Source organism: Pseudophryne corroboree, chromosome 6, assembly GCF_028390025.1.
Source record: "Pseudophryne corroboree isolate aPseCor3 chromosome 6, aPseCor3.hap2, whole genome shotgun sequence".
NCBI classification, from domain to species: Eukaryota; Metazoa; Chordata; class Amphibia; order Anura; family Myobatrachidae; genus Pseudophryne; species Pseudophryne corroboree.
Genome location: NC_086449.1, coordinates 214,605,768 through 214,749,946, shown reverse-complemented (window position 1 = coordinate 214,749,946; position 144,179 = coordinate 214,605,768). Strand labels below are relative to the sequence as shown.

The 144,179-nt window shown below is 43.4% G+C and overlaps 2 pseudogenes; one reads left to right on the top strand and one right to left on the bottom strand.

The window, feature by feature from the left end:
• Nucleotides 1–140,139: 140,139 nt before the first annotated feature.
• On the top strand, nt 140,140–140,259 carry LOC134936992 (5S ribosomal RNA; annotated as a pseudogene).
• A 3,233-nt stretch (nt 140,260–143,492) lies between these two features.
• On the bottom strand, nt 143,493–143,612 carry LOC134939174 (5S ribosomal RNA; annotated as a pseudogene).
• Nucleotides 143,613–144,179: the final 567 nt, after the last annotated feature.

The following is a 144,179-nucleotide window of genomic DNA, read 5'->3' as shown; positions in this document are numbered from 1 at the left end:
AATGGTCCGGATGTAATTAAGTCCGAGTTGGCCAGAGGTGCGGGTTACCGGCTGAACTCGAATTTTTTTTTAAAGTGGCATTCGTGTACAGGGCAAAACCATGCCAGGCAAATGATTGCCACTTTAAAAGAAGTCCAAGTTCGGCCAGGAACCCGAACTTGTGGCCAACTTAGACTTCATTGCATCCGGCCCAATGAATCTAATTGCTAGGTAAAATGCCCTGGAATACTAATGCAGCTCTCATAATTGGAACACTGAAAATTATGTTGCTTAACTCCCTGAGTGATAATTTGCTTTATTCTCCAACCAAAAAAATAAATAAATAAGAGTAAAGCTATATGTAAAACCATTATGAAATAGGAACGAAGGGGGTCATAAATAAGGATTACACTGAGAGACTAATTTTCATGGATATATGGAAACTGTACTCTGTAACATAGGATAAAAACAGTTTAATTAGAAAGAAATGCAGGGCATACTGAACAGCACTTTTATTTAAACCATGATATATGTGCATTCTTGTTACTATTCATATGGGATAAATAGATTTCACTTAGAATAGCTTTGGATGGAGAGTCAAGATTAATGGCCTATATGAATTAATTAACAACAGCCATTACACTCTCCTTGTCTTTTTCATCCTCTCCCCTTGTCTGCAACCTCTGATTTCATTTAGAACATTTACAAATACCAGTCAGCAGCATTTCCCACAAGATTTACTATAAAACCTCCAGTGGATTTATAACCTTTCTACATCTGCCTCTGTCATCTCTACTTTTTTAAACCTTTCGTTGCCGGAACACTGAAGCATAATGTAGGAACAGAACTCTGTTGTCACTTTTTTGGAATAGGTACGTTACTAGCCTTTTTGTTGCTCTTACTCATCCAAGGGCAGATATTAGTATTCCAGCTTTTTCTCAGTTCAGTCACCGTCGTGTTATATCACTTAATATTATAGTAGAGATGAGCGGGTTCGGTTCCCTGAGAAACCTACTGGACTTCACTACCTGAGCCCAGCTCGGATTTACCCACCTGACTCGGAAACCAGAACGAGGCAAAACGTCATTATCCCGATGTTGGATTCTTGCGGGTTTTGAACTCCATATAAGAAGCCGCGCGTTGCCACAATTTTCACTCCGGCATTGGAGAGTGTAGCGAGAGGACGTGTCTCCATTCTCAGTGTCTGTGTGGGACGGAAAGTGGGGTGGCGATTCCAGAGCTGTCTTGTGCTGCTCAGTCCAGTGTAGTGTCTTATGCTGCATCAGTCCAGTCACAGTGGTGGTGTCCTCTGCTGCAATATGTCCAGTGTAGCTGTATAAGTCCAGTGCAGTGGTGCTGTGTTGTCCTGCATCAGTTCAGTGGTAGTGTCTTGTGCTGCATCAGTCCAGTCACAGTGGTGGTGTCCTCTGCTGCAATATGTCCAGTGCTGCTGTATAAGTCCAGTCCATTGCAGTGGTGCTGTGTTGTCCTGCATCAGTCCAGAGGTGGTGTCCCTGTGCTGCTGTATAAGTCCAGTGGTACTGCCGTATATGTTCAGTGATACTGCCATATATGTCCAGTGATACTGTCGTTTATCTGCAGTGATACTGCCGTGTAAGTCCAGTGTTACTGCCGTGTATGTCCAGTGGTACTGTCATATAAATCCAGTGATACTGCCGTATATGTCCAGTGGTACTGCTGTATAAATCCAGTGATACTGGCGTATAAATCCAGTCCAGTGATATTGCCGTATATGTCCAGTGATACAGCCGTATATGTCCAGTGGTACTGCCGTATATGTCTAGTGGTACTGCCTTATAAATCCAGTGGTACTGCCATATAAATCAAGTCCAGTGATACTGCCGTATAAATCCAGTCCAGTGATACTGCCGTATATGTCCAGTGATACTGCCGTATATGTCCAGTGGTACTGCCGTATAAATCCAGTGATACTGCCGTATATGTCCAATGGTACTGCCATATAATTTCAGTGATACTGCCGTATAAATCCAATCCAGTGATACTGCCATATAATTCCAGTGATACTGCCGTATATGTCCAGTGGTACTTACGTATAAATCCAGTGGTACTGGCATATAAATCCAGTCCAGTGATACTGCCGTATATATGTCCATTGATACTGCCATATATGTCCAGTGGTACTGCCGTATAATTCCAGTGATACTGCCATATATGTCCAGTGGTACTGCCATATAAATCCAGTGATACTGGCGTATAAATCCAGTACAGTGATTTTGCAGTATATGTCCAGTGATACTGCCGTATATGTCCAGTGGTACTGTCGTATATCTCCAGTGGTACTGCCGTATAAATTCAGTCCAGTGATGCTGCCATATATGTCCAGTGATACTGCCATATATGTCCAGTGGTACTGCCATATAAATTCAGTGATACTGCTGTATATGTCCAGTGGTACTGCCATATAATTCCAGTGATACTGCCATATATGTCCAGTGGTACTGCCTTATAAATCCAGTGGTACTGGCGTATAAATCCAGTCCAGTGATACTGCCGTATATATCCAGTGACACTGCAGTATATGTCCAGTGGTACTGCCGTATAAATCCAGTGATACTGCCATATATGTCCAGTGGTACTGCCATATAATTCCAGTGATACTGCCATATATGTCCAGTGGTACTTAGAGATGAGCGCCTGAAATTTTTCGGGTTTTGTGTTTTGGTTTTGGGTTCGGTTCCGCGGCTGTGTTTTGGGTTCGACCGCGTTTTGGCAAAACCTCACCGAATTTTTTTTGTCGGATTCGGGTGTGTTTTGGATTCGGGTGGTTTTTTCAAAAAACCCTAAAAAACATCTTAAAACATTGAATTTGGGGGTCATTTTGATCCCATAGTATTATTAACCTCAATAACCATAATTAACACTCATTTTCAGTCTATTCTGAACACCTTACACCTCACAATATTATTTTTAGTCCTAAAATTTGCACCGAGGTCGCTGGATGACTAAGCTCAGCGACCCTAGTGGCCGACACAAACACCGGGCCCATCTAGGAGTGGCACTGCAGTGTCACGCAGGATGTCCCTTCCAAAAAACCCTCCCCAAACAGCACATGACGCAAAGAAAAAAAGAGGCGCAATGAGGTAGCTGTGTGAGTAAGATTAGCGACCCTAGTGGCCGACACAAACACCGGGCCCATCTAGGAGTGGCACTGCAGTGTCACGCAGGATGTCCCTTCCAAAAAACCCTCCCCAAACAGCACATGACGCAAAGAAAAAAAGAGGCGCAATGAGGTAGCTGACTGTGTGAGAAAGATAAGCGACCCTAGTGGCCGACACAAACACCGGGCCCATCTAGGAGTGGCACTGCAGTGTCACGCAGGATGTCCCTTCCAAAAAACCCTCCCCAAACAGCACATGACGCAAAGAAAAAAAGAGGCGCAATGAGGTAGCTGTGTGAGTAAGATTAGCGACCCTAGTGGCCGACACAAACACCTGGCCCATCTAGGAGTGGCACTGCAGTGTCACGCAGGATGTCCCTTCCAAAAAACCCTCCCCAAACAGCACATGACGCAAAGAAAAAAAGAGGCGCAATGAGGTAGCTGACTGTGTGAGAAAGATAAGCGACCCTAGTGGCCGACACAAACACCGGGCCCATCTAGGAGTGGCACTGCAGTGTCACGCAGGATGTCCCTTCCAAAAAACCCTCCCCAAACAGCACATGACGCAAAGAAAAAAAGAGGCGCAATGAGGTAGCTGACTGTGTGAGAAAGATAAGCGACCCTAGTGGCCGACACAAACACCGGGCCCATCTAGGAGTGGCACTGCAGTGTCACGCAGGATGTCCCTTCCAAAAAACCCTCCCCAAACAGCACATGACGCAAAGAAAAATAAAAGAAAAAAGAGGTGCAAGATGGAATTGTCCTTGGGCCCTTCCCACCCACCCTTATGTTGTATAAACAAAACAGGACATGCACACTTTAACCAACCCATCATTTCAGTAACAGGGTCTGCCACACGACTGTGACTGAAATGACGGGTTGGTTTGGACCCCCACCAAAAAAGAAGCAATTAATCTCTCCTTGCACAAACTGGCTCTACAGAGGCAAGATGTCCACCTCATCATCATCCTCCGATATATCACCGTGTACATCCCCCTCCTCACAGATTATCAATTCGTCCCCACTGGAATCCACCATGTCAGCTCCCTGTGTACTTTGTGGAGGCAATTGCTGCTGGTCAATGTCTCCGCGGAGGAATTGATTATAATTCATTTTAATGAACATCATCTTCTCCACATTTTCTGGATGTAACCTCGTACGCCGATTGCTGACAAGGTGAGCGGCGGCACTAAACACTCTTTCGGAGTACACACTTGTGGGAGGGCAACTTAGGTAGAATAAAGCCAGTTTGTGCAAGGGCCTCCAAATTGCCTCTTTTTCCTGCCAGTATAAGTACGGACTGTGTGACGTGCCTACTTGGATGCGGTCACTCATATAATCCTCCACCATTCTATCAATGGTGAGAGAATCATATGCAGTGACAGTAGACGACATGTCCGTAATGGTTGTCAGGTCCTTCAGTCCGGACCAGATGTCAGCATCAGCAGTCGCTCCAGACTGCCCTGCATCACCGCCAGCGGGTGGGCTCGGAATTCGGATTTGGGATTTCGAAGAATGCACAGTTCTTTGCTGTGCTGCTTTTGCCAGCTTGAGTCTTTTCATTTTTCTAGCGAGAGGCTGAGTGCTTCCATCCTCATGTGAAGCTGAACCACTAGCCATGAACATAGGCCAGGGCCTCAGCCGTTCCTTGCCACTCCGTGTGGTAAATGGCATATTGGCAAGTTTACGCTTCTCCTCCGACAATTTTATTTTAGGTTTTGGAGTCCTTTTTTTTCTGATATTTGGTGTTTTGGATTTGACATGCTCTGTACTATGACATTGGGCATCGGCCTTGGCAGACGACGTTGCTGGCATTTCATCGTCTCGGCCATGACTAGTGGCAGCAGCTTCAGCACGAGGTGGAAGTGGATCTTGATCTTTCCCTAATTTTGGAACCTCAACTTTTTTGTTCTCCATATTTTATAGGCAGAACTAAAAGGCACCTCAGGTAAACAATGGAGATGGATGGATTGGATACTAGTATACAATTATGGACGGACTGCCACGGTTAGGTGGTATAAAAAAACCACGGTTAGGTGGTATATAATACAATTATGGATGGACGGACTGCCTGCCGAGTTCCGACACAGAGGTAGCCACAGCCGTGAACTACCGCACTGTACACTGGTTGATAAAGAGATAGTAGTATACTCGTAACAACTAGTATGACACTATGACGACGGTATAAAGAATGAAAAAAAAACCACGGTTAGGTGGTATATATTATAATAATAATACAATTATGGATGGACGGACTGCCTGCCGACTGCCGACACAGAGGTAGCCACAGCCGTGAACTACCGCACTGTACACTGGTTGATAAAGAGATAGTAGTATACTCGTAACAACTAGTATGACACTATGACGACGGTATAAAGAATGAAAAAAAAAACACGGTTAGGTGGTATATATTATAATAATAATACAATTATGGATGGACGGACTGCCTGCCGACTGCCGACACAGAGGTAGCCACAGCCGTGAACTACCGCACTGTACACTGGTTGATAAAGAGATAGTAGTATACTCGTAACAACTAGTATGACACTATGACGACGGTATAAAGAATGAAAAAAAAACCACGGTTAGGTGGTATATATTATAATAATAATACAATTATGGATGGACGGACTGCCTGCCGACTGCCGACACAGAGGTAGCCACAGCCGTGAACTACCGCACTGTACACTGGTTGATAAAGAGATAGTAGTATACTCGTAACAACTAGTATGACACTATGACGACGGTATAAAGAATGAAAAAAAAACCACGGTTAGGTGGTATATATTATAATAATAATACAATTATGGATGGACGGACTGCCTGCCGACTGCCGACACAGAGGTAGCCACAGCCGTGAACTACCGCACTGTACACTGGTTGATAAAGAGATAGTAGTATACTCGTAACAACTAGTATGACACTATGACGACGGTATACAGAATGAAAAAAAAACCACGGTTAGGTGGTATATATTATAATAATAATACAATTATGGATGGACGGACTGCCTGCCGACTGCCGACACAGAGGTAGCCACAGCCGTGAACTACCGCACTGTACACTGGTTGATAAAGAGATAGTAGTATACTCGTAACAACTAGTATGACACTATGACGACGGTATAAAGAATGAAAAAAAAAACACGGTTAGGTGGTATATATTATAATAATAATACAATTATGGATGGACGGACTGCCTGCCGACTGCCGACACAGAGGTAGCCACAGCCGTGAACTACCGCACTGTACACTGGTTGATAAAGAGATAGTAGTATACTCGTAACAACTAGTATGACACTATGACGACGGTATAAAGAAAGAAAAAAAAATACCACAGTTAGGTGGTATATATTATAATAATAATACAATTATGGATGGACGGACTGCCTGCCGACTGCCGACACAGAGGTAGCCACAGCCGTGAACTACCGCACTGTACACTGGTTGATAAAGAGATAGTAGTATACTCGTAACAACTAGTATGACACTATGACGGTATAAAGAATGAAAAAAAAAACACGGTTAGGTGGTATATATTATAATAATAATACAATTATGGATGGACGGACTGCCTGCCGACTGCCGACACAGAGGTAGCCACAGCCGTGAACTACCGCACTGTACACTGGTTGATAAAGAGATAGTAGTATACTCGTAACAACTAGTATGACACTATGACGACGGTATAAAGAAAGAAAAAAAAATACCACGGTTAGGTGGTATATATTGTAATACAATTATGGATGGACGGACTGCCTGCCGAGTTCCGACTGCCGACACAGAGGTAGCCACAGCCGTGAACTACCGCACTGTACTGTGTCTGCTGCTAATATAGACTGGTTGATAAAGAGATAGTATACAATACATACAACAATATACTACTATACTGGTGGTCAGGCACTGGTCACCACTAGTCACACTGGCAGTGGCACTCCTGCAGCAAAAGTGTGCACTGTTTAATTTTAAATTAATATAATATTATGTACTCCTGGGGGCTCCTGCTATAACAACCTGCAGTGCTCCCCAGTCTCCCCCACAATTATTATAAGCTTTGCCTTTTATACATTGATGTGCAGCACACTGGGCTGAGCTGAGTGCACACAGACTGAGTCACACTGTGTGACTGGCTGCTGCTGTGTATCGTTTTTTTTCAGGCAGAGAACGGATATAGCAGAGAACGGATATATTATATTAAAATAAATAAAAGTTAACTAACAACAACTGCACTGGTCACTGTGGTAAACTCTGTCTGACTCTGCACAATCTCTCTCTCTCTTCTAATCTAATTTCTAATGGAGAGGACGCCAGCCACGTCCTCTCCCTATCAATCTCAATGCACGTGTGAAAATGGCGGCGACGCGCGGCTCCTTATATAGAATCCGAGTCTCGCGAGAATCCGACAGCGTCATGATGACGTTCGGGCGCGCTCGGGTTAACCGAGCAAGGCGGGAGGATCCGAGTCTGCTCGGACCCGTGAAAAAAACATGAAGTTCTTGCGGGTTCGGTTTCAGAGAAACCGAACCCGCTCATCTCTAGTGGTACTGCCATATAATTCCAGTGATACTGCCGTATATGTCCAGTGGTACTGCCGTAAATGTCCAGTGGTACTACTATATAATTCCAGTGATACTGCCGTATAAGTCCAGTAATGCTACCATATAATTACAGTGGTACTGGCGTATTAGGCCAGTGGTACTGCTGTATAATTCCAGTGATACTGCAGTATAATTCCAGTGGTACTGCCGTATAAGTCCAGTGGCACTGCCGTATAATTCCAGTGATAGTGCCATATAATTACAGTGATACTGCCGTATAAATCCATTCCAGTGGCACTGCCATATAAATCCAGTGATACTGCCATATATGTCCAGTGGTACTGCCATATAAATCCAGTGGTACTGACATATAAATCCAGTCCAGTGGTACTGCCATATAAGTCCAGTCCAGTGGTGCTGCCATATAAGTTCAGTGGTGCTGTCCTGTGCTGTATATTATTTATTCCAAATAAAGGGGTTAGTAATATTTAATCCAAATCATTTTTACAGGGTTTGCCCTGTGTGGTGTAGAGTTATGCTCTCCTTTGCTGCATTTTGTTATAGAACTCCAGAAAAATAATAGAGAACAAACATTTAGAGGATAAAATAGGGAAAGATCAAGAACCACTTCCTCCTACTGCTGAAGCTGCCGCTGCTGTTGTTGCTGCTGGGAGTTGATCGTCATCCCAGAGGGTAAGTCGGAAGACCACTTGTACTACTTCAACTAAGCAAATGACTGTCCAAAAGTCCTTTGCGAGGAAGATGAAATATGACAGAAGTCATCCTGTTGGAGAGTGGATAACTGAGGCCTTGACAGCTATGTTGGTGTTACGGTGCATCCAGTATCCGCCATTCGTGCAGTGAGACTGCAGTGCCAACCCTAGATGGGCCAGGTGTTTGTGCTGCACACTTGTGTCGCTTAACTTAGTCATACAGCCACCTCGGTGCAACCTTTTGGCCTAACAAAAATATTGTGAGGTGTGAGGTGTTCAAAATAGACTGGAAATGAGTGGAAATGAATGTTATTGGGGTTAATAATACTGTAGGATCAAAATTACCCCCAAATTATGTGATTTTAGCTGTTTTTATGTTTTGTTTTAAAATCATCCAGATCCAAAACCAAAACCAAAATACGAAAGGGTGGTTTTGCCAAAACCAATCCAGATCCAAAACACGAAAGTGGAATTAGAACCAAAACCAAAACACAAAACTGCCGCACATCTCTATATTATAGTACATTCACATAATTATATACAAATAAAGACACATATTGTTTTTTAATAAATGTATTTGAAGCACAGAGAACTTTGTGTGGGAACCATTAATAATATCATGGTATGAGAAAAGGCCTACATACATCAGTTACTACCATCCTTCATTTCTAGTGATAATCTCTGAAACTGAGACTGTAGAGTCTATTTATAAATGAATGCATTTAACAATAGGTTAACAATGGAAAAAATCTGAGATTTCTCAAGAGCGCCGCTGCTTACCTTCGTCCCCATACAGTACATGTTCGTGGGCACGGAGGTATGCCACCATTTAGGAAGCTATGAAAACAAAGTGTTACCCTATACTAGTGATGAGCGGGTTCGGTTCCTCGGAATCCGAACCCGCCCGAACTTCACCCTTTTTTGCACGGGTCCGAGCAGACTCGGATCCTCCCGCCTTGCTCGGTTAACCCGAGCGCGCCCGAACGTCATCATCCCGCTGTCGGATTCTCGCGAGACTCGGATTCTATATAAGGAGCCGCGCGTCGCCGCCATTTTCACACGTGCATTGAGATTGATAGGGAGAGGACGTGGCTGGCGTCCTCTCCGTTATAGTAGAACTTAGTTAGTTATAAATTGTGGGGAGGATTGGGGACAGGGAGCAGCTGTTAGGGAGTACAGTGCAGGGTTTTGAGTTTAATCCGTTGTTTCTCTGCCTGAAAAAAAACGCTCCACCAATCCATATCTGTGCTCACTCAGTGTGCTGCACTGCTGCATGATATATCTGTGCTGAGTGCACTGCCCACACTGCCTAATTGTGGGGACTGGGGAGCAGTTATAGCAGGAGTACAGTCAGTGCACACTGCACAGTTTTGCTGACAGTGACCACCAGTCCAGTATACGTTTGTCTGCCTGAAAAACACTGTGGTGTTTTTTTTTTTCTTTCTTCATACTAGTTTACCAGTCTGCTGACACTGTCCACCAGGTCCGTTATACAGTATATTATATTTATATATAAGCACTAAGCAGCAGTACGGTAGGCCACGGCTGTTCCTACCTCTGTGTCGACTCGTCACTCGTCGTCCATAAGTATAAGTAATACTATCCATCCATCTACATTGTATACCTGTGGTGTTTTTTTTTTCTTTCTTCATACTAGTTTAGCAGTCTGCTGCTGACACTGTCCACCAGGTCCGTTATACAGTATATTATATTTATATATAAGCACTTAAGCAGCAGTACGGTATGCCACGGCTGTACCTACCTCTGTGTCGACTCGTCACTCGTCGTCCATAAGTATAAGTAATACTATCCATCCATCTACATTGTATACCTGTGGTGTTTTTTTTTTCTTTCTTCATACTAGTTTAGCAGTCTGCTGCTGACACTGTCCACCAGGTCCGTTATACAGTATATTATATTTATATATAAGCACTTAAGCAGCAGTACGGTAGGCCACGGCTGTACCTACCTCTGTGTCGACTCGTCACTCGTCGTCCATAAGTATAAGTAATACTATCCATCCATCTACATTGTATACCTGTGGTGTTTTTTTTTCTTTCTTCATACTAGTTTAGCAGTCTGCTGCTGACACTGTCCACCAGGTCCGTTATACAGTATATTATATTTATATATAAGCACTTAAGCAGCAGTACAGTAGGCCACGGCTGTACCTACCTCTGTGTCGACTCGTCACTCGTCGTCCATAAGTATAAGTAATACTATCCATCCATCTACATTGTATACCTGTGGTGTTTTTTTTTTCTTTCTTCATACTAGTTTAGCAGTCTGCTGCTGACACTGTCCACCAGGTCCATTATACAGTATATTATATTTATATATAAGCACTTAAGCAGCAGTACGGTAGGCCACGGCTGTACCTACCTCTGTGTCGACTCGTCACTCGTCGTCCATAAGTATAAGTAATACTATCCATCCATCTACATTGTATACCTGTGGTGTTTTTTTTTCTTTCTTCATACTAGTTTAGCAGTCTGCTGCTGACACTGTCCACCAGGTCCGTTATACAGTATATTATATTTATATATAAGCACTTAAGCAGCAGTACGGTAGGCCACGGCTGTACCTACCTCTGTGTCGACTCGTCACTCGTCGTCCATAAGTATAAGTAATACTATCCATCCATCTACATTGTATACCTGTGGTGTTTTTTTTTTCTTTCTTCATACTAGTTTAGCAGTCTGCTGCTGACACTGTCCACCAGGTCCGTTATACAGTATATTATATTTATATATAAGCACTTAAGCAGCAGTACGGTAGGCCACGACTGTACCTACCTCTGTGTCGACTCGTCACTCGTCGTCCATAAGTATAAGTAATACTATCCATCCATCTACATTGTATACCTGTGGTGGTTTTTTTTCTTTCTTCATACTAGTTTAGCAGTCTGCTGCTGACACTGTCCACCAGGTCCGTTATACAGTATATTATATTTATATATAAGCACTAAGCAGCAGTACGGTAGGCCACGGCTGTACCTACCTCTGTGTCGTCACTCGTCGTCCATAAGTATAAGTAATACTATACTATCCATCCATCTACATTGTATACCTGTGGTGGCTTTTAGTTGTGCGCAAAATATGGAGAACAAAAATGTGGAGGTTAAAAAAATAGGGAAAGATCAAGATCCACTTCCACCTCGTGCTGAAGCTGCTGCCACTAGTCATGGCCGAGACGATGAATGCCATCAACGTCGTCTGCCAAGGCCGATGCCCAATGTCATAGTACAGAGCATGTAAAATCCAAAACACAAAAGATCAGTAAAAAAATGACCCAAAAATCAAAATTAAAAGCGTCTGAGGAGAAGCGTAAACTTGACAATATGCCATTTACGACACGGAGTGGCAAGGAACGGCTGAGGCCCTGGCCTATGTTCATGGCTAGTGGTTCAGCTTCACATGAGGATGGAAGCACTCATCCTCTCGCTAGAAAAAAGAAAAGACTTGCGGCAAAAGCACAGCAAAGAACTGTGCGTTCTTCGAAATCACAAATCCCAAAGGAGAGTCCAATTGTGTCGGTTGCGATGCCTGACCTTCCCAACACTGGACGGGAAGAGCTTGCGCCTTCCACCATTTGCACGCCCCCTGCAAGTGTTGAAAGGAGCACCCGCAGTCCAGTTCCTGATAGTGAAATTGAAGATGTCAGTGTTGAAGTACACCAGGATGAGGATATGGGTGTTGCTTGGGCTGGGGAGGAAATTGACAAGGAGGATTCTGATGGTGAGGTGGTGTGTTTAAGCCAGGCACCCGGGGAGACACCTGTTGTCCGTGGGAGGAATATGGCAAATGACATGCCTGGTGAAAATACAAAAAAAATCAGCTATTCAGTGTGGAAGTATTTCAACAGAAATGCGGACAACAGGTGTCAAGCCGTGTGTTGCCTTTGTCAAGCTGTAATAAGTAGGGGTAAGGACGTTAACCACCTCGGAACATCCTCCCTTATACGTCACCTGCAGCGCATTCATAATAAGTCAGTGACAAGTTCAAAAACTTTGGGCGACAGCGGAAGCAGTCCACTGACCAGTAAATCACTTCCTCTTGTAACCAAGCTCGCGCAAACCACACCACCAACTCCCTCAGTGTCAATTTCCTCCTTAGACAGGAAAGCCAATAGTCCTGCAGGCCATGTCACTGGCAAGTCTGACGAGTCCTCTCCGGCCTGGGATTCCTCCGATGCATCCTTGAGTGTAACGCCCACTGCTGCTGGCGCTGCTGTTGTTGCTGCTGGGAGTCAATCGTCATCCCAGAGGGGAAGTCGGAAGACCACTTGTACTACTTCCAGTAAGCAATTGACTGTCCCACAGTCCTTTGCGAGGAAGATGAAATATCACAGCAGTCACCCTGCTGCAAAGCGGATAACTGAGGCCTTGACAACTATGTTGGTGTTAGACGTGCGTCCGGTATCCGCCGTTAGTTCACAGGGAACTAGACAATTTATTGAGGCAGTGTGCCCCCGTTACCAAATACCATCTAGGTTCCACTTCTCTAGGCAGGCGATACCGAGAATGTACACGGACGTCAAAAAAAGACTCACCAGTGTCCTAAAAAATGCAGTTGTACCCAATGTCCACTTAACCACGGACATGTGGACAAGTGGAGCAGGGCAGACTCAGGACTACATGACTGTGACAGCCCACTGGGTAGATGTATTGCCTCCCGCTGCAAGAACAGCAGCGGCGGCACCAGTAGCAGGATCTCGCAAACGCCAACTCGTTACTAGGCAGGCTACGCTTTGTATCACCGCTTTCCAGAATACGCACACAGCTGAAAACCTCTTACGGCAACTGAGGAAGATCATCGCAGAATGGCTTACCCCAATTGGACTCTCCTGGGGATTTGTGGCATCGGACAACGCCAGCAATATTGTGCGCGCATTAAATCTGGGCAAATTCCAGCACGTCTCATGTTTTGCACATACCTTGAATATGGTGGTGCAGAATTATTTAAAAAACGAAAGGGGCGTGAAAGAGATGCTGTCGGTGGCCAGAAGAATTGCGGGTCACTTTCGGCGTGCAGGCACAGAAGACTGGAGCACCACCAAAAAAACCTGAACCTGCCCTGCCATCATCTGAAGCAAGAGGTGGTAACGAGGTGGAATTCAACCCTCTATATGCTTCAGAGGATGGAGGTGCAGCAAAAGGCCATTTAAGCCTATACATCTGCCTACGATATAGGCAAAGGAGGGGGAATGCACCTGACTCAAGCGCAGTGGAGAATGATTTCAACGTTGTGCAAGGTTCTGCTGCCCTTTGAACTTGCCACACGTGAAGTCAGTTCAGACACTGCCAGCCTGAGTCAGGTCATTCCCCTCACCAGGCTTTTGCAGAAGAAGCTGGAGGCATTGAAGGAGGAGCTAAAACGGAGCGATTCCGCTAGGCATGTGGGACTTGTGGATGGAGCCCTTCATTCGCTTAACCAGGATTCACGTGTGGTCAATCTGTTGAAATCAGAACACTACATTTTGGCCACCGTGCTCGATCCTAGATTTAAAACCTACGTTGGATCTCTTTTTCCGGCAGACACAAGTCTGCAGGGGTTCAAAGAACTGCTGGTGAGAAAATTGTCAAGTCAAGCGGAACGCGACCTGTCAACATCTCCTCCTTCACATTCTCCCGCAACTGGGGGTGCGAGGAAAAGGCTACGAATTCCGAGCCCACCCGCTGGCGGTGATGCAGGGCAGTCTGGAGCGAGTGCTGATGCTGACATCTGGTCCGGACTGAAGGACCTGCCAACGATTACTGACATGTCGTCTACTGTCACTACATATGATTCTCTCACCATTGAAAGAATGGTGGAGGATTATATGAGTGACCGCATCCAAGTAGGCACGTCAGACAGTCCGTACGTATACTGGCAGGGAAAAGAGGCAATTTGGAGGCCCTTGCACAAACTGGCTTTATTCTACCTAAGTTGCCCTCCCTCCAGTGTGTACTCCGAAAGAGTGTTTAGTGCCGCCGCTCACCTTGTCAGCAATCGGCGTACGAGGTTACTTCCAGAAAATGTGGAGAAGATGATGTTCATTAAAATGAATTATAATCAATTACTCCATGGAGACATTCACCAGCAGCAATTGCCTCCAGAAAGTACACGGGGATCTGAGATGGTGGATTCCAGTGGGGACGAATTAATAATCTGTGAGGAGGGGGATGTACACAGTGAAAGGGGTGATGAATCGGACGATGATGATGAGGTGGACATCTTGCCTCTGTAGAGCCAGTTTGTGCAAGGAGAGATTGCTTCTTTTTTGGTGGGGGCCCAAACCAACTAGTCATTTCAGTCACAGTCGTGTGGCAGACCCTGTCGCTGAAATGATGGGTTGGTTAAAGTGTGCATGTCCTGTTTATACAACATAAGGGTGGGTGGGAGGGCCCAAGGACAATTCCATCTTGCACCTCTTTTTTCTTTCATTTTTCTTTGCATCATGTGTTGTTTGGGGACAATTTCTTTGAAGTGCCATCCTGCCTGACACTGCAGTGCCACTCCTAGATGGGCCAGGTGTTTGTGTCGGCCACTTGTGTCGCTTAGCTTAGTCAAACAGCGACCTTGGTGCGCCTCTTTTTTTCTTTGCGTCATGTGCTGTTTGGGGAGTATTTTTTGGAAGGGCCATCCTGCCTGACACTGCAGTGCCACTCCTAGATGGGCCAGGTGTTTGTGTCGGCCACTAGGGTCGCTTAGCTTACTCCAACAGCTACCTCATTGCGCCTCTTTTTTTCTTTGCGTCATGTGCTGTTTGGGGAGTATTTTTTGGAAGGGCCATCCTGCCTGACACTGCAGTGCCACTCCTAGATGGGCCAGGTGTTTGTGTCGGCCACTTGGGTCGCTTAGCTTAGCCATACAGCGACCTCGGTGCAAATTTTAGGACTAAAAATAATATTGTGAGGTGTGAGGTGTTCAGAATAGACTGAAAATGAGTGGAAATTATGGTTATTGAGGTTAATAATACTATGGGATCAAAATGACCCCCAAATTCTATGATTTAAGCTGTTTTTTAGGGTTTTTTGAAAAAAACACCCGAATCCAAAACACACCCGAATCCGACAAAAAAAATTCGGTGAGGTTTTGCCAAAACGCGTTCGAACCCAAAACACGGCCACGGAACCGAACCCAAAACCAAAACACAAAACCCGAAAAATTTCCGGTGCACATCCCTACCCTATACCCATCTGTGAAGGACTCTCAAAGACAGAGAGGCTTTGCAAGATCCCTTCCCAGTCAAAACGCAACACAAGAAGTGGCTGCGCATGTCCATACTGCAGGAACTCCTCAACCGTGTTAAAGTGGCAATGAGGAGGAGAAACCCGTTTGCACAGTAGGGGGTGTTCTCTGGGGTTCCAAAATATTGCTAAATAATGTTCAGCTCAAATCTGCAATTCTGTGAAAGCGTGTGTGTGGGGTCTACATAAGTAGACATCTATGTACTGAGTTTCACTTGTCTTGTTGTATTGGCAGGTACACGAGGTGCAACTGTCATGGGTACACATGAATTAACCTTATGAACAGCTATATGTTTCAAAAAATTATATTCAACTATTGACAGTTCTGTAAACCGGAAAAGGAGAAGGTGAAAACATCACTATATTACTTTTTATACAAAGCTGAAAAGTTGAATTTGTGGCTTGTCAGTACAGAGTAGGAGTTTGAACGCAAATGGGAACCTTTATTTTGAAGAATGATGCATGATTGTCAAGTGGAAACATGGACAGGACACTAAATCCTATAGACTGGCTGTGAGCATATAAATACCTTCTCACTTAATAAAAATCTGAACAGATATAGATGTAACCAGTGATGGCTCTAGAGGTGGGGCTGCAGCACAGTCCAAAAATCAAATAGAGGAGCCACACCAACTGCCAGTTAGTCCCAGCTAGTGGTGTTTGGAAGTGTTTGGGGTGGCAGTTGGTATGTCTCCCCTGTTTGAATGATGCACTGCAGCCGCACCTCTTCAACTACCACTGGGTGCAACATATATGTGACATATTTCTATGATGCCATTGTCTGAGCAGGGCACACCATATACCAAATTAAAGGGAACATGTACTAAGCAGTGATAAAAGTGGAGAAGTGAGCCAGTGGAGAAGTTGCCCATGGCAACCAATCAGCATTGCCATAGCATTTCTAATTTGCATGCTATACAATTGTACGGAGCAGCTGATTGGTTGCCATGTGAAGTTTCTCCACTGGCTCACTTCTCCACTTTTATCACTGCTTAGTACATGTCTCCCTAAAGGTTTTGGTCTGTAGATTTGCAGAAATATCCTGTTGTTGCAATTGGTTGCTTTGTTTCAGAGTGATGCAGCAAAATGTCCATCTGCCATTTATAATGCATCGCCATTGTGCTCTGGAAAATGACAGATGGTGAACTCTCCATGTGCACCTTCTGGATGACCTGCTGGGTGGTCTGGGAACTGTGACAGTTGTTTGCAGCTACCTACTAAGGGAGTAAAAAGAAGAGGTCAAATGTTTTGCTCAGCGAACCATTGCCCGGTTGAAACCAGGGACATCAGCTAGTTATTAGTATTATTATTATTATTATTATTATTATTATTATTATTATTATTACTGTCCTCAGCTGACAGTGGACAAAGAACTTTGGCGCTGCTATGAAAATACTGTAAACACTTTTTTTAGGTTGAAATAATCAATGTCCTCAATTAAAATCCTTGTGATGGGTATTGTAATTCACAGAAAATAATTCTGATATTTGAAAGAAGACTTCTGTCTGTTGAATTTGGCACCGGCCGAAAGCCAATAAAGGCTCACAGACCGGTGCCAATCAGGTGTGGTCAGCAGTATTTTGAATTTGGCACTGGCCACAAGCCAATAACAGTTTCTGGACCAGTAGCCAATCAGGGGTGGTCATGGAGCTGTTTTTTAATTGGCTGCCTGTCCACGAGCCATGATTAGTTCACGAGCTGCGTCAAATTTAAAATGCCGCTGGGGACACTGATGGTATGGGATCTGTGCAGGGAAGTGCACTATGCTGTGAGGGGTGCTGTGATGTAATGGGTTAGAGGTACTGTGATATAATGGGAGAGGGGTGCTGTATTGTATTGGGTAAGAAGTGCTGTGCTATGAGGGGAGCGGGGTACTGTGTTGTAATGGGTGAAGGATGCTGTGCTTTGTGAGGGGTGCTGTGCTGTAATGAGTGTGGGTGATGTGTTGTGAGGGGAGAGTGGTGCTGTGAGGAGAGAGGAGCAGAAAGGGAGGAAAGAAGACCTTGCAAATGAAAGATGGAAGAGCTGGCCACAGAAGAAGTCCAGTCAGAAGAAAGAAGACGCACCAATGGCCAGGATAAACCAGCAGCCAAAGCAAGAAGCTGAGGACTGAAGAGTGCTGTAGTGTGGGAAGGGAAAAGAGCTAATTGAAGCTCACCACTGCATCCTCTCTGGTAGTGCATCCTCTCTGGTAGGTGGCTTTGGCCATCTTCACTTATGTAACCCTCCCTAGAACACCAGAGTTGTCTGGCCCTAGGGTTTAATACAATATGGACATGGCTGTGTTGCTCAGGGGTGGTGGGTGGAAGGATTAGGCTTAATCAAGTATTGTCTGGATATTTTCTCTGGAATGTTGGAAGGCATGATGTCAATTTTACCTGCACTTTATTAATAGAACCTGTATCACTATATTATGTGTCACAATTATGTTCCATCCTTGTGGCCCCATATAAATAAAGGATAATAATAATAATAATAATAATAATAATAATAATAATGCCCTGTGATGTGTTGCACTATTCTATGTCACCAACAATTAAAAATTATTTTTGTAAAATGAAATCTCTAATCACGCCCCAGAAATGGCAAACTGAGTTAATTAGTGTAAAAAGAATATGCTAATTAAGTTAGGTAAAAGCAATCGGTTAGCTACCTAAAAGATTAATGAAGTGAAATTGCAGTATTTCTTTAGCATTCTTTTTTCTTTTAGCATTTTCACATGGACCTGTGGGAACTTTCTCCCTTTGTAAATGAAGAACAGACCTACTTTTCCTCCAATTGATTAAGCAAAAATCAATTGTTTTCTTTGCGTCCTCATTCCAGCTTGGATTTCCCTATTACTGCTTGTAAAAATGAATCAATTATAGGATGACATGTGGTTCACAGAACACTTTTTCTTCCTAGCAAAGAACCGTGTCAGTGGGCGCGACCTTAACAGGCATGTGATATTGACGGCTAACCCCCCGAGTTCGGACTGTACATGGAGGCCGTTTTCTACTGTTACAGACTAAGCATTATGTAGAATACAGGACACTGTTTAGGGAATCATGTTTGTGCTCATTTATATTGTGCTCCGTAAAATGAAATTGCACCTGGGGAACAGCCTTGAAATGAAGGAGGCCTTTGAGTTATACAAGCACAGGCCACAAGTGAGAGTGGTTTGTGTTAAGGTTACAATTTGTGTAATCTAGGATAGATGGCTGTTTAAAGATCAAGTACAGAGCTGCTGAGATGCTGCCTGACTTGAAAACTTTAATTTACTGTCACTGTTAGTCCCTTTGAGGTTTAGTGGTATTATAATACACAGCATCAATCACATGAAACAAGAACGGATTTACAGTTTGTTTTAAAGACTGCAAATGCAATGTAATGCAAATAGCATGCCCCGTGGGCATTTGCATTTAATGGGAAAGCTAGAGATGTAAAAGATTGGTCGGACAAATTTGAAATTGACTATAATATCAGATCTAGTACTTTTATAGTGCAGGAACAATAATTATTCCAGCCCATGGTAGATGGGTTTAGATTGCTGTTTTAGCAGCTGGCACAGCACTAATAAATAAGTCTAAACAATCTACATGAAATTGGTGCAGGTGCAGAGTACAGTTGGCCTGATTAATAGTTGTACACAAACCTGATTGTTTGATTACAATGATTGTGAGTGCACTAAACATCGCAGCACGTTGTGCCCCCAAGCACTAGCCTGATTGCCCAGTTTTGTAGGCATGGATTGGCTAGGGTCTTCATCTTCGGATGCAGACTTCCTGGCCCCGGCTTACTCAGATGGGCTATGGCTGCAACCATCGTGAGCGATGGTCTGGATGGTGTTCTGATGATGCATCTTTGGATGCAGCACTCAGAACTGTGATGCCGACTGGAGGAGTCTTATTTCTTCAGGTGCCTTCTACTGCATTAACATATTAGTTATATTGTACTGCACAGGTGCTTCCCTGCGGCTAGGCCACCGGGATGCCGCGTTACAGTGGCCACTTTGTTACCTGGTCCTGGCTGTTACCTGTGTGTTTGTGCAGCTCTACAGCTGTGCTCTGTTAATTATTAAGGGGGCTTGTCTGTCTGGTGCTCTGCTATTAGTCCAATAGGCACCCAGCCCTGCACAGCCTTGCCAGTGATGTTTCCTGGTTCCCTGAGATCCTGAGTGCCTGATTCATGTGCCTAGGATGTTGTTTGGAAGCCTTGTCATCTGGACCCTCTTCATGCCTTGCCCTGCCTTGCCTTGCCGTGTACACAAAGTACTCTCTAAGCTAAGTGACTCTGCTGTATTAACCCTGCATATTTTTTTACCTTGGACTATGTGGATGTCCGTGTTGTACTTTATCACTCTACTGCCTGAATAAAGTAATGAGTATATCTTAATTTCTGTGGACATTGATTACCAATAGCAGTAGTTTTAGTTAGAGATGAGCGGGTTCGGTTCCTCTGAATCCGAACCCGCCCGAACTTCATGTTTTTTCTCACGGGTCCGAGCGACTCGGATCTTCCCGCCTTGCTCGGTTAACCCGAGCGCGCCCGAACGTCATCATGACTCTGTCGGATTCTCGCGAGGCTCGGATACTATCGCGAGACTCGGATTCTATATAAGGAGCCACGCGTCGCCGCCATTTTCACACGTGCATTGAGATTGATAGGGAGAGGACGTGGCTGGCGTCCTCTCCATTTAGATTAGAAGAGAGAGAGTGAGATTGATTTGAGACAGAGACACTTGATTTACTGGAGCTTAGGAGTACTGTAGAGAGTGCAGAGTTTACTAGTGACTGACCACAGTGACCACCAGACAGTGCAGTTTTATTTAATATAATCCGTTCTCTGCCTGAAAAAAACGATACACAGTGACTCAGTCACATACCATATCTGTGTGCACTGCTCAGCCCAGTGTGCTGCATCATCTATGTATATATCTGACTGTGCTCACACAGCTTATAATTGTGGGGGAGACTGGGGAGCAGTGCCAGTTATAGGTTATAGCAGGAGCCAGGAGTACATATTATTAAAATTAAACAGTGCACACTTTTGCTGCAGGAGTGCCACTGCCAGTGTGACTGACCAGTGACCTGACCACACTGACCACCAGTATAGTTAGTAGTATACTATATTGTGATTGCCTGAAAAAGTTAAACACTCGTCGTGTGACTTGTGTGGTGTTTTTTTTTTATTCTATAAAAAACTCATTCTGCTGACAGACAGTGTCCAGCAGGTCCGTCATTATATAATATATACCTGTCCGGCTGCAGTAGTGATATATATATATTTTTTATATCATTATTTATCATCCAGTCGCAGCAGACACAGTACGGTAGTTCACGGCTGTAGCTACCTCTGTGTCGGCACTCGGCAGTCCATCCATAATTGTATACCACCTACCCGTGTTTTTTTTTTCTTTCTTCTTTATACATACTACATCTCATTATCATCCAGTCTATATTAGCAGCAGACACAGTACAGTACGGTAGTCCACGGCTGTAGCTACCTCTGTGTCGGCACTCGGCAGTCCGTCCATAATTGTATACCACCTACCCGTGTTTTTTTTTTCTTTCTTCTTTATACATACATACTACATCTCATTATCATCCAGTCTATATTAGCAGCAGACACAGTACAGTACGGTAGTCCACGGCTGTAGCTACCTCTGTGTCGGCACTCGGCAGTCCGTCCATAATTGTATACCACCTACCCGTGGTTTTTTTTTCTTTCTTCTTTATACATACATACTACATCTCTTTATCAACCAGTCTATATTAGCAGCAGACACAGTACAGTACGGTAGTCCACGGCTGTAGCTACCTCTGTGTCGGCACTCGGCAGTCCATCCATAATTGTATACCACCTATCCGTGGTTTTTTTTCTTTCTTCTTTATACATACATACTACATCTCTTTATCAACCAGTCTATATTAGCAGCAGACACAGTACAGCAGTCCACGGCTGTAGCTACCTCTGTGTCGGCACTCGGCAGTCCATCCATAATTGTATACCACCTACCCGTGGTTTTTTTTTTCTTTCTTCTTTATACATTCATACTACATCTCTTTATCAACCAGTCTATATTAGCAGCAGACACAGTACGGTAGTCCACGGCTGTAGCTACCTCTGTGTCGGCACTCGGCAGTCCATCCATAATTGTATACCACCTACCCGTGGTTTTTTTTTCTTTCTTCTTTATACATACTACATCTCATTATCATCCAGTCTATATTAGCAGCAGACACAGTACAGTACGGTAGTCCACGGCTGTAGCTACCTCTGTGTCGGCACTCGGCAGTCCGTCCATAATTGTATACCACCTACCCGTGGTTTTTGTTTTCTTTCTTCTTTATACATACATACTACATCTCTTTATCAACCAGTCTATATTAGCAGCAGACACAGTACAGTACGGTAGTCCACGGCTGTAGCTACCTCTGTGTCGGCACTCGGCAGTCCGTCCATAATTGTATACCACCTATCCGTGGTTTTTTTTTCTTTCTTCTTTATACATACATACTACATCTCTTTATCAACCAGTCTATATTAGCAGCAGACACAGTACGGTAGTCCACGGCTGTAGCTACCTCTGTGTCGGCACTCGGCAGTCCGTCCATAATTGTATACTAGTATCCATCCATCTCCATTGTTTACCTGAGGTGCCTTTTAGTTGTGCCTATTAAAATATGGAGAACAAAAATGTTGAGGTTCCAAAATTAGGTACAACAAAAGAGAAATATGCTCTGCGCTCCAGATTTATTAGTAATTAATTAAATAATAAATTAATTAATTAAGTACAGTCTAGCAGGGTGAATAATTGACTCAATGCAACTATTTTATATCACAAATGTTTATATCAAATTATTAAACTCAACAAATACAAAGAATCGGTTTACATAGAAAACATATTAAAAAGACACAGCACGGATCAGCTCTTTATGTTTGAAATTCCCGCACTCCGCTGGTTACCTACAGTATAGCCATTCCAACTTGGTACAGCTACAGCCGCAGCTGCTTTTGGAGAAACAGACCCGCGAGACGGATATCCACGGACCCCCGCAGTGAGGTCGAGTCAGTGCCGGCTAAGTGGAGCCATACAGCCATTAATCCACGGACCCCCGCAGTGAGGTTGAGTCAGCGCTGGCCAAGTGGAGCTATACAGCCATTCATCCACGGACCCCCGCAGTGAGGTCGAGTCAGTGCCGGCTAAGTTGTAGCCACACAGCCATTCACCGAATTATCTATCATACGGGTGACGTCCTCCGCTGTGAATTTTCTGGAGTCAGCTACATTCCGTTGAGGACTGACGGCCCTGAATTTAGCTACATTATATCACAAGCGGGTCAGTTTCACATTGATCATCAGAGACACTAATTGCAGCACCTTGTCTCACCCCGTGTAATTTCACACAGGACCCTGCAGCATCACTCAGGAACCAGCACGGTGGTAACTATCACGGCATATATACCTAAAGTAACTTTAACCTATTGCAGAGTCATACCATCTATAATCACACTGGGACGCCAGTGTTTTTAGAAGTTGATACTATAAAGAGCTTTTCCCTGTTTAAATCAACAGTGAGTTTACAGTCTGTTGTTAGAACCAGCACATTTTTAGGCTAGACACATTATTATTCTTTAATGTGCACATTATAAAGTTAGGATATACGTGTCTTTTTAATATGTTTTCTATGTAAACCGATTCTTTGTATTTGTTGAGTTTAATAATTTGATATAAACATTTGTGATATAAAATAGTTGCATTGAGTCAATTATTCACCCTGCTAGACTGCACTTAATTAATTAATTTATTATTTAATTAATTACTAATAAATCTGGAGCGCAGAGCATATTTCTCTTTTGTTGTACCTATATTCTTTCAGTCTAACCAGCTGTTTTTGCTCAGCAGCTCCTCAGCTTTTATACTTCTTTGAAATTTTTCAATTTATTAACCCAATTATACAAAGCGCCAGGTTATACAGTTTGAGAAATCATCTCCAGCTGTATAGACATTTTTTTGCATGTTCCAAAATTAGGGAAAGATCAAGATCCACTTCCACCTCGTGCTGAAGCTGCTGCCACTAGTCATGGCCAAGACGATGAAATGCCAGCAACGTCGTCTGCCAAGGCCGATGCCCAATGTCATAGTACAGAGCATGTCAAATCCAAAACACCAAATATCAGTAAAAAAAGGACTCCAAAACCTAAAATAAAATTGTCGGAGGAGAAGCGTAAACTTGCCAATATGCCATTTACCACACGGAGTGGCAAGGAACGGCTGAGGCCCTGGCCTATGTTCATGGCTAGTGGTTCAGCTTCACATGAGGATGGAGGCACTCAGCCTCTCGCTAGAAAAATGAAAAGACTCAAGCTGGCAAAAGCAGTAGCACCGCAAAGAACTGTGCGTTCTTCGAAATCCCAAATCCACAAGGAGAGTCCAATTGTGTCGGTTGCGATGCCTGACCTTCCCAACACTGGACGTGAAGAGCATGCGCCTTCCACCATTTGCACGCCCCCTGCAAGTGCTGGAAGGAGCACCCGCAGTCCAGTTCCTGATAGTCAGATTGAAGATGTCAGTGTTGAAGTACACCAGGATGAGGAGGATATGGGTGTTGCTGGCGCTGGGGAGGAAATTCACCAGGAGGATTCTGATGGTGAGGTGGTTTGTTTAAGTCAGGCACCCGGGGAGACACCTGTTGTCCGTGGGAGGAATATGGCCGTTGACATGCCTGGTGAAAATACCAAAAAAATCAGCTCTTCGGTGTGGAACTATTTCAACAGAAATGCGGACAACAGGTGTCAAGCCGTGTGTTCCCTTTGTCAAGCTGTAATAAGTAGGGGTAAGGACGTTAACCACCTCGGAACATCCTCCCTTATACGTCACCTGCAGCGCATTCATAATAAGTCAGTGACAAGTTCAAAAACTTTGGGTGACAGCGGAAGCAGTCCACTGACCAGTAAATCCCTTCCTCTTGTAACCAAGCTCACGCAAACCACCCCACCAACTCCCTCAGTGTCAATTTCCTCCTTCCCCAGGAATGCCAATAGTCCTGCAGGCCATGTCACTGGCAATTCTGACGATTCCTCTCCTGCCTGGGATTCCTCCGATGCATCCTTGCGTGTAACGCCTACTGCTGCTGGCGCTGCTGTTGTTGCTGCTGGGAGTCGATGGTCATCCCAGAGGGGAAGTCGTAAGACCACTTTTACTATTTCCACCAAGCAATTGACTGTCCAACAGTCCTTTGCGAGGAAGATGAAATATCACAGCAGTCATCCTACTGCAAAGCGGATAACTGAGGCCTTGGCATCCTGGGTGGTGAGAAACGTGGTTCCGGTATCCATCATTACTGCAGAGCCAACTAGAGACTTGTTGGAGGTACTGTGTCCCCGGTACCAAATACCATCTAGGTTCCATTTCTCTAGGCAGGCGATACCGAAAATGTACACAGACCTCAGAAAAAGAGTCACCAGTGTCCTAAAAAATGCAGCTGTACCCAATGTCCACTTAACCACGGACATGTGGACAAGTGGAGCAGGGCAGGGTCAGGACTATATGACTGTGACAGCCCACTGGGTAGATGTATGGACTCCCGCCGCAAGAACAGCAGCGGCGGCACCAGTAGCAGCATCTCGCAAACGCCAACTCTTTCCTAGGCAGGCTACGCTTTGTATCACCGCTTTCCAGAATACGCACACAGCTGAAAACCTCTTACGGCAACTGAGGAAGATCATCGCGGAATGGCTTACCCCAATTGGACTCTCCTGTGGATTTGTGGCATCGGACAACGCCAGCAATATTGTGTGTGCATTAAATATGGGCAAATTCCAGCACGTCCCATGTTTTGCACATACCTTGAATTTGGTGGTGCAGAATTTTTTAAAAAACGACAGGGGCGTGCAAGAGATGCTGTCGGTGGCCAGAAGAATTGCGGGACACTTTCGGCGTACAGGCACCACGTACAGAAGACTGGAGCACCACCAAAAACTACTGAACCTGCCCTGCCATCATCTGAAGCAAGAAGTGGTAACGAGGTGGAATTCAACCCTCTATATGCTTCAGAGGTTGGAGGAGCAGCAAAAGGCCATTCAAGCCTATACAATTGAGCACGATATAGGAGGTGGAATGCACCTGTCTGAAGCGCAGTGGAGAATGATTTCAACGTTGTGCAAGGTTCTGATGCCCTTTGAACTTGCCACACGTGAAGTCAGTTCAGACACTGCCAGCCTGAGTCAGGTCATTCCCCTCATCAGGCTTTTGCAGAAGAAGCTGGAGACATTGAAGGAGGAGCTAACACGGAGCGATTCCGCTAGGCATGTGGGACTTGTGGATGGAGCCCTTAATTCGCTTAACAAGGATTCACGGGTGGTCAATCTGTTGAAATCAGAGCACTACATTTTGGCCACCATGCTCGATCCTAGATTTAAAGCCTTCCTTGGATCTCTCTTTCCGGCAGACACAAGTCTGCTGGGGTTGAAAGACCTGCTGGTGAGAAAATTGTCAAGTCAAGCGGAACGCGACCTGTCAACATCTCCTCCTTCACATTCTCCCGCAACTGGGGGTGCGAGGAAAAGGCTACGAATTCCGAGCCCACGCGCTGGCGGTGATGCAGGGCAGTCTGGAGCGACTGCTGATGCTGACATCTGGTCCGGACTGAAGGACCTGACAACGATTACGGACATGTCGTCTACTGTCACTGCATATGATTCTCTCCCCATTGAAAGAATGGTGGAGGATTATATGAGTGACCGCATCCAAGTAGGCACGTCACACAGTCCGTACTTATACTGGCAGGAAAAAGAGGCAATTTGGAGGCCCTTGCACAAACTGGCTTTATTCTACCTAAGTTGCCCTCCCACAAGTGTGTACTCCGAAAGAGTGTTTAGTGCCGCCGCTCACCTTGTCAGCAATCGGCGTACGAGGTTACATCCAGAAAATGTGGAGAAGATGATGTTCATTAAAATGAATTATAATCAATTCCTCCGCGGAGACATTGACCAGCAGCAATTGCCTCCACAAAGTACACAGGGAGCTGAGATGGTGGATTCCAGTGGGGACGAATTGATAATCTGTGAGGAGGGGGATGTACACGGTGATATATCGGAGGATGATGATGAGGTGGACATCTTGCCTCTGTAGAGCCAGTTTGTGCAAGGAGAGATTAATTGCTTCTTTTTTGGGGGGGGTCCAAACCAACCCGTCATATCAGTCACAGTCGTGTGGCAGACCCTGTCACTGAAATGATGGGTTGGTTAAAGTGTGCATGTCCTGTTTTGTTTATACAACATAAGGGTGGGTGGGAGGGCCCAAGGACAATTCCATTGCGCCTCTTTTTTTCTTTGCGTCATGTGCTGTTTGGGGAGGGTTTTTTGGAAGGGACATCCTGCGTGACACTGCAGTGCCACTCCTAGATGGGCCCGGTGTTTGTGTCGGCCACTAGGGTCGCTTATCTTACTCACACAGCGACCTCGGTGCAAATTTTAGGACTAAAAATAATATTGTGAGGTGTGAGGTATTCAGAATAGACTGAAAATGAGTGGAAATTATGGTTTTTGAGGTTAATAATACTTTGGGATCAAAATGACCCCCAAATTCTATGATTTAAGCTGTTTTTTAGGGTTTTTTGAAAAAAACACCCGAATCCAAAACACACCCGAATCCGACAAAAAAAATTCAGTGAGGTTTTGCCAAAATGCAGTCGAACCCAAAACACGGCCGCAGAACCGAACCCAAAACCAAAACACAAAACCCGAAAAATTTCAGGCGCTCATCACTAGTTTTAGTACTACATTCTTGCACTGCATTCAAGTCCTGGTTCTGACCTGTGTATATATTCTTCCTTCAGCTGCTTCTCACCTGTGCTAAAGTGTTGTGCTGCACTCTAAACTCTAAATCTTACATTTCTCTCTTATAGCTAAATCCATAGCCACAGTCTGCTTATCACTATGCTGGGAGATCCCTGCCATACATAGCTCCAGTATCCTGGACATTTCTAGTATTTCACTGTCAAGTCTCCTGTAAACTGTTTCCATACCATCCTGCATTTGTCTACAGTTACCACTTCAGATAATAATCCTGCTGTCTCCAGCCAATTGAGTAAACCCCTACTGCTAGAGGTTTAAATCCAGGCAGCCACCTAAGTACCCGTGTGTATAATAAAAACTAAGGGAACACCAGGTAACTTTTATCACCAGAAGATCCTCTCATGGGCTCTAGAAATCTTACACAATTGAGCTGGAGTACCCTAACAAAGGGTGTATTAACACAAATGTGGCCAATGTATACCAGCATGAAAGCATATATACCTCTACTGGTGAGCTGAATTTTTTTGCGTATCTTTTACAACTACTACTGCAATTTCGCTACTTACAACTAAGCTGTATTATGTTTTGAGAATTGTGTTGCTCTTTGTTACCTGCACTCCATTTTTGTTATTTATTTACTGTTATGCTAAGTTTTGTCTCCCTGTACTGTCCTTTGTACGGCGCTGCGAAACACTTGTGGCGCCCTATAAATAAAATGTAATAATAAAATAATAATAATAATTGTACTATTGTATTGGGTAAGTGTAAGTATACACTGATGATGTTAGGTAGTTGTAAACCAGGTGATTATTCTGCTGATACAGAGCTGTGTGCATCTCAAAATGTGTACAGCCTTTCACTGGAGATGTGTGGTTCGGTTCTCCAGGAAACCAAACCCACCTGAATTTTTTGGATCTGAACCAAACCAAAACCCAGTCAAGATCTACCTGTGGTTCAGAATTTGGATTTAAAATCTGAATTTCGGGTTTTGGATTGCAAAAATTAAATGATTTTGGCTGTTTTCATTGATTTTTATAGATTTTATTAATGATTATTGATTTTTTAATCGATGTTTAACCGAATTAAAAAAACATATCTGAACAAAACCACTTGAGGGTGGTTTTTCCAAAAACTAAACATGATGATGAATTAGACCCAAAACCAAAACACAGAGGTGCACGCACATCTCTACTGTACATATGTGCATGTTTTCTCTCCCTTTTCTTTGTGTAATGTTAGCTCAAGCTCATTCCTCTTGTAACTCTACATTTGCCACATAATCACTAGATTGTAAGCTCCACACCAGGGCCGTAACTAGGTGTGTGCGGAGGGGGCACTGCACATAGCGCTGCAGGACAGGGGGCACAGTTGGTGGCACTTGTCAATTATCTGTTTTAATTACTTTCACTTTGAGCTTCCCCCCTTTTTGAAGCCCAGCTTCTCCTGACCACCATTGTCTCCTAGCCTGACTCCTTCTGTCACTAATACCTATACAACATTCATGAACTCAACTTGAGATTTCTTTGTTATTCAGTCACACTGTCCTTTATTACATTTGAAGATGCTGATATACCCGGGATTTGAGCCCATTGCCTGTGGCATTGCAGTCAGACAATCTATTCATTGAGCTACTGTATCTGCCCTTACATAGAAAGCTAGAGAATTCTAAGCTAGAGAAGTCTAACTGTTTGAAGCTTACCTTGTACTTTGTGAAAAAATGATCAGCATTGAAGCTGAGCAGATCTATGTAGTGTGTGACTGCAAGAGATTGGATATGTGGCTACACACTACATAGACCTGCTCAATTGCAATACTGATTTTTTTTTTTTTACAAAGTACCAGTAGCTTCATATAGTGTTCATAGTATTTATGCAGGATCAAATAGCTCAATGAGTAAGGTGTTTGGTTACAGTTCAACAGGTTATAGGTCTGAATCCCGGGTATGGCAGTATATTGTAACTGAATACTAATGACAGGGCCGTAACTAGGTGCAGAAGGTGCATTACCCACAGCGCGCTTACCCTGTAGGCGCACCGTCCACATACACACTGAGTGGCCGCATATCCCTCCCGCTGACGGCCACCCTCCCACTCCCCTGTGCCTGGCACCCGCAGCAGCCCCAAGCTCCGACCAGCTGGAGCAGATGATCACTGTGTAAAGTCAGCAGCAGCGCTGGACAGGATATCCCCCCTGTCATTCTGCGCTCCCGTTGCCCGCCCCCTCTCTGTCTGTGAAGTGTACAGACTCTGCAGAGGAGTCAGTTCTGTACAGGAGCCGGCAACAGCGCAGGAAGAACGTAAACCTCACGTAAGTGCCTACACAGACACTACACTCTACACTATATTACACTACACTTCACTACAGTACACTTCACTTCACTACAGTACACTACACTACACTACATTCTACTATACTCTAAGGGCAGGGGGGGATGTAAGGGGGAATCTGCCTGCCGTAATGTGTAAAAGGGGACTCTGCCTGCCACAATGTGTAAAAGGGGGACCTATCCTCCCGTAATGTTAAAAGGGGGACTCTGCCTGCCGAAATGTGTAAAAGGGGGACTCTGCCTGTCATAGTATGTGTAAGTGGCACTACAGTGTGGCATATTATGAATTGGTATTATTTTGTGGCCACGCTTCTTTCCCGTGAAGCCACACCCCTATATTTTTGGCACACGCCTATGGCGCGCACTGGCCCTATTTAAATATGATGTGGTAGGGGGGGGGGGGCGCCAATGCTGTTTCTTGCACACAGCGCTAAAATGTCTTGTTACGGCACTGCTCCACACATCTACTATTAGCTGTGAAATATTGAGGCAAGATCACACCTCCATAGAAAGCACATCACAGTTTGGCGATGAATGGACAAATAATTTCTGATTGATTCATTTTATAACTTTAAACATATGTGAAATAAACAAATTATTGATTCAAATGTAAATGTTACTAAGTGACTCTTTGGAAAGATGACAATAAAACTTGTTATTTATTTCCTGAGGTTTTAGGGGCCTATTTATAATCACTAATGGGCTCTTTACACATGCATAAATGTTTCCTTGTGTTTTATGTAATGGGTCCAATCAATGGGGGTCATTCCGAGTTGATCGTAGCTGTGCTAAATTTAGCACAGCTACGATCGTAAACTCAGACATGCGGGGGATGCCCAGCACAGGGCTAGCCCACCCGCATGTCTGTGCTGCCCCCCCCCCAGCACAAATACAAAAGCATCGCACTGCGGCGATGCCTTTGTATTTGAGGAGTAACTCCCGGCCAGTGCAGCTCCTGCGTTTGGCCGGGAGTTACTCGTCACTCCTGCTGGCCGCAGCAGCTGCGTGACATGTCACGCAGCCGCCACGCCCCCCCCCCCCCCCCCGCAATGGTCCGGCCATGCCTGCATTGGCAAGACCGCCCCCCCTAAATGGCGGGTTAACACCGCCGTTCAGCCCCCTCCCACCCAGCGACCGCCTCTGTCTCAGAGGCGATCGCTGGGCACCGATGACTGCAGCAAGCGCAGGCCCCCATTGTTAGGGGCCTGATAGGGCCTCCTAGTATTTGGTAAACTCTGAAAAATAAAACTTTTTAGAGATTGCTTGCAAGAACCCATGCCATCTTCAGATAGTGCTGGTTCCTGGAGCCCCGCATCTTCCTATGGGAAGTAGGCCTGGGGTTGTGAAGAGAGATCTTAAAGGATTCCCCTACCACCTCCGCACTGCGTGACCTTTGACTATGTGCATGCATTACCTTAGGTCAAACATATGCAATAAGTTGTGTCATTTCCAGTAAGTTACACTGCTACTTCTACAGCAGTGTTAGTTGATCACTTAAGTATCCATAAATAAGTATCCATTGCCGCAACTCATGGAAAGTTGAATACTTAATTATAAGGGGCCAAATTACCTCTGATTCTAATAACATTGGGCCTGATTCAGATATTGTTGGACTGAGCATCACTGCTGCTTACTTGGAAGTAGCAACCATGCTCAGATATGTTAATGCAGGATGAGGCATCTGGTATAAGCAGATGCCTAACACAGGCATGTGTGATCCAGTGCTGCATCCTAGGACAATACCATTGGCCGGCTGAGTGATCCATGAGGTCAGGCAGGTCATCTAATGCACCTCCATCGAAGAGACCAGAAAATTTCCAGCACAAGATGGAGACCCTTGCCTTGGAACTCCCACAAATGGAGGTGACGCCACCATTTTGTGATACGGCTACTGTCGCCACCCCTTCTGCTGCTGTAAGAATACCTGCGGAGAGATCCTTTGGTTCTTAATAGTGGGGAAAACTGTTCTTACAGCAGCAGAGCCCATGGTAGTCTCCTCTCCCGTAGCTTTAAGAAATCCTATATTCTGATTCTAGGCAGGTTTGCTAATGCTAGGGCACCTGAGAAAACACTAAGAAATTAACAGGCTCCAGAGGTGGAAAATTTCCTGTACAAAATCCTTGTGCAACAGAAGAAAAATCCTCACATCAGCCTGTTCCTACTTACCGTATCTGCAACCACTATTGGACATCGATGCAATTTGTATCTAATGTCTAATACCATCCTAGAAAAGGCAAGTATATAAATTGACAATGTTGATGTTTTAGGGGATAAACAAAAGGACCAATCATAAGCTGTAACTTGAAATAGCAATTTGTGATTGGTTACCACATTCCCTGCCACTGATATTCAACAAGTGGAAAATGTATTTAATTTGCTGGGTTTTTTTTGCCAAATGCTGCTCCACTCAACTATCTTACCCAAGGCACAAGAGAAACAACTTAGTAAAATGTATCTTGTTGGTGGTTATATAGTTTTAACTCCTTCACTGGTGAGCCTATATTGGCACTTTTTTAGCTGGTCACATGTCTGCAAAGATAGCATCCGATGTCAAAGATAGCATGCCAATAGCAATAATTGAAGGTCAGTAGCACTGACTGTTCTGACACCTGCAGCTATTGATGTCAACAGCTGCAGGTGTTGTTGCACTATCTCCACAGCAGGGACAGTTCTGTCCCTGGCTGTGGTGGCTGTCGGCTCTGGGCTGCATGTGAGATCTTGCGAGAGTAGCGTGAGCTTACGCATGCCCCCTGGAGCCAGATGGGAGGGGGAGACACAGCTTAGTGCTGATGTGCTCTAGAAGGGATAGCCAGAGGGTGGAGTTTTCACTCCCCCGCTACAGTAAACTAGATGTTATTACATCTCTTCAGTGTACCTTCCTGCTTCACCTCTTGCCTCAGTAAAAAGGCAAAGCAGGAAGAGCTATAGTGGCATGATATGTGCCGCTATAGTACATCTACCTCTATGTTCAGTTTCTGAATTCACTAACACTCCTTTCCCTCTCTCACATCACAATTATATCACCTGTAAGCTCTCCTCCATGACTTCCACTTCAATGTCACTGAAATCCTCCAAGCCTCCCCAAACCCACAGAAATATTACCATTTTCAAGAACTTTCCACGTCTCTGCAACAACTGCTCTCACAGATTTCTGCATTCACACCAAATTCAAATTCCAAATTCCAAACCAAATTCTAGAAAAAGCCTTTGATGAAGAAACTCCAGCTACACATCTCACTCCAAGTAGACTTTGATGTTAACCGTGGCACTCTAAATTAACTAGACACCTACAAAAACTCTCACGGAACATAAAATGTCAATGCCCTGGACACTGCCAAATAAACATATTTCCAATTTCCTATCTCTGCTCAAGCCTCTAACCAAAAGAGATTTTTTAATACCTTTAAATTACCTCTTAACCTTCACCCAACCCACCAGCCACTATCAAAGTGCAAGAAAGGACAAGATTGATAAGATCCGACATGAAATAGTATGCTATTCCCCAGCCAGTGACATGCTCAATTTTATACCTTAATCTTCTGCCACCTTCTCTTTATTTGATCCCACAAATAAAGATAAAGTATTACCACTTCTTATCCTCCTAATCTTCTTCCTCTGCTCTAGATCATATACCCTCACAAATCAGTAAAATTCTATCTCCTGCGCTTACCCCAACCTTAACTAAAATCTGTAATATTTCTCTCTCTACTGGTATCTTTCCATCACTGTTCAAGCATGCAGTGATTACTCCCATTCTGAAAAAACTAAATTCTGACCTTAACTATCTCTCAAACGACCATCCCATTTCTCAGCTCCCATGTCTCTCCAAGCTACTTGAGAGAATTGCCTACACTCACCTCACACACTTTCTTAACTTGCACAATTTATTGCACCCACTTCAGTCAGGCTTTCATTCCCAACACTTCACAGCACTGACTAAAGTAGTGAAAGATCCAGTAACTGCTAAAACCAAATTCCATTACTTAATTTTTACTCTTCTAGATCTCTCTGCTGCATTTGACACATTTAACACTCTCTTCTCATACAAACACTACAATCGCTAGGCCTTCTTCAGGGTAATGAAGGCTGAGTGCCGCTACGCATTGGAGACATACAGACAGTACACCCTAATACCAGATCAGTGCTGTGCTGTAATTTAGACACAGACGTCTGTCTGTTTCAACTGTTACTATAAGCGGTAGACGAAATAGAAAGGGAAGTGATAGTAAACAAGAGTATAGAACAGTATGAGAGGGAGACCATTGAGAGAAAATAAAATAAATTTTCTAGGGATCTTGGGGACTACAAAATCTGACTGTGTTAGGAATTTTCTTTCTAGAATGCAGATACAGGAGAGACCTAGACCTGTCTCCCGTCAGAGATACAAAACAGAGAGTAATCATCGCACTAGTAAACAGCCAATTAGAGGCAGACAACCCAATATGTCTCCTAAATCTATGGAAAGGTCATGTGATTATAGGAGAACAAATGGGATACAGGATGATACTAAGTATTCCTCACCTAATTGGAGAGAGGTTCATTACACACGACAGAGAAATAATCAATCTATGTATAAAAAGGGTATACCATGGGATCCTAGATACCAACAGGGACATTTTTTAGACAAAACCAGGAGGATAGGGGAAACCATAAGCCCTGTCCCCCAGTTTCATCATTATAACTGGTACGAACCCCTTGTGGGAACCCTGAAAAGAGCAAGGGAAATAGACGAGGGAGATGAGGTGGACAGAGAAAGGGAAAAGAAAAATCAGCGATTCCAGTAAAATCTGTAGGAATTTTTAATCTATCATCCAAACCTCTAACACAAATGGAAACTAATATTCTCTCTAAGGGAATGAACTTTGCCCCAACGTCACAACCAAATTTCTTTGAACTATTCGTAGAGTTGAATCGATTTGTGAGAAATCTCTATAGGAAACATTTCTTTGCTAGCACTAAGAAGGTCCCCAGCTCAGAGACACCAATCATATTGTACCAGTATGATCAATCAGGTTTAGATATTCTTAACGAACTACTATTGGAAAGTATTGATCCTGATGATCAAGGTGCATGTGAGCTTCCCATTTTTGATGTTAAAAAGGTGATGCCTGCATTGTTTAAGAACAAATCCCAATTTTATCCATTGCAAAATAAAACTAGTGCTATAGATACCTTCTATAATAAGACTTTGGAGGAATGTTACCAACTGTGTGATGCAAAAATACATCCCTGACAGTTTAATTTAACTTTTGATGAGTGGAAAGCTCTCAAAGATCTGTCTAACGATTCCTCCCTTACAATCAAACCTGCTGACATGGGAGGGGGGTAGTGATACAAGACACCCCCAATTATATTAATGAGGATAAACATCAATTATCAGATGCCCTGTTTTACCATCAATTAGACACTGATCCAAGTAAGATCTTTCAAAAATAATTAAAAACTCTTTTGAAAACAGCTCAAGAAAAGGTGCTATTACTGGGGATGAGTTTGACTTCCTCTACCCCCTCCACCCCATCACTCCAGTTTACTATCACCTCCCTAAATTTCATAAAACACTTCATGAACCCCCGTGGCGTCCTTTTATTTCTGGGGTTGGGGGCCTTACATCTAATTTATCCTTTTTTGTTGATCACTTTTTACAACCCTGCGCTACATCTGAGGTCCCATATTTGTGATACCGCTGATTTCATCAAATGAGTGGAGGGCCACAAATGGGCCCCAGGATACATGTTTGTAACTTGCGATGTCCAAGCCCTATATATGAATATCCTACATGATAAAGGGGTAGAGGCTGTGGATACCTCTTTAAGGAAAGCAGGCCTGACCTCAGAGGTGAAGCATAGGTTTATCTTTTCTGCTATTCAGTTTATTTTGACAAACAATTATTTTTTGTTTGATCACAGCTATTATTTACAGGTCCTCGGTACAGCGATGGGGACCAGGTTCGCACCGAGTTTCGCAAATATTTTTATGGGCGATCTTGAACAATCCCATATATGGGATGGACCATACTCATTGAACCTGGTCCTCTATGGTCGCTATATCGACGAGCTTTTCTTTATTTGGGATGGTGACACGATTTCCATCACTAATTTTGTTGACTATTTAATGAGTATGGTTTGTCCTTCACGTGCACTCACAACCCTTCACAGATTATTTTTTTAGATGTAACGGTGGAGGTGGTAGGGGATAGTTGTACTGTTGCATCATCCAAAAAACAGTTGACTTGTGTAGTTACATACCCTATACTAGCAACCATAAGAAAAGCTGGCTAAATAATGTACCTAAGAGCCAGCTGTCCAGAATTAGACGTAACTGCACAGTGGACTCTAAGTTTGAAGAACAGACGGAGGGATTTATAAGTTCCTTTAGAGAACGGGAATACCCCACACAAGTACTGGATCAGACTATACAGTACTCACGAGCCCTTAATAGGGATACTCTGGCATCTATACACCCTAAGGGAGATGGGCAAGTAAGTATTAATGAACCAATAGAAGTTAATAGGGGTAATATCCTTACACAGACACGAGAGATACATTCTACTGCCAGAATTAACAGAAAGAAATATAAAAACAAACAGAGAACAATGACTCAAGATTATAACCTGGCGTTCAAATCAAAATATAATGTAAAAGCCAATAAAATATTGTGTATTATTAAACATAATTACAAATTACTTTTTACTGACCCAGTACTAAGTACAATTCTGCCTAAGATTCCAACTATTATTTTTTAAAAAGCTAGGAACTTGAAGAACATCCTGGCCCGAGCCTCTTTAAGAGACATTCAGATTAAATTTCTGAAGTAGAACAGCAGATTCTGGTAGGTCCCAAAGTTGTGGGATTTTATAGGTGCAATCACACTACATGCACCACTTGTACTTATGCAGCCAACAAAACAAAAAATGTTTTTTTCCTCATGATCCAACCAGGAGTATAAGATTGAATCTTTTATTTATTGTATTAGTCATTTTATTATTTACTTGTTACGGTGTTCATGTCAACAGTACTGGTGTTCATGTCAACTGTACTATGTGGGACGTACCACTAGAGCTTTGAAATTACGCTTCATGGAGCATAGGAGAAACATAATAAATGGATATATGTGTCTCACGTCACTTTGAAGAAACACATGTATGGAATCCTGCGTGTCTTGAACTAGTCGGCTTAGAACATAATGCTATCACAAATAGAGGAGGAGATTGGTTTAGACCGCTGTGCCGACAAGAAGCGAATTGGATACTTAAATTAAAATCTCTGAAACCGCAAGGGCTCAATGAGACGATTGATTTAGAATTCATATTAATATGTGTCCTTGCAAATAGACCCCTTGGGCACGGGCTCGTGTGTAGCTTTAGAACTATCTTTCCCTCTTTTGTTATCCCCTCCTTTTTTCCTTCTAGCCCCCTGTCTTCTTTCTTGAATGTTATATATGTGTGCTTTTTAGGCCAGTATTTGTGATGGGTTAGGTAAACTATGAATGTAGTGAAGTTTAAAGCTCCTTATGTGCCATTGTGCTAACAAGCAATGGGTTAGTGCTTTGGCTCCGGTTGTGCTCGGGCAGGGCAGGGCTCCTATACAGCTAGGGGTGTGCCCATCCTAATGCCCGATCACACCCTGAGACTTAGTCTCTTTGACCCATTGGTTTAGTAGAAGCCCTTTGTGATTTGGGCGTAGGGTTACATGATGCTTACGTCCTGCTTTCAACCCTGTTCTGTCATATCTAAAATGGGAGTATTGAACTGATAACTGTATAATTGAACTGAGACCGTGTAGAAAATAAATAGTATCACACGGGATGAAACATTATATTTGTGAATGTTAGTGTTTAGCATTCAATTACCTGATATATTTGTCTAATTTATGATGTTTATTGATGATGACATCTCTTTATGAATAAAAATTATATACATTAGAAATATTACAAAAACATAAGAATATAAAAATATATTTATTTTGGAGTCACAGTTTAGATTTAATGATTCTCCTATTTCTTAAACCGAGAGCTGTATTTTTATAAATACTTAAATATACCATTTGGGGGGAGATTCAAATGTTTGAATAGTTGGTTGGGTGTCTGTTTTTTCCTGTCTATTAGATAGGAAAAAACAGACTCCCAACTGACTTTTCAAACATTTGAATCTCCCCCTTGGAGTTTGTTCCCTGATTGAACAGGTCATTTACCTGTGTATTAAAGATTCTGTCCCTTTAACTAATACGTAGGGTAGGAGCAATACTTTTATGAAATTGTGTGATTTTGTTAGTCTTGTTGTTCTGTCCGCATGATATGTGTATTCACATCTATTTATATTTTTATGTATATATATTTATTTATATTCGCTTTTTTTATTTATACTATATGAATATCTAATTGCATCTAAATTCATGTGAATAATTGTGAGAGTCACTACTACATATAGCTGAGCCTCGCCCATACAAAGAACACCTGTCATCAATACCAATTATGGGAGAATATAAGGACATATTGTGGGAGACTCAGGAAATTAATTCTGTCTCCTGATGAAGCCACCCCTGGTGCGGAGAAATGCGTTGAAGAAGCAGAGGGGAGATCACCTGGAGTGTATTCAGCACAGTTTGAACATCAGTGGCTGTATGTGCCGGCTACCTATACCAGCAAGCTGCTTTGCTCTATCTACAGCGGCCTTGGAGATCACTGGACCTGTCACATACGTCCAAACGGCTGCGTGCAGCAGGCTCATTGCAATACAACATTTGCCGCTACAATGCTATGAGAGCCAAGTAACACTAATGGACTTTTCTTCAGGTACCAGTGTATGCTCACAGTGGCCTCCTGCAAAACCGTACCCACAGTCTGTTTATCCATGAACATTTGCAATGGCTGGATCCGCTGTCAGACACCAGCGACTGTTCTCAGTGGCTCTCTATAAAATTGTACTTGGTGCACGTCCACATAGCGGCTGGTCCCAGCGGTTGCCTCGCCGCATCAGGTTCACCATTCATCATTTATAGACACCTTTGGAGTTGAGACTGTCAGAACTTATACTGAGAGTCTACGCCTGCTACAGAAACTGTTGGTAACTATATATGATTTCATTTCTATGTTCTGAATACAAATCCTTAACTCCAGTGACTCTCATCATAACATATGAATGCTACATATTGGATTGTTATTCAGATGAACTATATCATCTGACTAATAATACCATTATTTTAATTGTGTGTTGTCTAAGTGTTTTGTATATGTGAAATAAATTGTGTAATTTTTTTAATCAGTTGCCCCCGTTGTCAAGCGCCTACCAGGTATATATATGCTATATCTTCTAGTCTTTTGCTATTTAGGGGAGGCTGGCTACCTCCTCACCCGCTTGCACAGCTCCAACAAACCTTATAATGTTCTACTGTTACTATAAGCGGGCTCTCATGTGTGAGAGATCCGGATGTAGAGGGGTGGTAATGCGGTGTAGTGCCTGCTGCCGTGCAGGAGTAGGTTCACCACTTACCACAAGTCTCCCTCAGCTTCCAACATGGAACCCCTCCAGGCCAGGAAACACTCCAGTACCTGGACGCGACGCCTCAGCCCTGATACGGAGGTGCTAAGGGGGGGGGGGGGAAGAAACACAGGTCACCGGATGGCCGCGACTTTCACCGATTAGGTGAATGTCATCACTGGCCCTGAGGCCTCAGCCACCCAAGTGTCACCTATTGGCACTTGCGCGCCAGGTGAAGCGAGTCTCACTAGGGCTAGCGAGAACTCGCGGATCGGCGCTCACCACAGACCAAGACAAACTCTCAAAGGTAGGGGTATACTTACACTGCCAAACTTGTCAACTTGCCGGTCGCAGATCTCTGCTCCTGAGGAGAAAATCCACAACAGCCTCCCTACAACTAGCAGATAAGCGGAACAACTAAACTGGCCTATGCTGCTATAAACCTCTTAAACAAATTTGATTAGAAGAACGGCTGTAAACATTCCCTGCTAGCAAAACAGAACACAATCAAGGAGACAGTAATGACAGAATAAATTACCTTTGCCCCGGTATCGTCCGGTCGGGCCGATCTACAAGTGCCGGCACTTCTTCCCGGGGCGCACACTTGAGTTGGGCAGCCCGTCACGAACAGCCGTCCAATGCAGGCCTACGGGATGGCAGGGTACGCGGAGGCGGGATCGTCTCTTCACAACCCCTCCTATCCCAAACAGCATACAGAGCGTGTGGGCCAGCCGGCCCTACACCCCAGACCAACCAAGGACCCCGAGCGAACTGCCTCAAAGCCCACCCGCTGCGGGACCCAAGCCAGAAGGGCTCTGCACTATGTTACCAACTGAGAATTCAGAAGCGGTTCCTACCCAGCGCTGGACTGAGCCCAGTCCCAGAAGCACCCCTGATGATAACGGAATCCTGGCCTAGTGCTCAAGATTCCAGGGTCTAATTTAGGCCCCTCTCCTTTTCCCTATACCCCTAACTTGCGCCAGGCCAAATGCCCGTAAGTGCCCACAGGCCTAGTGCCTGCCTATCGATGAAAGTGTAATCTTGGCCTAATGCCAAGATTACCATCAGTCGTTGTCCTTTTAACACCTATCCAGGGCGCAGGACTAGTTCCTGAATTGTGCCCTCAGGCCTAGCGCCTGCCAAATGTTGGTACTGTAACCTTGGCCTAATGCCAAGATTACTTATAGGTGGATGGGCCCCTTCTCTCCTAGCTGTTACCCGGGCCTAATGCCCCGACTGTAGCCTCAGGCCTAATGCCTGCCTAACACAGAACAGTAATCTTGGCCTAACGCCAAGATTACTTATAACACACTGGGCTCCTTCTCTCCTAGCTGTGCCTCAGGCCTATTGCCTGTCTGTGGCCACAGGCCTAATGCCTGATAACCCCGGTGGTCTAGGGAGGAAAGAGGCCTAAAGGAGGGTGGTACAGGCCCAATGCCTCTTACCTGGATCGGTGGGAGAGGCTGCAGAGGGGAACTTTGTTAATTCTTTTGTGTCCCTCTCTCTGCAGCACTCTCCGACGGTCCTCCGCTGCTGGGCTTCTGGCTCCGCTTCCGGCTCCAACTCTTCTCTCTTCTTCGTCGCCGGGTCTTCTTTCGCTGCCGGGGACCGTCCTCGTCTGTCTTCTGGAGCTCTTCTCTGCTCCCGCTCCGAAGCGCAACTGAGCTCCGCCGCCGCCCAGCGCCTGAAATAAACGCTGGGAGGAGGCGGAGCGATGACGCAGTGGACTCTCATTGGTCCGCCACGACGAGCATGGATTGGCCCACCACAACGGCCTCTCACTGGACGCCAAGCCGCGAGCCAGGATTGGCTCGCGACCGGCGCCCAATTCAAATCCTTGGGCGCTGATTGGAGGAACCCGGATCCTTTCAGATCCTAGCTCCTCCGCGTTCAGGCTCCGTCGCTGTCCCGCCGCTCGCCGCCTTCCCGCGCCAGCCACCTGTCTCACACGGAAGTGCCCAACAAGATGGGAGGTCGCCGCATACCACGCCAGTGTGTGAAATGGACCACACACGCAGGAATAATGATCGCAGAAAGACAGGTCATCAGTCCACATAAGTGGACAAACACTATCACCCACAAGCATTTGCCTGCAAAAGGTAGAGAGCGGGGGAGGAGACACTTCACTACACTAATTGGTAAGCTTAGCCAAACTAACAAGTGCACACAGGAACTATACTTTGCTTTAATTTGACAATTTACTTTGACATTTCATTGGACTACTATCATACCCTTTTACTACTAAAAGAGATTCAAACTTCTTAATTACTGTAATACTTGGCATGTGCAATCATTTATTAGTATATATTATATGTAACAATACACTCTTTTTTTCTTTCTTTTTTTTGTAGAGTAAAATAAAATACATTAATAGTATTAACCATTCCGCTACACTTAATCGAGTGCGGTTCCCATTATTATTGCTATTATTATGTTACTTAGCAAGGATCGCCTCAAGAGGTAACCACAGCTGGCACCAAATACAGAGTGAGCACAGTCCCCACTTAATATATTATTGGTTCTCATCCTACCTATCTAATCATTCTTTCAGTGTTTGCTTCTCCAAATCCCCCTCCTCTTCGCTGCCTCTATCAGTTGGAGTACCACAATGCTGAGTCTTAAGCCATTTGCTTTTCTCAATCTATAAGTCATGTCTTGGTAAATTGATCAGCTCTTTTGGACCTCAGTATCATCTGTATACAGAAGATACTCAAATCTACCCTATCCTCCCCAGATTAGTTACCATCTGTTTTGGTCCGCGTCACTGAATGCCTATCTGCTGTTTCATCTTGAATGTCATCTCGCCACTACAAACTTAATATTTCCAAACCAGAATTAATTATATTTCCACTGACCAATAGTAGTTACCAACCTGATATCTCTATCACTGTTGAAAACTTGACAATCAACCCTTCCCCACAAGCTCGCTGCCTAGGTGTCCTTCTTGACTCTGATCTGTCCCTTTGTTCCCCACATTCAATCTATCTCAAAATCATTTTAAATACTTAAAAAAATTAAAAAATGACCATACCTTGCACAAGACACTGCCAAACTTCTCATCCATGCAATCATAAACTACCGCATTGATCATTGCAATTGTCTCCTTACTGGCCTTACCAAGAACTCTCTTGCCACTACAATCCATTCTGAATGCAGCTGCAAAGCTAATCTACCTTGCTAAAGGTTCCTCATCTGCTGATCTGCTCTGTCAGTGCCTGTCATTGGTTACCTGTTTTCTATTGTATTCAATATAGAAAACTTTACTTACACGCAAGGCTATTAAACTATACCATCGCACATCTTTTCTCTAATCTCAAAATATCACCCAATCCAACCTCTCCGCTCTGCACAAGATCTGCGTCTCTCATCCACACTCTTTACTCACTCCCATTCACGATCGCAGGGCATTCTTCAAGCTGCACCCAATCTGTGGAATGCAATCACATGCACAATCAGGCTCTCCTCAAGTTTCTAAACCTTCAAGTGTTCGCTGAAAACTCACCTCTTCAGGCAAGCTTGTCAAATTCTGGAACCATTCACATAACCTTTATAAGCTATCCTACCCAATTATAATTCTAATATGTCTAATATATATGTCATTATCTCAGTATGGGACCCAGAAATGTGGTATTTTGGATAAGGGATTCTCACATATTTTGTCTTTAATTACTTCACATCCTCCTGACCCCTGGCAAACATTGCTGTGTGACTAAAGTATATCACACAGCTCTTTGCAATCTGGATGGACATTTTGCAATAGATAGCGATTGTCCTTATGTATCAATGCTCATTTCCCTACAGATTGTAAGCAGGGCCTTTGGACCTATATGTCTGTTATTACCCAGTTTTGTTCTATTACTGTAGTTCCAATTGTTCAGTGGAATATGCAGCACTATATAAGAAACTGTTAAATAAATAAATAAATGTGTTGCATCCAATTCTGTGCTTGGGGCATAGTGAAACACAGAAGGCATTAGAACAGTCTCTTATTTAGTAAGATCTTCAAACTTTGAACCAGTTTATTAAATCTGGGACCACCACAGAACTTAAATACAGATAATCTGTTATTTAAGATACAATTTGAGTGTAAATATGATGCATTTGTGAAGTACGGAAAGGTTAGATCCCTTCTTTCTCTGGAACAATACATCTGAATGATTTACAAATCGCACTTGTGGATAGTTTTTAAATATGTTTTGATGATTTTGCAAGCTCCCAGCTATCATAATAATATTATTTTTATGTCAAAACCCAAATAACATATTGTAAAGCTTTGATCTCTGCTTATGTGCAATTCCACCTAAGTGACTAGACAGAATACACATTTGCTAGATGGTGATTTATAGATTCTAATGAACTAAAAAATATCCATTCCTGATTGACATTAATATTCTACTGATCTGTGTGGGTTATAACTTACTTAGCAAAAGGCATTCTTGTGATCTCTGACTTGGGAGTCACATAAATCAGTTTATCTGTGACTTTTAAAAATAGAAAGAAATAATTGCGCCACTTGTGTTCAACAACAACAATTATAAAAATAATTATAAAAACAATAGGTATAAATTTAACCTATAAAATAAATGACACTCCCTAAGACTAATAAAGGGCGTCAACTGACCCCCAAAACAGGGATGGTGGTTCCCTGTAGCAGGAAATTAATAACACACAGGGGGGTGGGGGATATAGTGACCAATGGCGTCTTAGAGATACAATGTAACTTTTAATCAACAAACTATTATCAAAATATAACTTGCAATATGTCATAAGAGCAGTATTTTTCTACAAGATTGACAAAGGTTTTCCAGGTGCCAGCATGCCCTGACAGTCATTTAAATTTGGCATGACAGGGTTAGCTGTTGTTTTCCAGTAAAGAAATTTTTTAATAATTCTATCATTTAAACAAGGGTATAGGGCTGGTTGTTCCTAGAGGAAAAGGTGCATTTGATTTGCAGACCTCACTTTCTGCTTACTAGACACAAATTGGAGGGTACTATAGTGAAGATGGGTCTTAACCCAAGCCAAGTGTCCCTCCTATAGTACCACAAGCATTGGCTATTAAAGCCTGGTGCTGCTTAGTGGACAATTGGTGGGACCCCACACTCTTTATTCCCCTGATGTTTATAGTATTAGTCTAGGCTTAAAGGTCAGGGTAGCAATTTTGAGGGGAACACTACAGGCTTTTTTTTTTTTACTATTATTTGCAAATTTTCACACACAAAAATTCAGAAGCCTATGTACATGGATGCTAGGAATGCATGCAGCACTCACCCCTGCCATTTTGGCAGTGTTTTTCAGGCAGAATTGCATCAGAATCAGGATTTACAAACAGATGGACATTGACAGGGGTTTATAAAACAGCATCAAATTGGTGTTTAGTAAATACTGTATTTTGGCCCCAAACCACTGGTGATATTCATCAGTTTACATATGCTGGTTGACCTGCGAATTGGTAAATTTACCACGAGTTGCTCAAACTCTTGATTATGCTCTAACCCTCCAAATAAATATACTGTTTTTGGTAATCATGTATTCTCACCTCACTTTATTACACTTATCAAGTGCTAGCACACCTTCTAAATCAACCTTTGTAATGCAGCGCTCACCCCTGTTTAATGTGCTCAACTTACCCTTCATTGAAGTGTAGCAAAACAGGCAGTCGTGCGCTTAGGAGTGTTTCCATAGTTACCCAGATACAGCCCGCTAAGTCCTAGCACTGGCGCTAGGTTAAGTAATATCGCTAATACTCTTGTAGTAGTGGCATCTCTATTTAATGAGCAACTCAGCTCCAGCAGTAGATCCAAGCAGATGAAACGCATCAGGAAGAATGAGATGCTGTCACTGGTTATGCTGCCAATGACCTCATCACAAAAAAACTTGTGATGCATCTACTGGTTCCCGATAGCTACAAACTACAATGTTTCTAGTTTCAATCTAACATGATGAATCCTTCAATGTTCTATATTTTATTCCATGAATAAAATATAGAACAGGTGTAGTACAGACAGATATGTTCTAGATCCACATACACAACACATGTACTTTGGCAAGACTATTACAGCTCTCGTACAGGATGTGATTTTAACTCCATGTCCTTTTGCACTTATTCCCCATTTTCTTGATGTCTTGTGAAATATTGTTTCTATTATTTAACATGTGGTGTGCAGCATTACATTGATTTTTTTCTTAACCTCAGTATTTACAGGAGAACATTACATTGCAGCAGCAAGCCAACTAGGTCTGCTTATTTAACAGCCGTCACGCTCACTGCCAAAGCTCGTATTACCAACATGTACATAAAAGAATACATGAGGGTAACACCCACAAAAAAGGAAGTAACCTGTCTGAGACTCCGGGCTATTAGAACATCAAACAAATAAGAGGGCAATTATCCTCAAAGCCAAACAATAGCAATACAGTTTGTAAATCATGATTTGCTTTAATTCTTACTTGTGCCTGCCACATGCCAAAGTGGGAACCCCTTGCATAATAAATTGTTTTTTCATAATTTCCACAGATTAGGATTTTATTAATGCCTGTCAGCAACAAATGCTAGGCATGTGTTTCATTAACTGCTGCTGCGCTCTGTGCCAGCTGTGACATCATAGCTGATGTAAAGGCTGAGCTTCATGCCAAGAACAAGATTGATTGCTGGGTCTCTGCTCTTATTTGCATGAAACTGCAAATAGATTGTAAATAGTTTGTTTTCTTTATGCTGCTGTTCATATCGCAGGAGTAAGGAGGGTTTTTTTTTTCCTTTTAGAAAAATGCAGAGCCATGTGGTGTTTTTCATGACTGTGCAAGCTTAAAATAAGTCTTATAAATACACTATGCATATCAGTGTAGGGGGTCTATTGCTAAAATACTGTACACTTGATGACCAATTTTTTTCTCCCCAGGATAAGCCCAGAGAGTATATGAAGCTGATCACTGAGGGGGTGGGGCTGGACACTTTGCATAGATTCACATCATAATGGCCCCTCTCCATGGTCACACAATTCCCAACATTAGCCTCCCAATCGACCATGCACTCTTCCAGAGGGCAATGGCATAGGCATTCTAGGCAAATGCCTAGGGGCATTCCAAGCATATGGCCAGTTCCTTTATCCCAGCCAGCCAGTAGGAGATGGAGAGTGGAGACATCAAGAGGCTGCAGCACACAGAGCCATGCTCAGCCTTGGACAGGCAGGAAATGTTCTTACTTTCACTTTCTGCCTGTGGGGGCTGAGCACAGACAGCTGCACAGGAAGCCAGCAGAGCCCTTGGAGCTACAGGATAAAGGAAAGTACTGCCCCTTACACATTATGCCCCAGAATACCTCTTATAACACATTCTTCCCCAGTAATGTCCATTACACATTTGGGCGCAGTAATGCCCCTTACACATTATGCGACACAGTAATGCCCCTTTTAACACAATCTGCCACAGTAATGCCACTTATAACACATTATGCCACAGTAATGCTGCTTATAACACATTAAGGGGGAGATATACTAAGCAGTGAAAAGACTGGAGAAGTGAGCCAGTGGAGAAGTTGCCCATGGCAACCAATCAGCATTGAAGTAACATTTATAATTTGCATACTATAAAATTATACAGAGCAGCTGTATACCATGGGCATCTTCTCCACTGGCTCACGTGTCCACTCTTTTCACTGCTCAGTACATCTCCCACTAAGCCCATTATAGCACATTATGCCACAGCAATGCCCCTTATAACACATTCTGCCACAGTATTGCCATATAACACACATTCTGCCACAGTATTGCCCCTTAAAGTACATTCTGTAACAGTAATGCCCTTTATATCACATTCTGCCACATTAATGCCCTTTATAACACATCATGCTCCAATAATGCCACATAGAACACATTATGCCCCAGAAATGCCCCTTATAACACATTCTGCCCCAGTAATGCCCCTTACACATTATGCCCCAGTAATGACTCTTAAAACACATTCTGCCCCAGTAATGCCCCTTACACATTATGCCCCAGTAATGCCTGTTATAACATATTTTACCCCAGTAATGCCCCGTATAACACATTCTTCCCCAGTAATGCCCCTTACACATTGGCCCTCATTCCGAGTTGTTAGCTCGCTTGCTGCTTTTAGCAGCATTGCACACACTAGGCCGCCATCCTCTGGGAGTGTAGCTTAGGTTAGCAGAATAGCGAACGAAAGATTAGCAGAATTTCTACTAAATAATTATTTGCAGTTTCTGAGTGGCTCTAGACCTACTCACAGATTGCGATCAGTTCAGTCTGTTTAGTTCCTGGTTTGACATCACAAACATGCCCTGCGTTTGGCCAGCCACTCCCCTGTTTCTCCAGACACTCCCGCATTTTTCCCTGACACGCCTACGTTTTTTAGCACACTCCCGGAAAACGCTCAGTTACCATCCAGAAACGCCCCTTTCCTGTCAATCACTAACCGATCAGCAGTGCGACTGAAAAGCGTTGTACGAACACTAAGTTTTTAGTTAAATAACTTAGCGCATGCGCACTGCATAGCATGCGCATGCGCATTTACCAGCAAATCGAAGCATAGCGAAAATCGGCAACGAGCGAACAACTCTGAATGAGGGCCATTGTGCCCATTATAACACATTCTTCCCCAGTAATGCCCCTGACACATTATACTCCAGTAATGCCCATTACACATTGTGCCCCAGTAATGCCCTTTAAAAATGATGCCCCCATCCCCCGACTCACCTCCCCTTGTGTCTCTCTAGCAGTAGGGCTCTTCAGCTGCAGTGCTCATCAGCAGGCAGGATGCAGCAGCACATGGATTTAACCCTTTCTCTCCGTACGTCCACTCCAAGAATGCCATGCATGACATTGTCACATCCAGCATCAGCATTCTGGGAGACTGGGACTCCCAACAACAATATCTTGGGGGCATACAAGAGCGAACGGGCAGGTGTTGTCTGATAAGACAGCACCACAACTTAGTTACCTCAGGGTCCCCATAAACCTTAATCCGACCCTGACTGTCGCCGTACTAAAAACTGTAAAAATTCCCTCTATACAATTCTGGAAGAAGTAATTGTAACATGACCTATTTTTAAGTCCCATTACAATTGTTCATACCCATGACATTAATATTTCTAAATGCTCTATATATATTAAAATAATGAGATGAGAGTGTCATCCAGTACAGAGTGGAATATCCAGTAATTATAACTAGCACAGGAAAATATGTATTTGTAACTGAGTATTCATGGACTGTGAAGTAGCATAGAGGTCTATGATGTTTATTTTAACAGCTGGTTATTATTATTATCCTTTATTTATTTATATGGCGCCACAAGGGTTCGGCAGTGCCCAATTACAGAGTACATAAACAAGTAATCAAACAGGAAAACAGCAACTTACAGTGGATGACAGTATAGGACAAGTACAGGGTAAATAAACATAGTTACATCAGCAGATGACACTGGAATAAGTATCAGGTGGCAGAAGACTGCTGGATTTGGTGCAGTTGAAGATTTTTAAAGTAAGAAAAAGGATAAGCACATGAGGGAAGAGGGTCCTGCTCATGAGAGCTTACATTATAAAGGGGAGGGGTAGACAGACAGGGGTGACACAGATGGGGTACATAGAGAGCGTGGAACAGAGGGTTAGGATGAGATTTGGCTGGGTTTGGTGAAGAAGTGGGTCTTGGGATGCTGTTTGAAGTTTTGTAGAGAGGTGGAGAGTCTGAGGGGGAGAGGTAGGGAATTCCAGAGAAGTGGTGTAGCACATGAAAAATCTTGGAGGTAGGAGTGGGAGGAAGTAATCCGAGAGTTGGCGTGCATTAGCAGAGCGAAGAGGACCGGTGGGAGTGTAAAGGGAGATAAGGTCAGAGATGTAGATGGGAGAGGAGTGGGTGAGGGCTTTGTAAGCAAGTGTGAGAAGCTTGAAATGGATTCTGAAGGGAAGGGGAGCCAGTGAAGGTCTAGTAAGAGAGGAGAGGTGGACGTAGTGCGTTTGGTGAGGAAAATGAGCCAGGCAGCAGCATTGAGGATAGATTGGAGTGGAGAGAGGTATTTGTCAGGAATGCCAGTCAGGAGGAGATTACAGTAGTCCAGTCTGGAGATGACCAGTGAGTGGATAAGAGTCTTAGTAGCATCCTAGGTCAGAAAGGGTCTGATCCTGGAAATATTTTTTAGATGAAAATGGCAGGTTTGTGAGAGGTGCTGAATGTGTGGTTTGAAGGAGAGGGAGGAGTCAAGGATTTCTCAAAGACAGTAAAGTTATAACCACTTAATTATAGAAGTATCTATTATAGACTAAAATTATGAGTGATTTACTCTGCAGGTAGCTCAAATTTGCTAAACACTCATACAAGGAGCATACTTATCCATTTCAATCTTAAGGCATTACTAGTAACTGAATGACTTACTCAAGAGCATATCTAACACAAATACAAAGTTTCATTGTTTCTATTTTTTCTGCAATATGTAAAACATGAATTTACCATCCCATTTCCCACATTATATTGATACAGAAAAATTGAGATGTTTCCCATAATAACCAATTATATTCTACCAATCACTGATATAGTACATTGTAAGAAATAACTAGTATCTTATTGGTTGCAACTGGCCTCACATTTCCTATGTTTTAGTAAACCCCTATAGTGATATATTCTAACATGTTGTGATATCCATTATGTACTTTTATTGGTTACCATTAATTAAATAAAAACTGTCAACAAGTCTAGAAAGATCAGTGCATAGGGCCTAATTTAGGGCACATCGCAAAGGATATGCGACCACAATTTCATCGATGGGACAGGTATGCACAGCTCCTTTCCTGCTCGTGCCCGCATTAACTGCGAATGCCTCTGTTGTGATATTTCTGATTTCTCCAACTCACCATTTCCCCTCTCTGACCACCGCCTGCTCTGTTTTAACTGCTCTCTCGCTGCTTCTCCACCTCTAGCTAGAAGACAGTCATCACTAGATGTAACATTGAGGTAATTGACACGACTTCACTATCCTCCCTGTTTGACTCACTTCTCTCTCCTATTCTGTCTTTCTTATGCCCTGCACAGCCACTTCCCTATACAATGCATCCCTTACTTCTGCTCTTGACTCTGTCGCTCCACAGACCACTATTCACCCTCACAGATTAACACCTCAACCCTGTCACATCAAATGCACTAGATAGCTGCAAAAATGCTCACGTACTGTTGAGCGACAGTGGATGAAGTCAAGCTCTAAGGCAAACTTCCTCCATTTCAAACATATGCTCTCATCCTTCAGTGCTGCCCTTACCCTTGCTAAACAGTCATACTTCAAGAACCTCATCTCCTTCCAGTCTTCCAATTACCGGTGCTTCTTTGCCACTCTCAACTTCCTCCCCTGCCCGCCCCCACCTCATATCCTCTTCTCACTCTCTGCTCTTGACTTTGCCACTTACTTCACATATAAAATTGACTCAATACATCAGGACATCACATCCCACCAAACCATCAGCTACCGGCCAACTCCTTTCCCATCCCTCTTACCAACTCTAACATCTTTCTCCCATGTTTCTTGTGAGGAAGTCATGGCCATCATCTGCCCCCCCCCCCACTCCACCTCTCCACTTGAACCTATCCCCTCCCACCTCCTCCACCAATTCTCCCTTTCTGCCTGTTCCCATCTTGCCCACCTCCTCAATCTCTCCCTCTCATCAGGCACTGTCCCAACTACTTCAAAGCATGCACTCATCTCCCCAATTCTAAAAAAACCTAACCTTGATCCACACACTCTCTCCAACTACGACCCATCTTTCTCCTCCCTTTTGCCTTCAAACTCCTTGAGCATAGTTTCTACAACCTCCTTACTGCCTTTCTTTCCTCCCACTCATTGCTTGACCCATTCCAGTCTGGTTTCTGGCTTCTCCACTCCACTGAAATTGCCCTCACGAAAGTCTGCAATGGCCTACTTTCTGCTAAATCTGTGATTGTCCATTTTTAAATGTTAACATTAAAAAATGGACAATCACCTCACATCAGTCACTAGCCTTGAAATAGAGCCTATTAGGGCTCGAAATGCATAGGCAGCAGTACCACAGTAAGTGTAAGGACCATCAGGACCAGAGAGATGATCACCCGGATTTTAAGCCTTGGAGCCCAGCAGTGTGCAAATTCCATATAGCACTCTAATCATTACCACTAGTGGCTCCATCTACAAAGACCGGGTAAGGACACTCCTGTCCACATTCATCTTATTTTTAAAAAACTGTTTTATACCAACTTATGCTACGTTCACAGGATATTCTGAAATTCGTTCCATCTGAGCATACCAGTTTTAATATTTGACAACAAGAGGACATTAATCCAACTTCTGCGCTCAACCTAAATTACCATAAGTGTAATCGAGTAATACAACAATAAACAGTGTACAAAGCATCAGCCCGCCCCCACAGATTCTGCAGGCCAGCCCAGGACCTGTTATAGATCAGCTGCCATGTTTCTCAGGACAGTCCAGCTTTTATAACCAAAATGTTCAACTCTCAAAACAAATTTTCCATTGATTTTAAACTCCTTATGAACTCAAATTAACAGGAACAGCGGTAATAGGTCTCTACAACTGTTTTACCTTATTGGGGACCTAAAAGACGTATGGAGTGGACTGTATGACCTGGAAAACATGTTTTTGTTTGTTTTTTTATTTATTTTTAGGTATTTTTGCATTTAAAATGATGTAAAAAATGTGCACTCATTCCTAAGAATTCATTACCAAATACAGTAGGAGTAACTAAGGATGACTAGGAGGTGTTTCAGGCATGGGATGGATATAATAGCGTGCAAATCTGACTGCAGTTTTGCCCTCCAATCAGCAGTGTGTAATGCCCAGTAATTTGAAATGTTCAGGCCCATACTGTTAGAGGGTTTAAAACCCACACATCACTAGTAGATCGAGCTCTTCTAGTATGTTGGGAAAAACAACTACTCTCTAATAAGCTCATGCTATTCAGCACCAGGTGTAGTCCTCCCCTTCCAACAGTTAACTGGGTCCATCCTGGTTCCTATGAGATGAGAGTGTAAGATGATAGGAGCTTATAATGTGCCCTCACTAAAAGTAATAAAATATTACTGTGGTCTTAACATGAAATAAAAATTGGAACAACGACTTGTGATGAATGGTATTTGAAAAGGACAGATTTCTGGCGATTTTCCAGTGATTTCACAAATTTTTCCAAAATTGTTAAAATTCTCCCATGGCCTTAAAAAAGTGCTATGTACAATAAGATGTTTAGCCCAGTCAAATATCCATTCTCAGACTTCTTTATGTACCAAAGCAGTATCAACTCACACAGTTCTACTTCCAGTTGCTCCAGAGTGTCACTTCTCAAAAGATTAAATGCAATAGCAATACAATGGCTTCAAGATACTGTGCCTTTAAAAAAGAAACGGAAAAAAAAAAACATTTCAGTTGTGGATTGTTGCAGTTCCAGCTGCTTTGTAAATCATGAAGAAATTCTACCACCAAGTTATTTTGGAACAATCTAAGTACAAAAATAGGGATGATAGGTTATTAGCTAAACAACGCAAAAATGACAAACTAGTGTAAAAACTCAAACAATAATAATAATAATAATAATAATAAGAAGAAGAAGAAGAAGAAGAAGAAGAAGAAGAAATATTATTTGCATTTGCTTTTTTATGTGTTTTTAGCATATTGCACATGACTCTGGTTCCGCTGATGGAATGGAAACATTTGCATGTGCCCTTCAACTTGATTGCATTTCGATATCAAAGGAATCAAGATCTGCTACAATAGTCTCCCACACCCTAGAGTAACGTGCCTAAAAAGTGTTAAAATCTTTATCTAATAACAGCCTAGCAGTGGTGCAGACCACCAGTAAATCCGAACAGAGCATTTACTGTTAATTTGTTTCTATCCTTTGTGACAATCTGTCCACACAATGCACAGGAGCACGAGATTGACAGGAACAGGCTTCAGACGGGCGCACTGTTTCATTTTATTGACTTCTTGAATGCTTGTCGCTATTGCCTAGGTTAGCATAATAGAAAAGAAATTAAGTACTCATGGGATTAGCACAGTTTCGAAAGCTGCCAGGCCGCCCACCCCCCTTTAGATACGCCTAACTGAGCCATAACTATTTTACCCTTCTCAGTGAGACTTTAGATTTCTTTAAATAACTTGACTTTTCAAGCAGGTGCCCCGGAGAGCCCTTTTTATTTTCTGTTGCACTATCTATAAGCAAATGTCTCCCAGGTCTTCAACAATCTAATGCCTTCTTTTCTTAGTTGTTTAACATTTGATTGCAGTTTTCATTGACTGGGTGGTGTTGTATTACACTGGAATCAATAGCTAAAGGCTTTCCAGCCCACCGATTAGCTTGTCAGTCAGAACCCAGAATAGGGGGAGGCAGTGTGTAAATCCCAGAATATCAGGGGCCACCAGTTTGGAAAGTAAGGAATGTAAGCAGCCAGTATTTTTTTTTTTTTTTTTTTACCACCTGTTGCTTGCAGCATGTGCAAAGTGTATTAACTTCTGTGCTTTTACACGCCTGAAAGGTCATCTCTCAGGGACACACAAAGCTTCCCTAATATTTTAAAACATTATAAAAATCTACTTTTACTTATTGCCTTAATTATTTTTTTAAACAAAACCACGTAGAGCTAGTTGGAGAGTGAAATACGTCAAATGTTTTTCTTTTCTCTATTAATATATTTGATCCTATCGCTAAACTTTTATCGGAGATACATGACACGATTCTGTTTATGCTATAAATCAATTCTCTCAGACAGCTAAATGGTGTGGTAATAATATTTGGGATCCTATCTGTAAAGAATGGCAGTGTGGTTTTCCAAAGCTGACCTTTTCTTCAGGATAGCAGGATTAACCTTACTTTCGGTCGGCATACCGCTTCAACCCAGCTGTAATGTTCAGTTCTTCAGAATGGAATGTTGTGTACAAAATGCTTTTTCACATGTGCATTTTAAACATAAACATCCAGCACTCATAATGCTTAGCAAAGCTGTATGGAATGCTTAACTCACAGTTTTACTATGTGCAGTGTCCACAAAATCTTCACCTTGACTATTTTTACATGGGAAGCCAGGTGGGGGGTGGGGGTGAGATGTAAGGGTTTGGACTGAGTGCTTGAACTTCATTAAAGATGAGCAGAGCAATCTTTGAATTTCTCTACTGGGTTGTTGCCATATGGGTTTCCCTAATAAACTTGCAAAACAAAATGTAGGAAGATTGATGATTGGGATATTTTCATAGGACATGTTGGTATTAGTAGTCTTTCAAGTCATCTACTATAACAGGTGTTTCTATTTAAACCAACAATATTACAATTAAATATATATTAACCTTTAGAGTAGTATGCTTATTTCTAAACCCATTGCAGGGATAGGACAAAGACAGTTTACCAATCATATTGTCCTTGAAGCATAAATGCATCTGTAAATCTGGATCCCCTGTGATAGGTACTCTGTTGTGTGTCAACTACTGATCTGATTGTATGTCGTCATAAAAATAATAATAATAATAATAATAATAATAATAATACATTTTTAAACTCACTTATTGTACTTTATTTCATTCACTTACATGTTTGTCAATATATATATATATATATATATATATATATAGTATTGTGACCCACAAAAACGGTATACAAAACATGTTGTCAGAATACCACGTTCATGTTTAACTCTTTTGCAGTATCTGGCTAGCTGGTTTATCAGAGTACACTCAGTACTTCTTAAAGGAGCTGCAACCAAAGTCAGAAATGTACAATAATACAACCCCTGGAGATAGATGATGCTATATTTTATACCCTGCTTATTTGCCACATTGGCATGGCTCCAGCAGTGCAGTTCTAGGTAACTTATCTGCCCAAGATTGGTGCCTGATGTTTGGAGGAGATGTCCCCTAGTCTTCTCCCAATCTTCAGAAAACAGCAGCTTCCCTGCTATGGGCAGTCTAGCTGGACAGGAAATGAGCCAAAGACAATCTTTCAAACATCAGAGGAAACCTACATTACATTTATCAAACCATTGCAGTGGTTTTGTTTTCTGGACTGATTGGACCTAAGCACAACAATGTAATACGCTAGTACAATAAGTTCTGCAAAGTCCTTGTGGGTGGTCGGTACTTCCAACACATTTCACAACCAGCACATAATCAAATTAATAAAAAGAGGAACACCCCATCATTAAATCCTCAAAACATAGTGCAGCTTTTCTTCTTCATATCATCAAATTCCTAAAATATAATACTCATTCCCTCACCAAACCCAAGTGCACCCCTACACAGAGTACATCCCCCTTTACACACCTTAACCACTGAACCTAGAACAAAATAAAGCATCCTTACCTGATGCTGACTGTCCATTTCCAAGCAATGGATAGCAGGAGCTGTAGTCTGTTTCATACATTCATTGGTTTGGAGAGTTAGGCCATTGCTTCCTCAAGCATCAGTCCAAAATAATTGTGCTTGCATGCATTAGAAAAGCACCTTTAGGTCTATTAGGTCAGCCAGAATTGAAGTAGAGACACTGATTACCAACCAGTTCATTTGGGTCCAAGGGTTTCTGACATCCAGTTTTAAATCATTGCTATCTATTGTGGTCAATGAAGCTCCATAATTGCAGTAAATGGTTGACAAAATCAAGTTGTGTATGCTGAAATTAAATCTGTGATTAGAGATCTGATTTTATTTAAATTACTTTCATCTCAAACACCAAATGCAAATTCATGTGTCCTGATAACTGGAGATGAGAGAGACAATATTGGTGGTTGGTGGTCATTTTAACTTGGTTTGGACTAAATTTATCCTAAAGGGAAAACCTACAATTGCCTTTTAAATACTAGCAGCCAGCTGAGGCCACTGAGGTGTTAGTCATTGAGCACACACATAATCATCATTGCTCCCACACATAGTCTTATTATTAGACCACTTGCTTGAGTGATTCATTTAAATACTATAAACAGGTCAGTAAGGCAGAGAGGGGAAGTCACAGAAGGTGTTAGGGGATGTTGAGGAAGTGTCTGGTTGGAGCCACTGTTTTTTTTTACAATCCAAGCATCCATGTACTAAAAGGATTTTAGCATTTTATTAACAAAATAATAATCAGCAAATGCCTAATTCTATAACTCTACTGCAAAACATAGAGAAATTACAGAGATGTTCTAGACTCTTATTAAAGCACAAAGCTGCAGATTACATAAATTACATAATATCTTGTACTATATGATAGAGGTACATTATTTCTTTGAAAATAGTATAAATCATGAGTATATGTGGGTGTGTGTGGGTGTGCGCATGTATGTTGAACAAACATGTACAAATTATACATACACATTTATATACCGTATTTTTCGGACCATAAGACGCACTTTTTCTCCCCAAAAATGTGGGGGGAAAAGTATGTGCGTCTTATGGAGCGAATAAGACGTTTGCAGGTAGCGGCGGCGGCCGGCGGGTAGCGGCGGGTCCTGGATGCTGCTGCTGCAGCGCCGTCATCAGCAGAGCGGCCACATCTCAGCAGCAGAGCCGGCGTCATGCAACTCCCCCGCTCCCCCCCACCTCCTCAGGAGATGCAGAGAACCACTGGTACTGTCGGGTAGCGGCGGGTCCTGGATGCTGCTGCTGCGCCATCATCAGCAGAGCGCAGAGCGGCCACATCTCAGCAGCAGAGCCGGCGTCATGTGACTCCCCCGCTCCCCCCCACCTCCTCCCTCCTCAGGAGACGCAGGGAACCACTGGTACTGTCAGTGTGTGTGTGTGTATGTGTGTGTGTGTGTGTGTGTGTGTGTGTGTGTGTGTATGTATGCTGGCTCTGATGTGTGTGTGTGTCTGTGTATGCTGGCTCTGACAGAAGGCTACACTGTATTCTTGAGTCTGAGAAATCACAGAAATATTTCTGAGGTCAGAATATTTTTATTTCCAGTTTTCCTACTCTAAAAACTAGGTGCGTCTTATGGTCCGAAAAATACGGTACTTATGCATTTGCACTTATAGTGACAGGAATATATAATGATAAACATATGGAGATACAGACAAACACCCACATGAAAATATATTAATAAATACATATTGTATATACACTAATAAAAAAACAAATTTTCTATGCTTTCTCTAATATACTGAAACATAAGAAAAACCGATGTAATGCAGTCATATATCATTATTTTCACCATGCACAGAAAATAGATCACACCAAATATTTTTACAGTATTTTCTAACATATTGAAGGCCATTTCTAAGTGCATCCAATAAATACACTTTGGTATTCCTGACCCCGCAGCACACAGCTTGGTACAGTACATGACTCCTCTATGTGACATGAAAAAATACGTAGTTATTATTAGAGATGTGCGGCTGGCACTTTTCGTGTTTTGTGTTTTGATTTTGGTTCTAATTCCACTTTCGTGTTTTGGTTTTGGATCTGGATGATTTTTGAAAAAAACAACATAAAAACAGCTAATATCAGAGAATTGGGGGGCAATTTTGCTCCTATGGTATTACTAACTTTAATAACATTAATTTCCACTCATTTCCAGTCTATTCTGAACACCTCACACCTCACAATATTGTTTTTAGACCAAAGGGTTGCACCGAGGTGGCTGTATGACTAAGCTAAGCGACAAAAAGTGTGCGGCACAAACACCTGGCCCATCTAGGAGTGGCACTGCAGTGGCAGACAGGATGGCAGATTTAAAAAATAGGCCCGAAACAGCACATGATGCAAAGTAGAAAAAGAGGTGCAATGAGGTAGCTGGATGACTAAGCTAAGCGACACAAGTGTGCTGCACAAACACCTGGCCCATCTAGGAGTGGCACTGCAGTTACAGAAAGGATGGCACTTAAAAAAACTAGTCCCCAAACAGCACATGATGCAAAGAAGAATAAGAGGTGCAAGATGGAATTGTCCTTGGGCCCTTCCACCCTTATGTTGTATAAACAGGACATGCACACTTTAACAAACCCATCATTTCAGCGACAGGGTCTGCCACACGACTGTGGCTGAAATTACTGGTTTGTTTGGGACCCCACCAAAAAAGAAGCAATTAATCTCTCCTTGCACAAACTGGCTCTACAGAGGCAAGATGTCGACCTCATCCTCATCCTCCGATTTCTCTCCCCTTTCACTGTGTACATCCTCCTCCTCACAGAGTATTAATTTGTCCTCACTGGAATCCACCATCACAGGTCCCTGTGTACTTTCTGGAGGCAATTGCTGGTAAAGGTCTTCACGGAGAAATTTATAATTCATTTTGATGAACATCATCTTCTCTACATTTAGTGGAAGTAACCTCCTACGCCGATCGCTGACAAGGTTACCGGCTGCACTAAACACTCTTTTGGAGTACACACTGTAGGGGGGGGCAACTTAGGTAAAATAAAGCCAGTTTGTGCAAGGGCATCAAAATTGCCTCTTTTTCCTGCCAGTATACATACGGACTGTCTGACATGCCTACTTGGATGCTGTCACTCATATAATCCTCCACCATTCTTTCAATGGTGACAGAATCATATGCAGTGACAGTAGACATGTCAGTAATAGTTGGCAGGTCTTTCAGTCCGGATCAGATGTCAGCTTTCGCTCCTGACTGCCCTGCATCACCACCATCGGGTGGACAAGGAAATCTTATCCTTTTCTTTGCAGCCAGAGTGGTAGGAGAAATTGAAGGACGAGCTGTTGACGGGTCACATTCCGCTTGAGTTGACAATTTACTCGCCAGCAGGTCTTTACACCTCTGCTCACTTGTGTCTGCCGGAAAGAGAGATAAAATGTAGGCTTTAAACCTAGGATCGAGCACGGTGGCCAAAATGTAGTGCTCTGATTTTAACAGTTTGACCATCCTTGAATCCTGGCAAAGTGAATGAAGGGCTCCATCCACAAGTTCCACACACTTTGCGGAATTACTCCATATTAGCTCCTCCTGCAATTTCTCCAGCTGCTTCTGCAAAAGCCTGATGAGGGGAATGACCTGACTCAAGCTGGCAGTGTCTGAACTGACTTCATGTGTGGCAAGTTCAAACGGTTGGAGAACCTTGCAAAACGTTGAAATCATTCTCCACTGTGCTTTAGTCAAGTGCATTTCCCCTCCTTTGCCTATATCATAGGTGGATGTATAGGTTTAAATGGCCTTCTGCTGCTCCTCCATCCTCTGAATCATATAGAGTGTTGAATTCCACCTCGTTACCACCTCTTGCTTCAGTTGATGGCAGGGCAGGTTCAGGAGTGTTTGCTGGTGCTCCAGTCTTCGGCACGCGGTGGCTGAATGCCGAAAGTGGCCTGCAATTTTTTGGGCCACCGACAGCATCTCCTGCACGCCCCTGTCATTTTTCCAAAAAATTCTGCACCACCAAATTAATTGTATGTGCAAAACATGGGACATGCTGGAATTTGCCCAGATGTAATGCACGCACAATATTAGTGGCGTTGTCCGATATCACAAATCCCCAGGAGAGTCCAACTGGTGACTTTTTTTCTGACGTCTGTGTACATTCTCGGTATCGCCTGCCTAGAGAAGTGAAACCTAGATGGGATTTAATAATGGGGGCACAGTACCTCAAACAATTATCTAAGTCCCACTGAACTAATGGCAGGACGCACATCTAACACCAACATAGCTGTCAAGGCCTCAGTTATCCGCTTTGCAAAAGGATGACTGCTGTGTTATTTCATCTGCCTCACAAAGGACTGTTGGACAGTCAATTGGTTACTGTAAGTAGCAAAAGTGGTCTTCTGACTTCCCCTCTGGGATGACGATCGACTCCCAGCAGCAACAACAGCAGAGGCAGCAACAAAAGGATCCTCCTGAGGAATCCCGGTTAGGAGAGGACTCCTCAGTCTTGACAGTGACATGGCCTGCAGTACTACTGGCGTTCCTGACTGAAGAGGAAGTTGACATTGAGAGAGTTGTTGGTGTGGCTTGCAGGAGCTTGGGTACAGGAGAAAGAAAGGATTTAGGTGTCAGTGGACTGCTTACGCTCTTACCCAAAGTTTCACAACTTGACACTAACTTCCGATGAATACGCAGCAGGTGACATATAAGGGAGGATGTTCCTAGGTGGTTACCATCCTTAGTCCTACTTATTACAGATTGACAGAGGCAACAGATGACTTTACGCCTGTTGTCCAGGTTCGTGGAGAAATAATTCCACACCGAAGTTATGGCTTTTTTCGTAGTTTGCCCATGCATCACAATGGGCTTCTTCATCCCACGAACAACAGGTGTCTCCCCCGGTGCCTGACTTAAACAAACCACATCACCATCAGAATCCTCATCGTCAACTTCCTCCTCAGCACCAACAACACCGATATCCTCATCCTGGTGTACTTCAATAGTGACATCTTCAATTTCAATATGTGAAGCTGACTAGTCATGAACATAGGCCAGGGCCTCAGCTGTTCCATGCCACTCCGTGTCATAAATGGCATATTGGCAAGTTTACGTTTCTCCTCAGACCATTTAAATTTCCCTTTTTGGGTCTTTTTACTGAACTTTGGCTTTATGAATTTCACATGCCCTCTACTATCAAATTGGGCATCGGCCTTGGCAGACGACGTTTATGGCATTTCATCGTCGATGTCATGGCTAGTGGCAGCAGCTTCAGCAATAGGAGGAAGTGCTTCTTGATCTTTCCCTATTTTATCCTCCAAATGTTTGTTCTCCATTACGTTTCTGGAGTTATATAACACAATATGTGGCACACGAATGACTGATGGCTAATGGACAGGACACTACCACTGGTTGAATGCAGCTCAACACAGCAACACTGTGAGGGATTTGTTGTTTGTTGTTGTTGTTATTGTTGTTGTTGTTGTTGTTGTTGTTGTTATTGTTGTTGTTATTATTATTATTATTATTATTATTATTATTATACAGCAGCAGTGGACATATAGCAGCAGCATATACCACTGTGACTGTCTGGTCACTGGAATGACTGATGACCAGGACACTACCACTGGTCTGATGCAGCACAACACAACAACACTGTAAGGGACTTGTTGTTGTTGTTGCTGTTGTTATTATTATTATTATTATTATATGGCAGCAGTGGACATATAGCAGCAGCATATATCACTGTGACTGCCTGGTCACTTGAATGACTGATGGCCAGGACACTACCACTGGTTTGATGCAGCACAACACAGCAACATTGTGAGGGACTTGTTTAATACAACAGTGTGTGCTGGGCTGAGAAGAAAATCTGCAGCTACTGCTTCCGGGTAAGAGGGGGTGTGTGGTCCTGAGCCTCCACTGAGCCCCTCTATCAGACCTGGGCCCAGGTAATTTGTACACTCCCCCCCCCCTCTTTCGGCGCCACTGAGTACAGGGGGTATATAGTATTAGAATGGCAAAAAAATAAGGGATTTGGTGCCGTCAAGGGTAGTATGGAGTACAAGAAGGTTTAAGTAAGCAAAGGAAAGGCACGTGAGGGAAGAGGGCCCAGCTTACATTCTAAAGGGGAGGGGCAGACTGATAGAGGTGACATAGAATGGGTAGACAGTGAGAGTTGAACAGAGGGTTAGAATGAGAGACTGTTGGGTTTGGTGGAGAAGTGGGTCTTGAGAGCCCGTTTTAAATTTTGTAGAGAGGTGGAGAGTCTGATAGGGAGAGGTATAAAATTCCAGAGATAGGGATCAGCACCTGAAAAATCTTGGAGGTAGGAGTTGGAGGAGCTAATCAGTAGGCAGGAGAAGAGGCGTGCATTAGCACAGTGAAGAGGACAGGTGGTAGTGTAATGGGTGAAAAGGTTGGAGAAGTAAATGGGAGAGGAGTAGTTGAGGGCTTTGTAAGTGAGTGTGAGAAGCTTGAATTGTATTGTGAAAGGAAAGGGGAGCAAGCGAAGGGATTGTAAGAGAGGGGAGGTGGATGTAGTACATTTGGGGAAGAAGATGAACAGGGCTACAGCAGTTAGGACAGATTGGAGTGGAGAGAGAGATTTGTCAGGAAGGCCAAATAGGAGGAGATTACAGTAGTCTAGTCTAGAGATGACCAGTGAGTGGATAAGGGTCTTAATAGCATACTGGGTCAGAAAGGGTCTAATTCTGGAAATATTTTTGAGATGAAAATGGCAGGTTTGTGAGAGGTGCTGAATGTGTGGTTTGAAGGAGAGGAAATAGTCAAGGATTTCTCCAAAACAGCACACGTGTGGGCTAGAGGAGATAGAAGTGCCATCAATAGATAATGAATTTGTGAGAGGTGAGGTTGTGCGGGAGGGTGGGAAGATGATTAGGTCAGTCTTAGACATGTTGAGTATAAGAAAGCACTGGGACATCTAAGAAGAGATAACAGAAAGGCAGCTGGAGATAAGAATAAGGAGAGCAGGAGAGAATAAGCTAAGAGCAGTGGCCTTTGGATTTAGCAGAAAGGAGGTAATTGCAGACTTTGGTCAGGGCAGTCTGAGTGGATTGGAGAGGACAAAAGCCAGACTGGAATGGGTCAAGCAGTGAATGGGAGGAAAGAAAGTCAGTTAGGTGGTTGTAGTAATACACTCAAGGAGTATGGAGGCAAAAGGGAGACTAGAGATGGGTAAGTAATTGGTGAGAGTGTTAAGATCAAGGTTAGGTTTTTTAAGACCCGGGAAGGCAAGTTCATGCTTGAAGGCAGAGGGGACAGTGCCAGATGAGTGGGAGAGATTGAGGAGGTGGGGAACAGGCAGAAGGAGAGAAGTAGATGAAGATGGGGGAGAGGATAGGGGTATGTGGTTAGGTATAGTGGTGGGGGGGGGGAATGCATGAAGGCCATGACTTCCTCACCAGATATATATACAGTATATTTGGAGAGGATGATGAGCCGGGCAGCAGCTTTGAGGATAGATTGGAGTGGATAAAGGCATTTGTCAGTGAGGCCAGATAAAAGGAGATTATAGTAGTCCAATCTGGAGTTGACCAGTGAATGTATGAGTGTCTTAGTAGCATCTATGTTGAGAAAGGGTCTGATCCTGGAAATGTGTTTGAGATAGAAATGACAGGACTGCATAAGGTACTGAATGTGTGGTTTAAAGGAGAGAGAAGTCAAGGATAACTCGTAGGCAGCATACGTGGGAGCTAGAGGAGATAGTTGCTAAGTTTAAGAAAGCACTGGGACATGCAATAAGTAGTAGCAGAAGTAGCAGAGAGACAGTTGGAGATATGAGTGAGAAGAGATGGGGAGAGGTCAGGAGAGGAATGGTATATTTGAGTATCATAAGCATAGAAATGATAATTGAAGTAATAAGAACTAAGAACTAATGACCTTACCTAAAGAGGATTATAGAGGAATAACAGGAGCGGTCCAAGAACAGAACCTTGGGGGACACTACTATTAGTGAAAGTGGGGGGAGGTGAAGTCATTGGAGGAGACAAAAAAGATATTTAATGATTTGTAGGAGGAGAGGGTGGTCTATAGTATCAAAAGCTAAAGGTCACGGAGAATAAGCAGAGAGTAGTGGTCCTTGAATTTGGCAGCAAGAAGGTCATTGAAGACTTTCATGAGGGCTGTTTCAGTGGAGTGAAGAGGACGGATGCCAGATTCAATAGCTGGACCACGTACACGCACACACTTACATACTAGGGTTCATTTCTTGTCAGGAGCCAATTAACCTTTCAGTATATTTTTGGATGTGGGAAGAAACTGGAGTACCCAGAGGAAACCCACGCAAGCAAAGGGAGAATATACAAAGCCCAGTTAGGGCCATGGTGGGAATAAAACCTATTAACTCAGTACTGTGAGGCAGTAATGCTAACTATTACACCATCCGTTCAGGGCCGGCCCAAGCTTAATTTGTTTGGTAAGCGTATATAGATTTTGGCATCCCTTGATGAGATAAACCCTTATTTTTATCCCTCTGAAATCTCATAGAGGAACAGCACACGCCTAAGGCACAACACAAATAAGGTGCGTGGTCTCACAAGGAAGGGGCATGAGCACACAATAGTACCCCCAATTCAAATTATGCCACACAGTAGTGCAATCTTATTGAAATTACACTGCACATAGTGCCTCTGATTCATATTACACCACATATTAGTGTCCCTTATTCAAGTTATAACACAAAGTAATGCCCCATATTCACGTTACACTACACAGTAGCACAATCTTATTCACATTACACCACACAGTAGTGGCCCTTATAACATTACGCTACACAGTAGTATCCCTTATATACGTTATGCCACACAGTAGTGCCCCTTACACACATAATGCCCTCAGTAGCAGTGCCACTTGCATACATAATGTCCCCAGAAGCAGTGCCACTTACACACATAATGCCCATAGTAGTAGTGCCACTTACACACATAATGCCCCCAGTAGTAGCGCTGCTTACACACATAATGCTCCCATTAGTAGCGCTACTTACACATATAATGCCCCAAGTAGTAGCACCGTTTACACACATAATGCCCCCAGCAGCAGCGCTGCTTACACACATAATGGTCACAAAAGCAGTGCCGTTTACACACATAATGGTCACAGTAGTAGTACCACTTACACACATAATGCCCACAATAGCAGTGCCAATTAGACACATAATTGGCACTGCTATTGTGGGCATTATGTGTGTAAGTGGCACTTACACATATAATGCCCACAGCGCCACTTCCACAATTAATGTCCACAGTAGTAGCACTGCCTACACACATAATGCCCACAGTAGCAGCACCGCTTACACACATAATGCCCACAGTAGTAGCGCCACTTCGACACATAATGCCCCCAGTAGTAGTGCCGCTTTCACACATAATGCTCACAGTAGCAGTGCCAATTACACTCATAATGCCCACAGTAGTAGCGCTGCTTGCACATATAATGCTCACAGTAGCAGTGCTGCTTAGACACATAATGCCCACAGTAGTAGTGCCACTAACACATAATGCCCACAGTAGCAGTGCAGCTTATACACATAATTCCCACAGTAGTAGCACTGCTTACACACATAATGCCCAGAGTAGCAGTGCCGCTTAGACACATAATGCCCACAGTAGCAGTGCAGCTTATTCACATAATGCCCACAGTAGTAGCGCTGCTTACACATATAATGCACACAGTAGCAGTGCCGCTTAGACACATAATGCCCCCAGTAGTAGTGCCACTTACACATAATGCCCACAGTAGCAGTGCAGCTTATACTACTACTACTACTACTACTACTACTACATTTTATTTATAAGGTGCCACAAGTGTTTCGTAGTGCCCTATAAAGGACAGTACAGGGAGACAAAACTTAGCATTACAGTAAATAAATAACAAAAATAGAGTACAGGTCACAAAGAGCACCACAATTCTCAAGACATAATACAGCTAAGATGTAAGTAGTGAGGGAGTTATCATCGTACTACTAGGCACTGGTGGCCATAGATGGAGATGAGCCTTTACCAGCAGGAGAAAAAGCGGGTAAAGATGGTTGCTGAGTAGGGGAGAGCTGCCAGTGAAATGTGTCGAGAAGAGGGCTTGAATAACAAGAGGTAAGAGGGCACTGCTCTGAAGAGCTAACAATCTAGTGGGAACGGTCGACATACAGATGACATGAGGTGCAAGCAAGCGGGAGGTAGCCTGGTGGCAGTACGTAAGCAAAGCTGAGATGTTCAAGGCACGAGGCAGAAGGATGGAGGAGCGGCCTCAGGACTATGTTATGCTTCGGGAGGGTATGCTTTGATGAATAGGTGGGTTTTTAGTGCCCGTTTGAAGCTTTGCAAGTTCAAGGAGAGTCTAATGCAGCGGGGGAGTGTGTTCCACTGAAGGAGTGCAGCACAGACATAGTCTTGAACAGGAGCATAGGAAGCAGTGACCAGGGCAGTGGAGAGGAGACAGTCATTGGTTGACCATAGGGGGTGGGAGGGAAAATGAAGGAAGAGGAGGTTGGAGATGTATGGAGCAGTGGAATTAGAGATGGCCTTGTATGTGAGAGTTAGGAGTTTGAAGAGGATTCTGTAGGGGAATGGGAGCCAGTGTAGATTTTGTTGAAGGGGAGTGGCAAATGTGAAGCAGTGGGAGAGGATAAGCCTAGCTGCGGAGTTCAGGACAGATTGGAGGGGAGCAAGATGGGAGCATGCGAGGCCAGTGAGGAGAACAATGCAGTAGTCGGTTCATGAGATGACCAGTGAGTGGATGATAAGTTTAGTTGCACTCTGGGAAAGAAATGGCCTAATGCGAGAAATGTTGCATAGCTGGAACCAACAGGATTGTGCCAGAGCTTGGATGTGGGGTGCAAAGGAGAGGGAGGAGTCAAGAGTGACACCCAAGCAGCGGAGTTGGGGAACAGGGGAGATGACGGTGTTGTCAATAGTTATAGAGATATTGGTAGATGTAGACACATAATGCCCACAGTAGCAACGCCGCTTACACACATAATGCCCACAGTAGCAGTGGTGCTTACACAAATGCCCAGAGCAGTGCCCCTCACATATAAATCTGATCATAAACTTGTTGCAGTTGGTACAAACACTCTATGGTGCTGATAAAACAACTGTTGAACAAATAAACTTCCTCCTTCAGAATGTAATTCTTTTATAGTGAGGAAATTGTTTTTAAATAGCCCTGTGATGCTGTGGGGGTCCTTCTAATGGGGAGTTGATTGGGGCACTTCATTGGGGAGGGTGGTGGATATCTGGGGCACTAGCACAGTGAGTTGGGGTGGCTGGCTTACAAGAACACCGGGTAGGGGGGATCTTTGGGGTACTAGCAAGGGGAGTAGGAGCAGGAGCATACTGGGCAGCTGCTATGACTGCATCATGTTCTTCTTAATGTGCCCTTTTCTGCTTCTCTTCCCTTACTGATGAGCTAACAGGCTGGCTGGGGATGGCGGGTCTCGCTGGGTCATGGAGCACAGCATGCATGCAACCTGAGACATTCTAGAATATAGGAGCTGGGATTTGCAAGAACTGTGATGGGGAATGTCACCAGCTTCCGGCTCCTGCTTCCGCCGGATACCTCGGGCTGAGGATGAGCTCACTGGGCTCACTCCCCAAACTCCCCTCCACTCCCCCCCTAATCTGCCATTGCAGGGTATCATCGTATGTCAGGGTATTACAGCATCCCTACTCCTAAATCCTTGGTCCTGCACTGTGAAGGAGCCGCCGGGCAGCCACTGGCAAATGGAGAAGTTAGCAAGTCAGCAGCTGCTGCACCCTCAACAGTGTGGCACTCTACGCGGCCGCTATTTGTGATATCGTTATCATTATTATAACAAATGTTGAATCCTGTTGGAGAAAGAGCACTATATAAATAAAATTATTTATTATTATTATTATTATTATTAATAATGGGAAATAAGATTACATTTGTGCATTCACACAGGGAACAAATAGGCACAATTGAAGAAAATATTTTTTAGCTGTGTCTCTATATTTTTTCCGATTTGTAAATATACGATCTCCTGTAATGATGCTGGAATGCACATAGGTTCATTGTTTCAAATTTTATGAAACAATCTATATAATCTAGGTTACATTTCCAGGTTACACAAACACACAGAAGAGCAGAAGCTGTATTCTGGGTGCACTGAGAACCTTACAATTAAGTCTAAAACATAACTTTTATTAACATATTTTTAATATAATTTTATTTTCAGCCAGTATGAAATATAAAAAACGAAAAAGAAGTGTGAATATAGAAATGAAAACAGTGTATTAAAACAGTATTAAATGTTTCAAGCAGAGACTGTTATGCTAAATTCATGAGGAAATCTCCTCCATTCAAGGCTTTGTAGCCCCCGCTGCAGAGTGTAAAGTTTGTCTGTAATGTGCTTGTTATGTCACTTTCTTAATTTATTCTCCTATATTGGAATCTTGGAGCTAACTCACAGTCACAGTTAGTTGTCTGTTATAATCAGTAGAATTGTCACTTATTTATATATTAATTCACAGTATCCTAGCGACAATCCTTTATTCAATAACAGACACTGTCTACTGTCTCCATTGTTTCAATTTCTTTAGAAGGTGTGTGGTTGAAACAAAATGTTAACTTCTTATTATATCTATACACATTGATACACTATGGGATAGTATCCTGGGATCAGTTAATGCTTTTGCCACCTGTATTGCTCTCCAAATTATTCCCAGGTGTACGTTATTGTGACGGATTGTCCTTTAATTCCTTATATGATACGTGTAATCCTTATAGATTGTGCTTTATGAACATTTCAAATGGACAAATCACTCCCCTCACAACATGTTGGACAAATCCTATACTTTCCTATAGTGAAGCGGCATATACCAATCTCTAGTGAGCGGTATTGAACTGTGTCTTACTACATCTGTGCTGCAGCCGTCTAATGGCCGCTAGCCACCGCTTACTTCCAATAGTGTCTTATACGCTTATGGCCACTCCGTTTCTGTCAGCTGTGTGCGGCCCGGTAACCGGCACTCTCACCGCCGCAGCCTGTACACTGCTGCACTATCTCACGGAGGTGGTCAGATCAATCACATATGACCGCCTCGTATCTGTGAGCTGTGTACAGCTCATTCTACCTACGGCACTCTCACCGCCGCAGCCTGCACACTGCTACACTGCCTCACGGAGGTGGTCAATTAATTATTACAGTAACATTTGAGCATTCAACACATAGACATAATTCTCTGCAGCGGTCTAAGCTATCATAATAGTCTCTGTGAATGCCAACGCACGTTTCACAGTAGGCTGCTTAGTCAGGGAAGCCTACTGTGAAACGTGCATTGGCGTTCACAGAGACTGTTATGATAGCTTAGACCGCTGCAGAGAATTATGTCTATGTGTTGAATGCTCAAATGTTACTGTAATAATTAATTGTCCACCTCCGTGAGGCAGTGTAGCAGTGTGCAGGCTGCGGTGGAGAGAGTGCCGTAGGTAGAATGAGCTGCACACAGCTCACAGATACGAGACGGTCATATGTGATTGATCTGACCACCTCCGTGAGATAGTGCAGCAGTGTACAGGCTGCGGCGGTGAGAGCGCCGGTAAGCGGGCCGCACACAGCTGACAGAAACGGAGTGGCCATAAGCGTATAAGACACTATTGGAAGTAAGCAGCGGCCAGCGGCCATTAGACGGCTGCAGCACGGACGTAGTAAGACACAGTTCAATACCGCTCACTAGAGATTGGTATATGCCGCTTCACTATAGGAAAGTATAGGATTTGTCCAACATGTTGTGACGGGAGTGATTTGTCCATTTGAAATGTTCATAAAGCACAATCTATAAGGATTACAAGTATCATATAAGGAATTAAAGGACAATCCCTCACAATAACGTACACCTGGGAATAATTTGGAGAGCAATACAAGTGGCAAAAGCATTAACTGATCCCAGGATACTATCCCATAGTGTATCAATGTGTATAGATATAATAAGAAGTTAACATTTTGTTTCAACCACACACCTTTTAAAGAAATTGAAACAATGGAGACAGTAGACAGTGTCTGTTATTGAATAAAGGATTGTCGCTAGGATACTGTGAATTAATATATAAATAAGTGACAATTCTACTGATTATAACAGGCAACTAACTGTGACTGTGAGGTAGCTCCAAGATTCCAATATAGGAGAATAAATTTAGAAGGTGACATAACAAGCACATTACAGACAAACTTTACACTCTGCAGCGGGGGCTACAAAGCCTTGAATGGAGGAGATTTCCTCATGAATTTAGCATAACAGTCTCTGCTTGAAACATTTAATACTGTTTTAATACACTATTTTCATTTCTATATTCACACTTCTTTTTCGTTTTTTATATTTCATACTGGCTGAAAATAAAATTATATTAAAAATATGTTAATAAAAGTTATGTTTTAGACTTAATTGTAAGGTTCTCAGTGCACCCAGAATACAGCTTCTGCTCTTCTGTGTGTTTGTGTATACTATTTAAGCCATGGGTGGCACTCCCTAATCAGTTATATAATAGGCATATTCAGACCTATATACAATAAAGGGATAGAAGGGAAAGAGAACAATTTGCATAAATAAGTGGTTACTGGTGCGGGATTATTTTTGTGTTCTATCTACATTTCCAGGTTACTTTGCTCTAAATTGAAAACCCCATAAAACAATGATATGTTTAAACACATATATTCATCATAAATATACAATTCTAGGAATAATAATACCAACCAACAAATACAATACCTTGCCTAGGCAGTCAGAGAAAAAATGTGTAATTTAGGAATCTCTTCTGCATTGTTGAAACTTTCCATAAGGCTTTTTAACATACAGTACTGACTTGACACTTTGTCACATTGCAATTGCAAACACTTTTGTATCAGAGTGTGCCTTGTCCTCACTCAGAGACAAAGCAGGCCTTGGCAGGAGAAGCTTGTCTGTCAGGGTAAGGGTTGGCAATTTGTCTGGCAATATGATCTGGAGAAACTCAAGAGCAAAGTGTGTTTACTAATGCTCGGCACCAAGGACATAGTCTTTACACGGCACATACTTATCTGTTCACGACTAGATAGCATTAACAGTGACATGGATAAATACAAAATTATTACACTAAAAATAGGCATGAAAACAGCAAAAATGTGCGCTCCACTGTTAAAGTATCCTATGCACACATATATATGATAATCAAACTGAAATACACGTATAATAATGGTAGGAAGTCCTTTTTGTTTTCTTACAAATAAAGTCCCTCTCTATGTATTCGTGTCCTTCTGTGTTTTATCTCCACGTGGGATCATAAATGGGAAGAGAAAAACACCAGGTTTTACCAAAAGGTACTTTGATTAGTCAGACATAATAAATGATTTCCCAATAAGTTAAACACCAGGAGTACAACAGATGATAATTCTTCTTAATACATAAGGGATTCACCCTGTGATATGGTATAAGTAGAACAGCCACAATGCTCACACATTGCTAACATATACAACCAGGTAGCAGACATACAAAGGTATCTTTAAAGTGCAAATTCAATTTGTGGTCCAGGACACCCCAAGTATTCAGGCATGCAGATGCCACATCTATGATTATCACACAATTCTCACATGTACGCTTGCATGATATAGAATATTCAATGCATATAAAGGTTTATTTGTTCCTTCAGATGCCCAAAATACAAAGCTGGCTCACTCAGAATCAAACATAAAAACTTCCCATAGTGAAGTATGCCAAAGTTCCAATTAATAAATTACAATTACAATGAATAAAAATAAAAGTATGCCATCCATACCAGGCACATAAGATGGTATCTTTACATAACAATAACTGTATAGTATTAAGAATGGACCCATGGATTCACTTGGTAAAGGTATGAGTCACTGGATATAGGATGCAATTAGGTCCCACAGCACCATACCAATGCATTTCAATGATATATGTCTCTTTCTAGGTGATGATGTGGTTCTCTCCTAAATGGCTTAATATAGTATGGCCAACCCCCCACCCCCCTAAATTGTTGGTGGTGATTCTAATCACGGTGGTACAAACATGATAGAAAAGGGTATATATTCCTTCATATATGGATTTTGGGAATCTGAAGGAACAAAGAAACTCTATACACATTGAATATTCTATATCGTGCATGCATACATGTGAGAATTGTGTGATAATCATACACATGGTGTATGCGGGCCTGAGTATTTTGGTTTTCCTGGACCACAAATTGAAGTTGCACTTTAAAGATACCTTTATATGTTGGCTACCTGGTTGTATATGTAAGCATTCGTGTGAGCATCATGGCTGTTCAGTTTATACCATATCACAGGGTGAATTCCTTACGTATTAAGAAGAATCCCCATCTCTTGTACACATGGGGGTATATTTACTAAGGTCCCGATTTTGACCGATTTGGTTTTTTTTCTTCAAAGTGTCATCTCGGGAATTTACTAAACTCAAATCTCGGCAGTGATGAGGGCATTCGTATTTTTTTGGAAGTCAAAGAAAAAAAATACGAATGAATACACCATCGGTCAAACGCAGCTGTTTAGGTATAGAACTCGGTAATTTACTATACATTCATGTTTGAAATCTCTACCGTGAAAGTGCATTTTCGGACGTAAAAAAAAGTGAATCGGAAAAAAAGGCTAGAAAAAAATAGACCTGCTTTTGAGAAGCGTGTTTACATGTGTTTCAAATTCTACATTAATCACACCTGCATTTTTTGACCTTTAAAAGGGAACCAAGCACATAGTTAACATCTCTCACTCTGAAATGGCTGCTGCCGACTGTAGTACTGTTTTTTCTTTGGCTGTGGGATACCTGAGAGTGCTCCATCAGGCTACAATAAACCAGGGCCAGGAAACTGAACATGGTCAGCAGGTTGTCCAGGTTCTGCGGAGGCTGCGCAGGGCTCGTTTTTTTAGGGGGCGTTTAAACTTAAACGCATTGGCCGATGACCAGCTCATACAGATGTTCTGGCTACATACAAACATAATTTTCCGTCTGTATGACCTTGTCAAACTGGACCTAGACCCTGAGACAGCACGCTCTTGCTCTGTCTCAGGCCTGGACAAACTCCTGGCTGTGTTGCACTTTATGGCTACTGGCAGCTTTCACGCTGTGACTGGCGATGTAATTGCTATCTCACAGCCCACCTTTTCGAAAGTTTAAAATCAGGTAAGTTAACACATACATACTCCTCTTTGTCTAAGTTGTGCTTCTGTTATGTAATATAACACAGTATTGTATTTTTAACAGGTCATGATAGTCACCTTATATTTTGTAATGTCCACTCAGGTTTTGGATGCTTTGTATCCACACATAGATGCCTCTATCTGCTTCCCTACCCAGGATTCGCAGTGGCATGCAGTCATGGTATCTTTCTATGAGCTTGCTGGCATGCCCAATGTGCTGGGTGCCATAGATTGCACACACGTTGAGGTCAGACCACCTAGGGGCAGCCAATACATTTATACCAATAGACATCTGGCCCACTCAACTAATGTCCAGGTGGTTTGTGTTGCAAATCTAAAACTTATGAGTGTTGTTGCGGGTTACCCTGGCAGCTGCCATGACTCCTTCATCCTCAGTCAGTCATCCCTCTTTGACCAATTTGAGGGCAGACAAATGCCTGATGGATGGCTGCAGGGTATGTTCCAAATTTGTAGTGTGCATGTGTGTTAACCTCAACATCATCATTCTGTTTCTTAATATTTACCTAAACCACATGTCCTAATGTTGGCTATATCTGTCTTTCAGGTGATGGGTGATATGGGTGCTTATCTTGGCTTCTTACACCATTGTCCCAACCTCATTCCCCTGCTGAACACAATTACAATAATGCACATAAGTCCACGCGGAATGTGATAGAAAGCTGTTTTGGTGTGCTGAAATCTATGTTTCGGTGTCTGGATAAGTCTGCATGACTTTTGTTGTATAGTCCCTCAAAGGTGACTAGGATTGTGTTCTGCTGCTGTTTTCTTCATAACATGTGTTTGTGTCAACATCTGCCACATGTTGAGGAGGAGGAGGATGATGTTGGTGAAGAAGTAAACAGTCAGCAAGTAGAGGAGATAGAAACATCTTGCGACAGTGTGAGTACAAATGTAGGGAGGCAGGTAAGCCAATAACTGATTATGCGTCATTTTACCGGTGTGTCTTAATTTATCTAACTCAACATTGGCTAACCCCAAACCTAAAATATATGGAGTTATGATTTATATTTGTGTTGCGTTTTTGTTTGATATTAGGCATGTTGTTTACAATTAGTCAATAACATTTTCATATTACACTGTCAGTCAATGACAAATTAAACATTACACATATAGCATTTGAGTAATTTATTATCTTAAACACTATAATTTTGTTGGCCACAATTCTATAAACATTATTTTTATTTGACAATACTTTATGTTTTTTTGCTGGCTTGCTCATTTCCTTGTTGTTTTTTTGGTGACTGCAGAGGATTCTGTTGGCACATTGAGCCGTGTTCTGCTTGATCGTCTAACTGGGGAGGTAACTGGGGTCTGGCTAGGTGTGGTTGTCCCTGAGCTTGAGCCTTGTTGCTGGGCTGCCAACAAATTTATGTTTTGGCTCAGGTTGTTGAGGCTTGCTGTCAGTTGTGTTGTTGCGGCTGTGTTGTTGGCGATTATTCTGAACAGGCTTTCTGTGATTAGCTGATTGTTCTGAATTAGTTGAATGAGGGCTTGTTGATGGCGGTTTTGTTCGTCCATGATGCGTTGAAAGCTTCCTATCAGTTGGCTGTTGTCTGCTCTCATTTGCTCCATGGTATTGGCCACTCTGCCAAGTTATACAATCATTCTGCCTGAGTTTCTACTCAGTCTAGGTAGATGATGTGGCAGACTGGCAAGATATTGGCTGTGGTTTTGCAGACAGGCATAGTGTTGGGCCTGTTGTGTGGCCCAACTGGACCAAAAGTCTTGTCCCATTTCTGGCTGGGGTGGTGTTTGGCTCAATTGTTGGGTGGGGGTTGTTTGGGGTGGTGGAGTAATGTCAGCCGGCGTGGTTGGCTTGTTCGGATCAACTGCTTGCAGGTGTAGTGTGAAAGTTTGCTGCTAGTCAGTTTCCTGCTGGGTATTCTGGGGCATGATGCCTGGATCTGTATGGGGTTGAAGACAGCCACAATTTAGTTACTGTTGGGCTTCTGGTTTGATTGTGCTTTACGTCAACATGCATTACTTCTTAATGTGCATGTATTAAATTATAAATAGAGTGTGGCCTAAACTTATAATTATACTGGACATTATAGTAAAAACATGTGGCTTCTTTGGTTCCCTACTCATTACAACAATCTTTAAGGTAAATGTTGGACTATGGGGGTAATTCCAAGTTGATCGCAGCAGGACATTTTTTAGCAGTTGGACAAAACCATGTGCTCTGCAGGGGAGGCAGATATAACATGTGCAGAAAGAGTTAGATTTGGGTGGGTTATTTTATTTCTGTGCAGGGTAAATACTGGCTGCTTTATTTTTACACTGCAAATTATATTGCAGATTGAACACACCCCACCCAAATCTAACTCTCTTTGCACATGTTAAATCTGCCTCCCCAGCAGTGCACATGGTTTTGCCCAACTGCCAACAAAATTCCTGCTGCGATCAACTTGGAATTACCCCCTATGAGCTTTACTTAATGGCCAAACACGTAGAACTGTAAAAATGCAACATTCCACCGTTGACATATTATGTTTAAAGGTTCCTTTTGCCAAACAAACAGTATACATTAAATGTGTACAACAATACACTCATGCTTTGTTAAAGGCTGTCAGTCTTTCCCAGTAAACATTTTCAATTATAGAGACAAAACATATTCTTAAAAATATGGTTGGCAGAAGTGGCCACACCTATTTTGCGCATATTGTTAATTTGAGATGTGTACCACGAAATAATGCTTACCATGGGGTCAAATTACTAAGATTGAATTTGGTTTTAAGATGGGATGTTGTCCATAGCAGCCAATAACATTGCAGGGATTATATTAAAGAAGGTGCTGTATTAATGTTACGGAGAATAGGATTGGTTGCTATGGCCAACATCACATCTTAAATAGAAGTCCCATCTTAGTAACGTTAGTTACCCACATGTGTTTGGTGGTGTGGATTAGTACAAGGATGAGTGTGTGCTTTTGTGGGTTTTTTTTTTGTGTGTGTGCAAAAACACTGTGTAAAATGCATTTATTTTTTTTTGAAAAATTAAGGTTTACTCACCAGACAGCTGTGGGGATTGTGGTTCCTCGCTTTGTGGACTGGCCAAAATGGCTTCTGGTGGCTGAGCCAACACAGCGGAGATGCGCCGTTGTGGTGGTGAGGATGCGGGTGTAGTTACCGCCTCAAGATGGCGTCTCTTACTGCCCATCTTCTGTAGACTGGCAGACCCCTGCGAATGTTGTCTTAGTGGAGTGCGGTGCAATGATGAAGTTCCTATGGGATAATATAAACATTATAATTCTGTCTTTCTATGTGGTCTATTCATGAAGCAGTGAAAAGTGTGGAGAAGTGAGCCAGTGGAGAAGTTGCCCATGGCAACCAATCAGCATTGCTGTAACATTTATAATTTGCATACTATGAAATTGTACGAAGCAGCTGATTGGTTGCCGTGGGCAACTTCTCCACAGACTCACTTCTCCATGCTTTTCACTGCATCATGAATAGACCCTTGTGTGTTTTCAGAATATGTGTACCCACAAAAATAATACATGCATCGCCAGCATCCACATCTCTTGCCAGTGTGGTTTGTGTCCTGGCTGTGCTGGCTCTCTTTCGTACTGTTGAAATAAGAATTTAGACCTTATGATCATTATATTGTGAATAGATATTTACTCAAAAACCTTATTGTGATGTGGACATATGAAGAACATTATGAAAATTAAACTAAATTTTGCTTATGCTTTTCTGGCTGACTTCATTGGGTGTGTATACTTTAATCATGAACCAATTACAACAACCAATCCATACCCTAAGGTGCAGAATTCACAATATTATACAACTACAAAACCAACCGTGGATGTTTAACACAACAAGAATATTAGTCTGTTATAAAAAAAAATTCTTTGTGACAAAAATAACTCACAACAACCAAATATATTATTTAAAAAAAAAATATATATATATATTCTGTGGCAATAATCACATCTTGCACACAAAGGCCAATCCACAACAACATACATTAACCATAAATACATTAAAAAAATGGATTAAACATTCATGAAAACACATGAGTCACACTTCATTTAAAGGCACACCCAAAAATAAAAAAAAATAAACCCAAAAAAATTAGATGCAGCAAAAGGGACAGGACAACTGCTAACTTCACAATGCAAAGGGAAATAACATAACTATTTATGCACAAAACTACATCACCAACACATTTGAAAAATTAAACAACTTACAAACACAATTAGCTACAATACATTTCAGACAACTAAGGACAAAGCACATATGTTAAAATAATATAAATATTGTACCACAAACTCACCATCCTGCCTTGAACGATCTGAATCCCGGACATAAGTCGCACCAACCACTTCTGGCGAAATAAGGGACCGCACAGTCTCCTCCCAATCCCGATATGACACTCTGAAGGGATGGCCACCCCCTGTTTGTCTGGCTGACTTAGCCTACTTCACCATCTTAGCCTTGACACGGCACTTGATGTCGTAGAAACGCTTACGACACGTGTCCTCGGTCCTCCTCACCACACCCTCAATATTAACTGCTGCTACTACCTTCCCCCACAGAACACTCTTCCTGTATGAAGGAATATTGGCAGCATCAGGCCCAAACAGCTGACGATGATGCCTCATCAGCTCACGCACCAATGCAACATTCTCTGCATAGCTGAATTTGACATTGCGGGCCTTTGTAGTGGTGCGTGGCTGTGGAGCCACAGCACCATCACTGTCACTCTCACTCGAGTCTGCAGCACCAACCTCCCCCTCCTCCTCCACCTCACTAACCTCCTCCACCTCTCTAACCTCCTCACTCTCACTCACCTCCTCCCTCTCACTCACCTCCTCCACCTCACTCACCTCCTCCCTCTCACTCACCTCCTCCACCTCACTCACCTCCGCCACCTCACTCACCTCTGACTGGGACATATTCAGGATAAACAACAAAAAACACTTATAATAAAAAACCCCACAAAACACACTCCTCCACTACCACTACACACCACACACCAAACACACACACACACACACACACACACACACACACACACACACACACACTCACAAACAATGACAATAGACTGAATTTTTTTTTAACAAAGACAAAAAAATAAACAGACTTTTAAATAACTACACAACAAGTATGACAAGACTACTTACACACACAGTACAGCACTCAGCAATCGAAAAAAAAACACCTCCAATGCACCAAATACTCCAAACTACTCACCAACACCAAACACCACTTCCTCTCACCTCTCCACTAGCTAAACCCACGAGGTTTGGTCGGTTTGGGGCGGTTTTATAGTAATGAGCACAGACACTCCTCCATCAGGAAACAAACCAATCATGGACGAGTGACAAAAACGGGAACGGAGAAACACTGCCGGAACATTCAAATGACAAATTTGTAAAAAAAAAAACACAACACGGCGGCAAAAACACAAAATCGGCCGCATTCTACCTTTGAAAAATACGAATGACATCGGCATCGAAAAATGAAAATAATCAAAATACGACAGCTTAGTAAATCAGGCGTAAAAAAATCAAAAAGTTGCAAATTCACACATTCGATGCCAATCGTGATTCATCTCCCACCAAATCGACATAAATACAAATTTTAGTAAATATACCCCCTGGTGTTTAACTCATTGGGATATAGTTTATTTAGTCTGACTAATCAAAGTACCTTTTGGTAACACCTGGTGTTTTTCTCTTCCCTTTTATGATACCACGTGGAGAAAAAAACACAGAGGGACACTGATACATAAAGAGGGACTTTATTTGTAAGAAAACAAAAATGACTTCCTAACGTTATTATACATGTATTTCTGTTTAATTATCATATATACATGTATGTGCGCATAGGATACTCTAACAGTGGAGCGCAGTGAATCCACCTTTGTGCTGTTTGTCCACCTATTTCCTAACCAAGTTTGATAACGATTGGCGGTTTCTTTTTTCTGCTCCTATTCTTGCACAAGGAATCATATTAGATTTATACTATCATACTAAAAAAGTTAGCATATGTAATAACTCCACTCACCTAAGGTAGGTGTCTATTTTTATTTTTAAGAGATTGTTGCCATTCAGTTTCCCTCACTGTGGGAAATTTTTCACAAAAAAATCTTTAATCAGTACAGAGAGGCCTAATCTGAATTGGTTTCTTAAAGCTGGCTCATTCCAGTCTGTATCTGAAGACCACCTCCTGAATACAGTAACATACGTTTTCAGACTTGATGTAAGGCTTGTGAAATGCAGCTAGTGCACCTCCTTTAAATTTTGGAAGTTTTTCCAGTCAACAGCAAATCGGCCAGGTTACGCTTTGGTTTAGTTGCTGGGGTATGAGCAACTGGAACAAATTTATAAAGTTGTACAGCCTGCATAAGCATCTACAGCTGGTTCACAATAATCTCTACAGGGCCTATGTTTTAAGCTTCCATTATGTCAGGTCGATAAAATATGTTTTCTTGGCTGATGATACGGTTAGGGAAATCAGTAGAGTGAGGAAACCACTTGGGTTTGGCGCTACTTAATGGGAAGGAATGACGTTTAACAAGGGTCAAGGTGTTTTCTAGGGGAATCTAAAAGTCCCCTGGTCAAGTACCAAGCATGGTTGAAGGAGTTGGGTTAGAACACACAGATAAGTATACTGAAGTTGATATTCAAGTAACAAGGGCTCAGACTGGGGTATAAGCAAGAAATAATTTCTGATGGAAAACACACCAAGGTCAGGACAACACAAATACGGGTCAAAGCAATCCAGGACTGCAATGGAAATCAATCAAGACAGCAAAATGCAGCTCAGCCATCACATAGATAGGCAAGTAATATCACCAGCACTTCAGTGTTCTTTTGTCTGGATATTGTTAAACATTTGAAAAAGAAGGGCATGTGCCCCTCTTTCGGGCTGTTAAAGAGGGGCACACACTATGTTCATACTACTGTCATAGCTACAGCATTGGATCACATCTCACAAGACAGTTGATAAATAAGGAATAAAGGGGAGGGGGTAATAGAGCAAGTCAATATGACACTTTTATAAATGTATTTTACGGTCTCAGATACTCCTCCGCTAATGTATTCCTAATTTAAACCAATGCATTGTGATTTACATGTAGTTCACATATATTTCACAAAATTGGGAAAATAGTTCTACTACCAAGAAATTATTTTACAAACATTTTGTCAAAATTTGAAATCAATAAATATATATATATATATATATATATATATATATATATATATATCCACACAGGATGCGGCACTCAGGGCACGCTGATCATCATGCCCTGGGTGGCGCAACCTGGGCAGATCTACTAATACAGTGCTGTGCTGGCACCGGGCCAAGCTGATACATTTATGTGAGTGCCTGGCCCTTGGAAATGGTATATATATATATATATATATATATATATAATTTCCCTGAATATGTAAATTTGTTCAGTTTAAGGTGATTTTTTTTTCATCCATTCAGGTTAATATTCAAAGAGTTTGGGCCATACCATATTGCCATGGACACCCCTGAAATAGATAATGTGGCTATTGAATGCACTCATCCCCCACTTCAGTATACAGAGGCAGAATGAAAAATAAGGATACAAATCCCATATATGCAATGTTTATTTTATTAGTAAACAATACCTTTCAATCCACATCATATTGTTTTTTCCAGTATTTTGTCCCTTTTAAAAAAAATCCCTTCTCTTTTTTGTTATTTAAATATAATTCTATCTAATTATGCTTAGATTCAGAGCCTCCCTTGGAACCATGAAATCAGCTTAGCTATTTTGCACAAAGCAGCCCATTGTGATATTAATGGCACTTAAAAGTAATTCAAAACTGCATCACAAATTATTCAAATCACCTCTGACCATTTGCAAAATTCTCAAGTAGTTGATCCGCATATACCGCAAGCATAAAAAAGATTCATACTTTAATGCTAGAGAATTAATCACAGTCTTAAACTGAATTAAGAACCCAAGATCCCAAAGGCTGAATCATCTTTCCCAGTTGAGTGCAGAGCATTCCATAGTCATGTCAATGCAGCATTGGAAAGAGGCCCTATAGTGGCGGACCACACTATGAACTGATGCCGTCTTTTTGTTTGTGCCTCTTTTCACCTTTGCGTTCCTCAGTCATAATAGTTGCCTATTACTGGTTATGAAGAGCTTCACACACCCTGTGTGTCATCTGAATGCCCCAGCTTCTTCATTCACTACGAACAGAGCTAAAGTGTTAAGTTTCGGCCTTGATTGAGTTTTCTTCCAACTGTTTGTGTGCATGAAACAAGCTCTCAGCGTGTTGGGGAAAAGTAGTCTTTTACCCGGATTACACTCACTCTCATTCTGTAGTGCTCTTTTAAGGACAGGGTGTGAAAGGTCAGCCCATGAGATTGGATAGACCTACTCAACCAATTACAGTTCTACAGTGACTCAACAATAAAATCCTTTGGTCAGTAACAAAGGATTTTACAGGCCTGATTTAAAGGCATAGCAAAAGCATTAAAACATTCACAAAACCTAGAACTGTCTGGATTTAAAAGGTATATTCTCACGTCTAACATAATCTAGATAGATAGATAGATAGATAGATAGATAGATAGATAGATAGATAGATAGATAGATAGAATAGTAAATATTCATATTTATATATAATAAATGTAGAACAATGTCATTATTTGCAACGTTACTGTGAGTCAGTAATCTAATATATGTACATCACATAAACAGATGCTTTTTCAACCAGTCATTTTAATTTGACTTGTTACATTTCTAATTTAAAGTTTGAAGATTCTATTTTTTCCTAGAAAAAAAAAATCAAAAACATATTTGCTAGCATTGATATAAAGTATTTAGTGCCTGATTTTTACACAAAGGACCTATTTACTCATGTCAAAGAAATAAACCAGTCTCATAATAATGAAAAAATTAAGCACAAAACTCAAAAATGAATTCTAAGTCCCCTAAGTAAGTTAGGATGAAGAGCTAATGTGCAGACATGACATGAGAATTTGAAAACAAGCTAAAGCATAAAAATAATTATATAGACTTAAAAAGCCTTCGTACAGCTTCATCAAAACAATCAAGAAATGAGATGTTTAAAGGGGACCAGTCATAACAAAAAAGACGAAACACGTTTGGTATTTTGGTAAAGCATGTATTTCTATGTAACACTATGAGTTAATTTTACAGCAAGGATTAAATACATAGAGAACTGTTTTTCCTTGCTAAAATGGCAACATTTTTTATTAAGTTGAATTTAATTAAGAGCCCACTTCAATCTCTCCCTCTCTGAGCAGTAAAAACAAAACAAACACAGCAGGATATCCCAACAATTCACATGTAGATTAGGGTAACATTGGAAGGGAAGTGACACCTATTTTTAACCAAGTAATATTGATACAATTAGATAAAATGATATAGGAAGACAAAGATCTAATCTGTAAAGTGAAAGTTTAACTGATTGTTCCTAGTGTGTAATGTGGAGAATATCTACATGGCATAAGTAATTCAACGCATTATTATTCATGCTCATACACACAAACTACTGAATTAGGGACTGTGCACTTTAATTTAAAGTAGTGCTAATATTATGGAGGATATTCAATTAGCCATGGGGAATGCCACGCTGGAGCAATCCAATTAGTGGGGATTACCCTTCACATGAATCCCCCATGTCGGACAGAACCTCGCAGCTCCATGAGCTGCAAGGTAAAGTCAATGTAAAAACTGCAAAATCTGAAGTTCATGTGTGGAAAAAAAACATTAATCCTGCAGTTTACACAGGATCAGAGGGTTCCGCATCTGATACCCCAATTTTTTTGGGTGCAGGAAAAAGGCCATTTAATTGAATAGCCTTTCCCCATGCCACAGGGAATTTAGCTGCCAATTACTTGGATACCCCCCTAAATGTATATATGTTTTTAAATCTACATAATAAAAGTGTAAGGCTGTCCTGTCTCAACGGCTTCCCCTGCAAGGGAGATGGGAAAGCCTTATGAGAGGAAGAACAGTCGTTGGGGTAAGTATGGGAGGTGGGGAGGGGAAGTCGGTACACAGAGCCGAGGATCGCGTTGGGATGGAGCCACGGCAGAGGAGAGGACAAGGCTAGAAGAGAGGGGGCAGTGCCAAGCAGGGGTAGAGAGTTAAAATGAGATGACCGTTAAACTATTATACAAATTATGTTTTTTTATTAGCTTATCAAAAATAAAAATCATGTTTTGCTCTGTACTTTGTTTATTTGGAATAACTGTGAGTGCCGGTCTGCACTGTTTCTAAAACAACCTTGTACAGCGGTCAGGTCTCAGTTGGTGACATCTCTTTCTTACTACTACTACTTTAGAAACACTACCTAGTAATGATAGTACAAATCTATTTCTTCTTGTAGCAGATTATAAAATTTAAATCCAATGAAATTAAGAAAGATCCTGTGCCTGGTGCAGAGGTGGGAGCGAATCCAGGCACATAGCTCAAAGGAAGCAACACAGAAAAAATGTCTGTATTTGTCATTGGGCCTAATTCAGACCTGATCTTAGATGTGTTAAATTTATCACATCTACGATCAGTTTCAAAGACATGCTGGGGGACGCCCAGCACAGGACTAGTCCACCCCGCATGTCTGGCTTTATCCCTCCCTCACAGGTGCAAAAGCATCGCATGGCGACGATGTTTTTGTACCTGAGGAGTAGCTCCCTGCCAGTGCTGCTCCTGTGCGCTGGCAGGGAGCTACTCGTCGCTTCCTGGGTCGCAAGCCTGCGTAGCCCAGACCGCGCCCCCAAAACGGCAGACAAATGCTGCCAGCCCGCCCCCTCCCGCCCAGTGTCCGCAGCGATCGCCGGGCTGAGATGGCCATCGGCTCTCAGGCATGCACATGTGCACTGCAGCGCATGCGCAGTTCAGACCTGATCCCCCACTGTGCGAAAACACACAGCAGCGATCAGGTCTGAATTAGCCCTAGTGTGCAGAGCTTTATGTAACCTGCAATGTATCTGTATCTATTGCATATGTGCCTGGCTTTCTAATAGTCATCATTATCAGAGTATACTTGTACATGCCAATGACCAGGTTTATTTATTTATTTTCCTTTAATTATATGGTGCCACAAGGGATCCGCAGCGCCCATTACACAGTAGATAATCAAATGAGCAATCAAGAAAACAGCAATTACAGTTCAAGACAATATAGGACAGGTATGGAAAACCAGGGGTTAGGTGCCATCAAAGGGAGTATGGAGTATAAGATAGTATAAGTAAGAAAAGGAAAGGCACATGAGGAAAGAAGGCCCTGCTCTTGTGAGCTTACAATCTAGTTCTGCCTTTTCAGTGTAGATGTGAAACACGTATGGATCAGCAAATGGGAATATTCAGTGGCGTCAGAAGGCGGATGCGGGGGGTGCGGCCCGCACCCCGGTGTCCCCCTCGGAAGGGGTGACACCAAAGTGCCAGCTTTTCTGTAGTGACAGGAGCCGAGTGCTGCAGTGAGATAAACTCCTGCAGCACTTGTCTCCTGTCACAGAGAAGTACCGGCACTGCACGCTGAGCAGTCTCCGGGGACAGCCAGCATCTCCGGGGAAGCTGGACATGCCCCCGGAGCAAAAAAAAAAAAACACCGGAGAGGCCACGCCCCCTTTTGGATTAGGACTCGCCCCTTTTCAGACACCCGCGACTCCGGCAGGAAGGGGGTAGGTAATAATACAGAGTGCACTCCAGGTGTCACCACACCCGGTGACGCCTCTGGGAATATGTTCAATTCTGCATCAGCACCAATCTGTTTAGAGGGGATGCATTTTGCATCTCGGCGGCGGGGATTCCGTCAGTCATGTGACCAATTCCGGAATCCCGACACCGCTCAGGCACCGAAAGCCAACATCCAGAATGTAAATATCCTTCAGAGTATTAGGGCTATGGTGCAGGTAGGGTTAGGCATTAGGGGAGGTTAGGGTTAGGCACAAGTGGGTGGTTAGCAGTAGCCGCCACCCCACAAAATGTAGCCCTAGCCGCAACCCCCATAGATTTAGCCCAAGCTGCCACCAGAGGAGGCTTATGGTTGGGATGGGGGGTGTAAGCCTACTTATCCCCAAACATATCAGGATTCTCCGGGTTTGGGATGCTGGGGTTGATCATGTGACCGCCGGCATACCAAATGCCGGAATATTCTATCACATCCATTTAGAGCCCCAAGCCAGTTCACAGTTATTTGTGGCAGACTATTTGAGTGAAAGGCATGTGAGATATCACCAAAAGAGACTTCACTGCTATGCAAGGCTCTCAAAGAAAGACGGTGTCCTGTACACAGTTATTATTTCACAACAACAACAAACAGAAAGAAAATGTAAGCAATATATTTAACTACATAGAAAATAACAACAAAAATTATTGTGACAAGAGACATGGAAAGTTTTTTTGGGTTTTTTTTTTGGGGGGGGGGGGTGAATAAGAAATTATTTTTATAGCGGGTTTTTTGTTGTTGTTGTTTTTTATTAAATGCCCAAATTCCAAAAACCTAACATTTTCAAAAATCCATTGTGGAATATATGTTTATATGCTTTTTATTGAAAACACTTTATGGGGTAAATGTAATAGGGTCCGAGTTTGCCGAAGGTGCATATTTCGTCCGAGAATGCCTGTATTTTTAAAGTGGCAATCATTTAAGCAAAACCAACCTGGCTTTGCCTTATAAATGATTGCCGCTGACAGGCATTCTCAGCCGAAACCTGCAGCTCTAGAAACTGAGACCCTATTACATTTACCCCTTTATATTTTTCAGCATGTCTAAAGTAAACTAAAGGTCCAAAAAAGATTGACTTGATGAAAAATGGACCTGCCTGACAGGCTTCAGTGCAGGGGAGTTTCTACAGAGGAGGGATCCCGTGTGCACCTCCGGGTGGGCCCCCTCCTCTGCATGGCGCTGTTGCATCCAGCATTGTGCCGGAGTCTACTGTGCATGCGCAGGTCTCCGGAAACATGGCGCCCGCCATGATCCGGAGACCAATTTGGCTACCGCGCATGCGCGGTGGCCATTTTGGCTGCGATTTCCGGCGCTGGACTCCGGAAAGGTAAGTATTAAAATGGGTGCAGTGTGGGGCTCCCCTGGACCCAGGGGCCCAGGTGCACTGCACCCATTGCACCCATTATAGAAACGCCAATGCTTCAGTGTCAATTATTAGTGTGCTCTCCTGGCATTCATTATCCTGAGGAAATCTCAGAATTATATAGTGTGCCATAACACAATAAGGCAATTACAAATTTAAATCATAAAACAAGGACATCAAAATTGGTATAATACTATAACTAAACTAAGTGTCTGGGATCCAAAAAAATTTATATCCACAGTGGGATCTAATGGCGTTCGAGATCACCAGAGGTGCTGGATGCAGGCCGATCTCTGACTTTTTTTTAAAAGGGCAATCACTCACAAAGCAAAACCATGCCTTGTAAGTGATTGCCCCTTCAAAAGAAGTCTCGGACGCCATTACATCCCGCCGCCTGAGCTAAAGATTTTCAGTATCAAAACCAAGACTGTCCAGGAAAAAGTTAGTAATAATTGTGTTAAAATGGATACAAGAGAAGTGTTTTCAAATTTTCAGATTGTTCTGTATGTTGTAATTGTTCCTTTAGTTACTGGGGAACCAGGGACGGCTCCAGGCATGTTCCAATAGTGCGCCCGTGCAGGGCGCCACCCTTTATGGGCACCACACGCGATATTGGAGCCTGGAGCCTGGTCTTGTAGGCTGCAGCAGTGTCTGTCCATCCAGCCCAGCACCGGCACCGCCTCCAAGCCCTCGCAGTGGCTGCCTGTGTATGGGGGAGTGCTGTGGGTGGGGTAATGCTAAACTACCCTGTGCGACTTTAGTTTTAGTCTGCCCGCGGCCCACAGCACTGTCTCCTCATCGCATCGGCACAGGCAGCACAGCCACTGATATGACTGAGGAGGCGGGGTGGGATGGACGCTTGCACAATGTGGGGACAAGTGTATCTTGCACTGGGGGCATATCTGTAACTGTGGGGACATGTGTATCTGGCACTGGGGCATATCTGGCACTGTAGGGACATGTGTATCTGGAATTTTAGGGACATGTGTATCTGGCATTAGGGGCATATCTGGAACTGTGGGAACATGTGTATCTGGCACTGTGGGGACATGTGTATCTGGCACTGGGGGCATATCTGGCACTGTGGGGACATGTGTATCTGGCATTAGGGGCATATCTGGCACTGTGGGGACATGTGTATCTGGCACTGTGGGGACATGTGTATCTGGCACTGGGGGCATATCTGGCACTGTGGGGACATGTGTATCTGGCACTGGGTGCATATATGTATCTGGCACTGTGGAGCATATATGTAACTGGCACTGTGGGGACATGTGTATCTGACACAGTGCGGGCATGTGTATCTGGCAATGGGGACATATATATATACTGTATCTATCACTGTGGGGCATATATGTATCTAGCACTGTGGGGACATGTATCTGGCACTGGGGGCATATATGTATCTGGCACTGTGGGGCATATATGTATCTGGCACTGTGGGGACATGTGTACTTGGCACTGCTGGGGGGCATATCATGTGTATCTGGCACTGCTGGGGGGCATATCATGTGTATCTGGCACTGCTGGGGGCATATCATGTCTATCTGGCACTGCTGGGGGCATATCATGTCTATCTGGCACTGCTGGGGGGCATATTATGTGTATCTGGCACTGCTGGGGGGGGCATTTCTTTTGTATCTGGTACTGTGGGGGCATATCATGTTTATCTGGCACTGCTGGGGGTCATATCATGTCTATCTGGCACTGCTGGGAGGCATATGTCAATCTGGCATTGCACTACTGGGGTCATTACATGTATGTGTATCTGGCACTATACTGGAGACATTATGTGTATCTGGCACAATACTGGAGACATTATGTGTATCTAGCACTATACTGGAGATATTATGTGTATCTGGCACTATACTGGAGACACAGTGGCGTATCTATAATGGGTGCAGTGTGTGCAGTGCACACGGGCCCCTGGGTCCAGAGGGGGCCCACACACACACTGCACCCATTTATTCTATATACATACCTTTCTGGTGTACGGGTGTGGGTCCTCTCCCGGGTCCCGAAGCCGGCAGCCGCAGCAGCGCTGTTAATGCTTTGTCTGAGCACTAGAGACTCTGGCACAGTGCCAGAGTCTACAGTGCATGCGTAGGTCTCCAAAAAATTGGCCGCCGCGCCATTTTTTCGGAGACTTGCGCATGAGTCTTTAGTGCTACAGAGAGCTAACAGCGCTGCTGCCAGCTATGGGATGGGAGAGGGCCCACACCCGGAGACTGCACACGGGTCCCCTCCTCTCTAGATACACCCCTGTGGAGACATTATGTGTATATGGCACTATACTGGAGACATTATGTGTATCGGACACTATACTGGAGACAATGGGCCTAATTCAGACCTGACCACTCACTAGCATTTTCTTGCAGTGCTGCGATCAGATAGTCGCTCCTACAGGGGAGTGTATTTTAGCTGTGCAAGTGTGCGAACGCATGTGCAACCAAGCGGTACAAAAAGATCTTTTGCAGTTTCTGAGTAGCCCAAGACTTAATGTGAACACAAGAAAAGAAGAAGGTAGAAGACTCTTGTTGGGGAGCACTCTATTACAGATAATCTATTGTGGTCAAATGCCCATTTTGATAGTCACAATGTAAATAATAACCTTATACTGTGAGGAATATGACCATCCTCACAGTATAAGGTTATTATTATAACCACATTGTGACTATCAATGAACCACAGATATACCCACTTCAGCTCATATGATAGTATTTGAATTAGTGATGAGCGGGTTAGGTTCGTCGGAATCTGAACCCCCCCGAACTTCACCCTTTCACGGTTCTGAGGCAGATTCGAATCTTCCCGCCTTGCGTGGTTAACCCGAGCGCGCCCGAACGTCATCATCCCGCTGTCGGATTCTCGCGAGATTCGGATTCTATATAAAGCCGCGCGTCGCCGCCATTTTTCACTCGTGCATTGGAAATGAAAGTGAGAGGACGTGGCTGGCGTCCTCTCACTTTGTTTCAGGGGGCTGCAGTGCAAATATCTTTATTCTGGGGACCAGCAGTATTATAGGAGGAGTACAGTGCAGAGTTTTGCTGACCAGTGACCACCAGTATACGTTGTCTGCCTGAAAAACACTCCATATCTGTGCTCAGTGTGCTGCATATATCTGTGCTCACAGTGCTTTATTGTGGGGACTGGGGACCAGCAGTATTATATAGGAGGAGTACAGTGCAGAGTTTTGCTGACCAGTGACCACCAGTATACGTTGTCTGCCTGAAAAACGCTCCATATCTGTGCTTAGTGTGCTGCATATATCTGTGCTCACACTGCTTTATTGTGGGGACTGGGGACCAGCAGTATTATATAGGAGGAGTACAGTGCAGAGTTTTGCTGACCAGTGACCACCAGTATACGTTGTCTGCCTGAAAAAATGCTCTATATCTGTGCTCAGTGTGCTGCATATATCTGTGCTCACACTGCTTTATTGTGGGGACTGGGGACCAGCAGTATTATATAGGAGGAGTACAGTGCAGAGTTTTGCTGACCAGTGACCACCAGTATTATACGTTGTCTGCCTGAAAAACGCTCCATATCTGTGCTCAGTGTGCTGCATATATCTGTGCTCACACTGCTTTATTGTGGGGACTGGGGACCAGCATTATTATATAGGAGGAGTACAGTGCAGAGTTTTGCTGACCAATGACCACCAGTATACGTTGTCTGCCTGAAAAATGCTCTATATCTGTGCTCAGTGTGCTGCATATATCTGTGCTCACACTGCTTTATTGTGGGGACTGGGGACCAGCATTATTATATAGGAGGCATACAGTGCAGAGTTTTGCTGACCAGTGACACCAGTAATATACATTGTCTGCCTGAAAAAAGCTCCATATCTGTGCTCAGTGTGCTGCATATATCTGTGCTCACACTGCTTTATTGTGGGGACTGGGGACCAGCAGTATTATATAGGAGGAGTACAGTGCAGAGTTTTGCTGACCAGTGATCACCAGTATACGTTGTCTGCCTGAAAAACGCTCCATATCTGTGCTCAGTGTGCTGCATATATCTGTGCTCACACTGCTTTATTGTGGGGACTGGGGACAAGCAGTATTATATAGGAGGAGTACAGTGCAGAGTTTTGCTGACCAGTGACCACCAGTATTATACGTTGTCTGCCTGAAAAACGCTCCATATCTGTGCTCAGTGTGCTACATATATCTGTGCTCACACTGCTTTATTGTGGGGACTGGGGTCCAGCAGTATTATATAGGAGGAGTACAGTGCAGAGTTTTGCTGACCAGTGACCACCAGTATACGTTGTCTGCCTGAAAAATGCTCCATATCTGTGCTCAGTGTGCTGCATATATCTGTGCTCACACTGCTTTATTGTGGGGACTGGGGACCAGCAGTATTATATAGGAGGCAGGGCCGGTTCAAGGGCGCAGAGCGCCCCGGGCAGGAAAGGGGCGTGGCCTAATGCAGGGGGCGCGGTGAGTCACGCCCCCTGTACATTGAAAGCGCCGCTTGAATGCTGAGCGGTGCGCGATGACGTCATCGCGCACCGCACAGCAAAAGGTCCTCTCCACGAAGAGAAACTAGACGCTATGCGTATAGTTCCCTTCGTGGAGAGGACCTTTGCTGTGCGGTGCGCGATGACGTCATCGCGCACCGCTCAGCAGTTACTCTCCACGAAGGGAAACTAGACGCATAGCGTCTAGTTCCCTTCACAGGAGGCGCCGAGGACGGGGACGGCAGCGGGCAGCGGAGGCGGACGGGGGACACAGCGGGCAGCAGTGGCGGATCTTGCCACGGTGCGGCGCCCTCCGGAAGGCGCCAGCGCCCTCCGGAAGGCGGCGCCCCGGGCAAAAGTCCTGCTTGCCCGTGGCAAGAACCGCCACTGATAGGAGGAGTACAGTGCAGAGTTTTGCTGACCAGTGACCACCAGTATTATACGTTGTCTGCCTGAAAAACACTCCATATCTGTGCTCAGTGTGCTGCATATATCTGTGCTCACAGTGCTTTATTGTGGGGACTGGGGACCAGCAGTATTATATAGGAGGAGTACAGTGCAGAGTTTTGCTGACCAGTGACCACCAGTATACGTTGTCTGCCTGAAAAACGCTCCATATCTGTGCTTAGTGTGTTGCATATATCTGTGCTCACACTGCTTTATTTTGGGGACTGGGGACCAGCAGTATTATATAGGAGGAGTACAGTGCAGAGTTTTGCTGACCAGTGACCACCAGTATACGTTGTCTGCCTGAAAAATGCTCTAAATCTGTGCTCAGTGTGCTGCATATATCTGTGCTCACACTGCTTTATTGTGGGGACTGGGGACCAGCAGTATTATATAGGAGGAGTACAGTGCAGAGTTTTGCTGACCAGTGACCACCAGTATTATACGTTGTCTGCCTGAAAAACGCTCCATATCTGTGCTCAGTGTGCTGCATATATCTGTTCTCACACTGCTTTATTGTGGGGACTGGGGACCAGCAGTATTATATAGGAGGAGTACAGTCAGAGTTTTGCTGACCAATGACCTCCAGTATACGTTGTCTGCCTGAAAAATGCTCTATATCTGTGCTCAGTGTGCTGCATATATCTGTGCTCACACTGCTTTATTGTGGGGACTGGGGACCAGCATTATTATATAGGAGGCATACAGTGCAGAGTTTTGCTGACCAGTGACCACCAGTAATATACATTGTCTGCCTGAAAAAAGCTCCATATCTGTGCTCAGTGTGCTGCATATATCTGTGCTCACATTGCTTTATTGTGGGGACTGGGGACCAGCAGTATTATATAGGAGGAGTACAGTGCAGAGTTTTGCTGACCAGTGATCACCAGTATACGTTGCCTGCCTGAAAAACGCTCCATATCTGTGCTCAGTGTGCTGCATATTAGAGATGAGCGGGTTCGGTTCCTCGGAATCCGAACCCGCCCGAACTTCAGCTTTTTTTACACTGATCCGAGCGACTCGGATCTTCCCGCCTTGCTCGGTTAACCCGAGCGCGCCCGAACGTCATCATGACGCTGTCGGATTCTCGCGAGGCTCGGATTCTATCACGAGACTCGGATTCTATATAAGGAGCCGCGCGTCGCCGCCATTTTCACACGTGCATTGAGATTGATAGGGAGAGGACGTGGCTGGCGTCCTCTCCATTTAGATTAGAAGAGAGAGAGTGAGATTGAGACAGAGACACTTGATTTACTGGAGCTTAGGAGTACTAGAGAGTGCAGAGTTTACTAGTGACTGACCACTGACCAGTGACCACCAGTGCAGTTTTATTTAATATAATCCGTTCTCTGCCTGAAAAAAACGATACACAGTGACTCAGTCACATACCATATCTGTGCTCAGCCCAGTGTGCTGCATCATCTATGTATAATATCTGACTGTGCTCACACAGCTTAATTGTGGGGGAGACTGGGGAGCAGTTATAGGTTATAGCAGGAGCCAGGAGTACATATTATTAAAATTAAACAGTGCACACTTTTGCTGCAGGAGTGCCACTGGCAGTGTGACTGACCAGTGACCTGACCACACTGACCACCAGTATAGTATACTATATTGTGATTGCCTGAAAAAGTTAAACACTCGTCATGTGACTTGTGTGGTGTTTTTTTATTCTATAAAAAACTCATTCTGCTGACAGACAGTGTCCAGCAGGTCCGTCATTATATAATATATACCTGTCCGGCTGCAGTAGTGATATATATATATTTTTAATATCATTATTTATCATCCAGTCGCAGCAGACACAGTACGGTAGTTCACGGCTGTAGCTACCTCTGTGTCGGCACTCGGCAGTCCATCCATAATTGTATACCACCTACCCGTGGTTTTTTTTTTTTCTTCTTTATACATACTACATCTCATTATCATCCAGTCTATATTAGCAGCAGACACAGTACAGTACGGTAGTCCACGGCTGTAGCTACCTCTGTGTCGGCACTCGGCAGTCCATCCATAATTGTATACCACCTACCCGTGGTTTTTTTTTCTTTCTTCTTTATACATACTACATCTCATTATCATCCAGTCTATATTAGCAGCAGACACAGTACAGTACGGTAGTCCACGGCTGTAGCTACCTCTGTGTCGGCACTCGGCAGTCCGTCCATAATTGTATACCACCTACCCGTGGTTTTTTTTTCTTTCTTCTTTATACATACTACATCTCATTATCATCCAGTCTATATTAGCAGCAGACACAGTACAGTACGGTAGTCCACGGCTGTAGCTACCTCTGTGTCGGCACTCGGCAGTCCATCCATAATTGTATACCACCTACCCGTGTTTTTTTTTTCTTTCTTCTTTATACATACTACATCTCATTATCATCCAGTCTATATTAGCAGCAGACACAGTACAGTACGGTAGTCCACGGCTGTAGCTACCTCTGTGTCGGCACTCGGCAGTCCGTCCATAATTGTATACCACCTACCCGTGTTTTTTTTTTCTTTCTTCTTTATACATACATACTACATCTCATTATCAACCAGTCTATATTAGCAGCAGACACAGTACAGTACGGTAGTCCACGGCTGTAGCTACCTCTGTGTCGGCACTCGGCAGTCCATCCATAATTGTATACCACCTACCCGTGTTTTTTTTTTTCTTCTTTATACATACTACATCTCATTATCATCCAGTCTATATTAGCAGCAGACACAGTACAGTACGGTAGTGCACGGCTGTAGCTACCTCTGTGTCGGCACTCGGAAGTCCATCCATAATTGTATACCACCTACCCGTGTTTTTTTTTTCTTTCTTCTTTATACATACTACATCTCATTATCATCCAGTCTATATTAGCAGCAGACACAGTACAGTACGGTAGTCCACGGCTGTAGCTACCTCTGTGTCGGCACTCGGCAGTCCGTCCATAATTGTATACCACCTACCCGTGGTTTTTTTTTCTTTCTTCTTTATACATACATACTACATCTCTTTATCAACCAGTCTATATTAGCAGCAGACACAGTACAGTACGGTAGTCCACGGCTGTAGCTACCTCTGTGTCGGCACTCGGCAGTCCATCCATAATTGTATACCACCTACCCGTGTTTTTTTTTCTCTTCTTTATACATATTACATCTCATTATCATCCAGTCTATATTAGCAGCAGACACAGTACAGTACGGTAGTCCACGGCTGTAGCTACCTCTGTGTCGGCACTCGGCAGTCCATCCATAATTGTATACCACCTACCCGTGGTTTTTTTTTTCTTCTTTATACATACTACATCTCATTATCATCCAGTCTGTATTAGCAGCAGACACAGTACAGTACGGTAGTCCACGGCTGTAGCTACCTCTGTGTCGGCACTCGGCAGTCCGTCCATAATTGTATACCACCTACCCGTGGTTTTTTTTTCTTTCTTCTTTATACATACATACTACATCTCTTTATCAACCAGTCTATATTAGCAGCAGACACAGTACAGTACGGTAGTCCACGGCTGTAGCTACCTCTGTGTCGGCACTCGGCAGTCCATCCATAATTGTATACCACCTAACCGTGGTTTTTTTTTCTTCTTTATACATACTACATCTCATTATCATCCAGTCTATATTAGCAGCAGACACAGTACAGTACAATAGTCCACGGCTGTAGCTTCCTCTGTGTCGGCACTCGGCAGTCCATCCATAATTGTATACTAGTATCCATCCATCTCCATTGTTTACCTGAGGTGCCTTTTAGTTGTGCCTATTAAAATATGGAGAACAAAAATGTTGAGGTTCCAAAATTAGGGAAAGATCAAGATCCACTTCCACCTCGTGCTGAAGCTGCTGCCACTAGTCATGGCCGAGACGATGAAATGCCAGCAACGTCGTCTGCCAAGGCCGATGCCCAATGTCATAGTACAGAGCATGTCAAATCCAAAACACCAAATATCAGTAAAAAAAGGACTCCAAAACCTAAAATAAAATTGTCGGAGGAGAAGCGTAAACTTGCCAATATGCCATTTACCACACGGAGTGGCAAGGAACGGCTGAGGCCCTGGCCTATGTTCATGGCTAGTGGTTCAGCTTCACATGAGGATGGAAGCACTCAGCCTCTCGCTAGAAAAATGAAAAGACTCAAACTGGAAAAAGCACAGCAAAGAACTGTGCGTTCTTCGAAATCCCAAATCCACAAGGAGAGTCCAATTGTGTCGGTTGCGATGCCTGACCTTCCCAACACTGGACGTGAAGAGCATGCGCCTTCCACCATTTGCACGCCCCCTGCAAGTGCTGGAAGGAGCACCCGCAGTCCAGTTCCTGATAGTCAGATTGAAGATGTCAGTGTTGAAGTACACCAGGATGAGGAGGATATGGGTGTTGCTGGCGCTGGGAAGGAAATTGACCAGGAGGATTCTGATGATGAGGTGGTTTGTTTAAGTCAGGCACCCGGGGAGACACCTGTTGTCCGTGGGAGGAATATGGCCGTTGACATGCCTGGTGAAAATACCAAAAAAATCAGCTCTTCGGTGTGGAAGTATTTCACCAGAAATGCGGACAACATTTGTCAAGCCGTGTGAACCCTTTGTCAAGCTGTAATAAGTAGGGGTAAGGACGTTAACCACCTCGGAACATCCTCTCTTATACGTCACCTGCAACGCATTCATAATAAGTCAGTGACAAGTTCAAAAACTTTGGCCGACAGCGGAAGCAGTCCACTGACCAGTAAATCCCTTCCTCTTGTAACCAAGCTCACGCAAACCACCCCACCAACTCCCTCAGTGTCAATTTCCTCCTTCCCCAGGAATGCCAATAGTCCTGCAGGCCATGTCACTGGCAATTCTGATGATTCCTCTCCTGCCTGGGATTCCTCCGATGCATCCTTGCGTGTAACGCCTACTGCTGCTGGCGCTGCTGTTGTTGCTGCTGGGAGTCGATGGTCATCCCAGAGGGGAAGTCGTAAGCCCACTTGTACTACTTCCAGTAAGCAATTGACTGTTCAACAGTCCTTTGCGAGGAAGATGAAATATCACAGCAGTCATCCTGCTGCAAAGCGGATAACTGAGGCCTTGACAACTATGTTGGTGTTAGACGTGCGTCCGGTATCCGCCGTTAGTTCACAGGGAACTAGACAATTTATTGAGGCAGTGTGCCCCCGTTACCAAATACCATCTAGGTTCCACTTCTCTAGGCAGGCGATACCGAGAATGTACACGGACGTCAGAAAAAGACTCACCAGTGTCCTAAAAAATGCAGTTGTACCCAATGTCCACTTAACCACGGACATGTGGACAAGTGGAGCAGGGCAGGGTCAGGACTATATGACTGTGACAGCCCACTGGGTAGATGTATGGACTCCCGCCGCAAGAACAGCAGCGGCGGCACCAGTAGCAGCATCTCGCAAATGCCAACTCTTTCCTAGGCAGGCTACGCTTTGTATCACCGGTTTCCAGAATACGCACACAGCTGAAAACCTCTTACGGCAACTGAGGAAGATCATCGCGGAATGGCTTACCCCAATTGGACTCTCCTGTGGATTTGTGGCATCGGACAACGCCAGCAATATTGTGTGTGCATTAAATATGGGCAAATTCCAGCACGTCCCATGTTTTGCACATACCTTGAATTTGGTGGTGCAGAATTTTTTAAAAAACGACAGGGGCGTGCAAGAGATGCTGTCGGTGGCCAGAAGAATTGCGGGACACTTTCGGCGTACAGGCACCACGTACAGAAGACTGGAGCACCACCAAAAACTACTGAACCTGCCCTGCCATCATCTGAAGCAAGAAGTGGTAACGAGGTGGAATTCAACCCTCTATATGCTTCAGAGGTTGGAGGAGCAGCAAAAGGCCATTCAAGCCTATACAATTGAGCACGATATAGGAGGTGGAATGCACCTGTCTCAAGCGCAGTGGAGAATGATTTCAACGTTGTGCAAGGTTCTGATGCCCTTTGAACTTGCCACACGTGAAGTCAGTTCAGACACTGCCAGCCTGAGTCAGGTCATTCCCCTCATCAGGCTTTTGCAGAAGAAGCTGGAGACATTGAAGGAGGAGCTAACACGGAGCGATTCCGCTAGGCATGTGGGACTTGTGGATGGAGCCCTTAATTCGCTTAACAAGGATTCACGGGTGGTCAATCTGTTGAAATCAGAGCACTACATTTTGGCCACCATGCTCGATCCTAGATTTAAAGCCTACCTTGGATCTCTCTTTCCGGCAGACACAAGTCTGCTGGGGTTGAAAGACCTGCTGGTGAGAAAATTGTCAAGTCAAGCGGAACGCGACCTGTCAACATCTCCTCCTTCACATTCTCCCGCAACTGGGGGTGCGAGGAAAAGGCTCAGAATTCCGAGCCCACCCGCTGGCGGTGATGCAGGGCAGTCTGGAGCGACTGCTGATGCTGACATCTGGTCCGGACTGAAGGACCTGACAACGATTACGGACATGTCGTCTACTGTCACTCCATATGATTCTCTCAACATTGAAAGAATGGTGGAGGATTATATGAGTGACCGCATCCAAGTAGGCACGTCACACAGTCCGTACTTATACTGGCAGGAAAAAGAGGCAATTTGGAGGCCCTTGCACAAACTTGCTTTATTCTACCTAAGTTGCCCTCCCACAAGTGTGTACTCCGAAAGAGTGTTTAGTGCCGCCGCTCACCTTGTCAGCAATCGGCGTACGAGGTTACATCCAGAAAATGTGGAGAAGATGATGTTCATTAAAATGAATTATAATCAATTCCTCCGCGGAGACATTGACCAGCAGCAATTGCCTCCACAAAGTACACAGGGAGCTGAGATGGTGGATTCCAGTGGGGACGAATTGATAATCTGTGTGGAGGGGGATGTACACGGTGATATATCGGAGGATGATGATGAGGTGGACATCTTGCCTCTGTAGAGCCAGTTTGTGCAAGGAGAGATTAATTGCTTCTTTTTTGGGGGGGGTCCAAACCAACCCGTCATATCAGTCACAGTCGTGTGGCAGACCCTGTCACTGAAATGATGGGTTGGTTAAAGTGTGCATGTCCTGTTTTGTTTATACAACATAAGGGTGGGTGGGAGGGCCCAAGGACAATTCCATCTTGCACCTCTTTTTTCTTTTATTTTTCTTTGCGTCATGTGCTGTTTGGGGAGGGTTTTTTGGAAGGGCCATCCTGCGTGACACTGCAGTGCCACTCCTAGATGGGCCCGGTGTTTGTGTCGGCCACTAGGGTCGCTTATCTTACTCACACAGTCAGCTACCTCATTGCGCCTCTTTTTTTCTTTGCGTCATGTGCTGTTTGGGGAGGGTTTTTTGGAAGGGACATCCTGCGTGACACTGCAGTGCCACTCCTAGATGGGCCCGGTGTTTGTGTCGGCCACTAGGGACGCTTATCTTACTCACACAGTCAGCTACCTCATTGCGCCTCTTTTTTTCTTTGCGTCATGTGCTGTTTGGGGAGGGTTTTTTGGAAGGGACATCCTGCGTGACACTGCAGTGACACTCCTAGATGGGCCCGGTGTTTGTGTCGGCCACTAGGGTCGCTTATCTTACTCACACAGCTACCTCATTGCGCCTCTTTTTTTCTTTGCATCATGTGCTGTTTGGGGATGGTTTTTTGGAAGGGACATCCTGCGTGACACTGCAGTGCCACTCCTAGATGGGCCCGGTGTTTGTGTCGGCCACTAGGGTCGCTTATATTACTCACACAGCGACCTCGGTGCAAATTTTAGGACTAAAAATAATATTGTGAGGTGTAAGGTATTCAGAATAGACTGAAAATGAGTGGAAATTTTGGTTTTTGAGGTTAATAATACTTTGGGATCAAAATGACCCCCAAATTCTATGATTTAAGCTGTTTTTTAGGGTTTTTTGAAAAAAACACCCGAATCCAAAACACACCCGAATCCCACAAAAAAAATTCGGTGAGGTTTTGCCAAAACGCGGTCGAACCCAAAACACGGCCGCGGAACCGAACCCAAAACCAAAACACAAAACCCGAAAAATTTCCGGCGCTCATCTCTACTGCATATATCTGTGCTCACACTGCTTTATTGTGGGGAATGGGGACCAGCAGTATTATATAGTAGGAGTACAGTGCAGAGTTTTGCTGACCAGTGACCTCCAGTATTATACGTTGTCTGCCAGAAAAACGCTCCATATCTGTGCTCAGTGTGCTGCATATATCTGTGCTCACACTGCTTTATTGTGGGGACTGGGGTCCAGCAGTATTATATAGGAGGAGTACAGTGCAGAGTTTTGCTGACCAGTGACCACCAGTATACGTTGTCTGCCTGAAAAATGCTCCATATCTGTGCTCAGTGTGCTGCATATATCTGTGCTCACACTGCTTTATTGTGGGGACTGGGGACCAGCAGTATTATATAGGAGTACAGTGCAGAGTTGCTGACCAGTGACCACCAGTACACGTTGTCTGCCTGAAAAATGCTCCATATCTGTGCTCAGTGTGCTGCATATATCTGTGCTCACAGTGCTTTATTGTGGGGACTGGGGACCAGCAGTATTATATAGGAGGAGTACAGTGCAGAGTTTTGCTGACCTGTGACCACCAGTATTATACGTTGTCTGCCTGAAAAACGCTCCATATCTGTGCTCAGTGTGCTGCATATATCTGTGCTCACACTGCTTTATTGTGGGGACAGGGAACCAGCAGTATTATATAGGAGGAGTACAGTGCAGAGTTTTGCTGACCAGTGACCACCAGTATACGTTGTCTGCCTGAAAAACGCTCCATATCTGTGCTCAGTGTGCTGCATATATCTGTGCTCACGCTGCTTTATTGTGGGGACTGGGGACCAGCAGTATTATATAGGAGGAGTACAGTGCAGAGTTTTGCTGACCAGTGACCACCAGTATTATACGTTGTCTGCCTGAAAAATGCTCCATATCTGTGCTCAGTGTGCTGCATATATCTGTGCTCACACTGCTTTATTGTGGGGACTGGGGACCAGCAGTATTATATAGGAGGAGTACAGTCAGAGTTTTGCTGACCAATGACCTCCAGTATACGTTGTCTGCCTGAAAAATGCTCTATATCTGTGCTCAGTGTGCTGCATATATCTGTGTTCACACTGCTTTATTGTGGGGACTGGGGACCAGCATTATTATATAGGAGGCATACAGTGCAGAGTTTTGCTGACCAGTGACCACCAGTAATATACATTGTCTGCCTGAAAAAAGCTCCATATCTGTGCTCAGTGTGCTGCATATATCTGTGCTCACACTGCTTTATTGTGGGGACTGGGGACCAGCAGTATTATATAGGAGGAGTACAGTGCAGAGTTTTGCTGACCAGTGATCACCAGTATACGTTGTCTGCCTGAAAAACGCTCCATATCTGTGCTCAGTGTGCTGCATATATCTGTGCTCACACTGCTTTATTGTGGGGACTGGAGACAAGCAGTATTATATAGTAGGAGTACAGTGCAGAGTTTTGCTGACCAGTGACCACCAGTATTATACGTTGTCTGCCTGAAAAATGCTCTATATCTGTGCTCAGTGTGCTGCATATATCTGTGTTCACACTGCTTTATTGTGGGGACTGGGGACCAGCATTATTATATAGGAGGCATACAGTGCAGAGTTTTGCTGACCAGTGACCACCAGTAATATACATTGTCTGCCTGAAAAAAGCTCCATATCTGTGCTCAGTGTGCTGCATATATCTGTGCTCACACTGCTTTATTGTGGGGACTGGGGTCCAGCAGTATTATATAGGAGGAGTACAGTGCAGAGTTTTGCTGACCAGTGACTACCAGTATACGTTGTCTGCCTGAAAAATGCTCCATATCTGTGCTCAGTGTGCTGCATATATCTGTGCTCACACTGCTTTATTGTGGGGACTGGGGACCAGCAGTATTATATAGGAGTACAGTGCAGAGTTGCTGACCAGTGACCACCAGTACACGTTGTCTGCCTGAAAAATGCTCCATATCTGTGCTCAGTGTGCTGCATATATCTGTGCTCACAGTGCTTTGTTGTGGGGACTGGGGACCAGCAGTATTATATAGGAGGAGTACAGTGCAGAGTTTTGCTGACCTGTGACCACCAGTATTATACGTTGTCTGCCTGAAAAACGCTCCATATCTGTGCTCAGTGTGCTGCATATATCTGTGCTCACACTGCTTTATTGTGGGGACAGGGAACCAGCAGTATTATATAGGAGGAGTACAGTGCAGAGTTTTGCTGACCAGTGACCACCAGTATACGTTGTCTGCCTGAAAAACGCTCCATATCTGTGCTCAGTGTGCTGCATATATCTGTGCTCACACTGCTTTATTGTGGGGACTGGGGACCAGCAGTATTATATAGGAGGAGTACAGTGCAGAGTTTTGCTGACCAGTGACCACCAGTATTATACGTTGTCTGCCTGAAAAACGCTCCATATCTGTGCTCAGTGTTCTGCATATATCTGTGCTCACACTGCTTTATTGTGGGGACTGGGGACCAGCAGTATTATATAGGAGGAGTACAGTGCAGAGTTTTGCTGACCAGTGACTAGAGATGAGCGCCTGAAATTTTTCGGGTTTTGTGTTTTGGTTTTGGGTTCGGTTCCGCGGCCGTGTTTTGGGTTCGAACGCGTTTTGGCAAAACCTCACCGAATTTTTTTTGTCGGATTCGGGTGTGTTTTGGATTCGGGTGTTTTTTTCAAAAAACTAGAGATGAGCGGGTTCGGTTTCTTTGAATCCGAACCCGCACGAACTTCACTTTTTTTTTCACGGGTCCGAGCGACTCGGATCTTCCCGCCTTGCTCGGTTAACCCGAGCGCGCCCCGAACGTCATCATGACGCTGTCGGATTCTCGCGAGACTCGGATTCTATATAAGGAGCCGCGCGTCGCCGCCATTTTCACACGTGCATTGAGATTGATAGGGAGAGGACGTGGCTGGCGTCCTCTCCATTTAGATTAGATTTAGAAGAGAGAGAGAGAGAGAGATTGCTGTGATACTGTAGATTAGAAGAGAGTGCAGAGTGCAGACAGAGTTTAGTGACTGACGACCACAGTGACCAGTGACCACCAGAGACAGTGCAGTTGTTTGTTTTATTTAATATATCCGTTCTCTGCCTGAAAAAAACGATACACAGTCACACAGTGACTCAGTCTGTGTGCACTGCTCAGCCCAGTGTGCTGCACATCAATGTATTGTATATAAAGCTTATAATTGTGGGGGAGACTGGGGAGCACTGCAGGTTGTTATAGCAGGAGCCAGGAGTACATGATAAATAATATTATATTAAAATTAAACAGTGCACACTTTTGCTGCAGGAGTGCCACTGCCAGTGTGACTAGTGGTGACCAGTGCCTGACCACCAGTATATTAGTAGTATTGTATACTATCTCTTTATCAACCAGTCTATATTAGCAGCAGACACAGTACAGTGCGGTAGTTCACGGCTGTGGCTACCTCTGTGTCGGCACTCGGCAGGCAGTCCGTCCATCCATAATTGTATTATATACCACCTAACCGTGGTTTTTTTTTTCTTTCTTTATACCGTCGTCATAGTCATACTAGTTGTTACGAGTATACTACTATCTCTTTATCAACCAGTGTACAGTGCGGTAGTTCACGGCTGTGGCTACCTCTGTGTCGGAACTCGGCAGGCAGTCCGTCCATCCATAATTGTATTATAATATATACCACCTAACCGTGGTTTTTTTTTCGTTCTTTATACCGTCGTCATACTAGTTGTTACGAGTATATTACTATCTCTTTATCAACCAGTGTACAGTGCGGTAGTTCACGGCTGGGGCTACCTCTGTGTCGGAACTCGGCAGGCAGTCCGTCCATCCATAATTGTATTATAATATATACCACCTAACCGTGGTTTTTTTTTCGTTCTTTATACCGTCGTCATACTAGTTGTTACGAGTATACTACTATCTCTTTATCAACCAGTGTACAGTGCGGTAGTTCACGGCTGTGGCTACCTCTGTGTCGGCACTCGGCAGGCAGTCCGTCCAACCATAATTGTATTATATACCACCTAACCGTGGTTTTTTTTTCATTCTTTATACCGTCGTCATACTAGTTGTTACGAGTATACTACTATCTCTTTATCAACCAGTGTACAGTGCGGTAGTTCACGGCTGTGGCTACCTCTGTGTCGGCACTCGGCAGCCCGTCCATAATTGTATATATAACAGTGACCTAACCGTGGTTTTTTTTTCTTTCTTTATACATACATACTAGTTACGAGTATACTATCTCTTTATCAACCAGTCTATATATTAGCAGCAGACACAGTACAGTGCGGTAGTTCACGGCTGTGGCTACCTCTGTGTCGGTACTCGGCAGCCCGTCCATAATTGTATATACCACCTAACCGTGGTTTTTTTTTCTTTCTTTATACATACATACTAGTTACGAGTATACTATCTCTTTATCAACCAGTCTATATATTAGCAGCAGACACAGTACAGTGCGGTAGTTCACGGCTGTGGCTACCTCTGTGTCGGCACTCGGCAGCCCGTCCATAATTGTATATACCACCTAACCGTGGTTTTTTTTTCTTTCTTTATACATACATACTAGTTACGAGTATACTATCTCTTTATCAACCAGTCTATATATTATTAGCAGCAGACACAGTACAGTGCGGTAGTTCACGGCTGTGGCTACCTCTGTGTCGGCACTCGGCAGCCCGTCCATAATTGTATATACCAGTGACCTAACCGTGGTTTTTTTTTCTTTCTTTATACATACATACTAGTTACGAGTATACTATCTCTTTATCAACCAGTCTATATATTAGCAGCAGACACAGTACAGTGCGGTAGTTCACGGCTGTGGCTACCTCTGTGTCGGCACTCGGCAGCCCGTCCATAATTGTATATACCACCTAACCGTGGTTTTTTTTCTTTCTTTATACATACATACTAGTTACGAGTATACTATCTCTTTATCAACCAGTCTATATATTAGCAGCAGACACAGTACAGTGCGGTAGTTCACGGCTGTGGCTACCTCTGTGTCGGCACTCGGCAGCCCGTCCATAATTGTATATACCACCTAACCGTGGTTTTTTTTTCTTTCTTTATACATACATACTAGTTACGAGTATACTATCTCTTTATCAACCAGTCTATATATTAGCAGCAGACACAGTACAGTGCGGTAGTTCACGGCTGTGGCTACCTCTGTGTCGGCACTCGGCAGCCCGTCCATAATTGTATATACCAGTGACCTAACCGTGTTTTTTTTTTCTTTCTTTATACATACATACTAGTTACGAGTATACTATCTCTTTATCAACCAGTCTATATATTAGCAGCAGACACAGTACAGTGCGGTAGTTCACGGCTGTGGCTACCTCTGTGTCGGCACTCGGCAGCCCGTCCATAATTGTATACTAGTATCCAATCCATCCATCTGCATTGTTTACCTGAGGTGCCTTTTAGTTGTGCCTATTAAAATATGGAGAACAAAAATGTTGAGGTTCCAAAATTAGGGAAAGATCAAGATCCACTTCCACCTCGTGCTGAAGCTGCTGCCACTAGTCATGGCCGAGACGATGAAATGCCAGCAACGTCGTCTGCCAAGGCCGATGCCCAATGGCATAGTACAGAGCATGTCAAAACCAAAACACCAAATATCAGTAAAAAAAGGACTCCAAAACCTAAAATAAAATTGTCGGAGGAGAAGCGTAAACTTGCCAATATGCCATTTACCACACGGAGTGGCAAGGAACGGCTGAGGCCCTGGCCTATGTTCATGGCTAGTGGTTCAGCTTCACATGAGGATGGAAGCACTCAGCCTCTCGCTAGAAAACTGAAAAGACTCAAGCTGGCAAAAGCACCGCAAAGAACTGTGCGTTCTTTGAAATCCCAAATCCACAAGGAGAGTCCGATTGTGTCGGTTGCGATGCCTGACCTTCCCAACACTGGACGTGAAGAGCATGCGCCTTCCACCATTTGCACGCCCCCTGCAAGTGCTGGAAGGAGCACCCGCAGTCCAGTTCCTGATAGTCAGATTGAAGATGTCAGTGTTGAAGTACACCAGGATGAGGAGGATATGGGTGTTGCTGGCGCTGGGGAGGAAATTGACCAGGAGGATTCTGATGGTGAGGTGGTTTGTTTAAGTCAGGCACCCGGGGAGACACCTGTTGTCCGTGGGAGGAATATGGCCGTTGACATGCCAGGTGAAAATACCAAAAAAATCAGCTCTTCGGTGTGGAGGTATTTCGCCAGAAATGCGGACAACAGGTGTCAAGCCGTGTGTTCCCTTTGTCAAGCTGTAATAAGTAGGGGTAAGGACGTTAACCACCTCGGAACAACCTCCCTTATACGTCACCTGCAGCGCATTCATAATAAGTCAGTGACAAGTTCAAAAACTTTGGGTGACAGCGGAAGCAGTCCACTGACCAGTAAATCCCTTCCTCTTGTAACCAAGCTCACGCAAACCACCCCACCAACTCCCTCAGTGTCAATTTCCTCCTTCCCCAGGAATGCCAATAGTCCTGCAGGCCATGTCACTGGCAAGTCTGACGAGTCCTCTCCTGCCTGGGATTCCTCCGATGCATCCTTGCGTGTAACGCCTACTGCTGCTGGCGCTGCTGTTGTTGCCGCTGGGAGTCGATGGTCATCCCAGAGGGGAAGTCGTAAGCCCACTTGTACTACTTCCAGTAAGCAATTGACTGTTAAACAGTCCTTTGCGAGGAAGATGAAATATCACAGCAGTCATCCTACTGCAAAGCGGATAACTGAGTCCTTGACAACTATGTTGGTGTTAGACGTGCGTCCGGTATCCGCCGTTAGTTCACAGGGAACTAGACAATTTATTGAGGCAGTGTGCCCCCGTTACCAAATACCATCTAGGTTCCACTCCTCTAGGCAGGCGATACCGAGAATGTACACGGACGTCAGAAAAAGACTCACCAGTGTCCTAAAAAATGCAGTTGTACCCAATGTCCACTTAACCACGGACATGTGGACAAGTGGAGCAGGGCAGGGTCAGGACTATATGACTGTGACAGCCCACTGGGTAGATGTATGGACTCCCGCCGCAAGAACAGCAGCGGCGGCACCAGTAGCAGCATCTCGCAAACGCCAACTCTTTCCTAGGCAGGCTACGCTTTGTATCACCGCTTTCCAGAATACGCACACAGCTGAAAACCTCTTACGGCAACTGAGGAAGATCATCGCGGAATGGCTTACCCCAATTGGACTCTCCTGTGGATTTGTGGCATCGGACAACGCCAGCAATATTGTGTGTGCATTAAATATGGGCAAATTCCAGCACGTCCCATGTTTTGCACATACCTTGAATTTGGTGGTGCAGAATTTTTTTAAAAACGACAGGGGCGTGCAAGAGATGCTGTCGGTGGCCAGAAAAATTGCGGGACACTTTCGGCGTACAGGCACCACGTACAGAAGACTGGAGCACCACCAAAAACTACTGAACCTGCCCTGCCATCATCTGAAGCAAGAAGTGGTAACGAGGTGGAATTCAACCCTCTATATGCTTCAGAGGTTGGAGGAGCAGCAAAAGGCCATTCAAGCCTATACAATTGAGCACGATATAGGAGATGGAATGCACCTGTCTCAAGTGCAGTGGAGAATGATTTCAACGTTGTGCAAGGTTCTGATGCCCTTTGAACTTGCCACACGTGAAGTCAGTTCAGACACTGCCAGCCTGAGTCAGGTCATTCCCCTCATCAGGCTTTTGCAGAAGAAGCTGGAGGCATTGAAGAAGGAGCTAAAAGGGAGCGATTCCGCTAGGCATGTGGGACTTGTGGATGCAGCCCTTAATTCGCTTAACAAGGATTCACGGGTGGTCAATCTGTTGAAATCAGAGCACTACATTTTGGCCACCGTGCTCGATCCTAGATTTAAAGCCTACCTTGGATCTCTCTTTCCGGCAGACACAGGTCTGCTGGGGTTGAAAGACCTGCTGGTGACAAAATTGTCAAGTCAAGCGGAACGCGACCTGTCAACATCTCCTCCTTCACATTCTCCCGCAACTGGGGGTGCGAGGAAAAGGCTCAGAATTCCGAGCCCACCCGCTGGCGGTGATGCAGGGCAGTCTGGAGCGACTGCTGATGCTGACATCTGGTCCGGACTGAAGGACCTGACAACGATTACGGACATGTCGTCTACTGTCACTGCATATGATTCTCTCAACATTGATAGAATGGTGGAGGATTATATGAGTGACCGCATCCAAGTAGGCACGTCACACAGTCCGTACTTATACTGGCAGGAAAAAGAGGCAATTTGGAGGCCCTTGCACAAACTGGCTTTATTCTACCTAAGTTTCCCTCCCACAAGTGTGTACTCCGAAAGAGTGTTTAGTGCCGCCGCTCACCTTGTCAGCAATCGGCGTACGAGGTTACATCCAGAAAATGTGGAGAAGATGATGTTCATTAAAATGAATTATAATCAATTCCTCCGCGGAGACATTGACCAGCAGCAATTGCCTCCACAAAGTACACAGGGAGCTGAGATGGTGGATTCCAGTGGGGACGAATTGATAATCTGTGAGGAGGGGGATGTACACGGTGATATATCGGAGGGTGAAGATGAGGTGGACATCTTGCCTCTGTAGAGCCAGTTTGTGCAAGGAGAGATTAATTGCTTCTTTTTTGGGGGGGGTCCAAACCAACCCGTCATATCAGTCACAGTCGTGTGGCAGACCCTGTCACTGAAATGATGGGTTGGTTAAAGTGTGCATGTCCTGTTTTGTTTATACAACATAAGGGTGGGTGGGAGGGCCCAAGGATAATTCCATCTTGCACCTCTTTTTTCTTTTCTTTTTCTTTGCATCATGTGCTGATTGGGGAGGGTTTTTTGGAAGGGACATCCTGCGTGACACTGCAGTGCCACTCCTAAATGGGCCCGGTGTTTGTGTCGGCCACTAGGGTCGCTAATCTTACTCACAGAGTCAGCTACCTCATTGCGCCTCTTTTTTTCTTTGCGTCATGTGCTGTTTGGGGAGGGTTTTTTGGAAGGGACATCCTGCGTGACACTGCAGTGCCACTCCTAGATGGGCCCGGTGTTTGTGTCGGCCACTAGGGTCGCTAATCTTACTCACACAGCTACCTCATTGCGCCTCTTTTTTTCTTTGCGTCATGTGCTGTTTGGGGAGGGTTTTTTGGAAGGGACATCCTGCGTGACACTGCAGTGCCACTCCTAGATGGGCCCGGTGTTTGTGTCGGCCACTAGGGTTGCTAATCTTACTCACACAGTCAGCTACCTCATTGCGCCTCTTTTTTTCTTTGCGTCATGTGCTGTTTGGGGAGGGTTTTTTGGAAGGGCCATCCTGCGTGACACTGCAGTGCCACTCCTAGATGGGCCCGGTGTTTGTGTCGGCCACTAGGGTCGCTAATCTTACTCACACAGTCAGCTACCTCATTGCGCCTCTTTTTTTCTTTGCGTCATGTGCTGTTTGGGGAGGGTTTTTTGGAAGGGCCATCCTGCGTGACACTGCAGTGCCACTCCTAGATGGGCCCGGTGTTTGTGTCGGCCACTAGGGTCGCTAATCTTACTCACACAGCTACCTCATTGCGCCTCTTTTTTTCTTTGCGTCATGTGCTGTTTGGGGAGGGTTTTTTGGAAGGGACATCCTGCGTGACACTGCAGTGCCACTCCTAGATGGGCCCGGTGTTTGTGTCGGCCACTAGGGTCGCTTATCTTACTCACACAGCGACCTCGGTGCAAATTTTAGGACTAAAAATAATATTGTGAGGTGTGAGGTATTCAGAATAGACTGAAAATGAGTGTAAATTATGGTTTTTGAGGTTAATAATACTTTGGGATCAAAATGACCCCCAAATTCTATGATTTAAGCTGTTTTTTAGTGTTTTTGGAAAAAAACACCCGAATCCAAAACACACCCGAATCCGACAAAAATAATTCGGTGAGGTTTTGCCAAAACGCGTTCAAACCCAAAACACGGCCGCGGAACCGAACCCAAAACCAAAACACAAAACCCGAAAAATTTCAGGCGCTCATCTCTACAAAAAACACTAAAAAACAGCTTAAATCATAGAATTTGGGGGTCATTTTGATCCCAAAGTATTATTAACCTCAAAAACCATAATTTACACTCATTTTCAGTCTATTCTGAATACCTCACACCTCACAATATTATTTTTAGTCCTAAAATTTGCACCGAGGTCGCTGTGTGAGTAAGATAAGCGACCCTAGTGGCCGACACAAACACCGGGCCCATCTAGGAGTGGCACTGCAGTGTCACGCAGGATGGCCCTTCCAAAAAACCCTCCCCAAACAGCACATGACGCAAAGAAAAAAAGAGGCGCAATGAGGTAGCTGTGTGAGTAAGATTAGCGACCCTAGTGGCCGACACAAACACCGGGCCCATCTAGGAGTGGCACTGCAGTGTCACGCAGGATGTCCCTTCCAAAAAACCCTCCCCAAACAGCACATGACGCAAAGAAAAAAAGAGGCGCAATGAGGTAGCTGACTGTGTGAGTAAGATTAGCGACCCTAGTGGCCGACACAAACACCGGGCCCATTTAGGAGTGGCACTGCAGTGTCACGCAGGATGTCCCTTCCAAAAAACCCTCCCCAAACAGCACATGACGCAAAGAAAAAAAGAGGCGCAATGAGGTAGCTGTGTGAGTAAGATTAGCGACCCTAGTGGCCGACACAAACACCGGGCCCATCTAGGAGTGGCACTGCAGTGTCACGCAGGATGGCCCTTCCAAAAAACCCTCCCCAAACAGCACATGACGCAAAGAAAAAAAGAGGCGCAATGAGGTAGCTGTGTGAGTAAGATTAGCGACCCTAGTGGCCGACACAAACACCGGGCCCATCTAGGAGTGGCACTGCAGTGTCACGCAGGATGTCCCTTCCAAAAAACCCTCCCCAAACAGCACATGACGCAAAGAAAAAAAGAGGCGCAATGAGGTAGCTGACTGTGTGAGTAAGATTAGCGACCCTAGTGGCCGACACAAACACCGGGCCCATTTAGGAGTGGCACTGCAGTGTCACGCAGGATGTCCCTTCCAAAAAACCCTCCCCAATCAGCACATGATGCAAAGAAAAAGAAAAGAAAAAAGAGGTGCAAGATGGAATTGTCTTTGGGCCCTCCCACCCACCCTTATGTTGTATAAACAAAACAGGACATGCACACTTTAACCAACCCATCATTTCAGTGACAGGGTCTGCCACACGACTGTGACTGATATGACGGGTTGGTTTGGACCCCCCCCCAAAAAAAAGCAATTAATCTCTCCTTGCACAAACTGGCTCTACAGAGGCAAGATGTCCACCTCATCATCACCCTCCGATATATCACCGTGTACATCCCCCTCCTCACAGATTATCAATTCGTCCCCACTGGAATCCACCATCTCAGCTCCCTGTGTACTTTGTGGAGGCAATTGCTGCTGGTCAATGTCTCCGCGGAGGAATTGATTATAATTCATTTTAATGAACATCATCTTCTCCACATTTTCTGGATGTAACCTCGTACGCCGATTGCTGACAAGGTGAGCGGCGGCACTAAACACTCTTTCGGAGTACACACTTGTGGGAGGGAAACTTAGGTAGAATAAAGCCAGTTTGTGCAAGGGCCTCCAAATTGCCTCTTTTTCCTGCCAGTATAAGTACGGACTGTGTGACGTGCCTACTTGGATGCGGTCACTCATATAATCCTCCACCATTCTATCAATGTTGAGAGAATCATATGCAGTGACAGTAGACGACATGTCCGTAATCGTTGTCAGGTCCTTCAGTCCGGACCAGATGTCAGCATCAGCAGTCGCTCCAGACTGCCCTGCATCACCGCCAGCGGGTGGGCTCGGAATTCTGAGCCTTTTCCTCGCACCCCCAGTTGCGGGAGAATGTGAAGGAGGAGATGTTGACAGGTCGCGTTCCGCTTGACTTGACAATTTTGTCACCAGCAGGTCTTTCAACCCCAGCAGACTTGTGTCTGCCGGAAAGAGAGATCCAAGGTAGGCTTTAAATCTAGGATCGAGCACGGTGGCCAAAATGTAGTGCTCTGATTTCAACAGATTGACCACCCGTGAATCCTTGTTAAGCGAATTAAGGGCTCCATCCACAAGTCCCACATGCCTAGCGGAATCGCTCCGTGTTAGCTCCTCCTTCAATGTCTCCAGCTTCTTCTGCAAAAGCCTGATGAGGGGAATGACCTGACTCAGGCTGGCAGTGTCTGAACTGACTTCACGTGTGGCAAGTTCAAAGGGCATCAGAACCTTGCACAACGTTGAAATCATTCGCCACTGCGCTTGAGACAGGTGCATTCCACCTACTATATCGTGCTCAATTGTATAGGCTTGAATGGCCTTTTGCTGCTCCTCCAACCTCTGAAGCATATAGAGGGTTGAATTCCACCTCGTTACCACTTCTTGCTTCAGATGATGGCAGGGCAGGTTCAGTAGTTTTTGGTGGTGCTCCAGTCTTCTGTACGTGGTGCCTGTACGCCGAAAGTGTCCCGCAATTCTTCTGGCCACCGACAGCATCTCTTGCACGCCCCTGTTGTTTTTTAAAAAATTCTGCACCACCAAATTCAAGGTATGTGCAAAACATGGGACGTGCTGGAATTTGCCCATATTTAATGCACACACAATATTGCTGGCGTTGTCCGATGCCACAAATCCACAGGAGAGTCCAATTGGGGTAAGCCATTCCGCGATGATCTTCCTCAGTTGCCGTAAGAGGTTTTCAGCTGTGTGCGTATTCTGGAAAGCGGTGATACAAAGCGTAGCCTGCCTAGGAAAGAGTTGGCGTTTGCGAGATGCTGCTACTGGTGCCGCCGCTGCTGTTCTTGCGGCGGGAGTCCATACATCTACCCAGTGGGCTGTCACAGTCATATAGTCCTGACCCTGCCCTGCTCCACTTGTCCACATATCCGTGGTTAAGTGGACATTGGGTACAACTGCATTTTTTAGGACACTGGTGAGTCTTTTTCTGACGTCCGTGTACATTCTCGGTATCGCCTGCCTAGAGAAGTGGAACCTAGATGGTATTTGGTAACGGGGGCACACTGCCTCAATAAATTGTCTAGTTCCCTGTGAACTAACGGCGGATACCGGACGCACGTCTAACACCAACATAGTTGTCAAGGCCTCAGTTATCCGCTTTGCAGCAGGATGACTGCTGTGATATTTCATCTTCCTCGCAAAGGACTGTTGGACAGTCAATTGCTTACTGGAAGTAGTACAAGTGGGCTTACGACTTCCGCTCTGGGATGACCATCGACTCCCAGCAGCAACAACAGCAGCGCCAGCAGCAGTAGGCGTTACACGCAAGGATGCATCGGAGGAATCCCAGGCAGGAGAGGACTCGTCAGAATTGCCAGTGACATGGCCTGCAGGACTATTGGCATTCCTGGGGAAGGAGGAAATTGACACTGAGGGAGTTGGTGGGGTGGTTTGCGTGAGCTTGGTTACAAGAGGAAGGGATTTACTGGTCAGTGGACTGCTTCCGCTGTCGCCCAAAGTTTTTGAACTTGTCACTGACTTATTATGAATGCGCTGCAGGTGACGTATAAGGGAGGATGTTCCGAGGTGGTTAACGTCCTTACCCCTACTTATTACAGCTTGACAAAGGCAACACACGGCTTGACACCTGTTGTCCGCTTTTCTGTTGAAATACCTCCACACTGAAGAGCTGATTTTTTTGGTATTTTCACCAGGCATGTCAACGGCCATATTCCTCCCACGGACAACAGGTGTCTCCCCGGGTGCCTGACTTAAACAAACCACCTCACCATCAGAATCCTCCTGGTCAATTTCCTCCCCAGCGCCAGCAACACCCATATCCTCCTCATCCTGGTGTACTTCAACATCTTCATCTTCAATCTGACTATCAGGAACTGGACTGCGGGTGCTCCTTCCAGCACTTGCAGGGGGCGTGCAAATGGTGGAAGGCGCATGCTCTTCACGTCCAGTGTTGGGAAGGTCAGGCATCGCAACCGACACAATTGGACTCTCCTTGTGGATTTGGGATTTCGAAGAACGCACAGTTCTTTGCGGTGCTTTTGCCAGCTTGAGTCTTTTCAGTTTTCTAGCGAGAGGCTGAGTGCTTCCATCCTCATGTGAAGCTGAACCACTAGCCATGAACATAGGCCAGGGCCTCAGCCGTTCCTTGCCACTCCGTGTGGTAAATGGCATATTGGCAAGTTTACGCTTCTCCTCCGACAATTTTATTTTAGGTTTTGGAGTCCTTTTTTTACTGATATTTGGTGTTTTGGATTTGACATGCTCTGTACTATGACATTGGGCATCGGCCTTGGCAGACGACGTTGCTGGCATTTCATCGTCTCGGCCATGACTAGTGGCAGCAGCTTCAGCACGAGGTGGAAGTGGATCTTGATCTTTCCCTAATTTTGGAACCTCAACATTTTTGTTCTCCATATTTTAATAGGCACAACTAAAAGGCACCTCAGGTAAACAATGGAGATGGATACTAGTATACAATTATGGACTGCCTGCCGAGTGCAGACACAGAGGTAGCCACAGCCGTGAACTACCGTACTGTACTGTGTCTGCTGCTAATATAGACTGGTTGATAAAGAGATGTCTATGTAACTATGTATGTATAAAGAAGAAAGAAAAAAAAACCACGGTTAGGTGGTATACAATTATGGACGGACTGCCTGCCGAGTGCAGACACAGAGGTAGCCACAGCCGTGAACTACCGTACTGTACTGTGTCTGCTGCTAATAATATAGACTGGTTGATAAAGAGATGTCGTAGTAGTATGTATGTATAAAGAAGAAAGAAAAAAAACCCACGGTTAGGTGGTATACAATTATGGACGGACTGCCTGCCGAGTGCAGACACAGAGGTAGCCACAGCCGTGAACTACCGTACTGTACTGTGTCTGCTGCTAATATAGACTGGTTGATAAAGAGATGTCTATGTAACTATGTATGTATAAAGAAGAAAGAAAAAAAAACCACGGTTAGGTGGTATACAATTATGGACGGACTGCCTGCCGAGTGCAGACACAGAGGTAGCCACAGCCGTGAACTACCGTACTGTACTGTGTCTGCTGCTAATATAGACTGGTTGATAAAGAGATGTCTATGTAACTATGTATGTATAAAGAAGAAAGAAAGAAAAACCACGGTTAGGTGGTATACAATTATGGACTGACTGCCTGCCGAGTGCAGACACAGAGGTAGCCACAGCCGTGAACTACCGTACTGTACTGTGTCTGCTGCTAATATAGACTGGTTGATAAAGAGATGTCTATGTAACTATGTATGTATAAAGAAGAAAGAAAAAAAAAACCACGGTTAGGTGGTATACAATTATGGACGGACTGCCTGCTGAGTGCAGACACAGAGGTAGCCACAGCCGTGAAGTACCGTACTGTACTGTGTCTGCTGCTAATATAGACTGGTTGATAAAGAGATGTCTATGTAACTATGTATGTATAAAGAAGAAAGAAAAAAAAACCACGGTTAGGTGGTATACAATTATGGACGGACTGCCTGCCGAGTGCAGACACAGAGGTAGCCACAGCCGTGAACTACCGTACTGTACTGTGTCTGCTGCTAATATAGACTGGTTGATAAAGAGATGTCTATGTAACTATGTATGTATAAAGAAGAAAGAAAAAAAACCACGGTTAGGTTGTATACAATTATGGACGGACTGCCTGCCGAGTGCAGACACAGAGGTAGCCACAGCCGTGAACTACCGTACTGTACTGTGTCTGCTGCTAATATAGACTGGTTGATAAAGAGATGTCGTAGTAGTATGTATGTATAAAGAAGAAAAAAAAACCACGGTTAGGTGGTATACAATTATGGACGGACTGCCTGCCGAGTGCAGACACAGAGGTAGCCACAGCCGTGAACTACCGTACTGTGTCTGCTGCGACTGGATGATAAATGATATAAAAAAATATATATATATCACTACTGCAGCCGGACAGGTATATATTATATATTATATAATGACGGACCTGCTGGACACTGTCTGTCAGCAGAATGAGTTTTATTTTTATAGAATAAAAAAAACAACAACACACAAGTGAAGTCACACGACGAGTGTTTAACTTTTTCAGGCAATCACAATATAAGTATACTACTAACTATACTGGTGGTCAGTGTGGTCAGGTCACTGGTCAGTCACACTGGCAGTGGCACTCCTGCAGCAAAAGTGTGCACTGTTTAATTTTAATATAATATTATGTACTCCTGGCTCCTGCTATAACCTATAACTGGCACTGCAGTGCTCCCCAGTCTCCCCCACAATTATAAGCTGTGTGAGCTGAGCAGTCAGACAGATATATAATATATATAGATGATGCAGCACACTGGGCTGAGCCTGAGCAGTGCACACAGATATGGTATGTGACTGAGTCACTGTGTGTATCGCTTTTTTCAGGCAGAGAACGGATATATTAAATAAACTGCACTGTCTGGTGGTCACTCACTATATAATATTATGTACTCCTGGCTCCTGCTATAACCTATAACTGGCACTGCAGTGCTCCCCAGTCTCCCCCACAATTATAAGCTGTGTGAGCTGAGCAGTCAGACAGATATATAATATATATAGATGATGCAGCACACTGGGCTGAGCCTGAGCAGTGCACACAGATATGGTATGTGACTGAGTCACTGTGTGTATTGCTTTTTTCAGGCAGAGAACGGATATATTAAATAAACTGCACTGTCTGGTGGTCACTCACTAGTAAACTCTCTGCACTCTCTACACTTCTACAGTACTCCTCCTAGTCCTAAGCTCCAGTAAATCTCTCTCTCTTATAATCTAAATGGAGAGGACGCCAGCCACGTCCTCTCCCTATCAATCTCAATGCACGTGTGAAAATGGCGGCGACGCGCGGCTCCTTATATAGAATCCGAGTCTTGCGAGAATCCGACAGCGTCATGATGACGTTCGGGCGCGCTCGGGTTAACCGAGCAAGGCGGGAGGATCCGAGTATGCTCGGACCCGTGAAAAAAACCATGAAGTTCGGGCGGGTTCGGATTCAGAGAAACCGAACCCGCTCATCTCTACCAGTGACCACCAGTATTATACGTTGTCTGCCTGAAAAACGCTCCATATCTGTGCTCAGAGTGCTGCATATATCTGTGCTCACACTGCTTTATTGTGGGGACTGGGGACCAGCATTATTATATAGGAGGAGTACAGTGCAGAGTTTTGCTGACCAGTGACCACCAGTATTATACGTTGATCTATTACTGGCATATAATTCCACACATTATAAAATGGAGAACTAAAATGTGGAGGGTAAAATAGGGAAAGATCAAGATCCACTTCCATCTCGTGCTGTAGCTGCTGCCACTAGTCATGGCCGAGACGATGAAATGCCATCAACGTCGTCTGCCAAGGCCAATGCCCAATGTTATAGTAGAGAGCATGTAAAATCCTAAAAAATAAAGCTCAGTAAAATGACCCAAAAATCTAAATCAAAATCGTCTGAGGAGAAGCGTAAACTTGCCAATGTGCCATTTACGACACGGAGTGGCAAGGAACGGCTGAGGCCCTGGCCTATGTTCAAGGCTAGTGGTTCAGCTTCACCTAAGGATGGAAGCACTCATCCTCCTGCTAGAAAACTTAAAAGAGTTAAGATGGCAAAAGCACAGCAAAGTGCTGTGCGTTCTTCTAAATCACAAATCCCCAAGGAGAGTCCAATTGTGTCGGTTGCGATGCCTGACCTTCCCAACACTGACGGGAAGAGCTTGCGCCTTCCACCATTTGCACGCCCCCTGCAAGTGCTGGAAGGAGCACACGCAGTCCAGTTCCTGATAGTCAAATTGAAGATGTCACTGTTGAAGTACACCAGGATGAGGATATGGGTGTTGCTGGCGCTGGGGAGGAAATTGACATGGAGGATTCTGATGGTGAGGTGATTTGTTTAAGTCAGGCACCCGGGGAGACACCTGTTGTCCGTGGGACGAATATGGCCATTGACATGCCTGGTCAAAATACAAAAAAAAAATCACCTCTTCGGTGTGGAATTATTTCAACAGAAATGCGGACAACTGGTGTCAAGACATGTGTTGCCTTTGTCAAGCTGTAATAAGTAGGGGTAAGGACGTTAACCACCTAGGAAGATCCTCCCTTATACGTCACCTGGACCGCATTCATCAGAAGTCAGTGACAAGTTCAAAAACTTTGGATGACAGCGGAAGCAGTCCACTGACCACTAAATCCCTTCCTCTTGTAACCAAGCTCCTGCAAACCACACCACCAACTCCATCAGTGTCAATTTTCTCCTTAGACAGGAAAGCCAATAGTCCTGCAGGCCATGTCACTGTCAAGTCTGACGAGTCCTCTCCTGCCTGGGATTCCTCCGATACATCCTTGAGTGTAACGCCTACTGCTGCTGGCGCTGCTGTTGTTGCTGCTGGGAGTCGATCATCATCCCAGAGGGGAAGTCGGAAGACCACTTGTACTACTTCCAGTAAGCAATTGACTGTCCAACAGTCCTTTGCGAGGAAGATGAAATATCACAGCAGTCATCCTGCTGCAAAGCGGATAACTCAGGCCTTGGCAGCCTGGGTGGTGAGAAACGTGTTTCCGGTATCCATCATTAATTCACAGGCAACTAGAGACTTAATTGAGGTACTGTGTCCCCGGTACCAAATACCATCTAGGTTCCATTTCTCTAGGCAGGCGATACCGAAAATGTACACAGACGTCAGAAAAAGAGTCACCAGTGTCCAAAAAAATGCAGTTGTACCCAATGTCCACTTAACCACGGACATGTGGACAAGTGGAGCAGGGCAGACTCAGGATTATATGACTGTGACAGCCCACTGGGTAGATGTATTGCCTCCCGCAGCAAGAACAGCAGCGGCGGCACCAGTAGCAGCATTTCGCAAACGCCAACTCGTACCTAGGCAGGCTACGCTTTGTATCACCGCTTTCCATAAGAGGCACACAGCTGACAACCTCTTACGGGAACTGAGGAAGATCATCGCAGAATGGCTTACCCCAATTGGACTCTCCTGGGGATTTGTGACATCGGACAACGCCACCAATATTGTGCGTGCATTACATCTGGGCAAATTCCAGCACGTCCCATGTTTTGCACATACATTGAATTTGGTGGTGCAGAATTATTTAAAAAACAACAGGGGCGTGCAAGAGATTCTGTCGGTGGCCCGAAGAATTGCGGGCCACTTTCGGCATTCAGCCACCGCGTGCCGAAGACTGGAGCACCAGCAAACAGTCCTGAACCTTCCCTGCCATCATCTGAAGCAAGAGGTGGTAATGAGGTGGAATTCAACCCTCTATATGCTTCAGAGGATGGAGGAGAAGCAAAAGGCCATTCAAGCCTATACATCTGCCTACGATATAGGCAAAGGAGGGGGAATGCATGCACCTGACTCAAGCGCAGTGGAGAATGATTTCAACGTTGTGCAAGGTTCTGCAACCCTTTGAACTTGCCACACGTGAAGTCAGTTCAGACACTGCCAGCCTGAGTCAGGTCATTCCCCTCATCAGGCTTTTGCAGAAGAAGCTGGAGACATTTAAGGAGGAGCTAAAACAGAGCGATTCCACTAGGCATGTGGGACTTGTGGATGGAGCCCTTAATTCGCTTAACCAGGATTCACGGGTGGTCAATCTGTTGAAATCAGAGCACTACATTTTGGCCACCGTGCTCGATCCTAGATTTAAAACCTACGTTGTATCTCTCTTTCCGGCAGACACAAGTCTGCAGAGGTTCAAAGACTTGCTGGTGAGAAAATTGTAAAGTTAAGCGGAACGTGACCCGTCAACAGCTCCTCCGTCACATTCTCCCGCAACTGGGGGTGCGAGGAAAAGGCTAAGAATTCCGAGCCCACCCGCTGGCGGTGATGCAGGGCAGTCTGGAGCGAGTGCTGACATCTGGTCCGGACTGAAGGACCTGCCAACGATTACTGACATGTCGTCTACTGTCACTGCATATGATTCTGTCACCATTGAAAGAATGGTGGAGGATTATATGAGTTACCGCATCCAAGTAGGCACGTCAGACAGTCCGAACGTATACAGGCAGGAAAAAGAGGCAATTTGGAGGCTCTTGCAGAAACTGGCTTTATTTTACCTAAGTTGCCCCCCCTCCAGTGTGTACTCCAAAAGAGTGTTTAGTGCAGCCGCTTACCTTGTCAGCAATCGGCCTACGAGTTTACTACCAGAAAATGTGGAGAAGATGATGTTCATCAAAATTAATTATAATCAATTCCTCCGTGGAGACATTCACCAGCAGCAATTGCCTCCAGAAAGTACACATGGACCTGAGATGGTGGATTCCAGTGGGGACGAATTAATAATCTGTGAGGAGGGGGATGTACACAGTGAAAGGGGTGAGGAATCGGACGATGAGGAGGAGGTGGACATCTTGTCTCTGTAGAGCCAGTTTGTGCAAGGAGAGATTGATTGCTTCTTTTTTGGTGGGGGGCCAAACCAACCAGTCATTTCAGTCACAGTCGTGTGGCAGACCCTGTCGCTGAAATGATGGGTTCGTTAAAGTGTGCGTGTCTTGTTTATACAACATAAGGGTGTGTGGGAGGGCCGAAGAACAATTCCATCTTGCACCTCTTTTTTCTTTCATTTTTCTTTGCATCATGTGCTGTTTGGGGACTATTTTTTTGAAGTGCCATCCTGCCTGAAACTGCAGTGCCACTCCTAGATGGGCCAGGTGTTTGTGTCGGCCACTTGTGATGCTTAGCTTAGCCATCCAGCGACCTTGGTGCACCTCTTTTTTTCTTAGCATCATGTGCTGTTTGGGGACTATTTTTTAAATCTGCCATCCTGTCTGACACTGCAGTGCCACTCCTAGATGGGCCAGGTGTTTGTGTCGGCCACTTGGGTCGCTTAGCTTAGCCATCCAGCGACCTTGGTGCACCTCTTTTTTTCTTTTCATCATGTGCTGTGTGGGGACTATTTTTTAAATCTGCCATCGTGTCTGACACTACAGTGCCACTCCTAGATGGGCCAGGTGTTTGTGTCGGCCACTTGGGTCGCTTAGCTTAGTCACACAGCTACCTCATTGCACCTCTTTTTTTCTTTGCATCATGTGCTATTTGGGGACTATTTTTTTGAAGTGCCATCCTGTCTGACACTGCAGTGCCACTCCTAGATGGGCCAGGTGTTTGTGTCGGCCACTTGGGTCGCTTAGCTTAGTCATCCAGCGACCTCAGTGCAAATTTTAGGACTAAAAATAATATAGGGGGTCATTCCGAGTTGTTCGCTCTGTATTTTTTTCTCGCAACGGAGCGATTAGTCGCTAATGCGCATGCGCAATGCCCACAGTGCGACTGCGCCAAGTAAATTTGCTGTGCAGTTAGGTATTTTACTCACGGCATTACAAGGTTTTTTCTTCGTTCTGGTGATCGTAATGTGATTGACAGGAAGTGGGTGTTTCTGGGCGGAAACAGGCCGTTTTATGTGTGTGTGTGAAAAAACGCTACCGTTTCTGGGAAAAACGCGGCAGTGGCTGGAGAAACGGAGGAGTGTCTGGGCGAACGCTGGGTGTGTTTGTGACGTCAAACCAGGAACGACAAGCACTGAACTGATCGCAGATGCCGAGTAAGTGTGGAGCTACTCAGAAACTGCTAAGAAGTGTCTATTCGCTATTTTGCTAATCTTTCGTTCGCAATTTTGATAAGCTAAGATTCACTCCCAGTAGGCGGCAGCTTAGCGTGTGCAAAGCTGCTAAAAGCAGCTTGCGAGCGAACAACTCGGAATGACCCCCATTGTGAGGTGTGAGGTGTTCAGAATAGACTGAAAATGAGTGGAAATTATGGTTAATGAGGTTAATAATACTATGGGATCAAAATGACCCCCAAATTCTATTATTTAAGCTGTTTTTGAGGTTTTTTTGTAAAAAAACACCCGAATCCAAAACACACCTGAATCCGACAAAAAAATTTCAGGGAGGTTTTGCCAAAACGCGTCCGAATCCAAAACACGGCCACGGAACCGAATCCAAAACCAAAACACAAAACCCGAAAATTTTCCGGTGCACATCACTAATTTGAACTATGAATTATATGTATATATTTTTCTTTATATTTTCGCATCGTTATTGAATAACGCACATCGGCACCCATTGAACTCCTCAATATCATTTTGAATGAGAATTATTAAAGTATTGTATTTTATCTAGTTATGGGCATTGGACCACAATAGATTATCTGTATTAGAGTGCTCATCAACAAGAGACTTCTACCTTCTTCTTTTCTTGTGTTCACATTGATATTACCTGACTCAGGGGAGCACCACTGATGGGAATCGTGTATACACAACATAAAGAATCATAGTACCTTAGGTGTATGTTTCCCAAAATAAGGATTGAATCCTTAGATTCAAATCAGTTTTACAGATGACAATCATTATACATATACATCTTTCTTTAACCGGTGCGGTTTCCACCTTTGTTTTTTGTTAGCCCAAGAATTACTCAGCTGCTGCGATCACTTCAGCCTTTCCAGGACCGAAATTGACATCAGACACCCGCCCTGCAAACGCTTGGACACGCCTGCGTTTTTAAAACCACTCCCAGAAAATGGTCAGTTGCCACCCACAAACACCCTCTTTTTGTCAATCTCCGTGCGATCGGCTGTACAAATGGATTCTTCATAAAAACCCATCGCACAGCAACGATCCGCTTTGTACCCGTGCAACATGCCTGCGCATTGCAGTGCATATGCATGCGCAGTTCTGACCTGATCGCAGCGCAGTGAAAAAAACTAGTGTGCGATCAGGTCTGAATCACCCCCATTATGCGTAAGGAACACTACTGTGGCTGTTATGTGTAAGGCTGCTAATTGTGTGTGTAGAGGGGGTGTGAAAATATATTTTCTTATAGTTTGATAATATGAAGTTGTGAGGCCACGCCCACTTTTACAGGCGTGCGTGCACATAGTGGGGGTGCTTTAACATTTTCTCGCTCAGGGTGCTAGAAGGCCTGGAGCCGGTCCTGTGGGGAACCTCTACTACAATAATCCAGCCAGTGCCGTTTTATGCGGCGGGCGATGCCCGCGGCCATATGGGCACCCGCCGTAGCACTATAGGAGTCTCATGGTGCTCCCCCTCCTCCCCGTCATTACTACTCTGCTCAGGGGTGGAGTTTCGCGTACTGACGCTTTCACGTCGTGATGTCACGACGCAAATGCGTCATTACGCGAAACTCTGGCGGAATAGTAATGACGGGGAGGAGGGGGAGCACCATGAGACACAGCAGCAGCACAACCTACTGGCGGGCAGGAGGGAGGAGAGGGGGGGATTCTGGCGGGCTGGGAGGCTGGTGGGCACTGTACACAACCCTGAGAATGAGCATTACACAGCCCTGACAACTAGTATTACACAGCCCTGGCAACTAACATTACACAGCCCTGGCAACGGTCATGACATCCGTCCCAGAGCATGAAACCCCTGGCAACCAGCATGGATCCCACAGCATGCAACCCATGGCAACCAGCATGGATTCCAGAGCATGAAACCCCTGGCAACCAGCATGGATCCCAGAACATGAAACCCCTGGCAACCAGCATGGATCCCAGAACATGCAACCCCTGGCAACCAGCAAGGATCCCAGAGCATGCAACCGCTGGCAACCAGCATGACACCCAGCATGTGTAATCCTTGGTTGCATTGCCTATAGCAACCAATCAGATTCTAGCTGTTACTTTTCTTTTGCATTCTAGAAAATTATACAGAATCTCATGGCTTGCCATGGATAACACCACCACTTGTCTGTTTTAGATGCTTTGGTAAATCTACCTGTGGGTCTCTCGTGGTCCTCAATATTAGCTTTGAAACCTAGGTTTTGTTAAATAGTAACAAGTCTTGAGAATAATGAAAACAATCAAGAAAATCATATGTAGTCTTCAAGGCAGAATAAGTTAGAACAGGGCTTAACCAAGGTCAATTACTTCAGGCAAGCACAGAGGAGCTGATACAGAAGTGGACGTTGTTCCGATTTTTGCACAGATTTCGGATGTTTAGAGGTCGATGCATGTGTTGGAGATGCAGTGCACATTGGCATTGATACAGCTGCAATGTCGGTCGCAGTGCACTGTACGCTGCTGATATTTGGAGGTGCTTTGTCTCCATTTTGTGGAAGTGCCGAATCCAGTTTCTTTATTTTCCGACACAGATTCATTGGCCTTGCCAGCTTTGATGTGGTGAGCATTCTGAGTTATTTGGGTTACTCAAATGTCTGATGCTGTAGGTAGCAATGTTGACTGATGCTGCAGAGTCAACAGTCAAAATACTGGTAACTGGAAAACGATAGAGGTAAAAATGAAATTAAATAGAAGTAAGACTAGGAAGCAGTCAGGAAACAGTAAATTATCAAGGTTGCAGCTCACAGTTTCACAAACAAAGGGGTATATGTAATAGTGTCTGGGTTTGCCAGAGGTGCAGAATGTCGGCTGAGAATGACCATATTGTTAAAGCGGCAATCACTTATAAGACACAACTAACTTGGTTTTGCCTTGTTAATGATTGGCGCTTTAAAAATATTACCATTCTCGGTTGACATCACGCACCTGCAGCAAACTCAAACCCTATTGCATATATTACAGAATGTTTAATGTTTTTATTTGTTCAGCCAGGATCAATTTAGCTGTTTCAAATGACCCCAACACACTGTCAGGGACTGGTTCTAGGAGGGGACCAGTAGTCATTTTTGATTAAGCCCTTTTGTTGAACAAGGATGATGACTAATGTATGGCAACTTTATCCGCAGACTTCAGGGACCCATCTTCCACAAGGGACCTGAGAGTACAAGAGGTACCTGTATAGTCAAATTGGAGGCATAGTTATGACATGTTGTGTTGCTTTTTAAAAAACGTCGCCCTGAGAAACATGACCAAATGGTTACACTGCTCGGTAAGCCCCTCCCCCAACCAGAGAGGCCCAGGTACATGTATTTCCAGCCCCCCCACCCCCACCCCACACACACCTTTTAGCACTCATGCATGTCAATAACTACACTCTAATTGAAATCAGATCCTCAGAGTAATATTGGAACTTTGCAAAGCTACTAAGGCAAGGTGGAATAAAAATCACACTTTAAAATTGTCCAGAAATACTGGGAACTGTTGATTGACCCTTCTGTCAGATCCTATAACAGTTTTCCTGGAAATTAAATTTTAGGGCATGCATCCTTAATGGATATAATTATAAATATTGCCTTTATTATGTGTGTTTGAATTAGATCAACTGATTCTATTTAATGATTTCTATTTGTATAATTTTTTTAGCATAATAAAGTGTGAAGTATTTTCTACAATGTTATTATTCATATATTTGGAAGTAAATATTGTGCACAGTGTTTTGGACCGTGGCATTTAACAAATGAGTTTCATCAACTGATGCAATAGATTCAGGGGAAAGGTGAGCTCACTAGCTGGGACTTTTATTTGGAGGGTAGAACACTGTGTCATCAACTTTGGCAGCAAATCCAAATGATATTCTTCATTCACATGGCAGGACACTAACAACCTACATTTTGGTGTGAGGCCCAGCTGGTGCGCATCAAAGCAACAGGCCAGGCCATGACAGACAAGACAGGAGGACCAGACTCCAAGCTCTATTTTAACAATAACATTGCTCTCTTTCAAATTTCAGCTAAAACTGCAGATCTCCATTTTGGAGGGAACCACGATTCAGTCGAGTTCATCGCTCGACATTGAAATGCTGGCACTATACTGTATACAATCTCCTGCAAAATGGAATATGGAAGCTACATGGCGGTAACAACACCTCTTATTTCAGTTTCTCTGATTATCAAATGTTGCTACAGAAAACCAAACTGGATGATGAAAAGTGAAGACATATCACTGCAAAACAGTGTTTAAATTGCAGCCCAAATCCCGCTATAAAGGTTAATGTGATTTCCTCTTCTTGTGTGAATGAGTCCACTGATCCTTCTATTGCATAAACACTTAAAGAATGAGATTAGCAAACAGGCAATGTCTGACACAAAACAGGCGGATGAAACTCACTCAGGTAATGAAATGGGTTCTGTAATCTCTATAAACTCCATTATAACTCAGTAGTTACTCTTGTCCTCTGCTCCCCAAGAGAAATGGCAATAGAATGACAGGAGACAGCTTCTATTAATTACATTTCGCTCTACATTCCTGTCTTACATCTGAATCTCACCTAGTTCAAGGACTGGAATTTCTTTAGCCTAGAAAAGTAAATATATATTATATACAGACAAGTCTATCCATAGCTAGCTATATATCTATACATTAATACAATACATATTTGTAGCAGTTTGCTTTCTCTGCCATACAGAGACTTTTCTCAGATATAAAGAAGAGCCATTATCTACACACTGTTGAAGCAGCCATTTTATGGACTGAATCAGTATTCAACTTATCAATTTAATAGGAACCGCATGCCTCGTAGAATTGACTAGTGCCTCATACCACAATTGTGTCACTAGCTCCTAGAGAATCTGTGGACTTGAATGACAAAAATATTTGTTAAGCTCACAAAATATCTGCCCATAATGTATTATTTATTTATTAACAGTTTCTTATATAGAGCAGCAAATTCCGTTGCGCTTTACAATTGGAGGTGATGTCCCTCTTAGCCAGTATAGATAGTGTAACAGTTAGCATTACTGCCTCACAGCTCTGAGGTCATGGGTTAGATTCCCACCATGGCCCTAACTGTGTGGAGTTTGTATACTCTCCCCTTGCCTGCATGGGTTTCCTTCGGGTACTCCGGTTTCCTCCCATATTCCAAAAATAAACAAGTAGGTTAATGGGCTCCAAACAAAATGAACTCTAGTTTGTAAGTGTGTGTATGTACTTGGGTGACTAGCCATGGTGGTTCTTATCTGCTGTCAAATTCTATTTTATTTATACCCTCACGCCAGGTCACATTTATCTCTGACTGGATACACAGTAGAATTATTTAAGTACTTTTTACATTATATGATATTTCATATTATGGGCAGGATGCAGCAAGAGCTGCCCTTTGAAATTTTATTCATGCATACGGCATTATTAAATGCTGATATGCATGCAACGAGTGGCAGATATATCTAATTGAAAATGAGATGATTGATGCATCATGCCCCATTTCTTACATTAAAAATACTTTTTTCTGTTTATTGGAAGAACATTGAAAGAATGTATTATTATTTTAGATTCATTGAACAAGGAAAACAATCAGAAGAGCAAAGAATCCATAATTACTTTTCCAAAGTTATCTTAACTTCAGGATATTTCACAAATAATTTAAAAATGAGGTCTCCCAAGTGTAATGATGACAAAGACGTTTCATAGGGGGACATGTACTAAGCAGTGATAAAAGTGGAGAAGTGAGCCAGGGGAGAAGTTGCCCATAGCAACCAATCAGCTGCTCTGTATATTTTATAGTATGCAAATTATAAATGTTACATCAATGCTGATTGGTTGCCACGGGCAACTTCTCCACTGGCTCACTTCTCCACTTTTATCACTGCTTAGTACATCTCCCCCATAGGAGTCTATTCAATTCCAGTCGGAATTGCTGTCAATTCGGAAAGACGGCAGTTTCTGAGTTTTTTTAGGTCAAATCAGGATTCGACCTATTCAACTGAGTTGCCATTTTTCCGACTTATTGGAAAACACGTGGATCGGCGGATTAGCTGCGAATCCACTTATTTTGTTGGATTTGTGGGCATTTCCGACAGGTTTTTGGCCCGTTTTCGAAAAAATGCTGATTCGACTTCAAAAAAAGTCGGATCAGCATTGGAAATGCCCACAAATTGAATACTGAACTGTCAGATCCTCTCCGTCGGAAAGTATCTGACAGGCATTGAATAGACCCCATAGTCTGCAAGGTTACTAGAGCCATAATCCAATGGTTTGTTTTATTATTCTCTATTTTTAAAAACGTTTTGAAATTACCTTATTTTGCCAAAACTTCTTTTTAAAGTTAAAGCAATTATATATGATGGAAAAAGATATAGCATCTGGTGAGGAGAGGGAGAAAGAAAATATAAGCAAATAATTAGCAAAGGGTACATTCATTACCCTCTGATACCCAACTTCATACCTGCCAAAGCTGTACTGGTCATTTGTTGACAAAATGTCAGCCTACAAAGGATATATAGAGAAAAATGTCGTGCTATTGAAGTGTAATATTCTGAAACAGGAATATGCCAGGAATTTCATATGCAAGTAGTAATCAATAATGCTATTTCAATGTTTATTAGTTCTTATCAAGCAGATGTGATTGCCCATTTTTGTGGAAACAAGATATGAAGGTGGCTTGATCTTGTCCTGGATTTGAATTTTTTTGTATGCAGCCCGATGGCGCTGCAAACAAAAACCTGTGAGTTCAGGATTGAGTAGTGGGCCGCCTTGCGGATAATTGAAACAAACCTTATGAGTCTTCAACTTTGTTCCCACCCTGGATAGCTTCATTCAATGGAACTGATTATGGAATTATAGTGAACTTGAGAATATTATGGGGCAGATGTACTAAACCTTGGAGAGTGATAAAGTGGGGAGAGATAAACTACCAACCATTCAGCTGCTAACTGTATTTTTTCAAACACAGCTTGTAACATGGCAGTTAGGAGATAATTGGCTGGTATTTTATCTCCATCCACTTTATCATTCTCCAAGGCTAAGTACATCTTCACCAGGGTTGGATTGGCACACAGTGGAATCAGGTTCCAAACGATACATTATTACATATGTTACCTTATACTGCACAGGACTATAATGTATTCTCTTCAGTGTGTTGCTGATTAGTATTCTGGTACATTATCTTGCATGCACTAGCATTATTTACTATGTATATTTATCAAGGGACCCAGACCATGCACTCTATAATGGTTAACAAATCCTTTGTGGTGGTTGGCCACACGCCCTCTAGAGATTGGCCACACCCCTAAACATGGGCCCCTACCACTGCATTCCTCCAGTAGACCCTTTATGCAACAGTCCGACACTGATCTCCACCAGTGATATAATGGTAGAAATCAGTGGTTCAGTTTTGACTCGTTACATTTGGATCTGAAACGTCATCTTATTGGCTACAGTATCTGGCGCTCACATGTTTTGGATAGCCAAAACTGAAAAAAAGAACCACTTATGTCTGGATAAAAGGCCAGCAATAGTGACAGAGCATGTCAGAAAACCATTGTTTCTCAGGGGCCCCTGAATCTAGTGAAAGTATTATATATTTAGATTGGCATTTGATCATTTGATTTATTACTTGATAGTCATTATATATGACTAGTTTTTAGTTTTAATTATCCTCTTATTAATAATGGATATTGCGTCTGAGAATGGGTGGATAGTTGATAGCTTTTTTAGCCTTTTTCATTGTGAGTAGGCTGTTTATATATAAATGTTATTGGTTTTGTGCAATGCATGAATGCCACAAATAGCTAGTATAAATACACACAGTTACTCACATAGCTTCACTTTAAATCCAAGACTAAAACCGGCTCATGTAGAAATGTTTCTGACAGCTGTGCAACAAGTTAATTACAATAAGCCTGCTATTAGGCTACAGCATAGCCAGTGTGTAGTGCCAGACATATTAATACAGTTTGTATTAGGCACGAATAAAGCAGAAACATGGATTTAAGGGTCCTGTTGATTGTTGTGCTAAAACCGTGACACTTTAATATTTGAGGGCCAATGGATTCTACAATTTTGCTCGTCATGGCTTGAGTTTCGCCTCCTCAGCAGTGGAGAAGGCCTTGTAAAGATGAAAGGAGTGAAGGGGATACTATATGTTATCCTACAAAATATTACCTCTAAAGTTTAGTGCAGAGAAATCAGTTAAAGCAAATCTTTCACTACGTGCTTTCATGACCTAGCTACTTAAGTGTCCTGTTGCACACCATCAGTAAGTAAGCTTGTTTTGAATTCCTAACATTTTGTTTGAAGAAGTGGATTTGAATACAATAGTGAACGTTCCCAAAGTTTTTTTCCCTAAAGGATAAATGGCAGTGTGCACTGGTAAATTATTTTTCAAGTAGTAGGAACACTGGGAAGTTTATGTACTGGCCAATCTAGTGCAGAAACCTATCAGAGCACAGATTTACGCCATAGTGAGCATTCATGGACACTGTCCTATCATGGAGTAGATAATGGCACAGCCTTAATAACAAGGACAAGAGACATGTTTAGAACCCCTGTTTAATTGGTTATGGGATAAATGGTCGACCTAGTTAAGGTCGACAGTCACTAGGTCGACCACTATTGGTCGTCATTAACATGGTCGACGTGGGAAAATGGTCGACACGGGGCAGGTCTACATAAGAAAAAGCCGACATGGGTTTTCTGTAACTGTTTTTGGTGTCGTTTTTTCCACAACATGACCAGGAACCCCAATTAGTGTACCGTATCCCCTTGCATGGCTGCGCTCCGCTCCCGCTGCGTTCGGCAGAGGCTACTATTCCCAGTCGTAGTCCACGTGGATGGTAAAGTATGAAAAAGTAAAATATCTATTTAAAAAAAAAAAAGATCTTTTCATGAGTCTACCTGTCCTGTATTAATCATTTTCCTATGTCGACCATGTCAGTGTCAACCAATAGTGGTCGACCTAATGACTGTAGACCTAAGTAGTGTCGACCTACCATCTGGATACCTGTTTAAATACCATCGTTGGCACAATAAGACTTTAAATAAGTCACTGGACTTCATTTATGAACAGAAAAAAAGTTTCTATATATGTTTAATATATAAGTCATCTCATAATTTTACAAATGAGTCCAATGACATTGAATGTTGTGCCATAAGTAAACATTTATGTTAATAAAATGTGGAATGTTTCTTGGTACTAAAGCAAAGATTAGCTTCTAATTATGTTCTCGCTGAAGAAAACACACATATGCCCTGTTTCTTGTAATGGGTTCGGTATATAATAGTATACTGTACACCACAAATTTACTCATAGAGAGTTATCACTCCAACAAACATAAGGATATTTATTTTTAGACTTCATACACTAGAGCTCTCTGTATCAATACAATAGGGGCATATTTTCTAGATAGCAGTCACTTTATTGTTAGACTGATTGGTATTTGTTATGCACAGTTTTCATTTTTTATTAGCTCAGTATACAGTCAGTAAAATGTCAGTTCTTTGCTAATAGTTTTCACGTTGTTTTGTTGTTTTCAGTTGTTATTGTGAGTCCTTACCCTGATTGGACAATGTTGTCTTTTGTTCAAATGACACTTTATTTTTATGAGCCAGCTGTTTCAGATTGACCAAAGTAAAACCTGCAGTTTATTTTTATGAGACAGCTGTTTTGTGATTAGTTGAAGGAAACCTGTGCTGTACTTTTATGTTAGAGCTGTATTCTGATTGTCTAATCTTTTCCATCAGTGAATGTACTTCACAAATACGTGTTGCACTTTCTTATTTAATAAACACACTGTGAGATACATATGAATGGGATTTAATTCTACTCTTATATCGCCAGATGCTGCAATTCCTGTTTTCACTATTATGTCCTTTATATTTGCATTGTGTTCCATGAAAAATGTGACATATAGAAGAGGTGGGGATTTAGCTATAATGGCCCACATTTATGGGGAAAATACCTTTTCAAATCTAAACCTTCTGCATGTTTTATGTAGGAAGAAGGTAATGTAATAGTAACGTACTTGCAAAGGAAAATATGACAAATACCTTGTAACTAGGTTAGTTTACTTTTATGCGCAAGTTTTATTAGCAACTAATAATAGCAGTGTCATATGTCATTTTTGAACTCTACAGACTAAGGTCCTGATTCTGATGCAAATGCAAATGCCATTTCTGAGAACTTCAGCAAAGGGAAACCGAACAGTATGTTGATGTGACTATACACTAGTGATGAGCGGGTTTGGATCCTCGGGATCCGAACCCGCCCGAACTTCACCTTTTTTTGCACGGGTCCGAGCAACTCGGATCCTCCCGCCTTGCTCGGTTAACCCGAGCGCGCCCGAACGTCATCATCCCATGGTCGGATTCCCTCGAGATTCGTATTCTATATAAGGAGCCGCGCGTCGCCGCCATTTTTCACTCGTGCATTGGAGATGATCGTGAGAGGACGTGGCTGGCGTCCTCTCAGTTTCTATGTTCATTGGGCTGCAAATATCTGTGCTCAGTGTGCTGCAAATATCTGTGCTCAGTGTGCTGCAAATATCTGTGCTCAGTGTGCTGCAAGTGCAAATATCTACGTTTTCTGCCTGAAAAACGCTCCATATCTGTGCTCAGTGTGCTGCAAATATCTGTGCTCAGTGTGCTAATTGCTTTATTGTGGGGACTGGGGACCAGCAGTATTATATAGTAGGAGGACAGTGCAGAGTTTTGCTGACCAGTGACCACCAGTATTATACGTTCTCTGCCTGAAAAACGCTCCATATCTGTGCTGCATTGTAGTATATACTGTAGTAGGAGGACAGTGCAGAATTTTGCTGACCACCAGTATAACTATATATATAGCAGTACGGTACAGTAGTCCACTGCTCTACCTCTGTGTCGTCAAGTATACTATCCCATCCACACCTGTTGTGCATTTCAGTTTTGCACAGTTTGCTGACCACCAGTATATAATATATAGCAGTACGGTACAGTAGGCCACTGCTCTACCTACCTCTGTGTCGTCAAGTATACTATCCATCCATACCTGTGGTGCATTTCAGTTTTGCACAGTTTGCTGACCACCAGTATATAATATATAGCAGTACGGTACAGTAGGCCACTGCTCTACCTACCTCTGTGTCGTCAAGTATACTATCCATCCATACCTGTGGTGCATTTCAGTTTTGCACAGTTTGCTGACCACCAGTATATAATATATAGCAGTACGGTACAGTAGGCCACTGCTCTACCTACCTCTGTGTCGTCAAGTATACTATCCATCCATACCTGTGGTGCATTTCAGTTTGCACAGTTTGCTGACCACCAGTATATAATATATAGCAGTACGGTACAGTAGGCCACTGCACTACCTACCTCTGTGTCGTCAAGTATACTATCCATCCATACCTGTGGTGCATTTCAGTTTTGCACAGTTTGCTAACCACCAGTATATAATATAGAAACATAGAATTTGACGGCAGATAAGAACCACTTGGCCCATCTAGTCTGCCCATTTTTTTTATCCTTTAGGTAATCGCAACCCTCTTTGAACCTTAATTTCTTGTAAGGATATTCACATGCCTATCACAAGCATGTTTAAACTGCTCCACAGTCTTAGCCTCTACCACCTCTGATGGGAGGCTATTCCACTTATCCACTACCCTTTCTGTGAAATAACTTTTCCTTAAATTTCCCCTGAACCTGCCTCCCTCCAGTTTCAGTGTATGTCCTCGAGTTCTAATACTTCTCTTCCTTTGAAAAATGTTTCCCTCCTGAACTTTGTTAAAACCTTTGGTATATTTTAAAGTTTCTATCATGTCTCCCCTTTCCCTTCTCTCCTCCATACTATACATGTTAAGATCTTTTAGCCTTTCCGGGTAAGTTTTGTGATGTAGGCCATGCAGCATTTTAGTTGCCCTTCTTTGTACACTCTCTAATGTATTTATATCCTTCTGGAGATATGGTCCAGATGAAGCCGCACCAATGACCTATACAGTGGCATTATTACTTCTCTTTTCCTGCTACTGATTCCTCTCCCTATGCAACCAAGCATCTGACTTGCCTTTCTCATTGCTTTGTTGCATTGCTTTCCTGCCTTTAAGTCACTTGAAATAGTGACTCCTAAATCCCTTTCCTCCTCAGTAGTTTCCATTATAGTATAGCAGTACATCAGTAGTATACTATCCATCCATACCTGTGGTGCATTTCAGTTTTGCACACAGTTTGCTGACCACCAGTATATAATATATAGCAGTACAGTACAGTAGGCCACTGCTCTACCTACCTCTGTGTCGTCAAGTATACTATCCATCCATACCTGTGGTGCATTTCAGTTTTGCACAGTTTGCTGACCACCAGTATATAATATATAGCAGTACGGTACAGTAGGCCTCTGCTCTACCTACCTCTGTGTCGTGAAGTATACTATCCATCCATACCTGTGGTGCATTTCAGTTTTGCACAGTTTGCTGACCACCAGTATATAATATATAGCAGTACGGTACAGAAGGCCACTGCTCTACCTACCTCTGTGTCGTCAAGTATACTATCCATCCATACCTGTGGTGCATTTCAGTTTTGCACAGTTTGCTGACCACCAGTATATAATATATAGCAGTACGGTACAGAAGGCCACTGCTCTACCTACCTCTGTGTCGTGAAGTATACTATCCATCCATACCTGTGGTGCATTTCAGTTTTGCACAGTTTGCTGACCACCAGTATATAATATATAGCAGTACGGTACAGTAGGCCACTGCTCTACCTACCTCTGTGTCGTCAAGTACACTATCCATCCATACCTGTGGTGCATTTCAGTTTTGCACAGTTTGCTGACCACCAGTATATAATATATAGCAGTACGGTACAGAAGGCCACTTAGCTTAGTCACACAGCTACCTCATTGAGCCTCTTTTTTTCTTTGCATCATGTGCTGTTTGGGGACTATTTTTTTGAAGTGCCATCCTGTCTGACACTGCAGTGCCACTCCTAGATGGGCCAGGTGTTTGTGTCGGCCATTTGGGTCGCTTAGCTTAGTCACACAGCTACCTCATTGCATCTCTTTTTTTCTTTGCATTATGTGCTGTTTGGGGACTATTTTCTTGAAGTGCCATCCTGTCTGACACTGCAGTGCCACCCCTAGATGGGCCAGGTGTTTGTGTCGGCCACTTGGGTCGCTTAGCTTAGTACCACAGCTACCTCATTGCGCCTCTTTTTTTCTTTGCATCATGTGCTGTTTGGGGACTATTTTTTTGAAGTGCCATCCTGTCTGACACTGCAGTGCCACTTCTAGATGGGCCAGGTGTTTGTGTCGGCCACTTGGGTCGCTTAGCTTAGTCACACAGCTACCTCATTGCGCCTCTTTTTTTCTTTGCATCATGTGCTGTTTGGGGACAATCTTTTTAATCTGCCATCCTGTCTGACACTGCAGTGCCACTCCTAGATGGGCCAGGTGTTTGTGTCGGCCACTTGGGTCGCTTAGCTTAGTCATCCAGCGACCTCCGTGCAAATTTTAGGACTAAAAATAATATTGTGAGGTGTGAGGTGTTCAGAATAGACTGGAAATGAGTGGAAATTATGGTTATTGAGGTTAATAATACTATGGGATCAAAATGACCCCCAAATTCTATGATTTAAGCTGTTTTTGAGGTTTATTTGTAAAAAAAAACACCCGAATCCCAAACACACTCGTATCCGACAAAAAATTTTCAGGGAGGTTTTGCCAAAACGTGTCCGAATCCAAAACACGGCCGCGGAACCGAATCCAAAACCAAAACACAAAACCCGAAAAATTTCCGGTGCACATCACTGCTCTACACCCACATTCTGAGTCGCACTTCTCTGTCTACTAAGGGATGTGGATCATCAAATCGACAGTGTCTAAGTCGACAATGTTTAGGTCGACCACTATAGGTTGACAGTCACTAAGTCGACAGGGGTGGAAGGTCGACAGGGTTTTAGGTCAACAGGTCAAAAGGTCGACACGAGGTTGTTGTTTTTTTGTCGTTTTCTGCATACAGTGACCGGGAAACCGAATTAGTGCACCGTGTCCCCTCACATGGCTCGCTTCGCTCGCCATGCTTCGGGCAAGGTGCTTCGCTCCGCTGCCGCTTTGCTCGGCACAGATTACCGTTCCAATCGTGGTCCACGTGGATCATTAAGTATGAAAAAGTTCAAAAAATAAAGTGAAAAACTCATGTTGACCTGTCGGCCTAGCACATGTCGACCTAGAAACCCTGTCGACCTTCCAACCCTGTCGACCTAATGACTGTCGACCTATAGTGGTTGACCTAAACATTGTCGACCTAGACAGTGTCGATATTCAGACCGGATCCCCTACTAAGTGCAAGGGTTTATTCATGAAGCAGTGAAAAGAGTGGAGAAACAGACCAGTGGAGAAGTTGCCCATGGCAACCAATTAGCATCTACCTTACATTTTATAGAATATACTTGATAAGACTTCCTTCACAGTTGATTGGTTGCCATTGACAACTTCTCTACTGGTCTATTTATCCGCTCGTTTCATTGCTTCAAAATGTGAATTTGGTGTCCACTTTACATCTGCACGATGCAGAATAGGTAGTAACTCTGATTCATGGCATATCTATAACGGGTGCAGTGTGTGCAGTGCACACGGGCCCCTGAGTCCAGGGGGGACCCACACTGCACACGCTGCACCCATTTTTTTAATACTCCCCTCTCCAGAGTTCAGCACTGATGTCACCAGCGCTATTAAACCCAGTGAAAATGGTGCAGCAGCCATTTTCACAGCATTCTGCTCATGCACAGTAGAGAAATCACTGGGAAAATGGCCACCGTGCCATTTTCCTGAAAGTCTGCACATATGCAGTAGAGTCTGAGCCCTCTAGGGCTCAGACTCTGCAATGCTCCTCGCAGAGAGGAGGGTGCTCGAATAGAGGAGGCTGGACATGAACCTCCTCCTCTCTTAAAGCGCCTCTGCTCTGACTACACATCTATCACACGCACACTGAATGGATCTGTGTACACCCAGTTGCCACTTACTAATTCCCATTGAGCCATCACAGAAAAATGACTGAGAGGCATAAGACTATGGATCACTCAAAAAACAAACACAAAACAAAAATGCATATGCATGTTACCATGACACTGGAAATTTGTGGGGTGTTCGTTTTTTTGCAGGCTGTTATAGACATTTCAAATATGTCTCATAAATTTGTAATATTACATGTGAAAAACCTTTTGTGGATCTGTAGTGAACACTCAGCGTTCACTACAGATCCACAGAAGGTTTTTCACTTAAGTGGTTCCTTTCTTTGTACCTGAGTATCCAAATTTTTTTCAAAAAAACTCCACTATAAGGCCAGATCGTTTGTCCACCAGAAAACCCTAGTGATATACGGGTTTTCTCTTTCAAGTACATAGGAACGATCGCCAAGTCTTGTTAATTTGACTATTGACTACTATTACCACTCAGATGAGATGTACCCCTGATGAAGTCTCGCTACAGAGACGAAACGCGCTGGATTATCTGTACTGTGATGTTATCTCCGCACCAACATTAAGGAGAAAAAGGAGAATTTGTGAATCCCCCACAATTGTTTTTTAATGCTTAAAATCAGAGCGCTACGAACGTGAATACAATATATCTCCACTATAACGATTTGTGTTATTATCTTGTTTTAATAAAAATTTTTTAGGATGGAACATGTTATCAATTGTTTTTAGGGCATAAGCCCCTTGTACACTTTCTGGTAAAAAAAAGTTGGGTGTTGATAAGACACTTTGGCGCCAGTTCTTCTATTGTTTTATATTTCTATCTGTGAGTTCCTTCTAACATGGAACTTAGTGGAACTTGGCAGCCTCTTTTAAATCATTATTTTTGCACCAATTGTAGTGATAGTTTTAATTGGATTAATCCTTTAGCGCAGAGCGAGAGTATTTTGTTTTGAGAGATATATATATATATATATATATATATAGGCATATAGCAAGACACCCCCAATAAAGGAGTTGTTCTGAATTAATGAACGTACTAACAAGAGAAATGATTGGTGCCAAAAAATATTTAGTGAAGACAAATTGACTGACATCCCAACCCCCTCCAGGGACCTAGATGATCTGTTTTGGGACATGGAGAGACTTTTGGTAAAAGAAATCAAAACATGGTGGGACATAAAAGGATTGGAACACTACATCTCAGTTAATAGGGTACCGAGAGGACTGAGACTTGTGAAACAACCCACCATTGGAATATCAGATCCAGAGTTTATGGAGAAATGGGACTCTACCCTACATACTTGTTCAATAAATTTAATGAAGCTACTTGTTACCGAGAGAAGGAAGAATGTATCTTCAATCGAAAAAGACATAAAAGATAAAGAAATTGAATTGGAACCATTTAAAACTAAAGAGGACTACAGAACTAATGAAATTGTTCTCAATAAGAAAATAGAACGCATAGAGGAAGAAGTCATACGGGGTAAAGAAAAGAAGTTTCTCCGTGATAAGGAGGACTATGAAAATGGTAAAACAAAGAAATTTTAGGGGACGGCTGACACCCTATTATTCATAAGGGAGTGTTTTTTACATATAAATATATTTTTCATTTTTAGGTGTTTTTTCCCTCACACGTGGCGCTATTCTCCTATTTTTTATATCTAAGACTGGTCAATTGTTTAGCTGCCTGGTGTTGTGGTCAAAATATCTATAACATGTTCAGAATTAATGAACTTACTAACAAGAGAAATTATTGGTGCCAAAAAATATTTAGTGAAGACAAGCTGACTGACATCCCAACCCCCTCCAGGGACCTAGATGATCTATTTTGGGACATGGAGAGACTTTTGGTAAAAGAAATCAAAACATGGTGGGATATAAAAGGTTTGGAACACTACATCTCAGTTAATAGGGTACCGAGAGGACTGAGACTTGTGAAACAACCCACCATTGGAATATCAGATCCAGAGTTTATGGAGAAATGGGACTCTACCCTACATACTTGTTCAATAAATTTAATGAAGCTACTTGTTACCGAGAGAAGGAAGAATGTATCTTCAATCGAAAAAGACATAAAAGATAAAGAAATTGAATTGGAACCATTTAAAACTAAAGAGGACTACAGAACTAATGAAATTGTTCTCAATAAGAAAATAGAACGCATAGAGGAAGAAGTCATACGGGGTAAAGAAAAGAAGTTTCTCCGTGATAAGGAGGACTATGAAAATGGTAAAACAAAGAATTGGAGCAGATTCACCACCACAAATAGACCTAATCGTGGGAATCAAGTGTGGAAAACAGTACCGCACAGAGGCAGACCGAACAATAGAGAAGAATCATATCCTACACAGAAGATCAAAACCTACAACAAATTTTCTACCTTACAAAGATTAGGATCAACGGACGAAAAGTTTTTTTTATCACCACGCCTAGGAGCTCGTCCAAAAAACACGTTCAGAGGCACGCTACAAGAAGAATCAGTACATGCATCCCCTCTAAAAAGGCCCCACGTAGAAGAAGAGGAAAACGGGGAGGCAGGAGGGAAAGATTACAACACCAAAAGGAGAAATGTACAGCACTAGACCCAAAGGAGAAGGGGATATTCAACATTTCAAAGCATGCATTGACAAATTACGAAACTTCGTTATTGAGCAAAGGCTTATCATTTGCACCCACAGAAAAATTGAATAAATTCGAGACATTTATAGACTTAAACAAATTTATTCGCAAGCTCACACTTAAAAGACATTTTGCACGTAAGGATAATGCCATCATCTCAAACTATGAAGAAGCATCAAGATCTGGATTGAGACGCAAATCTAAATACTATCCGGTGGAATCGAAAGGCAACCATATCAGCATATTTTATGATCTGGTAAAAAGAGACTTATGCGATACTGACCTTGCACCAGTAGTCACAAAAAATCTCACCAACAGAGAAAAAGAGGCACTAAAGAAATTACAGAAAAACTCAGACATAGTGATAAAACCTGCTGACAAAGGGGGGGGACTAGTTATCCTGGATCGAGACGACTATGTAAAAGAAGCACATCGTTTATTAGGAGATACCACATCCTACGAACTACTACAGAATGACCCCAAGGATGTATATACAGAAGAATTGAGAATACTCCTCACACAAGGACTTCGGAATGGAAGTATCACGAAAGAGGAATTCCAATTTTTAATGCAATCTAGTCCCATAACCCCCATTTTCTATAATCTGCCGAAAATCCATAAAAACCTTTTAAATCCACCAGGGAGACCCATTGTCGCTGGAATTTATTCCTTAACATCTAAACTGTCTGAATATGTAGATGTTTTTCTAAACCCATATGTTAAGGAATTACCGTCCTACCTTAAAGACACTACCATGGTATTGAACCTAATGAAATCAGTAGAATGGAAAGACACCTATTTATGGATTACATTGGATGTTCAGTCTCTATATACGTGCATTGAGCATTCTAAAGGCATTAAGGCATGTAAAGATTTTTTAGATAAGGACCCTACCCGTACAACGATCCAAAGAGCTTTTATCTGTGATGTGATGAATTTTATCTTAAGTCGAAACTAATTTAAATTTTTAGAGAGTTTTTATCTTCAACGCTGTGGGACCGCAATGGGCACGATTTTTGCACCAAGTTTCGCAAACCTATTTATGGGACAATGGAAGGAACTCTATGTGTATAACACTCAATATTTCAAGAATAATGTGATCCTGTACAAACGCTATATCGATGATATTTTAATAATATGGAATGGCAGCCTGGAACTTTTTATGGAATTTTTTAACCTTTTAGAAATTAATGACATGAATCTCACATTTACTTACAATACAAACAAAATCTCCATAGAATACTTGGATTTAGTACTAATAGGTGAAGGATCGTCAGTGGTAACCAGAAACTTCATTAAAGGGGTGGATAAAAACAGCTACCTCCACTACCAAAGCAGCCACGCAAAGACATGGAAAGACAACATCCCATATTCTCAGTTCCATAGAATTAAGCGGAACTGTAGCAAGAAAGAGGACTGCAATGAACAGGTAGCCATCTACAGAAAACGATTTGAAGAGAAGTCATACCCAAAATCAATTCTGGACAAGGCCACTGCAAGAACAAATACCCTAAAGAGGGAGGACCTTCTAGAATATAAAAAGAAGGTAGCCCCCAAGGAATCCACCGCATTCATCACCACCTACAACCATCATGAGAATCATATCAAATCATCCCTTAGAGAACATTGGAAGATTTTACTTATGGATCCTGTACTGAAGGAAATCCTCCCGGAAAAACCACAGATAGTCTTCCGCAAATCCAAGAGTCTCAAAGATCATCTTGCACCCAGCATGTTACGTGATACCATTAAGGAAAGAACCAATCAAACATTTTTGAAATGCACAGGAGCATTCAAATGCGGACGATGTAACATCTGCAAGTTCTTAAACTCAAACAGAAAAACATTTTATGACTCAGGAGATACCAAAGAATTTAAGATAAAAGAATTCCTCAATTGTAACAGCAGTTCTGTCATATATTTGTTGGAATGTACATGTAAGAAGAAGTACGTGGGGAAAACAAAGCGGACACTTAAACTAAGAATTCAAGAACACATCAGGAGCATCAAAAATAAGCTTGATACCCACCTCATCTACAGACATTTCATCTTGGAACACAACTCAAATCCAGAAGACTTAACCTTTAAAGCAATCGAACACGTACAGATTGGGGAAAGAGGCGGAGATCTGGCGAACAAACTATCTCAAAGAGAAATGTTTTGGATCTACCAGCTTAACACGATGCACCCGGCAGGATTTAATGAGGGTTATGAAATTGCCCCATTTCTATAAGGTCATTATAAAAAACTGTCACATCCATTTTCCACTCACTTTAATCACATTGAATTTATATGTGCACCTGTATTCGCGAGCACGATAATAAAAATATTTGACACAAGAATGAGTGTTTTGATTAAAGCCAATAGATACAGTCATACCACACTGGCTCCACGCCCAAACCCGTTCGATCTTGGAAGCTAAGCAGTGTTGGGCTTTAACAGTACCAAGAGGGAGACCACCTGGGAAGCTAAAGTACTGTAAAAAATAGGTAATAAACACTAATGTGTCAAACTAGGGCCCACGTATACGACACACATGATCACTGAACTGAGTGGGCACGCACTAAGGCACTGATAGGTGCATGCACACAATTATACAAACTTGATATATATACATAGTATATGCACTTGCATATACGAGCATATCTGTATATGCACGTTATCACGTTTATTTTAATTCACCCAGTTTATAAAAATGTTTATCTTCCCAATATGAATAGTACACATTTATTTAACTGGCTTTAAAATATATCTGTTTCTCCCATTGTTTTGAAAAACAACTCTCATAAAATTACCACTTTCAAGAAACATAATATAGTGCCTTGGACTAAAAGTGGACATATTCATATGCCACATATGTAATAATTGTCTTAATGAAGTACTCGAGGCGAATTGATATTAATTGCACTTTATTTTTTCATTCTTTATCTATGTCACTGAGCAAGTAATATGTAAGGAGAATCCACGTCTGCATATAGGGACTCCGCTAAAATGGCCGCCGATAAAGCACTGAACTATCCAGACACTTTTAAACAAGAAGAAGCGTCATGTGTCATTCCGGACACGCATACCGGAAGTGTGGCACAAAGAACAGAACTTTAAGGACGGAAGTGGGGCATGAAGCTCCGAACACTGCCGTTCGTCGAGACGCGATACCGGAAGTGGGGCGTCCGCGCATGCGCACTCCGCAGCCGCCGATACAGGAAGTGTGGCGGAAGTGCGCATTAACAATAAGAACTATTTACTACACTGTTTTAAAGTACTTACTCAACTCGTTTTTAATATAAAGTCATGGGATGCCTCTCCCTAGCCTATTAATATTGCTCCATCATTGTTTCTCTGCTACCAATTTGAACTATGTGTATGATACACTTTTACATTATTAATTGACAGGAAGTGATGTCACAGATAGTAACCCCTTATCAGTAGGTATATAAGCCTACTCTGCACATTCAATCATTACCCCTTGATGAAGTCAGATAGACGAAACGCGTTGGGATTGCCTGTATGACCCTCCATCTTAAGTTAAGCTGTTTTTTAATAATTACAAATTCTTTTATTCTATTTATGTCTTAAGATTTTTATATATCCGCTTTTTAGTATATATTCTGTTTTACTACATTTTTATCATATATGTAGTTTTTTTTTAAAACAGTTTTTCTAAAAGCTAGTGTTTTTTACTGTTGGCAAAATAAATTGTTATTATTCTTTTACAAAAAAAAAAGTTTTTTATCCTGTCCATTATATACGTTACTTTAGTCCGCTAAATATTTTTTTTTATATATATATATATATATAAACACCAGCTGGTCGCCAGAGCCCCTACCTACCCATATTCACCTTAATACTATGATTTAAGCTGTTTTTGAGGTTTTTTTGTAAAAAAACACCCGAATCCAAAACACACCCGAATCCGACAAAAAGTCTCAGTCCTCTCGGTACCCTATTAACTGAGATGTAGTGTTCCAAACCTTTTATATCCCACCATGTTTTGATTTCTTTTACCAAAAGTCTCTCCATGTCCCAAAATAGATCATCTAGGTCCCTGGAGGGGGTTGGGATGTCAGTCAGCTTGTCTTCACTAAATATTTTTTGGCACCAATAATTTCTCTTGTTAGTAAGTTCATTAATTCTGAACATGTTATAGATATTTTGACCACAACACCAGGCAGCTAAACAATTGACCAGTCTTAGATATAAAAAATAGGAGAATAGCGCCACGTGTGAGGGAAAAAACACCTAAAAATGAAAAATATATTTATATGTAAAAAACACTCCCTTATGAATAATAGGGTGTCAGCCGTCCCCTAAAATGTCAGCATTGGTAAGATGCTGTATAATGTTAAGGTGAATATGGGTAGGTAGGGGCTCTGGCGACCAACTGGTGTTTATATATAAAAAAAATTTTAGTGGACTAAAATGCAATTTATAAAGGACATGATAAAAAGACCTTTTTTGTAAAAGAATAAAAACAATTTATTTTGCAAAAAGTAAAAAACACTAATTTTTAGAAAAAACTGTTTTTTCACAAAACTACATATATGATAAAAATGTAGTAAAACAGAATATATGCTAAAAAATGGATATATAAAAATCTTAAGACATAAATAGAATAAAGGAATTTATAATTAATAAAAAACAGCTTAACTTAAGATGGAGGGTCATACAGGATATCCCAACGCGTTTCGTCTATCTGACTTCATCAAGGGGTAGTGAGTGAATGTGCAGAGTGGGCTTATATACCCACTGATAAGGGGTTACTAGTTGTGACATCACTTCCTGTCAATTAACAATGTAAAAATGTATCGTATACATAGTTCATATTGGTAGCAGAGAAACAATGATGGAACAATACTATTAAGCTAGGGAGAGGCATCCCATGACAATTGTATTAAAAAACGAGTTCAGTAAGTTCTTTAAAAACAGTGTAGTGAATAGTTCTTGTTGTTATTGCGCACTTCCGCCACACTTCCTGTATCGGCGGCTGCCGAGTGCGCATGCGCGAATGCCCCACTTCCGGTATCGCGTCTCGAACGGCTGTGTTCAGAGCTTCGTGCCCCACTTCCGTCCTTAATGTTCTGTAATCTGTGCCCCACTTCCGGTATGCGTGTCCGGAATGACACATGACGCTTCTTCTTGTTTGACAGCGTCTGGAGAGTTCAGTGCATTGTCGGCGGCCATTTTAGCGGAGTCCCTATATGCAGACGTGGATTCTCCTTGCATATTATTTGCTCGGTTACATAGATAAAAAATATATAAAATAAGATGCAATTAATATCGTTTCGCCTCGAGTATTCCTAACACTTCATTAAGACAATTATTACATATGGGGCATATATGTCCACTTTTAGTCCAAGGCAATAAATTATGTTTCTTGACAGTGGTAATTCTGTGGAAATTATTTTTCAAAACAATGGGGTGGGAGAAATAAATATCTTTTAAAAGCAGTTTAATAAATATAAGCTATTCATATTGGGAAGATATATATTTTTTTGTGTTATAAAACTGGGTGAATTAGAGTGAATTATGAAAAACGTGATAACATGTGCATATACAGATATATACATATATGCATATACATATCCTATGTATATATATCAAGTTTGTACAGATGTGTGCATGCACCTGTCCATGCCTTAGTGTGTGCCCACTAAGCTGAGTGATCATGTGTGTCGTGTACGTGGGCCTTATTTTGAGACATTAGTGTTTGTTACCTATTTTCTACAGTACTTTAGCTTCCCAGGTGGTCTCCCTCTTGGTACTATTAAAGCCCGACACTGCTTAGCTTCCAAGATCGGACGGGTTTGGGCGTGGAGCCAGTGTGGTATGACTGTATCTATTGGCTTTAAACAAAACACTCATTCTTGTGTCAAACATTTTTATTGTGCTGTGAATTCAGGTGCACATATACATTCAATGTGATTAAAGTGAATGCGGATAAAACGAGACATTTTTTTTAAAAACCTTATAGAAATGGGGCAATTTCATAACCCTCATTGAATCCTGCCGGGTGCATCGTGTTAAGCTGGTAGATCCAAAACATTTCTCTTTGAGATAGTTTGTTCGCCAGATCTCCGCCTCTTTCCCCAATCTGTACGTGTTCGATCGCTTTAAAGGTTAAGTCTTCTGGGTTTGAGTTGTGTTCCAAGATGAAATGTCTATAGATGAGGTGGGTGTCGAGCTTATTTTTGATGCTCCTGATGTGCTCTTGAATTCTTAATTTAAGTGTCCGCTTTGTTTTCCCCACGTACTTCTTCTTACATGTACATTCCAATAAATATATGACAGAGCTACTGTTACAATTAAGGAATTCCTTTATCTTAAATTCTTGGGTATCTCCTGAGTCAAAAAATGTTTTTCTGTTTGAATTCAGGAACTTGCAGATGTTACATCGTCCGCATTTGA